At 41.4% G+C, this 140255-nt stretch overlaps 3 protein-coding genes across 3 annotated transcripts; 1 reads left to right on the forward strand and 2 right to left on the reverse strand.

Annotated features, from left to right (window-relative positions):
* Positions 1 to 294: 294 nt before the first annotated feature.
* fam210b (family with sequence similarity 210 member B) lies at positions 295 to 9862 on the reverse strand. Its single transcript, XM_061069356.1, has 3 exons — positions 9240 to 9862; positions 4392 to 4591; positions 295 to 1246 (listed from the first exon to the last, which is right to left on the reverse strand). Exons 1-3 carry the CDS (start codon positions 9702 to 9704, stop codon positions 1030 to 1032), a joined length of 882 nt encoding a protein of 293 aa, XP_060925339.1. The 5' UTR covers positions 9705 to 9862; the 3' UTR covers positions 295 to 1029.
* Positions 9863 to 14942: 5080 nt separating this feature from the next.
* Positions 14943 to 90400, reverse strand: ppp1r16b (protein phosphatase 1, regulatory subunit 16B). The gene is made up of 11 exons (XM_061070055.1): positions 90249 to 90400; positions 63547 to 63965; positions 41759 to 41829; positions 32080 to 32225; positions 30089 to 30192; positions 25641 to 25765; positions 20260 to 20385; positions 20100 to 20175; positions 19636 to 19765; positions 19268 to 19415; positions 14943 to 18643 (listed from the first exon to the last, which is right to left on the reverse strand). Exons 2-11 carry the CDS (start codon positions 63812 to 63814, stop codon positions 18170 to 18172), a joined length of 1668 nt encoding a protein of 555 aa, XP_060926038.1. The 5' UTR covers positions 63815 to 63965; positions 90249 to 90400; the 3' UTR covers positions 14943 to 18169.
* A 19891-nt stretch (positions 90401 to 110291) lies between these two features.
* On the forward strand, positions 110292 to 126224 carry LOC132999506 (rho GTPase-activating protein 40). The gene is made up of 15 exons (XM_061069194.1): positions 110292 to 110395; positions 112748 to 112965; positions 113844 to 114055; positions 114808 to 114886; positions 115130 to 115278; positions 116510 to 116675; positions 117161 to 117252; positions 117773 to 117850; positions 118718 to 118877; positions 119705 to 119787; positions 120480 to 120686; positions 120926 to 121069; positions 121821 to 121984; positions 122277 to 122332; positions 123034 to 126224. Exons 1-15 carry the CDS (start codon positions 110292 to 110294, stop codon positions 123138 to 123140), a joined length of 2019 nt encoding a protein of 672 aa, XP_060925177.1. The 3' UTR covers positions 123141 to 126224.
* Positions 126225 to 140255: the final 14031 nt, after the last annotated feature.

Below are 140255 nucleotides of genomic sequence, written 5' to 3' on the forward strand. Positions count from 1 at the left end.
TTGCACTGCATGATAACACCATGCTTGTCCCGAGCACAGGTATTTATATAAATATATAAATAAAATTTAAAAAAAGTTGTATTTCCTTTTTTAATTTTATTTCTTTTTAAAAAAAAAAAAATTATTTCTTTTTATTAAAAACATTTTTTTAGCATGTCTAGGCCCCGAAAAAGCCCCCCAAAAGGGAAATAATAATAGTAAAAATCCTTACAATTTCAATATGGCCCCCCATCATTCGGTCCTCTGCCCCTAATAATAATAATAAGGTATCTCATGACAAAAGCACAGCAAATATAAAAGACAACTTCATGTTTAATAGTTTAAACTTCCAACATTCTTCATTCAAAGCTTGCAATGAACAATAATCAGCCTCACTCAGAGATTAGTGTGTTTGCAAACTGTTTGGGCAGTGGTACTAGCAAAGTTAGAGAACAACAGGGAGAAAAGGAAGAGGAAAATGGACGAGAGGAAAGAAGAAAGTGGATGCCGGGAGAGATGTGGAGATAAAAATAGAAGGGAGGCAAAACAACAACAGCAGAAAATAGGAGGATAGGTGAGAGGAGAGAGAGTCTGAGCAAAGCAAAGGCGAGAGAAAGGGGAGGAGGGAGGTAGGAGACGGAGACAACCTGAATTATTCTGCTGATTCACATAACACCAGAACATGGCCTAGTCAGCTCTCAGGGAACAGTGGAGGAGAAATCAGCTTTTTCCTTCCTTGTGTCCCTGGTGGCAACCTTCACAGTATCAATAAAAAACTCTGCCCACTCAGATCTTAGCAGTAAAACTCAAAAATCCCTGATCTCACATCTGATTGTTTATAAATATTTGAGCTCTTTTGCACTTTTCTCTCTGGTTTGTGAAACAAGAACTGTCACACTTCTGAAACCGGGTTCTGTTACGAGATCTTACGAGAGAAGGATTTAACCTGAATTCAAAAAAATGCAATGAGAGATGAGATGGGGCATTTGTAGCCAAAAGCAAATAAGTAATTAAATATACAGTTGTTTGAACTATGTCCATCCGGGGGCATCAGGGGGCCGGTGTGGGGGGTTTAAAGAGACCAGTCTTTCTGAAGTAGCGCACGATGAGAGGGACGGACACCAGAGTGATGCTGATGCGGACCGGAGCGAAGAGCTTGTGGATGGCGTAGGCCAGGACGAACGTGCTGGTTCCTGCTGCCATCTTAGAGCGCACGATGGCCTCGCTGAATCCCACTTTGCACAGCACAGCCGCCATATCGATCCCACTAAGGAGACAGAAGACACAGCAGGCGGGTTAGAGGTGCATAGAATTCACAAAGTAGGTTCACTCACATGACTTCTTCCGCTGCTTTTTATCAAGAGTTAAAACATGCGCACTATACATAGTAAACTAACACTGCAGCATCAGACGTGTGAAATAACCATGAATTCTTTCATTAGGTAGTGAGATGGATGGATAGAGATTCCAAGTAATAACACTCACAGCATAAAACAAATATAATACAAATTAATAATGTCAAACATCTACATTCAGAAATCCAAATCATTCAAATCCCAATGCATTACTTTTCAACGATAGTGTCACTTTCTATACGCTATTGTCTGAATTACAACAAACTGCAAACCCGAACAAATATTTACATTAAATGTATCATCCATCTATTGCCTGGACTTCCTACCTGGCAGTTGAATGACTACTTTAAAAAACCATAGCAACACAAGGAGAACATGAAAACTCCAAACAAAAAGATCCCAGCCAAACTACGGTGTGGTTATATACTGGAATAATACTGACATCTACACCTGAAGGTTCTCTAATGCCCCAAAATAAATGAAAACACATCCCAACGTGTCGTGTGTATTTGGTTCTGCGTAAATGGTGCAGCTCACTCTTACTTCCACCAGAGGGAGCTATGTACAATATATAATGTTTCATAAGTTTTTCCTTTTGACCCATTTAAACTGGTGACATTAGCACAAGCAGCATAGCAAGATAAGAAATCAAACAAATCAAAGTGGGTCCAACAAGCTACACGTAACACTGCCCATGTGGGACACTGTTGTAGAGTTGTGGCATTTTTCTGAGCCATTTATGGAAATAAATATGTGAAGAATGTGAAAACAAGAGGTTTAGAGCAGCGTCAGGCTTTTCAGCCTCTCTGTCTCTGTCACATTAACAGCTCTGTGAAATTTGCTCTGCTAAATATAAGGATCCATCTGCACACTGCCGACTGTTGACTCAGTTCTGTATTAGCAGGCCACATGCCGGGGCTCTCTGGACACACAGCGATAATGCTCCGTGGCTGCTGGCTACAGAGTCAGGTTTCAGTTCAAGGGTCATTACGAGCTGCAGAAGGAAATCACCGAGCTGTCACGTAACCTCGGCCAAGTCGCTCGAATATTCAAGGCATTGGCACAGAGAGACAGAGACAGAGACAGAGACAGAGACAGAGACAGAGACAGAGACAGAGACAGAGACAGAGACAGAGACAGAGACAGACAGACAGACAGACAGACAGACAGACAGACAGACAGACAGACAGACAGACAGACAGACAGACAGACAGACAGACAGAGAGAGACAGACAGACAGAGACACAGAGAGAGAGAGAGAGAGAGAGACAGACAGACAGACAGACAGACAGACAGACAGACAGACAGACAGACAGACAGACAGACAGACAGACAGACAGACAGACAGACAGACAGACAGACAGACAGACAGACAGACAGACAGACAGACAGACAGACAGACAGACAGACAGACAGACAGACAGACAGACAGACAGACAGACAGACAGACAGACAGACAGACAGACAGACAGACAGACAGACAGACAGACAGACAGACAGACAGACAGACAGACAGACAGACAGACAGACAGACAGACAGACAGACAGACAGACAGACAGACAGACAGACAGACAGACAGACAGACAGACAGACAGACAGACAGACAGACAGACAGACAGACAGACAGACAGACAGACAGACAGACAGACAGACAGACAGACAGACAGACAGACAGACAGACAGACAGACAGACAGACAGACAGACAGACAGACAGACAGACAGACAGACAGACAGACAGACAGACAGACAGACAGACAGACAGACAGACAGACAGACAGACAGACAGACAGACAGACAGACAGACAGACAGACAGACAGACAGACAGACAGACAGACAGACAGACAGACAGACAGACAGACAGACAGACAGACAGACAGACAGACAGACAGACAGACAGACAGACAGACAGACAGACAGACAGACAGACAGACAGACAGACAGACAGACAGACAGACAGACAGACAGACAGACAGACAGACAGACAGACAGACAGACAGACAGACAGACAGACAGACAGACAGACAGACAGACGAGGGGAAGGAACTTATGCTCTTGTCAGAACTGTGGGTGGGTGTTGTGCTGCTTCGGCGTTTCTCTGTCCATCACCATCAATGTCAGGGATTTGAAATTCTGCACATCTTGTTGAAAAGTTAAAAGTCTGAAAACACAGTAGCCAGATGAGAACACGCCCTCATGTTTTATTCAAGCACTCGCCGCGATTTTAGTGTCTGCGTCTGATGGAGCCAGTCGTGATATTTCAACAACAGCAGAGCCGCTACAATGTGGCTGAGTGAGTGGAACATTTTTCACGAGCCCGCACTCTGCTGTCTCTCACATAACAGGTCCCATTTCCTGCCAATTTACAGCAGAGGTTTCTGCGTTCCTCGGTGTAAAAGCTGCCCACGGGTCGCTCATTTCCTGCGCTCGTCTTTAGGTTTAAAGGAAATGTTACAACCCGACGCTCTGGCACTGCCAGATAATATCAGTGAGTGATGTTTGATGCATTCAATTGTTAAACATGTTGGCCGTGTTGTAGTCCTGCTCAATGTTCCCTCTTTCCCTCAGTCACAGCACCTTTATCTCACTTACTGATTCAGACCATCAATAGGTTCTGTTATGGTCCTTTTTCACCAGACTCCTAACTCCTAAGCACTTTGCACTGTTTTCTGACTATTTAGAGACAAAGTGATTTGTTGAAATGATCAGGAGATTAATTAAAGTAATAGTTATTTGCAATTAAACCGTAATACACATCACACTATTGTAACGCTCTAGGTGTTTTGATTAAATTGCTCATATATATATATATATATATATATATATATATGAGCAATTTAATATATATATATATATATATATATATATGTAATACTAATACTTCCACAGTGTGTATAATATAAAATGCAATCCCTGATATCAATTTAGAAAAGAAAAAGATATAAACGTAAAACTAAACAAAAGTAGGATCAATGCAGCTGCGTTCCCCAGCCAGACATAATGTAAGTGCCCCCCAGACCCTCCACCTGTAGAACAAGCAGTGAGCTCTTCATTTACCTGGATACCAGGAGGTAGAACATTCCCAGAGACATGAGGGAGATCCCGATGTGAAAGCAGACTCCCACTGCTCCATACTCCTTGAAGACTTTCTTGAGCTGCTGGGTCTTGGTTGGTTTCCCTCCTTCTGGCTCCGGCTCCCCCGGGACCTTTTCAGCAGACGAGGACGTAGAAGAGGCCTCCTTCAAATTCTGCTCGTCCTGGATGAAGACAGAAATAAAATATCTGAGAGTGAGCAGAATAAATTTGAAGAGGAGAATAAGGACGGACAGCACATTATGAGAGAAACACAGAGGATAATTAGATTTGGCACATTCTCATATTTAAGAAGCTGGAGCTAGAGAGCAACTGGAGTTTGAGCCAAATGATTTAATTAATTGATGATGAAAATTGTTGTTTATTTTCTTATTAATCTTGTTACAGCTCAACTTATAAGTTTACTGAAACCGTATCAGTTGTTTTTAAGAAGTGAAGCCAGAATGTCATGTTTCTGATGCTCTGCGGGAATAAAAGACCAAATGTTCTTTTTTTCAGTTTGAGGCCACATATAGAAAAATACACGCATCATCATAATGTAAAAGAAAAAAGTGTGTTATGTGCGTCATCTGCTGAAAAGTTGAGGTCATCCAAGTAGGTCGATCGGAGCCTGAACTTTTATGAGCTTCCTCTATTCACTGTGCAGCTGAATGAGCTGGGTTTAAACATGAGGCTGCTGCTGCTCTGTGGTTTGATAATTATGGGTGCCTAGCGGTACGGCACCCCTAGGTAATGCATCACAGGGCACAACACTCAAACTACATATTTTTGCTATAGTTCCCAAACAATGCTGCAGTCAACCTTCATAAACGTCCTCGGATTCATACACAAACTATGATTACACAACGTTACTTTACTTTAGTAAATTAATCTGAATAGTGCCTGGCGGGCTGCACTTCCACATGTGGTTATGTTAACTGCAGTTGAACCTGTGCAACAAGTATTTGATCCATCTGTGTCTACAGCATTTCAAGTGGGTTTCTTAAGTGTCAGGACTTAGACACTTAGGACCATAGATTTACAGCAGAGACCCACAGAGAGCTGTGTAGCAATAACTACTGTATGATTCAGTGTGAAATGAAGTTATTATTTTAATCAGGACATATCTGAATGACATAATGTACCAAGCTTTTCCAGCATTTATAAGCAACATGCAATACCTCAGTTTATGAATCTCAGAGCTACTCATAGAACTTTGAAGGACTCTGTGTCTGGGTGAACAGGGGAGACCTTGCTCACAGGCCTGTCTGCTCTCATTCATCTGATCACCCTGCTGTGGTGATACAATTACAACTAAATGTCTTTTATGGATACCCCTCAGGTTAACTCAGGGTTTTCCATTATGATGAAACATACTTGGTGAAGAATAATCACAGTTTCTGTTTTATCGCCAGCTTTCAACTTTCCTTTCTTTTTCATTAGAAGCTTAGTGTTAAGCGGCAGGAGGGCATCGTGTTCACTAGCTCTTTTGTAGCCTTCCCATTATAACAATATTCCTCTGGCAAGAGGAAACACAATCCTTAAACAAACAGGAAATAGCTCAGGCCTGCATGTGGTTAAGTATTTTTAGACAAACTACTGATATGATGCCTACAAAGCTGAGACAACTTATTAAGTACATGGAATGCTGCCTACACAGAGACCTCTTTAACAGGCGCTTTCTGGACAACATGTAGGCTGATTATAATATAGTAGAAATGAGACAGTTAAATAGTGACAGAGACAGAACATTGGATATCATGTGAATTAAAATTGACTATAAAATGTCACGTTTCTTATCCATAAAACAAACAGGGGCTCTGTATAAACAATGTTTTATATACAGATTTTGGACAAATCCAAATGAGTTTAAGAACTGTAGAGAAATGTATAAAGCTTCAGCATTTATAAAATGTATAACTACATTTGTTGTAAAATTATTATAATAATACAAAATAAATGAATTCTGGTTACATGATGACCTCAGGGCCTCAAACCTCAGACTGCATATAAAGATGGATGCTGACAGCTACCAAAAGTGAAGCCACATTTTCTAGATGATCCCTGGTGGCTTCAGTCTTGTTCATAAACCCTTCCTCCTCAACGGATGAGACCTGCCCCAAATTAAAATGTAATTTTAAATACCGAATACATTTTTCCTCTGTCACTTTAGGTGGTTCTTATTATTAAGTGATGTGAAGGGTGAAACATCCTGATTCACAGCTGAGACCTCAATTCTGTGGCTCCACTCCACGATTACTGCCGAGCAGACTCTGGCTCCAAATTACATCAACAGAGCACGATGACAGCACCGGTATCCAGGATATTTTAGTTCAAGTTTTAGTTGAAAGAAGTGGAGACATCTTTACTTACAGTCTATACCTCAAACTGCTTTTTACACTCGACTCCATGCTCCCTTTTCAGCCTAGTTTTAAACATGAAAGCGTCACATGCTGTAATAATCTAAGATGTTTTTGTGAAATTCATACATTCACTTGACTTTCGTTCATATCCATCTGTGCCTTAGTTGCTATAGTGACATTCTGCTTTCCTCTGACTGTCTTCTCTTGTGGGGTTCAGTCAGACAATTAATCAAGTGTGTAGAGACAATGAAGAAGAGGGGAACAGAAGGAGAACAAAATGATCTTTTCTCTTTGTTGTAATTTGTTTAGCTAAATATAAATCTGAGCCGCCTGCATGAAGCCTAAGTCCTGTTGATGTATTCACTGTCGCGCAAACAATGGACAATAGAAAGTCTGAAGTGGGCGAGGGAGCAGGCCTTTGCTTTTCAGAGGGGAGTCAGGCCGAGCTAAAAGTAAAGGCGGGCTGCAGCGTGGGAGGGTCATGTGAGTGTGCGGCCAAAGAGACTTGTGCAAGGGAGGGTGCATGGGAGGGGAACAGTGGCACTGCTGTGTCTGATAACAGCTTTTCAGAGGCATGAAAACACATGCACGGTCACGATGGCATGCCAACAGGGACAAAGACACACTCACGTGCACAGACAGAACACGAGGGAAACGGTCAAGTAGTGAATGCCTCCTGTCGAAGGTTGAAGCCTAACAGCAGCCCTCTATTTATACAACCTGTTTAAGGCGGGAAGGTCGTGCTTTAGTTCTGTCTCACCAGTTTGTATAAAAACGTACAAAAAAACAAATGGCTAGCATGGTTGTTCCACCTTTAATCCAGCAGCAGAGTTTGTTGAAGAGCTGTGTAAAGGGGAGAACTGTCATGGTGGGAAAAACGCTGCCGTTCTCGTGACACACTTCACGACACAAATTCCAGAAAACTAGCACGTTGTCTAAAATTCACAGACTGGCAGAGTTTCTCCAGCCAAACTGGAGCATGCTGACTGAAATGTGCAGCCAGTGGCAACCAAGCACCCACAGTCTCCATCCAGTGACTTTGTACAAGGGAAGAACCTTTTTTTTAATCTTTTTTAACCAAATTTAAGTTTAAAGCAAGTTAAAATATTTTGTTAGCCCTGTTAGCAACAGATCTGTATTGATGGTGGTGTTGTGTTGGTTAGTCCATCACTTGGGGACAGACTGAAGTATCTCAACCGCTCCTGGATGACTTGCCATAAAACTTCAGGCAACACATGGTGCCAAGGTGATAAAATATGATTGTCAAACTTTTACTGTAGTGACTTCAGGTCATAAATTTCACGAGGATGGTGAACATGGTAAACATTTTGAATAAAAAACATCAGCATGTTGCAAAGGTCGGCATGTTAGCACTCTATGGTTAGCATTTAGCTGAAGCCCATCAAGAAGCCGACAGCCTCACAGAGCTGCTGGCATGAGATGCTTGTGTGAGATAATGATGATGTAATATAGAATAACAGGAAGAAAACACAGAATACTACAGTGTGGTCCCTTTTTCTAACGTTTTGTGCTTTCTAAGAACTGCTCACCACAGAACAGGTTCACCTCCATCTGTATCCACTTCCCACTGCTGCTGACTCACCAGCAGAGCACAGGCCAGTTTCTTACTCACTGCTAATGGGTTTAGACTTACTGACTCAGCTATAATGGGTTTGTTGTGCCCTCAAGGGGAATAAAGCCTGTTCCGGGGTGAGAAGTGAATAGTGGTTAGGTTAAGGTTAGGCATTGACTGGTCATGGCTAAGCTTTGGAATAAGGTTTTGCCAAAATGAATATATGTCAATGCAAAAACAAAAGGATAAGTGTGTGTTTGCATGTCTGTCTTTTGTAATGAGGGCCATTTTTGGTTCAATACCAGCATGGTGAGGACATTGGCTGGTTCTCACAAATCCAAAGGTATGGTTAAGAGCTGAGACTTGGTTTTAGGGTTAGGTCAGGTTTAGAAGCTAGGAAATGCATTGTGCCAATGGTTGTCATCACATCGAGCCTTGCCCATTTTGAGCCTAGAACCTACAGAGTTAGGACATTCTGCCCCACTTTCAAAGGGCATGAGGGTTAAGACTTGATGTTAGGGTTAGGATTAGAGTTGGGGGTTAGGCTAAGGATTAGGTTTAGGTCAGGATTAGGCATAGTTGTGATTGTTAAGGTTAGGGTGAAGGGCTTGCAATGCATTAGGCCTATGAGTGTCCTCTGTAAGAGAGAAGTAACAGGTGTGTGTGTGTGTGTGTGTTCTTGGTTACATAGATCCATAATGCAGTAGACTTGTGTGTATGTGTAACAGACCACACAGCTTAGGCCCTCATGTTCAGCCTGTTCTCGTCATGGCTGTCAGTCAGTGAACACACTCCTGCATATCTCTTTCTTTTGTTTTTACCACTGGCGCCACCGGGACACAGACAGACCGGATCACTGCGGTTACACAAACAATCGAGCTGAGGAGGAACATTCACCCGTGTGTCGGCGCCTGTCTCCCCCCCGGGCTGGCTCCTCCTGGCGGCTGCAGCGGTGGATGATGCCCCGGGTGAAGCCCTGGTGTGCATGGTCCTGCAGGAGACCCTCCAGGTGCCTGGGGACACCACGTGGCCCAGCGGCGGCTTGGTCGCATCTAAACTCCCGCCCTCGCTCCTCACCCTCCTGGAGAGACCCTCGGCCACTCGCTCCCAGTCCGCGACCCCCCGGTCCCAGTTCAGCAGCTGGAAGCGCGGCTCCGGCTGCAGCGTGCCCAGGTGCGCATGCGTGGTGGAGTGCACGGATCCACACACAGACCTGCACTGCACCGTGTGACCTTTGTGTAACGTCCCGGTGACGTGCCTCGGCGTTTGTGCTCGGACTCTCACCAACCAGCAACCCGGGGACCTGAGCGCCTGATCCACCGCCGCTGCAGACAGCCTGCCCCCCCCACGCCACAACAACATGGTCGTGTCCACGTCCCGCTGGAGGATCGGTCGCGTTCTTTAATACGATCGCACGGAGCGAGCGGGTCCTTCACGACACGTCCGGAGCCCGGGAGCAGCTGTAAACATGCTGTTGTCCCGTCCTGCCTCCCTCCCTCCGCTCCGCTGTTGACCGATTATCACCCGCAGCCAATGAGCTCTGACGCGCAACCGCAGAAGAGCGGAGGGAGGGAGGAGCAATTTAAAGGTGTAACCGTGTCGGGCTCCTCAGTGAGCTGGGTCTGAAACCACCCAGGGCCTGGTGATGTCACTGGGACCAGTACACGTGTCATAACAGCTGGGCAGCAATACACTATCAATTATGATTAAGTGCAATTATTCATTATTAAGACTTTATGAGTGTTTTCTCCAGCAGAGTTAGTGGAGAGGGAGCAAGTTGAATCATATTGAGAAAAGGCTAGCAAGCAATTCTTTAAGATATGTTGTGCATTTTATTGACTGAACCGGTGAGGGTATTATTATAACTTCTACAATAAAGATTCAATCCCAAGGCGAAACTGTAAGGAGCAACAAAGACTTGGTTAAAATTAACAGAACAAAAAGATTATATGACAAAATCAAGACACACGCAAGGTTACGTAACCCAGCTTATAGCCCAAATATAACCTAGCAAAGCATAACATAACATTAGTGAGAGCACGGATCAAGAACAGCAGCAAAAACTATTTACATAAAAACAAAATTCAATTCTTAGAATGATCACATGGGGATAGATGGTATAAACTCCTCTATCATGTAACTCACAATATCAATTTAACAGACTACCGGTCACTTGTGTTCCCTGTGAGCAGTGTGACTTGGATCAGTCTGAACACGTTGCCGTTGGTTATCTGTGTTTGGAGATGCAATGTTCTGTAGTGATAAGACAGTTCAACCAACAGAAAGAAACTAGAGACATGAGGAGTAACAGAGAGTTAACTGTAGCAGACCACACCTCTAATGTAAAAGTTAACCACAGGCACTCTTCTTTTCCGTTTGCCCCTTCTCTCGTCTAGCGTTCTTTTCTCTCATGTGAAATTTGCATGTGTTTGAGTTAGAGGTGTAAACTAAAGCCCAAACTGAAAGGAAACTGCTGGGAAAGAACAAGATGATAAAATCTAATTCTGAATACCATAGGCTTTGAAATGAAAGAAGTGTATATGTCACAGGATGCCGAAAGACTTCTGTGGTCAGGGTTGCACCACGTGAAAAACCGGATCTGCTTTAGGTGTGCAAGTCTGTTTTGCTGAGAGGAAAGAAGGAAAGAAAAAAAAAACAGTCAGCACAGCAACAGAGACGGTGACCTTTTCTCAGACGCGCCACAAAATCAACATGTCGGCAGATTTAAAGTGGCTTTCGACTCTAACGTTTGTGGTTTGATGATACATCCTTTTATGAGATGATAGTGAAACATTTATTTGCCTGTAGGGGGAAAGCTCTGGGTCTAAACATCTCAGTAGAACTGGATGTCTGCTGCTGCTCAGAGACAGACGGAAAAAAGAAGAAGTTCACTGTGGCTGTTTAAAAGTTGAAGTTGGTACAGTCCCACTTAGACCATGACACGGAAAAGATGACTGGTGAAAATCCCTGGAGACATTTTATATTTCGGTTCAGAATCCATAACACCACATCGAAGGTGATGTGGATGCAAATAGTCTGACACAGTTCACAGAAAGTTCATGTTGCATATTTGGGGACTGGGATAAAGATATTCCAAATTTTGTAAACTTGGCAATTTTTTGAATGATTATCCTGAAAAGGTTCCAAATGTTCATGTTCTTGTTATTCCGTCCAGCCTCTGATAGACTGTGTGTCAGTCTCACTTTGTGGTTCTTGCTTCATAAAGTGACAAATCAGCTGTTTCTATATTGATGCAACTTCCAGCTCAATGTTCAGTGACGAGTGTAATGTGGTCACTTGGTTTTGCCGCCTGATGGATTTCATAATCACTCAGTCACTGGTGCGTCAGCCACAATAATGCCAAGCAAGGCCCTGTGTGAAGTGAGCAGAGTTACAGCTCATCACTCAGCCTCCGTGCTTCCTCTACTTTACATTGATTTACAGTCTGGGTTTTATCATCTTTCCAATAAATGATTTCACATCCGTGTTTAAACAGCAGATTGCAGAGAGTTGCTTGTGATTGTGTTTTGGAAGTGCAGCGGAGGAAGGAGGACACAGTCAGAACCCTACACTGACAGATGGTTATCTGCAGCATCTAGGACACGCTACAGGTGGACATGACCCGTTGAAGGGAGGAGGTGCTGCAGCTCTGTTGACGCACTGAGGGAACCAGTCGAGCTGGTTTATTTAAACGAAGCTGCCGGTGTGTGTTTCTCATTTAATTGAAGAACTTGAAAAACACATCGTTCTCCTTGACATTATAACATAGTAAATACAGCCATAGCTCTTTGCTGCTAATTTTTGCAAACTGGACCATTTATTCTGACTCATTTCACTGACTCTTGTCTCCTTGTGCTACATGTAAGTGTTAAAAATTAACTTGCTGTTGGGGAAATGTTACTTTGCTGATGAGGGTGTTGATACAGGTATTTGACCTGTTTCGAACGGCCATGACTCCAAACAATGGGTGAATGGAAAAACAGAGCTATAAAGCACTTTGAGTGGTCATCAAGACTAGAACATTTCTATATAAATACAAACCATTTACCATTTAGTCAGTGGTTATTGTTAAAAAAACCTCACTTCCTGCTCAGTCCCAGGAAGCAGGAGTTCTTCTCAACCTATCAGCTCTCACCTGAACTCAGAGGCCTGGATCGGGGCCTTTCTTCTTCTTTGTTTGCTGCAGCGTGAGAACCTTCTACTGATGCTGCCTGAAATGTTGTTTACTTAAAGGTGACTGTCCATCAGATGGGTTATTTGAGTGAGTTCCTGATATTTGTTAAGAGACTATCTATTGTTTTTTGATTATTGCTTCAATTTGTCTTTAAGCCTTTGAAATCATCAACTTTAAGTGGAACACTTTTGGGGGAGTAAACAAACTGTTAAATGTCTCTTCTCAGTCCTGATGCTTCAGCTGGTGAACCTTTGCAGAAGCGCTTTTAAAGATTCCGCCACCAAAAATCTAATTTCTACAGTGATGCTAAATGTTAGACTGCGGTAGTTGTTGGTCTGAAGTGCGTCCTCCTGTCTGAGAGAGACAGACTTCGATTCCTCGTTCGTTTCACTTTTATCCAGCGGCCGTACAGTCACACATCGACTCATCTACTTAGACTATTTTAATTAAGGTCAAACAGGACCCTGAAGTCCCGGTGAAGTCCAGCAGGTCCTGGGAACCGGGCAGACGTCCATCCGTTTGTTCTTTTTGTGCAGCTCTTCTATCCGTCTTCTGGCAAACTGGCAGGATGGTCAATAGCCTCCTCCCAGCACAGGCCCGCTTTCAGGGCCCGCCATCCTCCCTGCATTTGCAAGCCTTCTTTCTTCCATGACTGAAAACCTCCCTTCTTCCATCGACTGGTCAGTGTCTCATCAAGTCCTGGCATTGATTCATTTTCCGACTTTGTCCTCCCTCAGTGCCGTCCTTTACCATCCCTCTGTTTATGCATTCAGCGCAGTGGTCAGTGTGTGACTGCCTGCTCTTTCTGGCACCGATCCACTTCACCCTCCAGTGAAGAGGACTGAAGGACTGGGACTCGAGCCATCTGGCCCAGATTCAGCATAGCTCTGGTACAATGGTAAAGCCAGGCCACCAAGACAGGGTTGATGCAGTCTGGATCATGTGTTTTCAGTACCTTTGTCCTCCTCTCTGTCTATATGTCTTAGACATATACCGACTGTGTCCAGGCGGCTTCAGATGAAAGGCTGGTTTCTCCCAATGTTTGCTCAAGACGCATGGAGGGCTGTGACCTGACGTATATGTTTGACAAATTACTTTCTGTTTGTTCTGCTGATTTGCTTTTCAAATCGCTGAGCAAACATATCAGCGAGCCGAAGCTGTTTTATGAGAGTTTTATGCACTGTGAAAAGGTTTCTACAAAAAAGACAGGCAGCTATATCCATGCCTATAAGTTACTCCCCTATAATTAGGAATTACATCTATAAAGGGATGAATAAACAACCCTGTAAGCCAATGGTTTTCTGTTTAAACAGTCACTCAGAATGCAGAATCTGAGTGTGGACAAAGTACAAAGTGCAGGGGAAATCTTGCAGGCACGGCACATTAGACACACCCAAAATAACCTTAAAATAAACATAGAGAAACATAAAAAACACCATTACTTTTTAGTTCTCTGTCTATCCCAGCTGCTGCTGACCGCCTGAAGACATATTGACCCCTGCTGACCCCAGAACCAGCAGAGGGAGGAAGTCTAGAAAAAAAGAAAGAAAGAAAGAAAGGAAGCAGTTGACGCTGGGCCAAGGCCCTGACAGCTGTGTGACGAAGGACGTTCCAGCCTCCGCCTGTCTCAGATCAGAGAGAAGATGTAGAAGGAGAGGTCAGAGAAAGCAGACGTCTCAGCGTGAGAGAAACTGTTCGTAACCTTCAAACGACATGAAGTGCATTCAGAAGATTCACCTGATGTCAGCAGTAAAGTGTCTGAAAACATTGAAGTGAAGTCGTTAGATGCATAAAAGTGAAATCTTATTATGTTAAATACTCCCACGGGCAGGAAGAAAATTGAAGACTTGGTTCAGCAGTTGCTCTAGATTGCAGTTCTTGACCATTTAGTACCTGTGTTTGTGCATTTAAGCACAACTTTTCTCAGCAGTTTCTCTGAACATGCATTTCATGCATCCACATGCGGGTGTTATTCATGTGTTTGGCCAAGATAAATTATGCATCATGCAGTTCAAGTATGAACTTTAAATTTGTTGCTGCAGCCACTCAAAGCACATACCTCTGCTCAAGAGTCCCCTTAAATTCATTAAGCTGCAGAAAATTACACAATTATTTAGTTTCATAAATCATTCGCTATGAAAATTATGAAAATGTAAAGAACAAATACAATATCTCAAAATGGTAGAAGAGAGTATATTGAAATAAATATGCCTGGATCTGCACCAATATTCAAAAGTTCTTTCTTGGCCTTTGTCCCATTTTTTACCAAGTTTCATGGAATTCCCCTCAGTAGTTTTTGTGTAATCCTGCTGACAGACAGACAGACGGGCTGAAAACATAACCTCGTGACCACATTGGTGGTAAATGTAAGATCCATTTGATTGCACAGCACAAAGAAGCTTTATAATTCAGAGGACACCTTGTTAAATTCTCAAAATATACAATTTATTCAAAATATGTTAATGCAACCATCAATATATTCCAGTAATTACAAAATCAGTAGTTTGTCTCTTCTTTATAATCTTATCCTTTACAGACAGTGATGCTCGCAGTCAAACACAAGCTTTGATCTATTTACCATGAGAACACAGGATATGTTTTAACAGGTGAAAGTCCATTTCTGGCTAAAACTGATCAGGGTGTAGTTCAAAAAGTACACGTCAGTTGGATGGAACTTCACTCTCCAGGAAGCAGATCTGAGATCAGCAGCTGGAGCAGATGTGAGCTTTAGCTGACTCACAACAAAACAATGTCACAGCCGAGGGGAGAATAACTAAATTCTAACAATCTGTTCTTCCTCAATTTGAGTTGTAAAACAAAACCGCTTCCTGTGACATTAAAAACTGACCTTTACAGAATATCTGCACAACAACTTCCACCTACCAGACACTGAATGACAAGGAGGAGACACTTGCTGCTGGATACTGAGGAGGGATCTAGACAGTTTCATAGTTTTCCTCTAGACAACCAAATGTCTGTTAACACTGTTCATCCATGTGGGTAAGTTCTGTTCATGTAAACAGATAAGAGGGACACAAATACAAACTTATTTACAGACGTATTTGTATTCCATACAAATATTTGACACTGTACTGCTCATGTCTTGGGGATGAAGTCGTTGTAGAAATTCTGAGTAATCACATTTGAAGGGGTAGCTCATCTGAAACTATGATAACAGCCTTCCCTCCCTAAAGATTTCAAAATACCATGGAAGACTCTTTGGCACTGACAGGAAGATGAGACAGCATTTTATATGATGAAAGAATGAGTTCAACATTTAGGAAAAACTGCTTATTTGCTTTTTTTTTCGCTGATCAGGAGATCGGAAACATTTCTCATAATTCAGTGTTTAATATGAAGATGGAACCAGCAGTCTGTTAGCTTAGTATAAAGACTGGGATTAGTCATCCTGGCTCTGTGGAATAAATTATACACAATTCATATTGTGTATGCAAGCAGATAAAACACGATAATGTTTGCTTCAGGGTCTTAAAAAGTCAATAATCAGATACTTTAGGCCTAGATAGTCTTAAATATGTTGAAACATTATGTACAAGGTCTATCCGGATGTTTAGGCAGGTGTTAATTGTGTTAAAGTTCATTTATGGCGACTTCTGTCACAGTTTGAAATGTTTTCTTCTGGTTGCCTGCATAGTTGGTAATGTCGCCACATGTTGTAGTTCTATCTCATCAATTCAGATATTAAAACGCTGTGATAAAACTACAAAAAGACAAACGTAGAAATGATCACTGAACATCACGTTGAGTTTTTCTAGATTTGGCAACCTCACCTCATCTTCAATTATAGGGAAGTTATAAGCCCTACATTTAATTAATTATGGTCCTAACAGTCTTAAGTTTAACTTGGTGGCCTCTGCAGAAACTCAGATTCCTCAGAGCTGTTTCTTGGCCTGTCTTCTTGGAGTCTGCTGGCTGCCAAGAAATAGTCTGGCATATAAACACATTGTTTCATGGACAGATTAAGTAAACAAGATACGACTTGCTGATTAATGAGATTTTTAAGTGTTGGTGGGTGGATTTTGTTTTGGTTTAGCAAAGCCAGGCTACATGTTTTCTCCTGATTCCAGTCTTAGTGCAAAGTTAACCAGCTGCTAGCTGCTGCTACATCTCTGGCGTAAAAAGCACATGGGCATGAAATCCAAAGTCAAATAAGTTGTTTTCCCAAAAGGTGAATCTTTTCTCGTCCTGGTTTTTGGGCTGTAAATTGTATATTTTGTGTTTGTGAATCCATGTTAAAGAAGACCTGACATAAGACATCGCTACAAACCAAATCCAAGAGTGGACTCATGTTGAAACAACGTGTATCCTCAGAACAACTCATACTATACTTACAGTAATTCAGTACATAGCATTTACAGTTTCTGTTAATGAGACAAATACAGTGACTGGAAGAAGATAAAGCCACACAATGGCCACCAGGAGAAAAAAAACAACAAAACATAAAAACAAATAACACTGTTATTTGTAGTGACACAATTATGAATCTATCCCGGGCAGGATGGAGTTATTGTGTTTTTAATAACATACATGTAGCAGACAGTTGTCTTCACTTCATCTGTTTGAGTTTCCACGTCAGAAGGTGCTTGGCTGGACGGCTCTCCAGCTCCTCTCACTGTACATCGCATTCACACTCTCCACACACCAGCCACATAATAAATACACTCACTTTTAGAAACCATTATGTCTTTTTTTTTCCACTTTACATTAATATCATAAATAAAGAAAATTCAGTCATTTTCAACCAGGTTTGCTTAAATAATCTGTACGCGTGAGGATGAGCTGTCAGTTCAGAGGACGGTGAGGTGACGCGTAGTTGACAGAAAATAATGAACAGTTTCAAACGAGTGCAGAACGAGACTCTTTCCGGTTTTCTCTCGGCATAGAAGAACACTTCCTGAATAGTTAACACTGTTTATGGCATTCCTTCCCTTTACTTAATGCTGGCGGCATTTCAACATGGGGGACACTTCAGAGGAGGCGACTCATCTCTTTTTGCTACGTTTAGCTCTGTCCACACTCGTAATACGACCAATGGGACACGTGGACAGCTCCGGGTTTCCTGCACATCGCGAAAGTGACAAGAATGAGGCGTAAAAGCAGAACATTGTGGTTTGATGAAGGAAATTTGTTTAAATACAAGATAATCATCCATTTGTAGGCTACAATAAAAGCTCTTCTCCGTCTTCATCTGTGAGGATAGAACATGCAGTACCTAGAGATCGTCTCTACTCTTGTGATTTTAAAATTCATTTCCCTGGTGAAAAGCTTAAAAAAAACCTGTCCACACTTTGATTCACTTTGAGAAACAGCATCCTGCGCTCTTTCTATCCAATGGTTGGTTGGCATGTCCTGTATGAAAAGGAATTTTAATCCAAGTGACGTCTGGAGGAAAAGTCTTTTCCTCTTCTATGCTACAAGTGAAAGGTTTCTCCAGTTGTAGCGGGAGTCACGTGACCGGGAGAAACCCTCTCTCCGACCTTCTTCAGGCGGCTCATGTTCTCTGGAAGAAGTTTCAAAGAAGTAGAGGAACAGGACGTTAAAAGACAGGAACACTTTCACTTTCTTCCCTCCTTCCTTCAGCGCATTCCTAACTTTCATCCTCTTTGTGCAAACACGTCACTTGGCGGCGACGCTACGACACACAGCAGCACGTCCGCGCCTTCGGCTGCTCTTCCTCCATTGGCTGTTTCAGTTTGAGGAGGGGCGGGTCGCCGCTGGCCGGCGTGTAGTAAACAGCGCTGCCATTGGAGGAGACCAGTGGCATGCGGGGGTCCTCGGAACTGTTTTTGGCATCGGAGAAGGAGTCTGTGGAGCCGTTACCTAGGTGACCGTTAAACAAGGGGTGATTCAACAGTTTGGCGGCTGACCTCTGTTTCTTCAGCTCCGACAGAGTCTGAGCGCGCTCCTTCGGCCAGGCGTCCTCCTGGTTGGACTTGGAAGTGACGATCCCGCCGTTGTCAGACGATGGCGTGTTGCCATTGGACGGCGGCTGCGGCGGCACAGACGTTGTTGTGGAGATGAGGCCGTTCTGTCTGTTGCTGCTGTCTTTGAGGATGGTCGGCAGCTTGGGCTTGTCTGGCAGCTCCACAGCGACGACCGGTTTGACCTGCAGGGCATCAATAAGGATTACTTTAATTCCACTGTAAAGCTTCTCCTCTTTTAGAGAATTAAATACATGAAGCCAGAGGAGATCACATATCTCTTCCAAGCTGCCAACCTGTCAGGCTACAAAAAAAGAGATGGAAAGCCAATTAATTTGCTGCATTCCTTCCTTCAAATGGTTATTCAGTGAATCCCAGGAGTCCCACTGTGACATGACATTTACTTTTTTAGAGGATATTTCTGCAGTCTTGCCTCAGAATGTCTCTGACTCTACACGCCTACAATCTGCAGATTAGAGACATAAAGCTATAAATGTAGAAATCTGTCTGTCATTCAAGTTTTCTTGACAACAGCTCAACCTGTCAACTTCAAGCTTGACGAATGTGTTGCTGAGAAACTGAGGGAGAGCAGCGCTGAGTCAGGTTTTTTGGGATGAGTGGATGTCGAGGAAATTGAGGAACAGAGATTTTGACTTTTTTTTTAACCTGCACTATTTTAAATTGATCTTTTGTTTGGGTCTTCCAATATCTAGAAGGTATGTGGGCTCCAGGTGTTTAAAAGTGTAACAAACGTTTAATTGGTTACCTAATTCTAAAAAAACTATCAAAAAGAATATTTAAAAACATACATGAACAACTTGGATATTCTCCTGACTCGACTCCTTCTCCTTCTCGTGGTTCTCCTCCCTCCCTCCCCTCCACACGATGGCCTCAGTCTCGTACTCCTTACGACATAAGTTGTGTCTGTCGGACAGGCTGGCTCGCCGAACCACTTTCCTGAAGACACGGGTAGAAGTCACAGTGAGAGGAGAAGAAACACACCAGCAAATACAGAATGAATAATATTCTCTTAACCCAAATCAAATGTGATTAAACTTTTTTTAGCGTCTCACTAAATCCTTTAATGCAGCTCTTTAATCACAAGGTTAAGAGGAGGCTTGATCCGTTTATCCATCATGTCTCTTTCCAAACCTTACCAGCAGATGTCAGCACTTACCCACGGCTGCCTGCGCTGGACGTGCGCCTGCACAGTGAGGTCTTGTGTTTGAGCTGCGACTTCATGATGATGTCGTGTTTGTGTTTGAGATCCAGCAGGATGGCTCGGAACTCCTCGTCCTCACACAGGTCTTTAAGAGACACGGACAGAACAGCGTTAGAGTTATCAGCGCCTTTGTGTTTGACAGGATAACTGCTGTACTCAATGATGCTACTTATATTATATACTTTCAAAATATAATAGATTTATTCTGCAAAGAATGTAAAAACTGACATTGAAAAAATCGATAAATATGTGTTTTTTTTCTCGTTTTCCCTTTAACAAGATCTAAATCAGCATCTGGTGGTAAATACCCCCTGATATTGATTCAACAACTTTTAAGCAATACCCCGCTAAGATGAGACATTTGTTTTCATAACCCCCCACCGGGCGTGTTGACAGGGAGTGATGAGGTGTAAATATACCGATGGGGGTCTCCTCTAGGAAGGTCTTGGCATTGAGGCTGGCTCCGTGAGACACCAACAGCTCTGCCACATGCATCTGGATGCACAGCAACAGCAGACAATTACATCAATGGAGTGCTTGTGCTGATCAGTTTCCTGTTTCCTGTTGTGTTTACCTTACCTGACCCCAGCACGCTGCAGCATGGAGAGGCTGCCATCCGTCCGAGTCCCTCAGGTCCATGCGAGCGCCCCCCTCCAGCAGCAGCTCTGCAGCCTGGACGTAGCCATTAGCTGCTGTGATGTGGAGCTGCGAGAGCAGAGGAGGAGCAACGATCACATCAGTCAATTTGCTTTGTGCATAAAATACAATGTGAGGTTTCAAACGTTATGTTAACATGTCCCCCTTGTGCCGTTTATATGATAAAATCCATATTTTGGGGGAAATGAGCAGTGGACACCAGGGCTGAGTATTTCCACCTCAGCAGTCCAGTTAACAAATGTCTGTCTGAAAGAAGCAGAGCCTATATTGGTAATTTAGTGTGTAGATGTCATATCTTAAGTCATTGCCACTGTGAACAAACACTGTGTGGCGTCTTCCTGTTGTTTTATTGGTGAGAAGTTCCGAGCTGACAGCCTGCCCTCAATTAGGCAAAGTCAAACTTATTGCCATGGAAATAGAGGAAATAATTAATTGAATGAAACCTAAAATATCGAAAGATGCCACTTCACTGCCTGATTAATATTCGTGTAGTTTCTTTACCCAAGTAAAACCTACTCTCAATTTGGAAATGTCCTAATATTTGACAAGGAAATCAGGAGAAAAATAAAAATGACACCCCAAAATATTAAAAAGGCTCCACTTCACAACCTGATTTACATAATTGTGAAGATGCATGAAAGAATATCCACATAGTTTTAGTCTCTTTAAAAAGATGGACATCGTCCTGATGAACTAACAAAAACTTGGTTTAATGTTTTAATCATAAGACAAATATTGACGTTTTATCTGTTTTAAAACATATTTGTCTTTGACTGTATTGTCTTCTGGGTTCTTTGTGCTTTTTGTTATCCTGTGAATCTGTGACACCTCCACACAGAGCAGGTGATCATCTCATCTGAGCCACTGATGAATCCAGATGATTTCTCACACAGAGACAGTAACTTTGTCAGTAACCTGAGACCTCACTCATCCTCAGGCTGGTGAGGACAGATAACATCATGTTATGGAAACGAGTGGTCGAAATAAGAGTTGAACGATTTCTGTCCCTGAAGAGGACTGAGTCTCTGAATGTGAACATGATGCATTATTCTGTATTATTATCATTTGTGTTACACATGAAACTGTTACTGACGAGAGAGAGAGAGAGAGAGAGAGAGAGAGAGAGAGAGAGAGAGACAGACAGACAGACAGACAGACAGACAGACAGACAGACAGACAGACAGACAGAGAGAGAGAGAGAGAGGGGGGGAGGGAGAGGGAGAGGGAGAGGAGAGAGAGAGAGAGAGAGAGAGAGAGAGAGAGAGAGAGAGAGAGAGAGAGAGAGAGAAGAGCTCAGAAAATGACTCCCAACTTTATTGATCTTGCAGATATTAGGATGTACTGTATCCGATTGAGTAAAATCCCAGTCTTGTGCTCTGCAGGGGTTCAGACACATGCGCTCGATATGAAACTGCATCATTTTGAACAACTCGCCTAAATAAAAGCTTCTACAGAAGCAAGTAGAGAGAAAGAGGCGGAGGGATAATAACAGAGAACAAATTCGTTCATGGCAAAAAAAACGCTAAAGACGCAAGATTTTACCAATTCAGATGTAAGTATTTTCAGTTAAAGCTGTATATTTTACAAATGTTTCCAATGTTTAAAATCCACATTACACATATTTACAGCGAAGCTTGCAGCAGATTAAAGAAGCAGAATGTGAAAAGCTGAATCCACAGCACATCAGTTACTTTACAGGCTTCCTGATCTCTGAGCACCTGTCATGTTCAAGGGGATTAGATTTACTATACATTTATCTGAGCTGCTACAATAATAAAAAATCTTGATGTTGAGTTTAATCAGCTGTGTGAGGTTCTACCCTTTGTTGTCTGGTGCTGAGGAAGACTGCTTCAGGAGAGGGACATAGACTGACTTGTGTTCTTTCTAATGGGAACATGAATATTGAGACATTTCCTGGAAACCAACAACGTCAACATCAGAGTGTCATCAGAGGAGATGTCAACGATCACCAAAGTCATTGTTGAGATATTTCTGTCTGAACCGCTCTCCCATAATCTCAAATAGCAAAAATCACAAGCCCCATAATGTCTGCAGCTTTTCTCTGTGTTGACAGTTGTTTCCTCAGAGCATTTCAGTTTCCTCACACAATATCACTGAGAACCCAGCATGCAACCTGGCTCCTGCCCTCAACATGCTGGGATGGGCTCTGTCTCATTCTTCTCTACTTTTTGCCCACGATGTTAAGACATGCAGGTGAACCGGAATCATTCAGAGGTGCGTGTGTGTTTGTGAGTGCGTGTGCGTGTTAAAGCTCTGTACACCTGCTGAGGTTCTGCCTGAATCTTGTTCAATACAAAGTTCTTCCAAGGTTGTCAACAGTATAAACTGCATGCAGAAGTTCAAGATACTGAACCTCTAAATGGCCCCTCATAGATGTTGAATACACTAACTGTTAGTCGCTTTGGATAAAAGCGTCTGCCAAATGACATGTAATGTAAAAATACATTTTTAGAAAGAACTGCACAAACCACATCTATAAATAATATATAAAAAAAATCTATATGAAAAAACAAGAATTGTGGTTTTATGTTGCATTTCCAGTTTAATTTTAAATGCATCATGTGAAGCTTTTTGATTTTCTTGAACCACATTGTCAAATCAATTCTGCCAACCAAGAAGCATCTTTCCAAGATTGCTTTCTCTACATGAAATAATTTGTTTTTCATTTAACTTTAGAGGGAGGGTTTGGTGCGTGCAGTGTTTTTTTTGTCCGATTTTTCAATAACGTGTGTTTGTCTTCCTCACGAGTGACGTTTTCACTCGTGTCCGCTTGTGTGTTTTTTTGCAGGATTACGTATAAACCACTGGACAAATTTCCATGGGAGGATTTGTTAAGGGTCAGGGAAGAACCCATTAAATCTGGAAGTGGGTCTTGATCAGGGGGTGGATCCGGGATTTATTTCTTTAATATTGCCCTTTTTGACATTTTTACCGTGCTCCTGAGGAGTAATTCATGGATCTTGATTAAAAGAACATGAACTGATATCTATGAGTGTGTGACATTTGGTGCAGCTTTGTTGCGGCTTGGCAGAGTGTGTGCTCTACTGAGTGCCGTTCTAGTTTTGTATTTGCCGTCTCATCAATAGTTTATCAGCTCGACAAACTAAACTTTCCTCCTCAGTGAATATTCTGCCTCTCCCTTCAGGTTTTGAACGACCCGCCCAGATAAAACCGATTGTTCCTGCACGTTAAAATAAGGACACAACATGTCTGCCGCTGGAAAACAAAAGATCAACCTTGCGTAACTTCCTACCAGTCGCTGGTCTCTTCCTCTGGGTCTGTGCCGGCGATTTTAATAAAGCATGCTCCAGTTTGCTTCATCATGCTCGAATGAAGATTAACAGGACGCAGAACGCAGGGGGACAAGCAGCTCGATCAGACAATCTGTGGTAAGACTTTAAAGATTAACAGGGTTATTTTGGGCTACTACTATGTAATGTCCCCTGGCTATTTTCACCCAGCGATCTGTCACTGTGTTGCCGTTAGCGACGGTAAATCCCTGATACACATTATAGACTTCATTAAGTCGTCTGGTATCACACGCTCCACTCCTGTACGTCTGAACAAAACCCATTTAGTGATCACTGTGTTAGATGCACCTCCCCACTAATAGATACCTTGAATTGTTTCCACACAGAGGAAAGTGCCAGTGAGTCACTTTATACCTTCTCCTCTCTCAGGCATTTGACGCAGCCTTTAAAAATGAAATGAACGTGTTAGATTTGCTCATGTTTAATGACCTTACTTCACAGTTAATCACGCACTGGATGGCGAGTTGGCTGGAAAGGCCCAAAGGATGAAGTGATGCATATTTCAAGTCTTACGTTTCCTTGATATTTATCAGGTCGGACCTCGAAATTGATCAAACTTTTGAGATTTATTTGTCTTAGTTGTGGCATAAAAGGTGAGAATCAGGCAAACAAACAGGATATTAATGACTAAAAGTTAAAGTATTTATTCTTCATTATCTTCTCATGATTATTATCCACAAGTCAACACGTCCTCTCCAAAGTTTGCTGGTTGCACGTCTATAATCACATGCTTTTTTCTTTTAAACTGCTGTGTTGTATAATAACTTTTATAGTAAATACTTTTAATAAATGTCGGATATATTTCTCTTGTGTTGTTCTTCCATATAATCCGGTGTAATGAAATGATTCCAAGGGACACATATGAATATTTTATATCTTGTCGAGCATCCTTGGCTGAGAAGTAAAATTTGGGATCCTCTGCTTTAATTAGTATTAATTATTTACACAGTTAAACTAAATGATGTAGAACTGTTGTTTTATTCACCTGTAAACCAACAGTTACTGTTTATTCAATCTAGATTCATCTCACTGCTTTTCTGCTGGGAATGCAAATAGACCAGCTTCACTATATTTTTATACTTATTTGTTAATTCCTAAAATGACCGCGTTTGAAGCCTTTTATATTTCACTTCCAATTGAATCATTTCTTATTAGTAGAATTTGAATTTGTGCTCGTTTGTTCCGCCCCTGAGAGGATTGTGTTTCACTTCAAACAGCAACGATCACCTCATTCACTCCACTGATATGAACACAAAGTCATTTTCTAATCTGCTCTTGCATCAGTTTATTCAAGTTCCGTGGTGAAATTGAGCTTTTATGATTCTCGCACACTCCTCATCTCTGTTTTATTGTAAATATTTATTACCACAGGTTTACTCTGAACGTGTATGCAAATGATGGCTGCTGGTGTTCAGAGTTTATGAGCAGATCAGTTTTATACCTGCGGAGCATTTTGAAGTCAAACAGCTGATTTGCCTTCAAGAAGATTATAATGAGTTTCTAAACGCCTGATTAACTTTAAAGCCTGATGAGTCAGTGTTGCAGAGCACATCACATTTAAAAAGGTGAATCTGTAATAAAGATGCTCCTTTGAAAATGTACAGAGCATTTCTTTTTCTCCTCTCACTGCAGAACTGTGACGATCAGAGAGGAGTGATGTGTCTCTGCTGCACTTTCCCAGAAACCACCACACCTCCTGTAACAGCTCACTTTCTTTCAGAGGCGCAATCTTCTGGTTTGGAGGAAACTCGGACAGAGTCAAGGCCAATTCTCTGAGCTATTTGAGTGTCTGACAAGCAGCTCTGAGGGAGAACACTGTTTGATGTCTGGATTTAAACTGCAGAGTCAAAACCACTTTCATTTCTTCTCAAGTGCCAAAGCAGCCGCAGTGTTGTCCAAAAACCGGGACCTTTTTAACCACTCAACAGAGCTGCCCGAAACTCTGAGTGGGTTTGACAAGGAGGGTCTCACCAGTGTGGCTCCCTGAGAGTCCTGCTGGTTGACCTCCTCTCCCACTCGCACCAGCTCCTGGATGTCTCCCAGCATCTTCCTCTCGGTTGACGCCCGTGTCTCGTTGATCATCTCCTGGGTGATGCCTGTCAGTCGAACACACAGGAATAAGAGTGTTAGTCACTGCTGGAGGGGACAGTTCCTGATCTGAGCTGATCTGAACGTGGAGGGTTGAGCAGGACCTCAGTCATGACAGAGCAGGGACAAAACACAAGACATGATGTACATAATGCTAACTTAGTGAATGTTGTACAAAGACAGTTTCATTTTCTGGATTTTAAGATACACTGGAACCTGACACAGCTTTTTCTTGTGTGGCATCAATCTAGAAAAAAAACAACGTGGGTTAAAGGTTTTTGAAGCATTTGGAATAAAGTAGAAATAAATTAATGTTCGTGGTAAGAAGGTTGTCTGTGATAAACTTGCAACCTGTCCGAGGTGTACCTTGCCTCTCTTCCAATGTCTGCTGGGACAGATCCAGAGGAACAGCAGTATACATAATGGATGGATCCTGGATGGGCTATTTTGTCTTAGTTGCAACAGTATTTTACTAACATTTGGGCCTCTTCCATCTTTCGGCAAACTTTTATGTTGTTAAATCTCAGGTGATTCTGTCTCAACTGCAATAAAAATGTCTCCTGTAATCAATCGCTCTGCTGCCAGGTCGGACTCAGTGCTGTGATTCACACACTACTGTGAAAAGCTCCACCTTCCATGGCTCAGCAGAAACGTACAGAACAGTTCAGCAAATGTAAAGAAACGGCAAATTAACAACAATGAAAAGAGTCTGTCAGTCAGAACTGTTAGAAGGAGGAATTAGATCTATGAGTTTTAGAACTACGCTAAATTAGCTTTAATGTTGTGGTTGTCAATAAAATTCCTTTGTTAAAAAATCGAAAACAAACCATTTTGCTTTATTTCTGCGCTGGAAAAGGTTAACGGCCCTTCAAATTAGAGCAGCCGGAGTAGAACAGTGGAAAGCATCCCTTGTAGTTTCCTGCATCTCGGCTTGTTCGGCCTCATTAACTGTCTAAACACTTACAGCTATTCAATTTAACATAAGCAGATATGTTATGACTGGACAGAATCTAGTCATTGTGCATGTTTAAATTAGTTTTAAACCAATCGGTCACACAAGATCTGTAGACGGATAAATGAGATCATGTTGCCCACGGTGACGTGTGTTAATGAGTTGATTTGTTATTCAAAACTAGATAATGAACCTCATTTCAATACAGATATTAAACTGAGTGACCAGAAAAAGAGTTTTGCAAATAACCTTAAAATGTGATTATTAAAATTGTTGTCGTATAATTTCTAGTAAGTAATTTCAGCTCTGAATCTGAATCAATTTTAATTTGTCTTATCACATTTACCCTCCCCACCATTATTGTTTGAATACAATATCCATCCAACCACTAAACCCTGGACCATTACAGCCCCAAGTTACACAGTGACAAACAACCACCTCACTCCGGTCAGTCTGTGGGAGGAGGCCGGAGCAGCCGGAGAAAACTTCTGCAAACACAGGGAGACGATACAAACTCATAGAAAGGCCCTGTCCAAAATGGGATTCAAACCTTTTTCGCTGTGAGCCAACAGTGCAAACCACTCCTCCACCGTGCCGCCCTGAATATAAGACAGATAATATGCAGCCACTTGTTCTGACTCTTTTACTTTCTCAACTTTCTTTCACCAGTTCTATTCCAGGTGGATATTTTCCCCTCATCACTGCAGCTAATCAAGGATGAATGGGGCTCTACAGGGAAGGATCAAGGAAGAGGCAGATCAGTCGATGCCGCATATCAAGTAATGTGTGTGTGTGTGCGTGTGCGTGTGTGTGCGTGTGAAGGAAAGAGAGAAAGACCATGTGCTCATCCCTGGTGTGTGTCTGTGGAGAGAACTCTTATCCAGCAGTACAGGGCTGGGAACATTACGGGAGCAATTAGCGGCGCCGCTCTCTCTTTGATCAGCTTAATAATCATTCTTCTCACCTACTGTAGCGCTATCTGCATTCTGCGGCTCCACAGATCCTATTGTAAACCCAGAACCTCATTTTCCAGCGTCTGCTCCCTACGTCTCTCTCTCTCACTCTCTGTGTGCAGGTTTCCAATATTGTCTCTCCTCCAGGATGGTTGTTTTTCATGTGTCCCATTTACAATGAAAATTGTATTCATGAACCCTGTACTTCTTTACAACACCCTGCGTTTCACAACAGGGATTTCCTGATCTTTAGGTGTCCACAACTGAGCATTCATCACCAGCACCACCTTGCTTCACTCACACGTTTCCCTGCTGTCTGTCATGAGGCAGCTCCCTCTGTGGGATTTATTGTTAGATTGACGAAGGAAAGTTTCAGTAGTTGCAAGTAGTTGTAGTTGTTAATGTCCAATTGCAAAACCAATACAAGTAAAATATTAGTGATACTGGTCATTATGGTCATTAGTTATATATTAAAACAAATTATTTCCTAGATGTTGTAACTGCGGCTTGAATTTTTACAGTTTAACCACAAACTTACTGCAAAATTAGTATAAATAAAAAGAAAACACAAATACAATGGAATATTTAGAGCTTGATTTAAGAAAATAAACATAAATCTTTATGTCAACATTAATGCACCTTTTTTCTGCATTGTGTGAAAATCAAGTGTTTTCATAAACAGCGATACCGATGTCTGATCTGTGAACGGCTCATGTCGCCATATTTGAATCAACCTACAGATAAATGTTTCTATTCAATATGGTTGTTTTACTGGAGTCTGTGTTAACCCGCTGTATAATAAAGAATAGTCAATTTTTTTACAGTAGCTTTTCATGTACTGTGCTATCAAAATCTTTTCATCCGACTCTGAGCCAGAACGCGAATAAGTGTCATGTTCCAAATTGCTGAACTGTTCCTTTTAAACTCTCCATAATTTAGCAGCCAACCTTGGCATTGGTTCTGTAATGCTTCTCTAAACACAAAACCTCTGCTACTACAGATTTGAATGCCTTGTTGCCAACTGAGTGTTCACACACACACACACATGCACCAACACACATGCACACACGCCTGTAGGTCTGCTGATTGATTGGAAAACAAAAAAACTCCATGTTAAAAGGTCTGAATGTAAATAAATCCGTCTGTCACCATGGCTCTTTATCTCATTGTTTGATTCTATCACAAACATCAGAACCAGTGATATCCGCTCCTCTCTCACTGAACAGACTTGTGTTTATGTGCATGTCAGCCCCGATCTCCTCGAACTGTCTGTCAGTCGTGTCACTCAGACAAACTGTGCCGACTGCGGCTGTTTACAGTGACACAGCAGGAATATACAGCTGAGTAATTTGCATCCCGTCAGGAGAGAGAGAGCACTTTGAATATCTCAGGTGTCAATCCTGTAACTGTGCGAGACACTGAGGTCACCACCCTGCTGACATCTCCCTCAGAAGTCTGCTCCTGGAGAAGCTACAAAGAAGAAACTCTACATTGTATATGACAAATGAGAAAAGTGTTTGTGAGTCAAGGATAATTGTGTGATATTCACCTTCAGCTAGATCCTTCTACTAAACATCAATCATCCCATCATGTCTAATTCTAACAGGGCACAGCAGATCCAGCCAGCTTTGATTTCTTCAAATGTGAAGCAGCTCAGACAAAATTGATCTTCTTACACAATAAAACCGATAACACCAAAATAAAAGGAACTGGATTAAACTGTGTTTATCTGATCACACCAGGAAAAAAAACACTTAAATAATCCTAACAGCTTAAGTCTATAACCACAAATATGGCATTTGTACAACACATATCTTTTCCTCCAATGAGACAATTGTCTGCTTTATAACAGCTCGACAGGAACATAACAGGCCAATCATGTTGCTGCCTTTGTGCACAGTTGAGATACGAAAAATGGTTTTAACAGGTCAGACATAACACGGAGGCTTGAGTCGACTTGCAGTGGTTGCAGGTTCGATTCTGACCCGGCCTTAAAATATCTGAGGTAAGTGTACGTATGGTTTTTCTTGGTTTACTGTAACATGAAGTAGCATGGTTAGCATTTTCCTCAGTGCTGTGTTTGCTGACGATGGACTGGGCTGCTTAAGTAGAGAAAAGAATGTTTTAAAACGTTTTGGGTGCAAAGTCACCAAATGATTTAAAATGTTTTCATCCTATTTTACTGGTGATTGTGTATAATCACTTTTTTTTACACAGTGACTATTGAAAGTGAAGTTATGGCTCACTCCCCATTCATTTAGATAGAAGTCCTGGCATGGCCAATATGGCTGCAGAATGATGACACCTGCCACCTCTGATTGTAGCTTTTTCCATTTATTCTGTCTGATCTGCAGACTAATCAGTTCCCAAAAGATTCTGTCAACTGTGTGTGTAGTTCTGCTTCTATTCAAACAACCTAACTCTACCTCTGTTGGCCATGGACGTCTCGATGATGTCCAGGGTTGGGTCATCTTCACACAGATCGTACGGCATGTTCCCATCAGAGTTGACCGCCAGCAGGTCTGCACCGCTGCGGAAAACAACCAGGCAAATGATTAATAACAATAATTTAATAAATGTACAGTATCCATGAATATAGGAGGGAAAGTTGTTTCATATGGGAAACTGAACACACAATCATCTGAGATCCAGAGACGCTCGAAAAGGAGGACAAGTAACTGACAAGCTTAATCTAATTTTGTGAGGTTTTTCAGCTATTTTCCCAAAGCCTGTTTATATCAGCAGTGTGTTCATCCATCATAGTAAAACAGTGTTTTGTATTCTCATCGGTCCTGACAGCCAAAAACTGCTGAAAACCGCTGATCTATAACTCAAGAGTCCTGGAAACGACAAAATAAATCTGAGCGTGCACTTACTGATGATGCTTATTAAATTCCCAGAGTCCAGAACAAGTTGATCTGCATCATTCAGCTGTTTTTGGAATCTTTCATCACTTCACTGTGGATAATGAGTCCAAGTGATATGATGAGTGGTTTGACAACTTCTGAGTGTCAACAGATGGCAGCAGTGTGTCTGTATGTGTGTGTGGGTGTGTGTGTGTGTGGGTGTGTGTGTGTGTGTGTGTATATTGTTTCATGTTCCTGCACATATCCTCTGATTCAGCTCTGCATTTACACATGCAGCAGACACAATAAGAGGTGTGTTCACATACAGCATATTAATTTGTATGATCTGTTCGTGCCTCTTTGAGTGTGTCACCATCACAACAGATAAACCGTTAACATTGTGTGAGATCACATCTGTACTGATTGCATATGTGCAGCCGGGTCGTATATATAGAGGACCCTGGCTCTGGAAAACCTCAGTCAGTGTTATTAAATCTCGAATACATTTGCATAGCAGGGACAACTAATAACAACCATTTGTAAATCATTACCTCCCCTTTGGCTGAGAGATACCGGTAATTCAATATTATTGTTCATTAACTTTTCCTGGAATCGCATCATGACATAATCATCTCATGTTATTGTTGTACTGAACTCAGTCTAAATTAAGGATCCTGAGCAAACTGTAATTACAATTTGACCACATGAGTGACTGAAGCACATCAAAATGCTGTCGTACGAACGGTATTTAAAAACTGGATGAATATGCCTTCATATAATTATAACTACATCTTCCAGCCTTGAAATAACATTTCACACAGGTGGGAACAAAATGGAGTCTCTTTAAATGACTACTGCTATTAATGTGTGCATTTCTTTACTGCATCACCTGTTGTTTTCGTGTCAGAATAACCTTCTAGCTCCCGCAGCTCAATAATGAAAGATTATTACCTCCACCAAGGAAGTTATGTTTTCACACCTGTACATTTTTGGTTGGTCTGATGGTTTGTGAGCATCACATTTTGGTGATTTCTTGGAAGGGAAGTTTTACGACATTTTCAATCGATTTCTCAGAAAATATTTCATGGATCTTGATGAAATTGGATGTGATATCTATGAGTGTGTGGAATTTAGGGCAGCTTGATTGAATTGAAGGGGACTGTAGGCATTGGCAGAGATAAGTGCTCTACTGAATGCTACTCTAGTTTTAGCTCTGTGTGTGTGAGAATGCTTGTACAGCGTTTTCTCACTCTTAACCTTGGATTGATTGACACAAGTCTCGCTGATCTTTACTCCCAATCATCTCCCAGATGATTGATCGGTGGAAGAATCAATCAATGACCTGCTTAACTGAATCAGATAGATCCTGGTGCATGTCATTGTGTTATTAATTTAGTTATTCATTAAAAACGTGGTCTTTGCTGAAAGACGTAGCACCGCTGCTCTTTCTCCCTGGGGCCTAATTAGCCAGATATTACATTTCATAAAAATGAAAGAAGCTCTCATGATGGAGGGTGGAGTGGTTCTGTATCTCAGGCAGTGTGGTGAAGTAGTGCATCTGCATGACTCACTGTGAAATGAGAATCCTGACCAGTCCTGCGTGGCCACAGGTGGCCGCTGCGTGCAGAGGTGTCCACAGCTCGTTGTCCTGAGCGTTGACGCCCGCTCCTCGGTCCAACAGGATCTTCACCATCTCCTCATAGTTGTCTATACAACACTGTGAAGAGACAGAGGACATGGGAGGAGGGAGGATGGATGAGGGAGGAGGGGAGAGGAGAAATTTGTTTATTTTTTGATAATGTGATAGTTCCCACTCAAGCAGCTTATCACACAACCTAAAACTCTTCTTTGCTCCCGCCGCCTGCAGTTGAGGAGCCCACAAGTAGACAGGATTGTTTTTTCATGTTTGTGACATTTCCAGACAGACATTTGCTTACTGCAGTGTTAGGGTATGATCACAGGAATGTATCAGTGGGGAACCTTCAACTCATCTCAACTCACTTCCGATTCTTCTTCCAATAAAACATTTGCATGGATTCATGTGGAGTAAAACTTTGATGAACTTTGACCAGCAACATTCACCTTCATTTGCTAATGTGTGACCGTGATTTTTTTAATGCTGAAGTACGCAGCCGTGGCGCTGACTGCTTCTTTCACTCAAAATATGTAATTTATCGTTACAAGACACAGGCTGAATGTTTAAAAACGTCATTTTCAGAACCTTAGACACAGACATAAAACAAAAAAAGTGAGGAAATGGATGAATTATATAGAGAAAAAGACAAATGGACACAAAGGGGCCAGGATAAGAAGAAAAAAGAAAAGCCAGATATAACACTGCAGGACCTGTGTACCAGTGTTTATCTGCTGTTTTTAACTTGATCTCTGGTGCAAACAGATCCGCACTTTCCTCTTGTTTGAAGGAAAATGAAATGCTGTGTGAAAAAGAGCTTTTAGTCTGATGTAGCATATCAAATTCACACAGTGAGTAATCCGCTGCTCTGCACTGATGCCACACACCTCAGCACCTTAATCATTGCAAGTAAAGAATGAAAAGAGACTCATTTGTCACCAACAGCACCGACGAACAAGAAGTCCGTAAAGCGTATCGCCCGAAAGTTCTTTCACAGCATATTGCAGGCAACAAAACTGAGAACACATTAGGCCAATTTGGACACAGTCAGTGTGACATCTCAGGCATTGTGTGGGTTGTTCCCTGGATCCAAAACAAAATCACACCCATCCACAGAGACAGACAAACAAAGACACAGAGGGACAGAAAGTATTTTCCTCGCTAAACTGGGTGTGATTACAGGGTGGGTAGGAAGGGGAATTTTCCATAAAAACCATCGTCCAATCAAACTGCTGTCAGCGGCAGCAGCAGTTTTCTCCATCAGAGCTAATTGGTGCGAGTGTGGCAGCACCACACGCCTAAACAAAGACAAACGACAGAATAGACGAGAGAGAGAAACAACATAGAGGGAGGAAGAGAGACTGAAAGATGCGGATGTGGGAATAAAGAATGAGATTATTCAGTCACAGTAGGAGGGTCAGACATAATCAGAAAACTGAAAGTGCGAGAGGGGCGGCTCAGCAAGACAACACGTTAGTATTTGTGCCGGTAAAAGCTGTTGATTTAAATCGGTCTCATGTTGTCAAACCTCTCATCCCAGCGGTTCATGGTATGGAGCCAAAGAGTCATATAGAAATTTGTTTTTAGAAACAGATGTTTTCCCAAAGAAAATATTTAAATCTGAGGAGTCACTTGGTTGTTATTTCTCTTTACTCTCCCTCTCGGATGTCTGTCAAGATGATATGTAAAATCAAAAAGTAGAAAATCAAAACCAAAAAAGATAAATAGTGATGAAAGCAGCCAATATCAATTCAATTTGTGTACTGTTTTATACCATTTATCATGTAAATGCTTCTGGGAAGCAACAGTGTATCCCAGCATGCATTTTGACGAAGGCAAGGACCCTAGACAGGTAACTAACTAGTTGATAACTTGGTGAACATACAAGTCTGTACTCGCTTCCAATTTCCATTGCTTTCCACCCAATCATTAAAGCCTTTTGCAGAATACCTTAGAGACTAAAAATCATTGAATTGTTCTGATGGAAAATGTTTGTGGGAAAAAAACAGTTCTTCTAAAGTTCTTCTTCTTAGCAGCACTGTTGGACTATAGCTCATCACTCTCACTTCAGGTTGCTCACAAGCTGATGCAAACCAGAAATCTGTTCTTTTAAGCACTCTAACATTTAAACTGTTTATTACATAAACTAAACTCAAAACTGGAACTATTGTTGATCATAATAGCCTCTTTAAAAGTCTCATTTTTCGACTAAACTCCAGATTATGTTTGATCTAAATTCTCAAATGTGAGGATTTTCAAAATAAATATCTACGAGGTCTTGGTCGTGAAAAACAAATCATTGATTTAATATCAAGACGTCTCGGATACAGCTTCCACCAAGGAAGTCCAAAAGTAAAAGGTTTATTATGTAAATCACATAAACCTCGAGGAGCTGAGGTGTAATCTCTAGAGGTTTCCTGTATCTGAGTGAAGTTGCAAGAGCAAACGCTCTCACACACACACACACATGCACACACACACACACACACACACACACACACACACACACACACACACACACACACACACACACACACACACACACACACAGAGGAACAAACATGAACAAAAACCAACAGGATAGAAATGATAAGAAGGAGAAAAATAGAGGACAGACGAAAGTCATTTTGAGAAGTGAAAACAATAACAGCAAACTTATCTTAAATGTCCAAGTTATATATTTATAGGACTGGCCTATGCTAATGTGCTAACAGTAACAGATCAAAGTGGGAAAAGTACAAAGTAGTAACTAACTCTTAACTATATTTTAAACACCACATCAAACACAATCAAGGCAAACATAAATATCATATAAAATTGTTAAATGTTATTTTTCCGAGTATAAATATCATCTCTTCTAAGAAACGAGTATCTGTGTCATCCAGTCAACAGGTTCAGTGACTGTGAGAGGATTTGGTGGTTGAGACATCACGTCGACCTAAAAAACAAAACCTCAGCAGCTTCTCTTCTCAGTGACCTGCTCTTGATCTGTGTTTCCACCTTCCTATTTAAAAAAAAAACTGATCTCAATACAATTATGAAAAAACTACGTGACTACTCAGACGTACAGAGAAAATTAGACGCACATTCTCTTGAGTTTTGTAGCCATATCTCTAGGGACGTCTCAGATGAGGCAGCTCTGACATTGTGTACGTGCGTGTAGGTGAGTATATATATTAATATACAGCACAAGGAAGGAAATTAAATTACTGCACAGATGCAGATGGTTGATAGCAGAAAAACAGATCAGAGGTGAAATGAATTGCAGAGCAGATACAAACGCTGACTGACTGGAAACACGACTAACAAACACATCCTGTGAATAACAGTTTAGTTGAAATATTCAAAACCTTCTTACACCCAAGTCTAAAGATTTCACAGCAGAAATATGAATCTAACACAAAAAAGGAAAGATTGAAATATACATAGAAATCTTGGGGGTTCAATGGTTTTACTGCAACAGTGGTTTATATTTATAAAGGCCGCATTTGTCTGATTTTATCTCTATGTTGTTTGTTTGCATTAAATCTAACTGACCACTGGAATCCACTTCATATTGGGTTTTGAGCTGTGGCTGCTGTTTACATGATGTATCCCACAGAAACAGAGACTGACCTGTGGATCAACCGGCACAGAAGGGTTAAATAAGACTTCACTACGGAAAAAAAACTTTATTTCTCTTACAAGTAAAACTGAACTGAATTAATCTGCAACAAAAGCTAAGGGGTGTGTCAAATCTGAGATTAATGAGCAGTAAAATTAAATGTATGAATCATCTGTACTTGTGCTACAGGAGGAATTTCCTCATCTTTCAATCTGCATTTTATTTTCTCGATTAAACAGGAAACACAGTTTCCCTGCAAATGCTGATACAGCTTCAGAATCAGAATTACTTGTTACTACAAAGTACTAACCAAAATGTGTAACCCTAACCCTTTTAATTATAACCCACAAACCTCCCATGGAGTTCAATGTGAAGAAGTCTCTGTATGTGAATATAAAGAGAGTTAGATGCTGGTGAAATCAGTCAAGACCATGAAGAGTAAAGGGAATAAATGAAAGCTCCAATACGTAGATCTGGTTCCCAGTTATAGGGCGCAGGAGGTGGCTCACTTTTCATTTTATCTGAAGAAATCTGCATCCAGCACAGTGTGAGAGAACCATGTGCTGCTCATCACACATTATATGATATATTTATTTATTATAGAATGTATTCAGCTGCTCTGGGATGTAAAACAGAAAGACCACAGAACAACCTGTCGCCAATATGTGACCTAGTAGAGCTGCCAAAAGCAGACGTAGTTCTCTGTTGAAACCAGTCTGCTGAGTCAATGTTATTTCCGGTGTCAATAGTGTTCAAATAGCCGTTAAGAGTGAGAGACAGACAAATGAGTCACTATTATAATTTCCCCATCTGTGCTGGTGTGGACGCCTGTATGACGATTCTGAATTGTTTCATGGAGATAGTCATTCAGAGAAAAAGTGGTAAACTGCAAACTTGAAAAAAAATGAGCAGTGTCATAAAACCAACAGGAAATGAGAAGTACAAGCTTGACAGAGGCGCCAGATACGCTGATGGATGATCTCACATCTGAAGCTGCAGCAACAAGACGTCTGCAGAAAAAACACCAGCTAACAACTCACAGTCCAGTCGACCTGCTACGCTAATGTCTCAGACGTTTCTCTTTAAAATCACAACATATTTGCACCCACAACCTAGCAACCACGCTAAACGTCTAGGCTTCCCCTGCAGATCTGTTGTATACCACCTCCATCCCTCTTGTCCCGGCAACAAGACAATGAAGCAAGCATTGAAATAATGTGCCTTTCATTCACACAACGACAGGGTGTGTGTGTGTGTGTCTGTGGTACCGGACAAAGGCCCAAATTATGTATGTGTAGCTGGAAAACAACAGCGACAGTCTTGCTGGGATCAGTGGGTTGAGAAGATTGTGGCTCGGCCTGAGGAGCAAACTGATGAGGGTAGTCAGGCTGAGACTTCTGACTGAATAGTTAAAATTCAATGAGGCCGTCGTTGACAGCACTGACACTGAACCTGAAATACTGTGAGTTTAAATCTAGTCAGAGCAGCACCAGGTGGCTGAGAGTACAGCTGAGACTGCGGGAGGTTAAAGGTTAACAGAGGCTTTAAATTTCACAAGAGCTCAGGCGACAGATGCAAATCATGAAGAGCGAAGGGGTCTGAGACGCCCGAGGTGCCAAGTTCAGCTGTTGCTGAATTAAATCCAAATAGCTGAATGAATTTAATCTGGGCTGTCAAGCAGCTGGGACTTCAGAGGAGAACAGGTACGAGGCCTCTACTGAGGATTTCTGGGCTCCAGCACAATTCAAATTGCTGTTACACATGATTTCCTCACTTTTTGTACCCTTTCTTTCCCTCCTGTACTCTCCTTCATATATTTGTTCCATTATCACAGTGATTCTGCTCTACAGCCAATAAAACCCATTTTCTGCCATCGTTGCTTGTTGACACTGAACCTAACGACGACAAATCGCTGTACCTGTGTTTGAATTTGTCAGTATACAGCTGCTTGACCCTCGATATAAAGATGAGCAACATTTCTCCACCTACTACCGTTATAAAGCTAAAATATCCCAAATATGGACATTGCCATCTTGACTTTGACATCAGTGGAAGCCAGAGTCTGCGCAGTAGTGACCATAATGTGAGGCTGCGTCACCAAGGTCCCACTGACACACCTGCTTGACCAATTGCCAGTAGTAGCAAGTTGGTTTCACCATAAATTCACCATGCATCAGATAACAAATAAAAACCAAAGTTGCCAGATCATCAGAATCCATTGATAAGAAGAAAAAAAAAAATGATAGAAACCATGGCACTCTTTAACTTTGGGCCGAGGAGGCGGGGTTTATGACCTTTAAGGCATTGAGCCACCAGGGGGAGATCAAGAAGATTTGGCTTTATTTATGGGAGCTGTCCTGTCATCTATCTTAAAAGAGCACCGATTCATCTCTGTGACGACCTCTGCAGTCGTCAAAAAGGTGAAACAACAACAACTTTTACAGACACAACTTTTGGGGCACTAGGTGTAAGATCATGGTAACATGTTGGCAGAGCTGACTGAACTACATTATCAAATCCTGCAGACGATCATAACAGCACAAGTTCGGTCATCTCTCTAAGTGTTCGATTGGTTGAATCATTGAAATAAATGTTTTTTAAATGTGACTCCAGCAGCAGTCTGTTGATATTCTGGGTCACGAAACACCAGAGCTCAGAGCCAGACAACAGCTGTGACCCGACCAAATATGGGACAACGTGACGTAGGTGTGTTTGTGTGTTTGTTGTGAGTCAGAGGATGTTCCGACCAAAAATATCCCAACAGTACGTTTAATTCCTCTCGGTTAGGTAAGCTTTCTGCTGACAGCAGCTTTGTGAATATGAAGCTGCTGAAGTCCTGACGTTTACTGGATGCGCAATTTGAGAGATTTCTGAGTCCGTTCCTCTGGATATTTTCTTAAAACGTTTTCTACCAGCCTCCATAAGACAATGTCAGAGTTAGTCCTAGTGAGAATACGGCAAGAAGCTGTCCTGAAGATTCACAGTGAGGGAGTGGACCTGTTGAAGATGTTTCTAACACAAAACCTACTTTTTATGATGAGGGCCAACGTTAGTACTGATGTGCTTTACACAAAGACTCATCATATCCAAAGCAGAATTCATACATCCTGGTTCGTACAACCTGAATGTTCCAGACATTCTCCTTTTGTTGTGAACGCATCTGACTCGGACAATCTCCTGCTGCGTTCTTCACATGTGAAAGGCGAGAAAATGTCTCTAGAGACATGGGAGTGATCCCATCTATCTCTTGGCATGGAAGCAAATGAGCATATTTCTTCACTCGGAGACTCCATTTATTCTTACACCCTATCAATGTTACCTAACCAACAAATACAGAAAATTATATACGACCCTTCCAGAACTAAAGCGATCGAGGAGCTCTCATGAAGGACTGACTGATTATCACAGGCTGACGTAGTAAATTGTGAAGTGTGTACAGGTGTGTGAATCCATGTGCTGCTGTTTTACTTATGTTATGGGGACCTCAATCTGTTTACACAGTCAAATTACGGGAATTTGTCGTCCTTATGGGGACAAAAAAGAGACTTATTATACTGTAAAGTGTAAGGTGAGGGTTGTTATAATGTTAGGTTTAGGTTAAGGACAAGGGCTAGGGAAAAGCATTACATCAATGACAGTCCCTCTTGTGTGTGTGCGGTGTGTGTATGTGTTTGTGTGTCTGTGTGTGTTTTGGCACATACAGTGCTTCTGCAAGCCATTTATTGATGAATGTCTCATTTCAGCGAGGTGAAACCAACCCTAGATAGGAATGACATCTCATTTAAAGAAACATCACCACAGCTTTCCTTCATTTATCTGAACCTGTCGCTCAAGGTGCAAGTGTGCGTGCGTGTGTGTGTGTGTGAGAGAGAGAGAGAGAGAGAGAGAGAGAAACACTCTTTTCTCAGGATCCATCTTTCCTCCTACCTTCTGGCAACAGTGTCTGTGTGTACATGTGCTATTCCCTGTGTGTTTGTTTATTGTCTCCCTCTCTGCCTGTGTGCATACGGTGGTATTTTGTCAAATTGCAGCAGAAGTGAAAAGGTCTCATCTTGAAGACACTGTACGAGCCGACCCATCCAAACAGCTGATTATCATCCTCTCCCACACACTCACTCACACACACACACACATTCAGAGCCGAAAAGGTCGATCTGATCTCCTGGCAGCCAATGGCCCACATCTTTTAAAGCTCCAGCCACACCGGTGGAGACTGATGGGCAATTTTTCCTTCGCCTGCTCTTTTCTCTGCCTCCCAGCATGAGCCTGGATATTAGGTTCTGAGCAGCCAAGAGCGAAAGAGAGAGATGGGCTGCGTCAGCTGAGGCAGAGGGGAAATATACTGTCTGAGAAAAATAGTACAACTGTGGAGGAAAAATGAGAAAAGCGGGGAGAATGAAAAGTAAATAAGGAGAAGAAGCAGCGGTAATAAATGAGCAAAACAAGAGTTTTGACTTTTACCCTTGACCACCCAAATCTTACCATTTGTGCTAAGTTTGAAAAGATGCTCTAGCAGCGTGAAAAAGATAATACGTTCACACACAGACACACACAGGGACTCTGAGCACCGATTTCCAATCAGTTCATCTGCGTGCACGTTTGTCATTATTGAGATTTCATGTTGACACGGACGTGACAGAAAGCCAACAAACACAGTCAAATTGTGAGTTAAATCTTTGTTCTATAGACAAACAATCAATCTCGCTTGTTTGTGTTTACAGATGATTTTCTTCAGCGTGGCTCCTCTGCAGTAGTTGAACCTGCTCAGTCAGTATCTGCACCATCTTAACACACATCCTGCTTCAAAACCATTCTCCAATATTAAGAAATCTTTGCCAGCTGGTCTCTGTTCTTTGGAAATTAAGGAAAGAAAAAAGGCAAAATGAGACACGATCCATTCTCTACGCAGACAACTGTGATGTGGGGCATTGAATGGACGAGGTGGAGGCTCTGATTAGCTCAGCAGTAATGGATCTAATTAACAAGAGAAAATTGTCCTGATTTCCTCTATTAATTTCCCACATTTGCCCAATACTGAACTCATTACCTCACTTTTAAAAAACAAGGTTTCAGAGTGAGAAAAGCTCAACTTTATTCTGCACAAGGTTTTGCTTCTTGGTAAAGAACCAGCTTAAAAACCAGGAGCTGCGGAATGTTTGTCGACAACAGAACTAACTCAATAATACATTACACAGATGGAAAGGGCAGGTTAGGCACCTTTTGAAAAATAATATTTTATACAGTCGTGACTATTTCATATCCAATATACTGTTGAAATTGAACCGGGTGACAGTGTTGAAGCAGAAGTACATTCAGGCTATGTGGACCCAAATGATACAGAAAATGAGGAAAACAACATTACATTTATCAAAATAATGTGTTTTTCATGTCCAATGCAGAAAGTCTGAGTTTGCTACTCACACAGAAAACACTGAGGTTATTTAAAGCCTTTGAAATGAGGAGATAAGACTGAATGATGCACAGTTTGTTCATTAGTTTTATACATAAACGTCTAAATGTCATGTTTAACTTCCCTAGTAGATTAGAACTTAATTTAAATTGAACTCAATAACTGACTTTAAGGAAAGCTCGGTTTAGGAAGATCCATTATGCACTAGGTTAATAACTGACTGTTTTACTTTTGTTTGTACTTGCCCATAAGTACATGTCTGGTTTTTCACTGCAGGAAGATGCATTATTAATAATTATTAAAGGGTGGGGGGACACAGACAGGTACAGGTCCTCAGCCCATCACAGAAACAAACCATCATCCAAACTCATCCACAGCCAAAATGGAGTTCCCATTCAAACATGAGCCAAACGCCAGGCAGAAAGGCAGCTGTCCAACCAGGATTTGAACCATGAACCCTGCTGCTGTGAGGTGGCTAATCTCTAAACAGGTTTAGCATCAAAAAAGCTTCAGGTCTTGATTGAGCCCTGGCTACAACACTCTGTAAGACTATATAACAGAATCCTGTCAAAGTGGTGTACAGGCCGAGTGGGACAGTCTCACCTGATGCAGGGCGGTGAGGCCGTCTTCATTGCAGAGGTCTGGACTCACGTTGTTCCTCAGCAGGTAACGAACTGATGGAGAGAGACACAGAAACATGAAGACCCACATCACTCTGAGCAACATTTCTATTGAAATAAAGGATGCCTTTCTGTTGCCTTAAATAACTGCATTTTAGAAATCAAACCAGAAGTGGAGGTATGCATGCTTCACTTGTTCTATTGAAAAAACAACATTGGTGGTTGGGAAATGAGATTTGTCAGTCTGTTTGTCAGTCTGTTGTCCACACTTGCGAGTTAAAGGGCGCACATGTTTCCTGATGTTACAGCTGCTCAATTATAATCAGCGTTTCAGAGAGAATGAGATGTTATGGCTGCTGCAAACAAAACAACAGATGCAGGATAAAAGCAGATGAGATTCCATAAAACCCAATTCATGGTAATTGCTCTCACAGTCTGCATGTGCACCGCAACTTAACCTTTTGTTAACCGGTGACCAATCACCCATCGATTTGTGCGATCCATTAATCAGACGACATCATCCTGATGCATCGCTGCCAGGATGTTACCCAACTGACCTTGGAAATATGGATGATGGGTAAGAGGAGGCAGGGAGGGTTAGTGATGGAGGAGGACTTAATCACGCTTAGGATTACATTGTTTGTCTGTGTCATGGTCCAAACAGATAAACCGTCCACCCGGGCCGTAATTCAGCAAATAACAGCTATCACAGTCTGCACACTGGACAGCTGCCCGACTGCTAAAACCGCTAAATCAACCGGCCTGAGCAGGAAGCAGCGGCGGCATGTACGCCTCCTCCCCACGTTATTATTATCCCCGGGTTTTGGCACCTGCCTTTATTTCCCACAGAAAAAAAACCAGAGCAAATGAGCGAACCAGGTTATGATGATCATGATGATGATGAGCGCTGAAAGAGAGATGAGAGAGATCTGGGATGATAATATCACATCTGTCCCTTAGACTGAGAGAAGAATGGTCACATACACATGCACCACCTGAAATGCACCTCATGCTTTGTAATAGAATAAAGGTTTTTCCATATGTTATGTACAGAAACATGTGTTTTCCAAACTGCTTGATCTTTAATTCTTCCCCGTTATGTTTCTCTGAAGTCTTTGTCCCTTAGATAACAGACATCTGCGGCCAAGGCTCGGCAGCTCGCAGGAACCGGCTCCAGCTGCTTTTCAAAACAGTCCATCCTTCACAGCTCAATAATGTGAATAGAGAATCCAATGCAAAGGATGTCTCTGGAAGCCACTGATCTCTGTGGTCCATTTTCAAATGCTTTCGAATTCACAGAGGACAGATCTTTGTATTTTTGTCTTATTGATGCAGATTTACACAATGTGCATGGACACTAAGACACAGTGTCAGTGCAGCAAAGCACAGTATAAAATCAACAATCTACGTTTGATGTGAATAACGTTCTAAAAAGGGATATTGCACTTTGGACATAATGTGTCTGGGGCCAGAGCTTTATCTACAGGGAAGTAGAATGATGAAGACGTGCAGCCATCGGCAGCCCGGACACCATTATATGCTTCCTGAATCTTAATGGGTCCATTACCTGTCTATTAGGCTGCTGATAAGTATCACTGGTAACATATTATTTATTATTTACTTTTGCATTAGAGCCTGAATCAGCATGCAAGTTTCAAAGATGAGTTTTCTTTGAGCTTTGAGTGGTCATCATCAGACTAGAAAAGCGCTATATAAATATAAAACCATTTACCATTTTCCAGTCATTTTTATTTCACCATCACCTCCTGGGAAAACACTTTAGTCCAAAGTTATCTATTTACTGGAATAAATGAAGAACTTTAATGATGAGTGTCACTCTACTTGTAAAGTCCAAATTGAATTTCTGTGATTGAATGATTTTTTTCAATCAAACATTCATCATATTTCACTTGGTATCACGGGAGCGAACCTGTTGAATATGGAGGCCGAAGATCCGCTTTCATAACTAATGAAAGTTTGTAGCTTTTAACAGATTTCTATGAAAATATGAAAACATCAAGTGGAGGACCAAGGACACATCCCCATGATGATGGTTATATGTGATATAGGACTGTCTCAGAAAATTAGAATATTGTGATAAAGTTCTTTATTTTCTGTAATGCAATTAAAAAAACAAAAATGTCATGCATTCTGGATTCATTACAAATCAACTGAAATATTGCAAGCCTTTTATTCTTTTAATATTGCTGATTATGGCTTACAGCTTAAGAAAACTCAAAAATCCTATCTCAAAAAATTAGAATATTTCCTCAGACCAAGTAAAAAAAAGATTTTTAACAGCAAAACAAAATCAAACATTTGAAAATGTCCATTAATGCACTCAGTACTTGGTTGGGAATCCTTTTGCACGGATTACTGCATCAATGCGGCGGGGCATGGAGGCAATCAGCCTGTGGCATTGCTTAGGGTTTATGGATGCCCAGGATGCTTCAACAGCGGCCTTTAGCTCATTTGCATTGTTGGGTCTGGTGTCTTTCAGCTTCTTCTTCATAATACCCCAAAAATTCTCTATGGGGTTCAGGTCAGGGGAATTGGCAGGCCAATCGAGGACAGTAATGCCATGGTCAGTACACCAGTTACTGGTGGTTTTGGCACTGTGGGCAGGTGCCAGATCATGCTGGAAAATGAAATCCTCATCTCCATAGAGCTTTTCAGCAGACGGAAGCATGTAGTGCTCTAAAATCTCTTGGTACACAGCTGCATTTACTCTGGACTTGATGAAACACAGTGGACCAACACCAGCAGCTGACATGGCTCCCCAAACCATCACTGACTGTGGGAACTTCACACTGGATTTCAAGCAACTTGGATTTTGCTCCTCTCCAGCCTTTCTCCAGACTCTGGCGCCTTGACTTCCAAATGAAATACAACACTTGCTTTCGTCTGAAAAGAGGACTTTGGACCACTCTGCAACTGCCCAGTGCTTCTTTTCCATAGCCCAAGTCAGACGCTTCTTCCGTTGTCTTGAGTTCAGAAGTGGCTTGACCATGGGAATACGGCTATTGTAGCCCATTTCCCGGACACGTCTGTGAACAGTGGCTTTTGATACCTGGACTCCAGCTTCAGTCCACTGTCTTTGAAGCTCCCCCAAATTCTGGAAGCGACCCTTCTTCACAATGCGGTTAAGGCTGCGGTCATCTCTCTTGGTTGTGCAGCGTTTCCTGCCACATTTCCCCCTTCCAACAGACTTTTTGTGGATGTGCTTTGAAACTGCACTCTGTGAACAGCTTGCTCTTTGAGAAATTTCTTTTTGTGTCTTACCCTCCTGATGGAGGGTGTCAATGATGGTCCTCTGGACAGCAGTCAGATCAGCAGTCTTTCCCATACTTGTGATTTAGTTTACTGAACCAAGCTGAGTGTTTTTCAAGGCTCAGGAAACCCTTGCAGGTGTTTCGAGTTAATTAGACGATTCAAGTGATTAGTTGAATACCCTACTAGTATACTTTTTCATGATATTCTAATATTTAGAGATAGGATATTTGAGTTTTCTTAAGCTGTAAGCCATAATCAGCAATATTAAAAGAATAAAAGGCTTGCAATATTTCAGTTGATTTGTAATGAATCCAGAATGCATGACATTTTTGTTTTTTTAATTGCATTACAGAAAATAAAGAACTTTATCACAATATTCTAATTTTCTGAGACAGTCCTGTACACACTCTCTCAAGGTCTGATTCTAAATACTAATGCCATCCTTCTGTGCACAGAACATGTGTTTACACAAACAGATGAATGATAGCTTCAGATGTATCCTGCTTCACGTCCACTGTTTTCTCAGGGTATGAAGGTGACTTTACTAAAACTGTCCACTGATCGTATTAACAGATGACTTCTACATCAGCTCTGCACCTGTTGAGCTTATAACAAAAACACTTGTTTCATTTTCAAGCAGACAGGCTTTAAAAGACTGTACGAGTCTGTGACAAACAAATGCAAACCAATCTTTTGTATGATCAGAGGCCACAGTTCAACCTGGCTTCGAGAATGTCAAACAGTCACAACAGCTGCAGGTCTTTTTTAATACATTTATTAAGATGCAACACATGAGTGTTCAACATTTCTAAACCATAAACACAAGCAAAAACATAGAAAACATATATTCAACAGGGTGAGTACCTGCTCCAATGTAAGCAACTTGCAGTAAATCACAAATAGTGAAGAAACGGGCAAAACACACGTTGAAAACACTTTAAGACAAAGTAAACTCGACAAGTTGCCGGAGGAACTCAAACTTCTAACATCTTATCCATCTGATATCTTACTAATGAAAAACTGCAACATTTATCTCTAGTCTGGTCTGGACGATTCCATTTTCCAACAGCTCCGATATTCTACTGTTCAGATAAGAAAAATTCAATTTCTGTCGCAGTCGGCTTTAATGCAACTACATTTTTGCATGACTATAAAACAACCTACGGATCAGCAGTTTCATGAAAATACAGTGGTGTAAAAAACTGTGAATTAAGAGGCTGCATGAACAGCTGCACTGCTCATATCCCCTGCTGAAACACCCTGCTTTTATTCTCTATTTAACAAAGACTGGTATTACACACACAAAGCAGTGCTGCAGTGTGGCTGGGTGTGTGTGCGTCAAGACACATTTACACCTGAAAACGGGTCTGAGATTAGAAATGATTGTGTTCACGCCATTTCACCTTGAATTGTCATGTGGTGTGGCTTCTCCTCTGTGAGTATTCACCACACACACACAGACACAGCAACGGAGAAACCGATTCAGTTCCGTTCTACCAGATGGAGACAGTTTTGTAATGGTGTCCTTCGGGGGGGGGGGGGGGGGGGGGGCACAAGTCAGAAAGTGCTGCCTGCTCTCCCAGCTGGAAATTCTACATATATATTTTGAATATCTGCCTGCAAACCAGTGTGAGATTGAGAAATGCACATGTAGCAGCACGGACTTGCTCACCACCACCAAACAGCCTGGTGTGTGATTGGTTCCTTTAGGCCGGCATGCACCACGATATATGCAGTGGCACTGAATTGCTTTCTCTGTGAGCAGGGGCTGGCCACTGATGCATTACTTAAGATGAAATGGATTTGAGTTATGCTGGTGATGCACCGGCCGACGTGAGGGAAAGACAGAGAGACGTGTAAACAGCTCGAGGAAAAACCGGAGTGATGGCTCGATTTGAAAAACACACTTTAATTTTGTCGTGTTCTTAATATTTATGAATATTTTTTTATTATTCTGATTTGTTTCTTCTCTCTTTTAATACATATTTAATGTTGTCTTGGGGTTTGATTTTTTCTCATTTCTAAGAGGAATATTCGGTCTTTGTTTTTCAATCTTTGTTGTGTCTGAACCAATCTGTGTAAACAGAGCTCAGTAAAGTGCTCATGAAATTCAAATGATCCAACTTTCGTGGATTTACTGTAGTTAAATATGGAGCTGGTATGTGTATGTGAGTATGGGTAATAAGTGTGTATATAACACAGAGTGAAGGTGTTAACAGGTTGTGACATAAGAAAGTAAAACTGTCAGAGGTTCACACAGTCGCATACAAATACATCAATACTCAGGCAACTTAACAATGTACTTTCTTTTACTGTTAAATATAGTTTTTCTCCTTTTAAAAATGGGACAAGTAAAATGTAAAAAGTTACCCAATTTTAAAAAAGGTTGACAGCAGAAAAAAGAAAATTGCCCTTGGGCTGATGTAAGTTTTTGTAAACAACTGTCAAAAAAAATAAAGAATATAAAAAAAAATAAAAAATAAAAAAAAAGTTTACATGACAGTGGAACGATGTGTAATTGGACTGGCTCTTGATCAGGGGGCAAATCCAGGAATCTTTTATCACTTGTTGACACTGAGTTTGTGGTGTTTTTTGATATTATCGCAGATTTGTCCAGGGAAAAGTTCATGGATCTTCTTCATGAAAAAAAAAATCAGGCATATTTGGTGGACAAGTTGGCCTTGGTGGTGATATACGCTCTAATTTCAAAACACAAACAGATCTTTGTGTGATCTGAGTCTATTCATCTGAACAGTTATTAAAAATGCTGTTTTTTCCCTTATAGTTTGGATTTGTCCTGTATGACAGATATGTACCGTTATGCATCACATACTTATGCTGTGTATGGATGTGAGCTTTGTGTTGATTTGGTGCCAGAACTTATCAATCATATCAAAACATTAAAAAACACAAAAAAACACACAAAAAAAAGGTGATTTGTCACCCAGACGTCAGTAAAACAAACACACTCCCACCTTGCTGAAAGATCGATGGTGGAAACAATTTTCAAAATGAAAAAAGAGAGAGAGCATCAATAACAAAAACAAAATCCTTTTAGAGGCATCGACTAATTACCATAATGCAATTAAAAGATAACTGGACACATTAGTTAACACAGGTCAGCGATAAAACATGTATGATCATGGCAACTTGTGATTACGCATTATGAGCACTGAGGAAAATCAATCAACTTTAGTCCGATTAACATATTAGAAAATCAACATTTAACAACACAGAATTAGTCGAGCCAGAGAACCCACGCAGAGACAGACGCAAACTCCACAGAAAGACGGAAACAATTACTCGATCAACAAAATCTGCCACTTCTTTCTCCGAGGTTCCACTGACTGATTGTTGCAATGGCAATTATCGTTTTGCCTCTTTAACGTCTGATTAGCAGCATGGAGCCTGAGACTTAATGAGAAATTATGCCCAATATGTGCAGCTTTATTTGATCTCACCCATGGTGTGTGAGTTTTATGATGAAAGGGAAAATGGGATTTTAAAGGACATATGATGCAAAACTCAAACAGTAAATGTGGGGGTGAAACATTGTGACTCATCACGCAGAGAGATACTAAAAGGAAAAAGAGGGAGGATGGAAAACTGAATGTCAGCTGCTTGAGACACACCATGAAGGTGATTCCTATCTGTGCCATTCCCCCCCCCCCCCCCCCTCCCCTATAGGACCAAGCAAACACACACACACAAATCTTTAAAAACCATCCATTACATCCCAGAGTTGCCATGGGGATTATCTGACACCACACAAGCCAGTAACACAGATCTGCAGAAATCTCGTGCACGTCTTCCTGGGCAGGTCCCATGAATTCCCACTGAGGGAGGAGACGGCGCTGGACGAGATGCTTCCCAAAAGATTACAAGTTACAAACAGCAGCACAGGAAGAGGAGCACTCCCTTCCTTCCTGTTATCTTAGATTGCCTCGACAATACTCCACGTGCAAGTGGAGACAAAATCCCCAAGTCATTCAGGCCACAACTTTCCTGAACACTGACTGATGACAAGTACTTTAGAGATAAGTACCAATGCAGTTTTCAGCACCAGCAAATAGTTCAAGCATTTAATGTATTCAGTGATCAGACATATCAGTGTTTCTTTTATCTTTATTTATTTGTGGTTTTTCCTTTTGCTTAATGTTGTGCAAAATATAGTTCCTACATGAGTGGCTCTATAGGGATGGAGATATTAATCTGTGGTCCACAATACACAGATTAAAATGATTTAAAGTATAATAGATGAACCGACATTAAATGCATGCGTGGATGTCCCCAGGGGATATATTCTAATGACTGTGGTGACCCCCTGACCTTTACTCAGCCACCTCCTTCAGATTGTGTTGTGCATTGTCACCACAACTGTTGAATGGATTGCAATGATATTTTGTGCAGACTTTTGTGTTCCCATCAGGATGAATTTTACAAAAGCTTTAAACCTGAAATATCTGATGTCTATGAGCCTGTTAGACAAAAATGCACATGTTCTTTGGGTTTGAAAAGATGCGATTGACAGACCAAATTAAATAATATTGAAAATAAATAAAGAGTTATTTAAGAGTTATTTAAGAGTAATCGTTTGTGTTTGTGTTGTATCTTATGTTTAAAGTCAGTAAAGGATCAATAAATATACGTCAACAAAGCTTTCTTTAAACCTTCACGCAAAATTGGAAGAAAACTAAGAATTTGAACTTCAAATCGTTAGTTTTGTCTTTTTACAACACAAGCCTGGTTTCTGTTGTCATTCATCACACTGCACACAATCATTTACTATAGATAAATCAAATCATATCACACTCCTGTACAAGCAAGATAACTTTCTGTGTTTGCATTAACACAGATTGGAATCTGTGTAAATGAGTTCATGTCAGGATTCATGTTGATGAGCCTTCTTCCTCCCGTTCAAAACAACCATAGATGAGGACGCTTCATATCACAGCCAATCACACGCAGACACTCTGATCTATGACATCAGCCGAGGATTGTACAATCTCAAGCTGACGTACAGAAAGAAACAAAATGCACAACACTCTGCATGATTATCATGGAAGATGAATATTTTGTTATGCAGCTGAGTGAAGAGGATAACTGCACCATGCATGTCCTTATAGGTCAGGGTTGAGCTTGGGATGCTGACTCATGCTGATTTGCCCATAGGCTCATATAGCCAGTGAAGGGAGGATAAAGTAAAGATGATGATATGAGAGGGGCTAAGTGAGTTCAAATGTAAGAAGTAAGTTAAAGAGGAGGATTTATTTTCCTTAAAGTGAATCTCTCTTCACCTTATCAAAGAAACAGCAATCAGAGAATCACTCTCAATAAAATGTCACTGTGGTTTATAATCATCCTGAAACACTGATGTACTGGTGAGAGCGCAGATTCTAATGCACTGAATTAAGCAATCGGTTATAGTCGTAGGTGCAGCGTAAAACCTTTAATATGATTTAAATGAAATACAGAGACGGGGTCAAACACGAGGCTGCTCACAGCGACTCTGTTACATATACAGCTCATGTCCCCTCACTTCCATCAACCTATAGCATGTTTTAAGAAGGAGATGAAAACATTCTGGACATATTAGAGGCAGCAGAATCTCCACCTGAGCCTCTGAGTCTGCGTTTTCCAAAACATCGGTTTAAAGACACACCAAAGTTAATGTTTCAAGGACAAATGTCCCCAACATGTGTTCACAAGTCAAAACAAATACCAGGGATACGTAAACTAATGCCACAGTGAAGTGGATTTCAACCTTACTCTGGGCACTCATTAGATAACTGTATGTCCATTTGTTCACATGATGCAAAGCAGGTGTTATTAAGAGTTTCACACGTTCATTCATACAACGACAAACCCAGAGAAAAATCTCCAAACCCTGCAAGTCCTCTCAGCTCTGAACAAACGTTAAGATAACAGTTCTTTTGCAGCTTGTGTTTCAGTTTACCTTCATCTCATCTCTCATGGTGTCATTTCCGGCCTCAGCACCAAGCAGTGTTCATTACAAAGCGATGATAGCAATCAAGCTGCAGATTGACACAGTTAGCGGGTCACTGGTGAACATATTGAACCATTTGGCTGGTGGAGAACCAAATACTTCAATAGGAAAGCCATCAACTTGTAAAGTGAAAAAAATGTTAATAGATGTTGTGTGTATTCACTGCTTTTTTCTGCAGCCTGTAAATATAGAAAGAAAATCGATTATCTTAAATTTAAATATCGTGTCTAAGTCTATAAATAATTGGCTATATATATTTGAAATGAACAAAGAAAATATGTAATGAAAATATTCTACTATGTCTTAGTCTCTTTAAATGCTAGTATGATGTTTTAAATTGCTGAAAACTATTTGCCTCAATTGTTTTATACATTTTGAAGATGTGTGTAATGACTTAAAAAACGCTCTGTTCTCTGACAAAGTTCTCATCAACTCACCACACTGGGGTAATTGATAAAAATATTTCTACTATTCACTAATGTCATGATTGGGTTTTGTCATTTTGTTAATTCTTTCGCTAATTTACTGCAAATGGAAAAGTCTGATATTGTGAGTGAGTCAGTTCTCACAAATGAGTATCTGTAATCTCAGAACAATCCAATTGCGTTAAACTGCCAAACAGAGCAGTAGTTTGCAGGAAATAAAATAATTTTGTCCTAAAAAGGCCCATTAGCTTTGTCTTCCTGTCGGGGGGGGGGCAGAAAAGCAGGCCACTCGGCACGTTTATAAGTAGCAGCTGAATGACATTGGTTTTAGTAGGACATTATGAGGGAGGATCATTGATATAATTAGTATTCCACTGTGTGTTATAATTATCCTCCGCACGATGAGCTATTAAGGGACTTTAATTGTATGTTAGGCGAGTTGAACAGATGTAGTTAGATGGCACAGAAGGGACGGCGACGGGAAGACACGACAAAATGTGTGTTGGGAGGCGGCAGGTGTTTTCTTGGTCACTGGGAACAAATTAAAACACTGAGGGACAATAAAAACAACATATTTCAAAGATCTCAGGTTTTGATTAGTAAAAGCTGATTGGTACTCACTCTGGGGCAGATTGGAGGTACTCTTCATAATGTAATTAACAGGCAAATCTTTCAGGTCGCCCATTGACATTATGGACACGCTGACTAATCCCAGGGGGACTGTTGTCTGGCACTGAATCACCACCTCAGCCAACGAGTCAAGCTGCAGGTTAAGTCCACGTCTGTCAAGACTTAATACACAAAATATATGTACTAAAAATTAAGAATCAAGGAATTAATTAGAAGCCATTATTTTTTACATAATTACTTTTTAACTTCTTTTAAAAGAAGATTGTTCACCGAGGACAAATCCCCAAATCCCGCATTGGAATCCACTTCAACATTAAATCTGTCCTTCCTTGGGTCAGGCCATACCCCTCTGCAAAATTTAAGGGAATCAGTTCAGTGGTTTTTCTTGCAATCCAGCTGACAATTAAAGAAGCGCAGATGAAGACATGACCTCCTGGGTTGAGGTAAACAGGGAAACTGTTTTGCTTACACAGACAAAACAGTCTCTTATCAGTTCCTATGAAATTTGTGCCAGTTCCTTTGACACGTCAGCCTCACCACTGACTGGGATTGAAGTGCACCTGTCTGCTTGCTGGCCGGCCCAAACTAACACAAACAAAAGCAGATGAAAACAAAACATGCTTGGCCGAAGGGTAAAACATGTTTTGTGAGGTCACAGGGACCTTAACCTTTGATCACCAAATATCTTATCAGTTCTTATCTGAATCTTTGTGAATGTTGATGCCACATTTGAAGAAAATCTCTTGATATAGTGTGTTGACGAGAATGAGACGGGACCAAAGCATACTGTCTCTGGTCACAGCTGCTGCTTTTTTAGAGGCATAATAAAACATGAAGCTTACTCTAAATTTAGTTCATTTGAATTAACTTCGTCTATATAACTATCACATAGTGTCAGGGTTTCCTTTCAGCTTTGAAAAAAACTTGTTGTTCGGTCAAACTAGTCAGGCCAAAGGTCACACCAGCAGAATTCATGAATATCTGTTTATTAACTTAATGAGCCTGAGCCACATCTTCTTGTGATTTCTTGTGTGTCACTATGAATCTCTTAATCTCTAAATCTCTAGAAAAGCAGACTCATCCAGGTAATTTTACTGTTTCTAATGTGTTACCTTGGAAATTCTGAAACAATAGTTGCATCACACAATATCTAGGAGTTAAAGCTGGGTGTATTTTTGTCCCTCTCTTGATCGACAGCTCCACGGATACAAAGAGCTGCAGGGGTTGGCATTTGTTCATCCCAGCTCAGCTCCACTCCACAGCTTCCGTTATAAGTGATAAAGGGTTTTTCAGTTGAGTCGGCTTAGTATTAGGTATTTTATCAAATTAAAATCTATAATCTAATCTGACCTCTGACTGTGGGTTCTTTTCAATCCCTTATCAAATCCATTAAAGTTTAGTTTTCAAGACGTGTAACTTATAAGAGTAAAGATTATCACTTCTTCAAAGGGCTTGATCATCTATAATTCAAATATACAGTTAACTGACAGTTTAGTTCAAGATCTGAAAGACAAAATGTTGACCCTTAATTCAGAGTAATTTTAACCCAAACATGAAATTACTTATCTTCAAATTAAAACACCTCAAACGTTTCTCACCTTCAGCACTGTACGAGCTTTTTTGTAGCTTCAGCACATCCATAGTTCTAGACTTTATTATCATCTTGGTAATGATGTCAACGTTCATGTTTGGTTTGGTTAGGCCTAATCCTCACTAAATAATCCTGAATCCTATTGCCGGATTTATAGTGTGGGGGCTGGGGGGGTTGATGGGCATTTGGAGAGACACTGGAGGATGGTTTTAAAAAGAGTGGGGGAGCAGTGGCGCCTGAACAGTCATTCAGGGGATTGGCAGCAGTGGATCAAGTCCGACTCACTCTGCCATTTAAACGCCTCCGTCACTCAGACAGGTGTTCGCTTCAATTCCCGTCAGTGGTGAGGATGAGATGAGGCTGCCGTGCTGCCTGAGACCAGATGGATGTGGACGCGTCATAGCAACTGGGATTTCAGAGAAACTGATAACAGGCAGGTTTGACTTGAGAAACAAGATATAATTTTTGAAAACATAACTGACAGCAACTTTCATGCAGGGTGTCTACAGCTACCGGACGTTTAAGACCTTTTTGATATCACTTGAAATTAAATTAACTTTGAAAACCAAAAGTAAACGCGTTTGGTCCTTTAGATTCCATCGCCTTGATCTAATTTTCCCAGGTTTGAAAGATTTTCGACACAAGTGATATTTAACAAAACAAATGTTCCTGTGTTTTACATTACATGTTTATTCATCTATTACTTTTACTGATGTCCACTTTTTAACCGTCGTCTTTGGTGCTGCAACAAAGCAAAATCCCCGGCACTAATAAAGGGTTGTCTTATTTTACACTCATGACAGTTCTGTCCCATTGACATCTTTATTGGCAAGAGATTGGCGTCATTAAATTTCACGTCCACCTTTGACAGTTTAAACGGCAGTTGTCGGCGAGTTAGCCCAGCAGCCGTAACCACATCCTGTGCAGCAGCAGCAGCAATGGCAGCAGCACTGATGATGAACAATTTGTGTCTTTGCAGCTGAGGGCCATGGCTGCCTGGACCTCTCTATGTCTGCCTCAGTTACCATGGAAATAAGAGTTAACTTGAGAGTCTGTGCTCTCCCAGGAGATTTGACTGATGTGGAAACGGGGGAGCAGAGAGAGAGAGAGGGGAGGAGAGCGAGACAGATAGCTCAGCAACCTCATTGGCAGACAATTGCTTAGTGCGGTACGGTTCACTAAAGACTGCAACTGACCCAGCAAAGAATAACAACGATAATAATGTGGATTTCCTGGGAGCACTATGAATGCACACAGAAAAATGAGTGCTGTAGCGTAGGGACAGAAAGAAGCAGAGGTAGTCAGTTCATTGCTCAGGTTTTATAAATGAGCCGTTGTTGTGTTGTGACAGTTACACGGCTGAGAAACATGTTCAATTATGAGGCTAAGAAGCAAAAGCTCTGATAATTCCATGGCTCAGTGAATCCTGTTCTTTCAACTGACAACATTTATTCCCAGCACAACAATTGTTTCAACTTTTGTGTTGGTATTGGAGTGTTTTTCCTCAGTATTCTTTTTCCCAAATGACGTAACGTGACCAGGGTGAGTCAGTCCCCTCTGCCCTGGCGGAGGCACGTGAACCTGCATGGCAGGGAAGAGACAGCAGTGGCAGTGTGTGCCAGGCCGAGCAGCAGCGCCTGGAGGAGCCCGCCCTGAAGAGCCCACAGAAGAATGTTAATTTAGAGTGACAGAGCATGAAGCAAAAGAGTGTGACAGAGTAGAGATGAATAGAGTTCTGTTGACCTCTAGGCTGCCAGAGACTCCATGAACGCTGCCCTAATCACAAGAGCTGACAAAAAGAAGAACTAGGAGAAGAGTATGGCCCAAAACCTCCCAAACTGACAGAAGAAATGGTGAGAAAAAGCAGACTGCTGTCAGGAGAATAAGATCCGTCCTCATAATCAAAGAAGCTTTCGATAGATGACACAAGCATGAGGATCCATTAAAACTGCAGCTCTCAACCCCGTCATTGTTGAAGCCCCACTCAAAGTGGGAAATGTCAAATCCCACTTAAGTAATCAACCGCTCAAAATTATTGCATAAAATCATCGGTGAATGCTCGAGTGGAAAAAGCTAATGCAAAGGGCTGGTGTTGAAGTAGCCTCGATATGATGAGCCTCACTTTTGTCACCAGGAGAGACGCAGGGGTCGTGAAACTGATCATAATCGTCCCATGAATGAATAAATGAAGGAGTCATCCAGAAAATACCATATGGCTTATTAAAATGTTGGCAGATTAGATACAGCAAATGCAAATTCTTTGCTTGATAGGTTTAAATGAGATATAAGAAAGCTCAGCCAACACAGAGACACTTAAATCCCTTTAGTCAGCGGTCAAATCTAAGCATCGGGTCATAGGGGTCACAGGCAGCAACTATTGAGTATTTTACTAATAATTGTCCTGTTAAATAATAAATTATTATTCAGTCAATGAAATATCAGTCAAAAGAAATTGCCGTCACATATCTACAAAGTTCATTTTGTCCGATGAACAACAGCAAACTGTGAATTTTCAGTTCTTCATCATATTCCTGTTTTACACCAAACAAGCAGGTATACATAGTATTGCCAGTAGAGGATTTTGCCTTTCTGTCGTTTTCTCCCCGGTGACACATGTTATACGACGTTAGACGAAAAAAACACTTGCCAGTGTTGCTGTTACAGTAAACAAAGAAAAAGATTGCTGTCACACGATGTTCCCAACATGTCAAAAAACAAAACAAGAAAGAGAAAATAACAAAGACAGTTCATGGCTATTTAAACGCAGATGCCAGAAAGTTCAATGTGCGTCATAGCGTCGCAAAGGGGAAAATTTACATTTGTTAACATTAAAACTGCTAAAATAAAGAAGGAGAAACCAGCTCATTCGCCCAGTGTCATGTTTCTCTCGGTGCCGATCGGAGTTGGAGCTCTGGCTACTGCAGAATCATTTGACCAGAGAGCGAGTGCCGACTGTTTCATTTCTCACTGCAGACAAAAGCCACATGTTGTTATTTGCCCAGGGGAAACAGGGGCTACAGAGAGAACAACATTCATTTCAAAAGGGGCCAATTGTTTATTCCTTAAGAAATAACTTTAATGATTGATCAATATGTTATTGCTGACTCAGTTTCTACCCATGAATGATTCATTCGTTATTGTCTCAGCCTCGGTCTGATCATTACTGAAGAAGAAGACAGGAATTCACAAAAAGTTAAATAAACGGAGCTGCAGTAAACAACATATTTTTAGATGTTAAATTATATCCGGCACTTTTTCACTCCATAAACTCAAAAAAATAGTTCATCATTGTTTTTCTTTGGACGCGATGCAAAACAGAGGCTGACCATCTTACACTACACTTATCAAAGGTCAGAGGTCACATCAGCCTACCTGAAGCTGTGAGTAAACTACCTGCTTCATCAGATCACTGGTTAGTACTGAGAAATATACATTCTTTGTTCAAATTTATTTATAAAGTTATTTAAGATTTTTTGGTCGGAGGTTTGTCACAAAACTAATCAAACCGTAAAATGCTACGTAAATTCATATAATCCACAAAGAAAAAAGGACAAAGAGACTAAGAGAGCCAGTGCATATCAAATGCTACATGTCTGAATCTCTCATTATATCTCTGCTCTTTTTATCACATCCAATGTTTTACAGTGTTTGAAAGTATTTGAAAGAAGTTGTGGATAACAAGCTGCAGGCAACTTTTACTGTTCAAATGTCTGTGAGTATAAATCCTTTGAAATTTACCAATTCTCTTTTGTCTGGATCCGAGATTATTACTGCAACACTGAAAGACCTGCATCATCGCTGAGGATGAAACAAAGGGTTTTTCAGCTCATGGCTCAGTCATTATTACTGACAGCCTCTAATTAGCAGACATTTATTTTCCCCAACGTGACTGACAAGGAGAGTATTCAACCTCAGACAAATTGTGAGTGAGTACTTCCCAATTAATCAAGCTTCTTAATAACTAAAGAGGAAATATTGTGAGTAGTAAATAAGGAGGTGGAAGTGACACAGAAATAAGGTTTTGGTAAATAGACTTCGGTGCTTAGAGGAGCGACCACACAGAAGATTCCAATTAACTGGCTGTTGGGCCAAAAGACATGATTTGAAAAATGCACTGTCGTACGGATGAAGCATTTCCTCCTGAAAATGGATATTTTGGGCCCCAGCAATCGATCCACTGAGTGTTCATTTGTAAACAGGACTCACGGCTGACTTGTGTTGTGGTGGTTGTCGTGGTGCAGACTGTACTGGATCAGACTGACCAATGTCTTGAACACTGTTGCTGGGGATGTTTCACTAAATGTATTCATGCCTGATGACTGACGACTGATTTTCGGAGGCTCCTCCTAAACTAGAAAAGAAGTGATGGATGCAATACTGTTGGATGGCCTATCGCTAGGCAACAGTACTACCACCAATTGAAAGTGAAGTCTTGCAAACAGTACACTTAGCCATTTAACTAGATATTGCCAATTTGCAGACATTTGAGTTGGCTCCGGCTAAAGCGACAACACTGGAAATGACCTCTTTACAAAACGGTATCAGAACTTCTCAGTATGAACCAACTTTGTCAGGAACCTTTTATCTTTTCTAGCCCATTTTATCAAACCATGTGATCTACTTGTCCGTCAAATAAACAATAAAGATTCTTATCCTAAAGTGCAAGAATAACCACAGGGGCACTCCAGCAGTAGAAAAATAAAAACAACCCTGCTGTTAATTAGCTAGAAATACGACTTGGCTCCATGCTTCCCATGCTATTTCAATGCATTTAAATGTTGGACAAACAGTGGGGAGCACCAGCCTCAGTAGCAATTAAACCTAAAACAACGCTGAAGGGAAAATCAATAACACAGTGGTAGTTGTTGTTGTTTTTCCGTATTATCTCCACATGTGATGTAAAATGCGTCAGTAAAATTTCCTTTGCATAAATAGCATATTCTATAATATGGTCCTGTATATTGTGTAGAATATGATAGTGTTATAATTTGAATCCAAAGTTGTGTGTTTGTCAAAGTCCTCCCACCATCTGACAGTCTTTGCTCTAAAGGGTAACTTGCATGTAGTGTCTTAATGTGTTGCTGAGAGATGGAGTGTAAAAGAACTGAAAATAGGCAGAACAGACATCACTGTCAAAGGTCGGCGCTTTCTTGAAAATTGCTTGTATCCCATGAGATTTACTTCTTTGTTATGTTTGTTTATCGTTGTCTTCTTTTCACTGCTCTTGTGTGTCTTTTTAATGCCACTCTGCTGCTGCCATATGCCGGCGAGCAGCTAAGCCTATCATTGGCCTCCGAGGAGACGGCCTTACCACTCTAATAAGGCAGCAGAAGAAAACAATGCTCCTCCAAGGCCTAATTTGCACACAAGAACCTAGATATACAAAAAAAGGAGGCTTTGCTCGCTGCTACAGTATTTTGCTTTTCTTAAATCAGGAGTTATTGCCCCCCCCCCTATATTTTTATGGTGATGATATGGTTGTAAAAAATACATCAGTGGTGAAGCAAGAGCGAAAGCTGCAGGGCTAAAAATGGAACGTGGATTGTAAGTGTGGCTTCTCTAACATCTAGTTACAAGTTATGATTTGCAGTTGGAAATTAGAGGTAATCATTGTGGTGCCTGTGTGCGTGTGTGTGTGTGTGTGTGTGTGTGTGTGTGTGTGTGTGTGTGTGTGTGTGTGTGTGTGTGTGTGTGTGTGTGTGTGTGTGTGTGTGTGTGTGTGTGTGTGTGTGTGTGTGTGTGTGTGTGTGTGTGTGTGTGTGTGTGTGTTTGTGTGTGTGTGTGTGTGTTGAAATGGAGTTCAGTGATGGGAAAGCCTGAGCTGTAAAACACTCAGTAGGTTCATGGAGTGGTAAAACACAACAAGGCATAACACAGCTGATTTTCACATGATCACAATGACTGTAAGAGAATGAAGACCACTTTCTATCCATTTATTATCCTCATTCTATAGATATTCTCATTCTTTGCCTATTCGATTGGATCTTTTTAAAGCTAACAGTGTTTAAGTCGGTCCTTACTCTCTCTATGTGTATATGTTCACAGTCCCTTCGGACCCCAGTGGCTGCTCCTCTGCAGCATAGCAGCTCTCTGGAGAGAGGAAAACCGATCAGTCTCCGTAACCAGGGAGCTGCGCAGAGAGACACTGAGGTGCTTCACAGTAATTTCACAGTCATCAGCCCTCATCACCGTGAGGGGGCAAGAGGGCGATGAAATGGGCCAACAAAATCAGACTCTGGAATGCATCCAATCGTCAGCTTCCTCTTCTTTCTCACCCCCTCACACTCAAACCTTCAGGGTATCTCTGGCTACACACAAACTTTCTAACAACACTTAGAAGTTTGTTTACATTCAGGCAAGATCAAATATTCTTCTTTATCTGTCCTTGTCACGGCCACACAAACACATAGCTTGAGTGCACAATCTCCTCACGGCCTGGTGGGTCTGCTCCCACAGCTTTCACAGTACGGAAGCAAGACTACACACACACACACACACACACACAGACACACACAAGCACAGACACATGCCCACCTGACAATGCAGCAATCATAGTTTCAAACACCCCCTACTGTTCGAGATACAGTTAAGCTAAAAAACCAGCACAACTATACAACCTGCATACAAATAACCACACACACATTTGTCAACGTACGCTTACACACGTGCCCTCCAGGCAACACAACATCGCTCTGACTGCAACTGCAGAGAAAAATGGGCAGCAAAACATTCCCTCATCCACTCATAACCAATCAGGGATTAAAAGAGGAGTCAGTCCAGCCAATCAAAGCCCTCATCTTATTTTGGCCACAATGCCGGTCGAGTCAGCCTCAGGTCAAAGTCAATCTCACGCTCTCTCTCTGTGTTTTCTCTTTTACTTATCCCTCCTGCTCTCTCTTTCCTTCTATTCATAAAAACAAGGTGATAGGTGGCTCCATTTCTTTCTTTTTGTTATTTGTCATTGTGTTTTGGGAATTTCAGAGTCGATGGGTGTTTTCAGAGATGTCGCCACATTTGATTTTCTTTCCTTTTTTCACAAAAACTTCTTTAAAAATGGCTATGCAAGAGAAATCGATGATGGTGTCAAATATTTGTTTTTTTTTGTCAAAGATGCCCGAAGCCAGTGAGCAGTGTGCTGCAGCAGCATAGCGTGAGGAGTCATGATGCCTGATGGAGCATTTGGGGACCGGAGGGAATGAGGGGGGAGATTATCAGGCTCCTGAGCGAGCCAGCTGCCAGTGGAGCTGTGTGGGCAACACTACATCCTGCCTCCCTTCCTTTTTTATCTCCCTGCCTCTCTCATGGTCACCCTCATTAAACAGAGCCGATAGCAAATATTACTATGCCCCTGCAGCTAAAAAGGCTAACAAAGCTTCGGCATATAAATCAAAACAAAACAAAGAAACTTGTTCTTACTGAGTCCAAGCCATAGATTGTTTTTGAAGATGGACGACGTGTCTCCACTTCGTCCTACTAGCCAGAGCTTAAATATCCCAGGCTGCGGTATCAGGCAGATAACTCGAGCTACACTTTTCTACTCATGTGCCTCGCTCACTACAATCCTCTGTACACACCCTCTCAATTTAGCGGTCTATTTAACCGGCACTAATGCCCCATCTCTCCCTTTGCTTGTCAACACCTCCGCTACCTCTGCATCCACCTGTAGGCTCCAACAGTGGGTCGAAGATATTTGCTCATCACTCCACATCATATCAATGTCATCACGTCTGGGGGGAAGTGAAGAAGTCAGAGAAAAGATGCCAAACTAACTATGTTCTGCTGAAAAAAAGTTTTAAACTTGAATATAAACTTGTACTTTGACTATTTGATTTGGTCCAAGACCTGTCCACTAATATGGAGGAGGCAGGATTTATGACCTAAACAGCATTCAGCCATGTGTCATCCATTTTTATACCAAAGTTTATATAGTTCAAATGAACTAGTCCATTTCACCAGATGTTTTTGAGGGATGAAACTATTTTATTCCTGATAATAGCGACTGGTACTTTAAATCATGCTGTCACCAACCTGGTCAGGATCCCTACAATGTTAAGCAATAACCAACCCTGTCCATTTCCCACAAATATATTTATTTCTAACCAAAGCTTAGGAAGAATTATGCCATTCAATTTTGCAAAAAAAAGAAATATTCAACCAAAAAAACTCCATTACTGAGATTCCAGTCTTTTATGGTATTTTTTAAATCTGCTGAGAGATGTTCTGCCATTCATCACTCATTCTTTCATTTTTTACAAATGCTCTTAGCCATCAGGCTTTTGTTGATATAGCTTTGGATTTAAAAAAAGTAATTTCAAAAGTCAGGAGACATACATGGTGAAGTCAGAGTCTTCACCTTCCTCCTCTCTACAAACTCTTGTGTGATTTTTGCCTTGTGCTTGGTACCATTGGCATGTTGGGAAATCCCTCTCCTGCCACGCTTCTTAAGAAGGGAAGTCCCATTTCTATACAGTTCTTCAGAACACAAACTTGTATTTACTGGAACATTTATAAATGTGATCTTCCCTAGAACTAATGCACTCTTGCAGTCCTGTATCAGTTCACTCCCGCCTCCTGGCCAGATCCCCATCTGATCCAAACACATTTATTTTAGCTTAATTTGACACAAGAATGTGCTCTTTCACATATGGTTCAGAAAATGTGATGATTCACCAATGTCTAATGTTTTCTTGACAACGAATAATTAAATCAGAGTTTATTGCTAATAATACTGGAATGTCACTGTGGATACACTTATTTTCATGACACCTCAAATCAAATCACTGATTCATTTAAAATATTCACTTCCTGCATGTGACAGTAAATAGCATGTGACGTTTCACCTCTTCAGCTATACCTCTTGATTTTAACACCAACATAAGGACACACACAGAAGACTTCCTGGTAACTACACACAGCCTACAAAAGCAGAGTTTCCTTTGAAACCAGTGAGGTGATATCCTTTCTACTGTGAGCTATTTTTATCAAATCTGTATTTAGGTTACACATGATGGTAAAATCCAAAAGGACATCCAGGCAACACCAATCCCAAGCCTCCCTCTGACTCTCTCTCCAGCTGGAGCGTCTACATGCCAGTTCTTGTAAATGTGTTCGCACAGTGTAGCACAGCTTCTGCTCCGTAAGAAAGACGATGAAAATAAATAACCCTTGTGCTTGTTTCCATATCTGTAGAGATAGGGTGCGCACTTGCCGTGGGCTGCATCCGTTGTGATAAAACAAGTTCAATCTAATTTCAAGTCAAAGTGAAGTTAAATGAGATGCTATATCTTAAGGATAAGCAGCCTTTTATCTTCCCTGCATCACTGACACATTGTTAGCTCAGCCACAGCGTCGTTGGGGAGGAAAACAATTATTATCTCCAAATAGGGGGACACCGTCCATAGAAACTTTAATTAAAAGACTGACAGAGTTTCATCTCAGTGTGACAACTCCATTATTTCCCGATGATAAAACAGTTTCCTCACAGAATAAATTCAGCTAGAATAGAGAGACTTCCCCTGGCAGTTTAAGTGGGCAGGCCCAGCTAATCGTTTTCCTGACCTTAGCATTCTGATATCCAGCTGAAGAAGTGAGGTTAGGCAGAAATTAAAGTAATTATTCAAATGTGACATCCCTGAGCTCTGTGCCAAGTTTGACTCCGAGCTCATGAATGAAAGCCCAGCGCATATTTCTAACTTAGTTGCCTTGTTACAACTAAAATAAATCTGCAGTGCATATATTATGCTTGCCAATCAGTCATGTGGTTTTACTGCAGCTGTGTAGCCGTTAATCTATACTTCAATTTTATAATTTGCACAAATCCTAAATCATTTTTCCACTGCCCTTACCTTCATCTGGATCATTCCTGGCCGATGCCTCCAGAAGAGCCACGCTGGCGGCGAACGACACGTGCCTCTTGGACTCTCCTTGCTGGAAGTTGTTGGCGTTGCGTCCCTTCTTGTCTGCCTTTCGCTTCTTGTTCTGCATCTCCTTCTCATACACGGCCCATCTCTTCAGCTGCTGCGTGCGCCGCTTCTGGGCTGTCCTCAGCCTCTCCAGGCTGGGCACCTTGTCCAGCTGCTGCAGCTCCTGGATCAGCTCCAAGTGGTTGGCCATGACGGCAGGGGGACGGGACCGCAGTGACGGAGGGGTGATGACGGAGGGGTGAAACTGAGGGAGAATGATGTTTTCCTAGCGAGGGCTGCACCTTCGGCTGCGGCCTCCTTCCACCATCGTCATCCTCATCCTTTCAGCTGTGGTAGACTTTCTGAGAGAGGAGGAAGAAAGAGAAAACCTGGTGTTCATAAATATATCAGCCACAAATGTGAACTACTTGGAGCTTTTTTAATGCAGTTTAATACAGTGTAAATCTTTGGCCACTAGGGAAAGATTGATAATTCAAAGTGAGCATGGTTTGAAAAGTGCACAGAGATGCATGTTGGTGATCTCATTAGAAAGAGCAAAGTTCAAGCTGCCATGGACCCAGTCGCTGACTAACTGTCTCAGCATTTTCTTGAAACTATGTCGTCTACTGTGATGCTAGAAAGAGAAAATACAATTATATATCTGTTCTCACCAACAGCGAGGTTCACAACAAGGTGAAATAATTTCCAATCAACATTTTATTCTCATTCGTGCTCAAGTTTCTTCCATTAACGTGCATAATTTTCCAGCCGTCACGATGATGCCTTTCAAGGTGCGAGTAAGTGGATGAATGTACCCCTAAGAGAACAGTTGCAGTCTCAATTTTCCATTTGCTTCGAGAGCCGTTATAGATCTCATTCTACCAGCCTGCATGAAGGTTAACCGCTTCCTGAACGTGACAAGTAGACGCCAGTATGATGAGAAACTGATTAAGAGGGGAGAAAAGAAGAACCAGGGCATTGAGCTGCAGCGAGGCTTTTTCACTTCATTGTTACCCTGATCTACTTTGACTGTTACCGTGGAAAACATTTGTTTGACTGATTTCAACCTGCACTGTCAGATAGTCTGCGTGTATGTACTGTACGAAACTCAACAAACTTGTCAGTCACGTTCCTTTGGATAACATAATTAAACTCACTATATATACAGAGTAAATTAAAACATACAGTATTCTGTGGTCAGACTAAGTGATCGAGCTTAGTCACACCACTTCCTCTGAACAGCACTCTTAACAATGTGCTGACATTTTATCACTGCAGCCAGAAAACGTTCTCCTAAAAAGTCCAGCCCTTCCTAATAACTTAGCATGTTGACACACACACACACACACACACACACACACACACACACACACACACACACACACACACACACACACACACACACACACACACACACACACACACACACACACACACACACACACACACACACACACACACACACACACACTCACACACACTCACACACACACTCACACACACTCACACACAAATGACATTATGATTTCCGTAGTTTACAAAACGTGCATGTTTTGTGAATGAAACGGGCTCTTACCTACTATTTCATACAGACTGGTAAATGTTTCCTCATTTCTGCAACCTTCACTGATGTAACCCTGCACCCAGCAGCATCACCTGATGAAACGCTCCACAGTGCTGAGCTACATCCACTCTGTCTGCCACCTAACCTGCATTACATTTCCTTTACAGTTAAAAACCACCTATCTACTGCTGAAAACATGGACAGGAAACAAGCAGTACAATCACTTCCTACAGCATCACTCTGTTAACCAGCAAAGCGCCAGTGAACAGATGTCCTATCTAACATTATCAACTCGCAGCCAAGCAAGTAACTCAGAAAAGCATCCAGACAATACCTTTCCGTACTGTTCCAAAAGTTTCCATCACAGTGATGCAAACACACAGCCTCAACTTTCCCCAGTTACACAACCTATTTAGCAGATGACAAGTGGAGATGGAGATTGGGGGGGGGGGGGCTTGTGTGAAACAGCTGAGAGGTGTGTTTAACACAGCAAATTGGTTTACAGCAAATGATTTGTAAAGACCGGGTCGAGATCCAATGGTCGCTCACAAGAGGATTAGCAGCAGGGTCTCAAATTATTCTGGAGGAATTTCAAACTAAAGCTGTCAGCAATTTTTTTTTTTTTTCTCCCCTCTGCAAAATCTTTCAAGGAAGACGGAGGACGGCAGTAGAGAAACACAGAGTGCTGAGCAGTCATGTCACAGTTTCATTCGTAGGTTGTGAATAAAAAAAGTCTGTTAACATTTCAGATTTCGGAGGATATGAGCCAGCAGAAGCTGAAATACTGGCAGTTTGTTATTGGCAGGATGAAAACTTTTAAATACTCATCAAGATTTATACGATCTTTCTTAATTCTGGTCGAATGATGATTTAAGTTCAATCATCATTCAACATACCTTTTCTTGACATTTGACTAGACTTACTAGGCCAATACTAGGTACAACATATATTTCTCTTTAAAGCGTGTTCTTCATCTTTATTTATGCAGTTTTTGTGCATTTGATGTGATTAAGCCATTTAGTTTTTCATTTGTTCTAATTTTATTGAAAGGTGGAGGGGTGGGGCCAGGGCCAAGGAACAGCCCTTTATGTTTTAGAGCAAATCTCGATCAGATGGCAGATCCAGGAATTTTCACTTTGTTTTACCAGATGAGGAAGAACGTTATACTTTGTTTCGATGGATTTTTCAGGATGATTCAGTTTACAAAGAAATCATCTTGGGTTTTTTTTCGCTTAAATGATTACAAGTAAAATCAGGCTCCATCCATCCATTATCTATACTTCTTATCCTTTGAAAGTCACAGGACACCTGGAGCCAATCCTAGCTGACATTGGGCGAGTGGCGGGTAACACCGTGGGCAGGTCGTCTACGTATCACAGGGACAACATACAGAGACAAACAAGCATTCACATTTACAGTCTCCAATTAACCTAACATCAATTCACATGTTTCCGGACTACTGGACCGGAGCTGCTGCAGACACAGGGAGAACCTGCAAACTCCACATAGAAAGACAAACTAAATATGCAGCATTTATATGATTATCATACAGATATCAAAGAGTTTTAACTAATATTACAATAGCCGTCAAAACTGAAACACAAAGTTGAGAACATACAGGAAAAAGGTCAACAAACAAACTGGATCTAAGAGTGAACACAACCGAAAATCACTGACATCTATCAAACGTTTTTCGTGCACTGCTTTATTTTACAACACGATTGATTTTTTGTAAAATGCAAAAAGGTTCAATGTTCCTTTGATGCTCTGTGAATTGCCCAAGACAATATGTGCCCTTCTCTCTTCTCCTCTGAGATGTGAGCACAGAATAGCAATCATCAAAGCAAACATCATCATTCAAATACCTGAGAGTGTACAATAAGACTGTGCACTGCTTAGACGCTGGTTGCCACCCGCCAATAAACAAATAAAGAAGAAGGTCAGAGATTTACCATCGGCAAAAAAGTTCAACTTTGGTGACGTAGGTCATTTAAGCGCAGTTTTTGAAACTTTCTCAGTTACTCAGTTTGTCTGCTCTAACAGACAAAGTATCATTCTAGAGTAAAGGTTCCATGACGTCTGGAGATCTGCTCCATCAATCTGAGGTAAACTAGACAAATCATAAGATTAACTAATAACCATCCGGAGCCTTATAGTGTCCTACAGTATTTGAGGAGAACAAACTTCTGCCCTCTAGGAGGCACTTTACTCTTTAATTACCCAGTCTACAACCAAAGTTAATCAACAAAGTGAAAGGACATGATTAATCACTCCCTGCACATGCACCCCCACCACTCAAGCCGTGAGACAATCAACCTATCCTCCAACACACACATTTACACTATGACATGGACTACAACAACACACACATCACTCAATGTCTGCAGATTGTTGCATATGCTCTTCAATGTTGTAGATGTTCTTTTATGTTTGAAACCAGGCGATGGTAAGTGATTGTCAAAGCACGTGATCCAGGACAAATTGCCGCATGAGCAGACAATACAGGGTTATCTCATCCAATACTAAAGTGAATTAACTTCAAAAAAGACGTGCGACAAACAAGGAACGTCCAGTGTTTTCTCAAGCCGTCTTTGATGATGAGTGGCATTAGCAGAGAATAAGAAAACCAGGAGCTACTGCTGATCAAATCAGGGGAATCAGAGCAGAGGTAATGATATTACTCACATACACACACGCGCACACTCACACATACACACACACACACACACATACATACACACAGTAGAAACAGAAACAAGAAAAGCAACACAAGCATCTGCATTAGTCAGAGACTGAAACCAAAATCAGTCATCTTTTACACCACTTAAGCTGCTTTCAGACATGCACTGAACTCAGTTCCTGAGTTCCTCTGTATTGTTTGCACGTGTGAACGCAAATGTCCGAGTGAGACTTCCGCAGTTTCTGCTGACTTTCTCGGCCTGGTCGCCTGGTATAGTGTCCGTATAAATCCAAGAGAGGTTGATGTGTGAATGCAGCAGGGAATCCCCCACTGGATTCACCTTGAGCGTGTGGGCGGGTTGATGACACTTCTAATGCATGACAGACACAAACGTAAAATAATTTTAAAAAAGATAATAAACTGCAGTTAAAGTCAGGATTCGATTCTCCGGATTTTACCCGCAGGTCAAGTCTGAAAAACGGCTGTACTGTCATAGACTTTTTGTAAAGGTTTGCAACAGCATCGTCAGATGATGGGCAAATCATAATTTCAAAAACTATTTATCGTATTTATTTATTTATACAAATCACTATTTTGCCTCAACAGACTTCACAATGTAAAAAAGTATTTGTAAATAAGAAAAGTGTTTGTCAAAAATGCACAGACATGAATAAGTAGGTATCTGGTCTCAAACAGCAAAAACATTTGTGTGCCCCCTCTGGCAGTAAGTGTAATTACATCAACACTTTGGACTGGTGCATGTCATATTGAATGTCCTAACCGTCGATCACTTTACATTTTAATTCTTCCTCTAAATGCCCTTTTCTATCTGGAACATCAGTATCTTTTCTTAGATACTTCGCCATTTATAGTTGCTGTAGCCTCTTTGCCTCCATCACTACGACTGTTCCCTTCTTCCAATTGTAAACCAATTCATACTGGTTAATGTAATGCAACATCAGCTTTAAAACTCCAGTGTGCTATTAAATACAGAGAGATTTACCAAGCACTTGGAAGATTAATTAACATTTGTGAACAACAGTCAACAGCTTGAGTATAACAGATGTTTAGATGTGAAAGTCTGGGACTTGGATTGTAAGGCAGGGATAGTGCACTTACATCCAATATTTTGTTGGACTACCCTTATTGTTGACTTTACACCCCCTTGCCACTTAATAAACTTACAGTCATTATAATGAGCACTGTCATGGATACACAACAGCAGGAGACCAGGACAATGCTGCTGCTGAACTTCCTTTGCTCTCCAACTACATATGAACAATAATATAATATAAATCCACATGAGTTTAAAAGGACAGACAGCGGTTGGACACCATTGTGCAATGCCCTGAGCGAAACGGCTTCACAGTGGTTTCCCTATTCTTCACATCTTGTCAGGCTAGGTTTGTATCACGCATTGTTCTAGGGGCAATGACACAGGAAGTGTACATTTGACAGACAGATAACAGACGAGACATATTATGAAATTCAAGGGAAGTCTGTGTGCTGATGTGCGGTCTTGAATCTGTGACTTTAACAACAGCTGAACAAATAAATGACATTAACACAGCCTTCGGCATTTTCTGAAAAGTTAAGATAGAGGAGAATAAAATATGGGCCGCCCCAAAGGGAAATTGCTTCGCCCATTAACAGCTTCGGCAGTGCATGAAAAGACACAGATAAAGCAAATATTTAGTGTAGTAGATATGTTGTCCTCACAGGAGGCAGAAGACAATCTGTTTGAAGATATGTAAAACATAGGGGGGAACTTTGAATAAGTGTAAGCCCTCTGGTGATATCACAGCAGCTCCCCGGGACCATGGCAGCAAATCACAGATTGACCTCAATCAGCTCTTGCCGCAGATAAGGACGCTATTTCCCATTTTCATGGAAAAGTCACAGCCAAAATGTTATACTGAATAGGTGAAAAGGAAAGAAAGCAGGTCAGACACCGATCATCAAGTTGTTACATCTATGAGTAAACTGCATTTAAACCCAAAGGAAACCACAGACACAGACACGGTCTTGTTTTGTCTATGTTTTGTTTCAGGTCGTTGTTTTCATAAATTGCTGGCTGCCGTCATTATCAAGAAACTCCCTCTACTTTGTTGTGATTACAAGATCACAAAAATGCAACTCCGCCTCTCACAGGGCTGAATAAGACAGGAGCGGTTTGGATTTTAGAAAATGTTCTTTGCCTCAAGACCCCCTCTCTGTGTTACCTTTTAGTATTAAACCATCATTGACTTGCTTCTTTTTCTGCAAACCTGCCATTAAGAAAATGTATATTATCTCCTGATTCCAGAAATTTCGGTTTTTCTGCCTGTATGGGGATTTGGAGCAATTTGTATTCAATAAAGAGGCAACCAGCACTTAGTAGCAGCGTCGGCTGAGACTCTTCAATATAATGGACGTTGCTCATAATGACAAAAGCGCATTCTCAGCAACGGCAACAACAACTGATTCTCCAGTTCGGTATTCAATTCAGAACTTCACCAAACTTTGAATAGAGAGTTGAACAACTCTTTGTGCAGCAGAGGTGGCGCAGCTCCGGCGTTCTGCATACTGAATCCTGCAGAAGACTTTTCACAGGCCAAGCAAACAGTCCATTCCACACAGGCGGCTTTAGAACAGGCACTGCATATTACAAAAATGCAGAAAGACAGCATTAAAAACACAATATGCTAACAAACGGCTCACATTTTCCAAGGTCATCGCATGAAGCTGGGGAAAAAAAGGCTAGTTTAAAAAATGTGCCTGTCATGGCAGCCTGATGGTTCAGTACAAAGGCTCTGTCACAGGGCACTCAGGTCATTATGATCCATTTTCTCCTTTTCATCACCGACAATTATAACGCGGCTGTGGGTGTTCAAAAGCTTCCAAACTTCTGAGGCCAAAATGTCGTCTCAAGGACAGGAAACAAAACCAAAACATTTAACCAGCCCTGTGTCTGTGTGCTCGGTGCTGACATTAGCTTTATTTCACGAATATCTCCACAACCAGATGGATTGAGGTCATTGTAGATCTTTCATCATCATCATGAATGTGATTTGGAACAGAGGGCAGTTCACTATAAACGTATAGATAACATCAGGACAGTGTGTCCCACCACTGTACAGCAGATAATACACGATAGGCAGGAATTCATCAAAAACCTCTTATTTATATTAACTGTCCTGATTTTCTCAACATTCACTGATCCACTGCTGGTTTTCCACATAGTTTTCATTGCTTGCATATTTGCCAGCAGCCGTCATTTAATCTGACAAAACTATTTCAACTCAGGGTCCACTTGCTACCAACACAATAATACAACACACAGTATGTGGTAAATGCTGTAACAAGTCAACCACGACTGCATCCTTAGAACTATATTTAAGTTTTAAAACACATCACTGTTGTTAGGCCTCTCATCCACAGACACTCCTGGCCACGGCACCAAATACTGATTTAAAATAGAAAGGTTTTAGTGGGGATGTGACCTAATGACCAGTCGGAAACATTTCCATAACAACCAAGCAAAATGATTAGATTGATTGAGTACAGTCCTGAAAAATGTCCCTCACAGAAAGCCTAAAATTACTATGGAATAAAAAACTAACAAAGCTTCTACAAATGTCTCCATGAGAAATGTCCGGCCACTGAATGAAACTCTAAGATAAAGTTTAAAGCAACAGACAAAGTCAGTTAATGGAGTTGGATTGGGTACAAGGCGGAAGACAAACAGTGGAAACAATATCAGAAACTTCCCCTCCAGACCGAAGTTTTATCTCTAATTGTCTGGCCACATATTCACTTGCTTTTTAAAACAGGCACCTCAATCATCTAAATACACTGTGTGCAGTCATAGAGAGTTCTGTGAGGAAAGTTCATGAAAAGTTGAAGAAGTCAGTGGAAAGTTAATCACCCATTCATGAAGGCAATGCAAGGTACACAGTCTTATCTATTCAATTTCAAAGAATTTAAAAATGCATTTTTCCATTTGAATCTTCAAGCAGAAGTCTGTCACTTGTGTCGAACGTCTTTGTGTGGGTTCCAACAGAATCAGTGTCTTAGTGCAGAGAAAGAATACATTAATACTGATGAAGTTGAAGCTCGAAATGAGGCTGCGTGGTTAAAAACAAGAAGGCTATTAAATCTTCTCTCTTATCAGCTATACCTCCTCCTCACCCCGGAAAACAGAATATGACAAATCCAACGCTGACAATAACAGGAAAGAGGTCAAATGGTTTTAAAGTAAAAAGACAAGATTTTTGTATAATGTGAATAAGTATGCACACCTGACAGCTCAAATTAAGGCCATGTCTTTTCGAAGGCTTCCCATTCAGTCAGTTTCATCCTATTATGAATGTCTATAATCTTTATACATTTTCCCATAATGCTTTTCATGAGTACAATGATTATTTTTCTTGAGCAGGTTAATATGTCATCTTGCAGGCGTTTGATTCACCTGTTAAAGTCAGGACTGCAAAGTATGAAAACTCTCCCCACTAAGCTCGTGACTCAGTTAGCAGCTCACCATGACTCGACCACAAAAGAGTCGATGCGTTTGTGCTGCTGGTGACTTTCACAGTCGCTTGTCACCCTCATCACAGTACATCATCTGCTGTTAGAAGGAGTCACCCTAATGCTGCTATCAGTCTCTGCCTGACACGGGCAGATGCAAAGACAAACCTGTACACAGACAAAGACACACGACCGAGCAGGAGGCGGCAAAAACATGTGAGAAAAGAGGACGTCTACAGTGAAGCAGAGTAGAGAGGAAACAAGTTGTCGATTAGTCTTCCCGATCATTTTCAGGCTAAAATTGTAACACATCACTTGTGGGTTTATTGCTTTTTCTTTGTCTTATATGACAGTTAATATTTGTGGGTTTTGCATTAAAAAAAGCACTTTAATTTGAGCTCTACCGTGGTCATTTATCACTTTCTCTGACATGTAATAAACTACACAGGTCGCCATCAATCATGTTTAGTAAGTTTAAATTGCAGCACTAACAAAAAGGTACCGTGTGTTAAGACATATTACAATAACTACAACAGACTGACACAATTAATCCTGAATTAAAATAAAGAAATATGAAATAAAATGAATGGACAGTTGGGCTCCTTAAGGGAAGATCATTCAACTACCTACAGACAATAGTTGCAACTAATGGTTACTGATTACTGAATAGTTGGCCATTACTTTATTGATTAACAATCAATACTCTCTGTCTCTGCAGTGTCAGAAACCAAGAGGCCATATTCAAATGTCTTGTTTCATGTGGTCAAACGTCTAGAACACAATGACACACCGCAAAATACAGAAGTACTTATAAAAGTATGCTGAAACACAGACAAACGCACAAACTTCTTGCATTTTGCATCACCAATAATGTATCAGTGCATGACATTTAGCAGCGAGGAGGCGTGTGCCAAGTCAGGACGCTACACACTGAGACACACTGGCGGCAGTGTCCCACACAATGGTCTAGTGTGTCTGACAGTGTGTCTGTGTGTCAGCGTTTTATCTTCATGTGTGTGTGTTTGTGTGATTTGAACAAACCACTCAATGTCATTAGAAAGTGTGTGTGTGTGTGTGTGTGTACACGTACGCATGCCTGCTCGGGACACAGTGGCCTCAGCAAAAGGAGACAAAAGTGTCCTTCCACTCTGCCCCCTCCAAACACCACCCGTAACCCCCCCACCATGGCCCACTGAGTCCCAGAGAACCCCTGTGTGCGAGATCAGTGCTTATGTCTCCAGGTCCTACTAATTCACTTAATCACCTACTAATACCAGAGGAGGGCCAAGCTGATTAAAAAGCTCACTGAAACCGTTCAGCCAGATAGCAGCAGGAGTTACAGCTGTCCAACCCGTGACATAGACCATCAGTCACCACACAGATACAAGCACTTCCCTCACTGCAGAAACCCTGTATCACACCCTGGTCTTTAATCACTGGACTAACATGGGTCCACGGTTGTGAAGTAAATGTCAGTGTTAATTACAGTTAAAAAAGAAGATGAGGGGGTAAATTCATTACAGGGTTTATTCACGGCCGAGATGTGAAACAGAGTGTTGAGTGTTGTAAAGCGATGTAACGTTTCTCACTCAGTCTACATTCACTTCTTACACCACTTTTGGGAGATAACAAAGGGGATTATTTCAAAAAGACGTTTGCACATGAAGAGCTCGATTCCAATTTCATGTTTAAAATGAGCAGTATGGCCTGTTGAATTGAAATGGCTTCTCGTTTAATGATCTGGCTGAACCTTTAATGGTTTTGCAAAGCAATGGCCTGCTCTGCTTTTATTACTGCGGCTTACGGAAGTGAATGGACATCAGAGAGGAAACCAAATCCATAACTTGAATCTCATGCGGTAATTGTCAACACAGTGTGGGTTACTGGTGTCGGGGAAGGTGATGGCTTCAGCTGGGAAATTGCACTGTAAGAAAAATCAATGAATCGGATCACCCACAATTAGGACTCCAGAAAAAAACGTGTTGCATTTAATCAGGCGCTAATAGGCCCTTAACGGGTTGTAGCACACATAAATATCTAAATGCTCAGTGTAGTTTCCATCTCATTATAAAACAGCAGAAACTATTTTGGGACCAGAGCCAGTGTTAAAGAAACAGTGCACAAAAAGGCTACTGACAGAGCCCAGGGCCACTACAACAGGAAGTGGTTGGTTTTGACTGTTACACTGAGATTCGACTTCTGACCGTTCTGTCAACTGCGGTCATTAGCCGGGACACGACCCCTGTCCATGTCAAACCAAAGTCAGTGGAGTCAAACTGACAGAAGGCAGGTCTGTGTTTGAAAGACAAGGAGAGGTGCAGTGTGTGGTGCACGAGGATTTCACAGAGCTTTAATGTTTTAATATACTGATGGAACATGCGGTGCTATTAAACAGTAAATACCATTTTCCCTAAGTGCATTCTTTATTATTATTTTTGCTTCACTTTAAATAGAAACTGGGCAGTTTTCTTGCATTTCGCTGATTTGAAAAACATGTTTTTTTCTGCTCTTACATTTCAAAAATGCCATTTCTATATTTGTTCTGCTAAATCAGCATTTAGTCCAAATTAAACTTTTTGGACATTTGATGATTTCTTCCTGATGTGTGTTATTTAATATTCTCTATAAGGTTTCTCTGAAATGAACGACTAATCCGACCAAGCTTTGCGTCCAGATGTCTTTTTTACGTTGTGATTGTTTGTATCCTCTACAGCTACAGCAGCAGTTTCCTTTTCAACGAAAAAAAGAGGAGACATACTCAGCGGCAGAGGAGAGCATATGAGTGGAAAGGAAAAAAAAAAGAGTAGCAGCTGCTGCAGCATGTAAACACATCAACAGAAAACCCTTCACTGAGTCACGGAGCTCCTCACACACATACACACACAAACAAACAAACGCGTGCTTTCAGACTCAGATCTTGAACTTTGAAAAGCATCCTAATGGATTTTCCATGTCCAATTAGGAGACAGGCGGCCTCTTCAATATAGTGGAACCTAGTTCAATTTAGAAGAAAGAATTACGCAGTTACACGTCTTATAGAGTATTTTATACAGTATTAGCAGGGCCTGGGTATCATTTACAGCACTTGTGATGATGTAATACCAATACCAAAATTGCTCTGTGAGATAAAACATGACTTTCACAAAACTGCTTCTCATTTTTTTTGACAAGGCTTGATGAGATTATTACGATATTTTACTGCTCTTATCTCTGCACGGTAAATAGGAAGCTACAGCTAGCAGCTGGTTAGCTTGGCTCAACACAAAGACAACCTAGAAACAAAGGGAAGCAGCTTTGCCTGATTCTGCATAAATATAAGAAAATCGACCTACCAGCATATTAAGTATAATATACAATAAATAGGACTGTTTGTTAAGCCACACAATTGCCTAAATGTAGAATCCTATAGCTTTTTAATTGCGACATTTCATTCTTGACTGATTCTGATACCCGATTAATTCTTCCATCACTCCTGGATTCTGGAGCATCTCTCAAATCCCCCCCCCCCGCAACTTAAATCTCATCAGTTATAAGAATCAATCGTTTCTCTTAGGTTGATCTGTGAGTAAAATGGAAAAAAATATCCCCCCATGCTTTCATTTGATATATTTCAAATTTGTCTGTAATAAAATTGAGAAAAAAATATTCTTTCTGAGATTATCAGTGCACACTCTCACAGGCCAGAGTTTTTGTTTAATGGCTAATCGTGATCTATCGTAACACCCATGGACATTTGTGAGAAGTTTTCCACTGCAAATTTGTCCGTTGTATTCAACACCCACTCAACTGTGGCCCAGTAAATGTTTAAATAGCTATTATTCAATACTAGTGGAAAAAACGTGGCTTATCAAAAGTGCTGACATTTCTGAAAACCAAGATTAATTCATTTGAGTCATGGTTCAAATCCTCTTATAACTCTGTTTAAAGTGATGAAAATGATCTGTTATAGTTTGTGGACTCTGGGGGAAATTAACTCCCACCTCAAACATAGAACATCCTCTGTTGCTGTAGGCTAGTTTTTCTCGTCCTCTGCCGCTGTCACCTATATGGCCTTGGGCCAGTTTATCTGAGCCTGTACATACTCCCTCCAAAACATAGGAAGTAAAGTATCTCCGGTTACGTGTACGCCGATGATTCACAGCTGTACCTTCCACCAAAATCTAGTGATTCCCTAAAGCCTCGCAGAGACTGTTTCAAAGACACTAAAAGCAAGACGGCAAATAATTTCCTTCAGCTAAAGTGTAGCAAAACAAAATGAATCATCTTTGATCCCTTGAAGTCCAGAAGCCAACTGATTATTAAGCTGGGCCACATCACGCCATGTGTGAAGTTCCATGAAAAATATCCGGGTGTTCAAATTTGATTCTGAGCTGTCTCTACAAACAAATCCATTCTTCGTATAAGTAATATCAGTTAAGAGTCATGACCAGACTCAAGTCACAGCTATGTCACATCATGGCTGGACTAAACGGTAGAGTCCAACCCTCACTTCTCTTCATGGCTTTCAATTCATCTGAATACAATTATTCACTGGCTCTCTGCTCCTCGGTCTCTTAGATCTAACATCTCCCTTGTTTGTCCCCATGAGGCAGTAGCTGCCTCATGTTTGTGGAACCAGTTGCGGTGAGAAGTTTTAATTCATTATTCATATCTAGTTGTTTATTGTTTTTATTGGTATATTTCTCTTTGCATTTTATTACTTTATATTGTTCTAGTTTTTGTATTGCAATTTACTTCTAATAAAAACTGCAAATACACTGTACAAGAATGTATGCAAAGTCATGCAATTCATGTTGCATCATTGAGTTTTTGACATCATTTTGTCAAAAAGTGACCTAGAGTTAGATTGTTGATTGAATCACAAGTGGTATATTATAAGGTGTGTTATAATACACTACTTTTTATTCATTATTCAATCAACAAAAAGTGGTGTGTTATAATACACCACTTTTTATTGTATCAACAATCTAACTCTTCCCTCTCTTTCTCCCTTCCTTTGCCTATTATTCCCTCCTTCGTTCCTTCCTTTCTTCCTCCCCTTACCCTGTCAAGTGTTCACTCCCCCATCCCTCTCTCCCTCTGCGTCCTCTAAGAGGACGTTTTTTTTCTGTCTGGATTACTTGTCCTAGTTGGCACTAGGCGTGCTGGTGGGGAGAGAATGTATTTCCTCCTGTGGAGCCTTGATTTAAAGCACTCAGGTCAACTTGATTCTGGGTCATTGTCTCCCTTGTCGTAATGAACCAGGGCAGTGCTAGACAGCTCACTGCATATCGACAAACCCAAGGTGTTCAGGTGCTACAGGATGCCACGGTTGGCCAGCTGCAATCAGAGCTGAGCCAGGAAGCAGCAACACTTATTTTGGTGGCTGAAGCTTTAGTGGCCAAAAGTGATTGAATATTCCACTGTGAACATGACGCAATAAGCTCAGCTCGGATCATAAGCGCTCAAATTACATTAGCTTACGTCCACATAAGCCGCCTGCTTGATGCTTGTAAAGAACAAGCCAGCAATCTTGCAGTAAATCCGTGTTTCTCTGCCAGGACTGATCGTGCAGGGCTTACTGACCAACATGCATGTGTTGGCTCCACAGTCATGCTCAGATCAAATTATAATTCCTATTAAACTAATTCATGTTAGTACTTCGCCCTGCCAGACACGGCCCGGTCAACACTGGGCCAACAGACCCGCCTTTGTTCTGTCTTCGATAAAGTATTTAGCCAACCTGGTCAAAGCCAGAACACACTTCTAATAACCCCATGTGGAAAGGTGTAAGACATCGGGGTCAATGCCCTTTTCAAGCCTGTGGGCAAATCCTTGGGGAAAGCAAACATTCAACCAAGATGGTATAGTTCCAATTTGTTTTAATTGCAGTGACAAACATGTTTAAGACTAAACGTTCTATTGCTTTTCGGAATTCTCCCATTTCTCAGGGTAATTTATCAATGAGTCGCAGCAGTTTGTCTTTTGAAAACCTGCATCTTTACATTCTCTTTACTTGAGCAACAATAATAAGTCTTTCATGACACTACAACAAACCCAAGTTGTTTGTCATTGCTGCTATACACCAATATTGTTTTCTCACTCTTTATAGCATGTTCTTGTTCAAACAAAGTAGTTCTATAGAAGTATGATGGATTTTTCTTGTTACCCTACCTTTCCATCTTGTTTTTATCTCTTGTTTTGAGTGAGGGTAGGCAGCGCCACAGGCAAAACATTCTAAATATACTTCATCACAACAGCCAAATAAGCCAGAATAAGCCCAGAGATTTTGGAATTCCACTTTGATTCAGTCTTGTAATGTCTCTGAAGATATGTCAAACCCGTCTAAGGACACGTGCATGTTACCAAACATTGCTTGGATAAGCTTCCAACACTGCACCCTTAAGTACACAAGAAATTATCTTACACTTAAAGGGGACTCAAAGCAGCTGAATCGTGGTGGAACAAAGCACCTTTTTACTGGGATTAATTCGAAAAAGGGGTTTGATGGTAATCAAACAAAAGTTAAGATTTAAAAAATGCTCAACAACACTTTCAAGAACAGAGAAACTACAAAAGCAGCCTGCCCCCTTCCAAAGAATGAGCCGTGCTGAGATGTGCTGTCAATCTGCTACATTGTTCTTGTGTGGTGAGAATAAAAATGAAGCTGCATAATGGTGAAGAAGAAAACAACGGTTGATAAATACTAGATCTAATTCTCACCTGGAACCCGATCCATGTTGTTTCACAATCAAACATCTGCCAAGGGTGGTAATAATGTCAGGAAGGACTTCCCAAATATTTTGACGTGTTTTGATATACGACGATGAGTACTGCAGAAGTCTAATCCCTATGCAGCACCTTTTTTTTAAACACCAACCAATAATTTGTCCTGAGACCACCACCAAACCAGGAATAAAAAATAGCTTTGTTTTCTCTTTGTTTAGAAACAATATAAATAATAATTTGCTAAGTAGAGACAGAGACACAAGCCTATATCAACAAATACATGTAGAAACATTTTCCATCCTTGAGCAAGGCCACCACTGCCTCAGCAGCAGGTCAAAAAAAAAAAGGCAGAGGCCTCAGATTGCCAAGCAGACCGTATGCAAACTGAAGGAATTAGGGCAATCTTACTGGACATCTCCTAAGATTCTTTGTTTATCTTTGCTTGTGTAGACTGGGGTTTCTCATAAGGAAATAATGATCTGCGGGGGAAGCCTTTTTAAGTTAATTCAACACATATTGTGTTATGTCAGCAGTGCTATTATTTTATCATGAAATCTACCAAAGGGAGATATACAGCACTTCAAGAATCGATCCTGCCATAAAAACAAGATGGCCAATCAGATCAGCGTCCCTATTACCATCTTTAGAGGCAATTCCATCAAGTGTTGTGACTTGTATGTGATTCTTGTTGAGGTTTTACTTCCATGTTTGCCTCAAGTGGAACATGAGCTGCATTGTTTCCAGTTAGATGCTGAAGCAGATTGGAAATTGAAGGTGAGAGTTGTCTTTTTTTTTTCTTCTTTTTTTTTTTATTTTTAGAACCTACAAAATACATTTATATTCAACTATTGCTTTGGCAAACAATTATCTGTGGCCATATAGTTTTTTCTATGAACTTAATAAGGACATAATTAGTTAGTGTAGATAGATATTCAATCTACAATTAAGTTAGACAAGAGAGAACTGAAAATCCTGGCATATGAGAAGAAGCTGGAAACAGATAATATTTGGCATATTTACCCGACGAATGACTGAAACAAATCTCAAATCTCTAAATGGCTAACTTTTCTGCCAATTCACTTATCTATAGAATGCGGTAATAGTCATTACAGCTCTAATTGCATTTTCTTCCTAAAAAAACATTCACAGAGGCAATTTGTTTGTTACTTGACAACACAACAACGACATGGTCACTGCAGTATAGTGGAGTGGGGAGGGGTGGCATCTAGCCCTAAGTATTGCATCATTTATTCAACACAGACATTTGCTCAAAGATGTGTCACAGATTTAGTTCCTTTCACACCTGCCTATGACCTTCTGGACTGTAAACGTCTGATTTTCCTACATAATTTAACAAGAATGTTGCAGGTTCCCTTGAGTGAGACATGTCTAACTCGGTTATACAGTCTGTTAGGAAAACTTAGAAAGGAACATCACTCGCCTGTTGTCAACAGCAGGCCGTAGATTCATGCCCTGCCATGTCCAGAGAAGAGTTTAATTATTCATCCTACTCTGCCTCTGTTTGCCATCTGTTGTCTCAGTTTGCTTCTCATCTTAGTTTTGGCTTTTTTTACTCCTTGACAAACATGCAGCTTTTATTTTACCATGTTTTCCTGTTAGATCAGCAGAACAGCGTGCAGGCCGGAGGTGGCAGTGTGACACAGCCGGGTTTACAGCTTACAAAAACAAACCTAGAGCCTCCAACCCTTTCCTACACACCATCCCACAAATCAAGACGGATAAATGTCCTGACCGGTTGTTTTCTGCAGTTTTTCCTGCGTGGGAGGATTTCACAAAAGGCTTCAACCCCAGTGGAGGGTAAAAACCTGGCCTGCAGCCGCTCTGCACCACAGCAGCAGCCCATGTCTAGAGCCTGGTGTACTGTCCCGGGTCTGGGTGGGGCTATTCGTCCTTCTGCTCCACACTGACATGAGCGAGTTGTGTTTATTTTGGACCAATCTGTCTGTTTATTTATAAAAAAGGGTTTGACCACAGAACGCCCTGTCCTCCAGGTTCTAACTACACCCCCCGCTGCACTCGTCCGGTTCACTATCACCAGGCAATTTTGAGAATATCCTCTCTTCTTTTGTTGCATCGCTCTTTTCTAAACTGTTCCTCCTACTGCTTTTCCCCGCCAGTCATCCCTCTCTCTCTCTCTCTCTCTCCCTGTCTGGAGCTCTGTCCCTCTGTTGAGTCATTTCACTGCCTAATGATGGTTTGAGTTCCCGGCTAAGTCCCAGCCCGAGTAAACAAGGCTCAGACTCAGCCAGCCTGCAGTAAGTGTCACTTCTTATCCACTACTAAACCAAGATGGGTGAACATTGAGCCAGCATGGGTAAAGTAAGAGCTGTGCATGCGGATTTCTCTAATTTTACTACAAACAAAGCAAAGCTCTGTGTGTGTGCTTGTTGGATTCAGAAAAGTAGAGGCAGACAAAAAGGATGAGAGTACAGTTGATCTCCGCAATCTGCTCCACAAGCTGTTCTTCCTGCTGGACAGTTTGGTGATTCTCAGCGTGCGTAAGCTGAGTGAGCTTAGTTGTCACTTGGGGATTGTTTACAGCAGTTGAAGGTCAAGTCAAAAAGTGGGAGTCAGGCCACAAATCAACTGATAACGTTTACTTAAAACTTCAAGTCCATACGTTTCTGCACACAATGATTGTAGTCTGAATCTGAGACAGTTTGTCAAAAAAAAAAGGGAATTCTGATTTCATCGGCGAGATTAGTTCCGGTTAAGGTGTGGTGTGGTTTACGTACAATCAGAGCCTATCCGCAGCAAATTAGGTTTATATTCAACCTCATCACCAACATATTACCACACCTTGAATTCAACGACCCACCAGACAGTGGTTGTGAACGCAGCTCACAGTTGCAGACTCTGTATGTCCACCACCATAACCACCTCCTAATTACTCCACTGTCATCAATAAATGTAGTGATTCATTTATTAAAAGATAAAAAAACAATACCTCTGAACATAATCCAGGCAGTGATTACTCTTCCCACGCAGTGTAATTGGGGAAACAGTTCAGTAATGTCTGAACATAATATGAAAGAGACAATGAAATCACCGTTTTCAAGAAAATGATTCACTGAGTGAAGAGTGACATCCACGCACACTTCATCCCATAATATATTCCACATTCAATCATGCCCACATTACTTCCCTAACCTGTGCACTTCTGTCAATTTACAGGGATGTGCTTAAACACGCAGGAGCAATCATTCCTGGAAATGGTGGTAAAAAAAAAAATCTGCATTTCGATAAGGGAGCAATAATGCAAACGTATGAAAGTGTGGAACAACAATCCGTCAGTGTAAAGGGAGACTGGCAGAGCTACAAACAGTCAATCACACCTCTGGTTTTCGATTTAAAGAAACAAAGAGTTAAGACATCAACTACAATTTAATATTTCCAAATAATGTCTAGTTTTTGTTAGGAATTGATAAAAGTAACAACATAAAAGTAAAATACAAATATTGGTTCTCACTCAATATTCCGATCCGGATCTTTCTGGTTATCTATTCTGCTATAGATTATCAGAGCACATTTGTCCATATTTATCTTTTCAATGTTAGAAATTGCTCACATCAATTTGGATTTTCACAGTCACAGATAACAATTTGAAAAATGTGCCTGTTATTTTCCTTGAAAGATATTGCAGTAGTTTACGACGTGTTAAAAAGCCTTTTTAGAAGAAATACGGGAGCCGCAACAAAAACCTTTAAACTAAATATCTTTGAAAGCTGTTGACATCATGTTAACCCACCCTGCTGACAGAACAACCAGGACAGAAGAACAGAACCTAATCAGTGGAGGTAAAAAGATATCTGAAACCCTGCAGGGACTTTGAGACTCGACGGTAGATAGCTGAACATGTCACTGCATCAGAGCTGGAGCAGTACAAAGATCAGAACTGTGCCACATGTAAACTTCCTGTTCCTGCTGTAAATTACTGCTGCAACCGGTTCAGACACATGCTGCGGATCACCGAACATCTTGTCTAGACACTTTACACAGTTGGTCTCTTTTGAGGATTCCTAAAATGAGGCTTTCAGACACACTTGTGCTCATTAATCAATATTTTATCAACTTTTTAAAAGGAATTCCTGCTCTGAAGAAATCACAACTGAAGAACCTCGGTTATCAAGACTGTAAAACATGTGTGGTTAAAGTGTATGTGTTAAAAACACTCTGCCACCCTAGAAAAGGATGAAAATTATAACATGTAAGATAACACTTGCAGATACTGGACATCTTACATTTGCACATAGAACCACAAAATGTTCACACACACACACACACACACACACACACACACACACACACACACACACACACACACACACACACACACACACACACACACACACACACACACACACACACACACACACACACACACACACACACACACACACACACACACACACACACACACACACACACACACACACACACGCACGCCTTGGTACAAGCAGGCACCAGAGTGTGTGGTCAATGTTAGACCAATGGGTGCAGAGCACTGACAGAGACGTAAGACAGAGCAAAGCAGACATTAAAGGACCCATCTCAAACAGCACAGGCAGGATTCATGAAAGCACACACACACACAGACACACACACACACACACACACACAGGCACACACACAGAGAGGGACTGTTTCAACAACACTCTCAATGTTGACTGAATCTTTGCTTTGATGTTCCACAGCTGCGTTCATCTAATCTGAAAAATGCATTTTGCTCATCAGGAGATGTGGATGGTGAGTATTTTTTGAGACCTTATATTCAGGATGTATAAAGGCTGCATGAAGACGGGTCGAAAAATAAATGTTTTAGATGCCTAGAGATCTATTATGAAGATTCAAAAACTATATGACACAAGGAAATCCACAGATCTAAAGTGCTGCTGATCATGTGCTAATGTCAAACTACAGCGGAGGGGCTGAGGCTTTCTGTGCTTTCCTCAACAATGTGAGGAAAAAAACATTACAATGCCCCCCTCAGCCAAACGCCTTCCTGAACACAGTGCAAGCCACAAACTCCATGAGCTCACTTCCTGTCCCCAATGCCTCACCGAGTCTGATTGGTTGCTCTACTTCCAAAGGAACAATCTACGAGATATGGGTTTTAACACAGTAGCATGCTGTGATCTACACATACAACTGAGTCATATGTGCATGAGCCTTTAAAGACGATGTTTATCTTGTGCTTTCGTGGAACCAACACACAGTGCTGGATGGACGCCAGCATGAAGAACCAAGAGGGAAAATCAATGTGTCATATTTGAATCCTTCATAAGCCGTTTTCAGACATGAACGCCGGAAAATGTCTGGACAATTGGATGAACACACAGCAAGAGATGGTCTAGGTCAGACATGTTTACATTAATAGTTCTTTAATCTCATTGTCTTTCAAAATGGACATCTTCATTTGCCTTGTCTACGTGTATGGCAACTCTTTTCCATCCTATTTGTATTCTTTGTGGGGTTTTGCACTCGTTAAAAATGTTATCAACGCGCCTATTCTGCATTCTCACATGGGCTCACTCAGACATTCTCCGGAGTTTTTACTAGGGGAAGGAAAAACTCCTGAGAATGACGGGAGCAACTGACTCAGACATTTGTGTTTTCACAGCCCCTACGGATATTCCAGGAGATCATCATGTTCAGTGCATGTCTGAAAGCAGCTCAAGAAAATCACCAATGTCACACGTTTGTTGACTTCGTACTTTTAAGATAATGTAATCAGTATCTAAAGGATTTTATGATATAAAATAATTCACAATACAGGACAACCATAACTGCAACACATCAATCTGGCCTTAATAGCAAAGTGGCAAGACGGACACCTCTCTCGGTGAAAGATAAACATAAGAATGAAGTTTGTAAAACAGCACCTTAAAGGACAATCAGTGTGCGAGAAACATGGTTTTCTGGTTGGTCAGATATCAGCAATAAGTCGTGAATAAAGATAAGATCGGCTCATCACCTGCACAATACCGTTCCTACAGTGCAGCGTGGTGGTGGCTGCATCATGCTGTGAGGGTGTTTTTCAGAGGTCAGGGTTATCGATGCTGAACCAGACCAAAGTACATAGATATCCTCAATGAAAACCTGGTTCAGAGCAGCCAGGACGTCTGACCAAGGTTCATCTTCCAACTGGACAATCATACTAATGATACAGCCACAGGAGAACCTTGGAGACGCCTCTGTGTGTTTCCTCGAGTGGCACGGGCAGGGTCCTGATTTGAGCCCAGTCAAACGTCTCTAGAGAAACCTGATAAAAGCTGACCACTGGTGATCCCCTCTCAACCTGACAGAGCTTGAGAGGATGTGCAGAGACGAAATGGAGGAGAATCCTCAACTCCAGGTTTGCAAAACTGTCATCACCGCCAGAGGTGTTTCTGTTTTCTAACTATTGAGTTTAGACTGATGAGGAAACATATGAATTATTTAGCATGAGGCTGCAACATAACAAAATCTGAAAAAATAAAGCGACTGCCCTTTCTGAATACACTTTCATCACATCACCAACCACTAACTGAATGTGGCCACGGTTTTTGGTCAAAGAGAAATATCCCCCAAAAATAAATAAAGAGGAAAAGTTCACCTAGCATTGATTTCCTATTCGGTAGTTCTGTAAAGATGGTGTGCAATCGGTCAGCAGCTTCATTAAGATGAATTGCCTCTATGGGGATCCCTCCGTAACAGCAACTGAGACATAAGAAGAGGGAAGACTTGAGCCTTAAAAATGTACCTGAATCCTTAAAATTCCTATTTGAAGATAGATTGATTTATCTGGACAAAGATCATCAGCAAATTAAAATCCTTACAAACACACTTACAGGACGGATCGACTGAGATGGCACGGCACCAAAGCTCTTCTCTACAATCAATGATGTTTGTGGTTTATGCTCTGGGTGAGGGGTCACATGAGGATCTCCCAGCATCCATCAGCAGGGGATACAGCATCACGTCTACTGATCACTTAAGTATCCCTTCAGGCCAAAACCCCCTACTCCAGGGACATAGAGACTACTATAATTTAGAGACCCACTTGTTTTAATTAGGTGTCTTTTTATTTTGCAGTAAACTGCGTCATACCATCACTGGGATTATTCAAAAACATTTCATTATAAGCAAAATGTTGTGGTTCCACCTTCTCATTTTTGACAACTTGCCTGTTTTCTTGGTGCCACTAATTTTAAACGATTTCTCTTTGCCTCACATATTTTAGGGAAACAAAATAATTAACAATTTCAACTCAGCCACTAAACAAAAATATAACTTCTCAAGATCTACAAAACCAACACTTCTAAATCAACTATTAGAGTTTATCACAAATGCCCAAGTGGACCAAATGTGACAGTGAACTCAAAGGGCCTCTAAGTAGCCTTGATAGCTGCCCTGAGATTTGCCTGTCGCCGTATTAAGACCACAGATTAGCAGGCAGTGCCCGGTTGCTCGCTGTAATCAGAACGCTGATCTAGTATAATCGCTTTTCAATAGCATGCAAGCACAGTGCTATCAGGCTCGGATCAGAGAGGACACCTTAGGCAGCAGGGGGTCAACAAACAGATTCCCAACTCAAATCATAACAAATAGACTTCCCGTGAGGACTAGTAAAGGGGAAAAAAATTCAATTCAATTCAATTACAAATTTTAAACAGTACTTGGTGGTGGGGACTGTGTTGACTTTGATGTCAGTTACAGACGGTGCACTGCTCCAATCCTGGTTGTATTTAAGGCTAAAGTAAAGCTGTTTTTTTTTTTTTTCGTGTGCCTCCGAGGCTGTTCCGGTTTCAGCATTTTTATGAGCAACAGCCAAATCACCGTGTCGAATAATTAAACATCAGTTTCTGCACAAAACTACACAGAATATATTACAGAGGCAGCTTATCAGTGAAGAGGGAGAAGTGAAGGAAACCGGTAAGGCTGCTCAGACACTCAGGGGAATATTATTTTGTCATAACACTGAAAACAGCCAACTGTCTGATCAGAGGAGAAACCAGAGGAACTGTTGGTTGTAATGGGGAGCAGTGCATTGCTTATGTAAAGTATGTGTGTGTTTAAAAAATAATAAATAAAAATAAATGTATTGGGGAATGCACTGTGCATAATTCCCCTAAATATCCATCTTAACTGCATGTGCAATAAACAAATCCCTAATGCAACAATGAGTTTTCAATAAAGAGTTTTCAATCTAGCACAAATTTCCTGAAGCACAACTCCATGTCACAAGATTGCAAATCCTAAATATATTGAGTTTACTGTCACGCAAGAAATATGAAAGCAGCAAATCCCCTACAATTGAGAAACTGGAAAGAGTCTTTGAGTCTTTTCTTGCTTGAAAAATGACCTAGAAGATGTATCATTACTTAACATAATTGCTGCATTTGTCAACAGACTTATTTGTTGTATAACTGATTTGACAGACATATTAGACATTTGCTGACGGCTTAGAATACCATCTTAATGTATCATATTGACATTTTGAAAATAAAAGACTCAGCAGAGCTTAACAGTACTTAAGCTTTCAGATCAAGTCAGGGGAGTCAGTCCATTTTAAGTCAAAACTATTTGTTTTCGATCAATAATTTTGTCACTAAAACGCCAGAAAATGGATAAAAAAACGTATAATTTCTCATAGACCAAAGTGACACATTCAGATGCCCTGTTTTGTCTCAACGGCAGTCACCAATACAACAATAATAAATGTATTATGTATGATGAAGGAAAGCATTAGCTAGCAGCGCATATTTGATATTTTTGTTTGAAACAACAACCGATTAATCTCTTTTCTGCCAGTTGACTATTAATCAGCTAATTGTTGAAGCTCTTCCTGCAGTTTATCATTTTGAAGCAGCGCTGCTCTCTACAAATGATCAGTGGCACAAACCCTTTGCACCTGAAGCCCTGTTTTCCTTGGGAGAGAGAACAAAGATGCTGAACCTCAAAGCAGTTTTAAGTTTGACTTTGTTTTGTTGGCACAACCAGTGACAAGAAACCGCCTGCGACCTGAGAGCAACATGTAACAAATGAAGAAAATGTTTCATCCACTCAAACACTTCTTGAACATGGAAATTCATTTTTTAACTCTGCCTCCTTGCCAAAACAGTCTTTGCTAAGCTTGTTGTTGTTTTTTTTAATTCCCCAGGCCTTACTTGCAATGTATGACACGTTGGTGTCAAACCGTTGCTGCGCTTTGCCGCTGAACCCCGTCTTAGAATGAGCACAGATCAGAACCACTCATCATATATAAAGAGCCAGAGGCTGAAGTGACTTATGGGTTTAGTTTATCATGAGTCAAAACTAAAACCAAACTATATAATGTTTGGTTCAGCCCTGAACTTTGTCTATAGGAGATAAGGTGCACAGCACAAAGTGTCGTAAAGCTGTCACACAAATACAATCTAGGTGTATGCACAGATACACTCCCTCTTTGTAAGGTCTATGAATGTGTAAATACAGCGTTGTGTGTGTGTGTGTGTGTGGCAGATTGTCCCTCTCTCTAACAGCCCATTTCTAACGTGAGCTGACAGGCGGTGCCGATTCGGAGAGAACCAGCAGGAGGAAAGCGCTCAGGATGTCTCCACACATAAAACATTTAAAGGCCAACACCGTCAGACACCTACCTTAACCAAGTCTGCATCTGGCACCAAGTGAGAACAATACAGCTACTGATGGTGGTGGCTGTTGGTGAACATGAGACAGGGAATGGGGGCAGCAAAAGAAGAGACTGGAACCCTCATGGTACAGATCTGTCGTCATTGTGATTCTAGCAATCTCATAGATTCTTGATGTGGCCTAGTCTCATTATAGGACTGATGCAATTGTTCATTTGAGTCATTTACTGCTTCAGGCTTTTAAAATCTGAGCATTTCCTGCTCATCTCTATTTTTTTGTAGATGAAATCCTCTTTTTGAACTGGACAAAACCTTGGACCCTGGGAGAGATTAAAGTGGAATCAACACTCACTGTTAAGCTGAAGCGTTTGGTTAATTGATTAAATAATCAACTGGAAGTTCAATCAAAAAGATGATCAGTTTTGATAATCAACTAATATCAAGCCAAATACTTTTTCAATATTGTTACAGTGGACCATGAAAGAAACGCTGGTCCTTTTCCCAGTTTTCAGGCATTTTTGGCAACAGCGATGAATCATACCCTTCAAGTGATGGATCATGGAATTGTAGTGATAATGAAATCCATCATTATCAAGTCAGAGCCCTATGATGATATTGCTGACTCCTGCGAATTCAATTTTTACTTTGCCTCATTGTTAACTGAATATCTTTGGTGCAAGGACTGCAACAACTGTTTAAATCATGAAATTATGATATATGGTCAGTATCTATATAGCAAAAATATCAAATATGTTCTGCTTCTATCGTCCCATGTGTCGCTTTTCTATCTTTTCTATCATTTTATCATTTTAAATTAAATGTTTTGACAGTTTGTTGTGCAAAACAAGAAAGATTTGAACTTCTGCTCAGGGAAATTACAGCTAAAATAGGCATGTTTCACCATTTTCTGATGCTGAATTAAGGATTCATAGACGGTTTGACAAATAACTTCAGGATAAAATAAACATGAGCAGCTCAAACTGCCATATTGGGGAAAAAAATTTTTAAAGGCTTTAAAAACTCACATTTCCAGCAGCGGAGCCATGAAATCAAACATGTTGCACGTAGAGCAAACGAGGGGAAATGAAGGTGTTTGCAAATTTTCCATTGAAAACTTTACAAATCAGAGAACTGTCATCGTGGAGGCGGCTGGCTCGTTACTACACAAACTACAGGAAACCGTCCACCCGATTCAAACTGGGTCCCAGTGTCCCAGCAGTGGGAGGACGAGCCAGCAGGACAGCGGGGGGACGTGGAAACATCCCGGGGAGGATGTGGAAGCTAATCTCCACCCGAGCGGCTGGATCTGTGTTTTCAAGCAGCGGCGGAAACGATTCGAACCCGGTAAAAGTCGACTAGCTCCACCGCTCCGGCTCCAACACGAACCGGACAAGACTCTCTCCTCCTCCCCGCTGCCGCCGGTTCTCTCCCTCCGCTGAGAGAAGAAGAGAAAACCTCCTTCTTCCCCCTTCGAGGAGTCTCGACCCCTCACTCACTCACTCACTGACCCTCCGGAGAACACACTGTCACACTGTGGCTGGATGTGGGCACTCACCTCGGGGAGAGAAGCGAGGAGCCGCCTGGAGAGCCCGGAGCTTCCAACTTGTCCCGTTAGGACAGACACGGCCGAGCTGAGGAGGAACGATTTGTGTGTGTCTGTGTGAGTGTGTGTGTAACTCTGTGTGTATAACTGTGTGTGTGAGAGAGTGTGTGTAACTCTGTGTGTGCGTGTCTGCAGAGTCTCTCTCCTCTCTCACTCCTCGGGGGGCGGGGCTGACCAGGAGGAGGAGACACAGGGGCGGGTACAGCCACAGTGAGGAGACAGGGGTGCACCGAGAGGGGCCCGGCACGGGGGTTCCCGTAGATAGATAACAAATTAATCTATCTACTAATGCAGCGTCCCATTACACCTTGGATAATCCCAGTTGATGGCGAGCCACTGTTAGCAAAAACAGGTCATAATGAAGAATGACGCTGTGTTTCAGGCATACTTACACCGCAGTAGAACATGCTAATAAACAGCAAAAACAATAGCTTTCACCACCGTTGATATACGTAGGGGCCATCTTTGATTACGAAGTCAGGGGTGTTGAGGTTCCTCTTATCTTCTGAGTCGAAATTCTGACTTGAAGGGATGTTCTAGGTTCAAGTTCTGACTCCGGGGTGGGAAATTCCAAACTTCCAAGTTCAATTGAACACGGCGTGATTCCAGAAATCTCTTTATGTCTGTATGTGGAATATCTCAAGAACTGTTTATCTTATCAGTTACACCCTTGACCTGAATATTTTCCAATTTGATGCGAATTGGACACAATAAATTCAATATCTGTGCTCTTTAACAATCAGTGGAGTTGGGGGCAGCGTGCTAACAGTCATTCTGTGGACCAACTTGTTCATGTCTTCTTCTATGTCCTCGGATAAACTATATCAGCTGCTTCTTCTTCAGAAATTTGTCTGCAAAATAAAAGCAAAACTTTGATGATTTACCTGCTCCCCAAAAGTGAAGCCAAAGCATGTTGACCGCCACCTGCTGACCAGCTGTGAGTATCTGGTTTCATATTTCAGTGGTTAGAGCCCTGGTCTTGATTTCCCTGCAAAAACTTCCTATATGACGGAGGATATTACCTTGAAGGTGGCTGTACCTCAGGAGGAATTAAAGGTTTTCCACTAACCAGAAGTTTAATGACTTGATCCCTTAATGTTGATGTCGAAATGTCCTTAAGCCAATATACTGAATCCTAAATCACCCCAACAGCATTGGGAGATAGATACAGTAGTATTGTATGAATGTGTCATACAATATGAAGGATTTTCTGAAGGCGGGTGCTGCATATTTTGCTGCCACAGATTAAATAAATTCACAACAACTGAAACAAGTTCATAGCATCATCCAGCGATGTTGTCCACCCAGTTCCCAAGCAAATCTCACAACCCTATATTGAAGGTCATTTATGAATGTAAAATAAATCACACCATCATGTATGAAGCTCAAAGGTAGAAAGGTATTGCATGGGCACAGACTCCAGACTACACAGACCATATTGGACCTCTGCACAGATGGCTGGCCATAAATTTCATGCAGCAAGCAGACGGTCAATGCAGGCCTTTGCGAACTGAGCAGATGACAAAGTTTACATCACACAGAGGCTCGCAGAGATGTGGCCTCAGAAGGTATGAGTTAAGTCTCTGTAGTCCTTATGTTTGAAGGAGCAGATCCTGTCAGTGTGCTGTGTCTGAGCTTGCCCGGGTTTAGTAAAGTCATGTAAAGCCTCCTGTTTGAGCTGGAACTGGGCTTCTGCAAATATATATACAGTATATCTAAAACCATCTGGATTGTTTTAAATATATCAGCCACCTGAATACAGTCTGAACTATATGGTACTCAGTAGAGTGAACACCTCCACCAAGGCACTAGTCCCCTAATATTCAATCTAACTCCCCCAGATTTCACACACTCATAGAAATCAGTCCTCATTAGTGGTCGAAGAACCATGAATTATACTGTGTGAAATCAAAACAATTCCTTATCTCACAATATTAAAGAAAGTGGTAAAGAAGAGTTCCTGGATCTACCCCCCTGATCTAGACCTAAAATATAATGGTTTCATCTCAGACCAACGCTACATCTTTCCACAAGTTTTTGCCTTTCTTCCAAATAAACAGGCTCTCATGCAGGCCAGAGAATTACGTTTTTGCCTTAAAGCCTATTCAGTGATAGTCATAACCCCCCCTAGACGGTCTAAGTCAATTTGCTTTATGTTTCAAGTTGTGTCAGGCTCTTATACGCCTGTTAGCTGGTACACCAAAAAGGCTTCCACTAACTCTGACCTGCTGGGGAAAACCTAACCAAACCATGAAATGCATGAATGGATTTTCAGATGGAGCCAAGTCTGAAAGTGACATGCAGTGACACAGATTCCAAATATGGACCTGAAGAGAATCAGACCCAAAGCCAAAGTGCAGTCGACCTGAAAAGAGCCAAATAGATAGCAACACTGGCAGAGGAATGATTCTGCCAAATAATGAGCTTCTGACTGTGATGAAGTTCAGATCTCTGCTACTGAGTACATCCATCTTGCTCAATACTTGTAAAGCTTATTAACCTGTTACCTGCCTATATATTGGAGCTGCATCTTTGAGTTTAGTCATTTAGGATAGGATCGTCATCTTTGTTTGACTGTAAATGCATGTTCCCTTATTTTTCTCTGTGCTATTAACATGCACTGACAACTTGTGTATGTCAGCATGCTTGGTTGGCAAACTTGAGTTTACTGTGCTGTTGCACGTTATAAAAGATTTAGGACACGTGGAGCCTGGTGTAAATAACAATATGGATGTGTCTGCATCATGGCCGTTAAAATAGTGTTGGATAAGCTTGTAGTCAATGATTGAATAACCTCTTGTTTTGCAGCAATACATTTATTGTCTTCCAATCACCTATCCAGAAACATTATTTCGCAATTTGTTGGATTTTACTCGTCGTATGAAACGTCAAAATACAGCAAAGTGGAAAGTATCTCGTGTGAGACAGCTGACCTTGAGGGATAAAAAATTAACACAGGGTTAGGGTTTCTCTCGCTTATTTGTCTTTTGTCTCACCCTACTTGAGTCTCTCAACAATATTTTCTCTCATCACTAGGACACTTTCTCACTCATATGGTAGAGATTTGTAGTCGTGTTGTTTTTCTAGACATTTCATAAAATGCTGAATTTCATTTAAAATGTCAGCCTCCTGACCGATTTTTTTCTAAATGAAGACATCATGCTGCAACTGAAACATTGATGATAGAATTAACACCAAAGACTAAGATTCAAATGTTTTATTCTTATTCTCATACAGCTCACTATGATAAAAAGCAAGGGGGCACAGTTGTGAGGCTGAGTCAAAAGCCTAGTGCGCAATAATTGATGAACATTTGACTGGAAATAAGAATCAGGGACAGAAATATAAGCAGAGAATAGTGGGCTCCACATTACATATTCATTGTAATGACATTTCTAAATTGATACAATTTGAAATGTTTTTAAACAAATCTGATATAACATAATGATCATGACGCCAAATAAAGTACACAGTGGTTCACCATCCTGATGCCCTGAGCTCTAGATATGATGGTGAACTCTGGTTCTGAGTGGACCAGATCCCAGACCAGTTCATGATGTCATGGTGCCTTTAACAGCGTCTGCCTAGGAGACCTTTTCATGATCCCCAGAGGGACCCTGAATTTATTAAGCTTGTCTATAAGTAAATGAGCTGCCCCACCATCCATTTCGCTTTTGAATTATTTATCATCCAATGATTCAATTATTATTGTTGTCCAGAGAAGAAAAACACTATCAGGTCTGTGCTTCTGAGGATTCCTCAGAGCTGGAGGACGCTTGAGGTCAGACAAACCGCCACAGCAACACTCCTAAAAAATGGGCAACAAAATAATCATAATATTTTATTAAAAAATACAACTACCTTAAAATATGAATAGAAAATACAAAAAGCAATAAAAAATGTAACATCATAAATATTTGAGAATTTAAATATTGCACAATAGCAGATCAAACTCAAGTCTCAAACTCTAATTAAAAGCTAGTGAGAAGAATTTCAAGGGGTCTTAGAAGTTCTGATATGAAAAGGTAAATTGTTCAAAAGATTAGACGCAGCCGCTGCAAAGGCCCAGTCACATCCACACAATAAAATTATATCCAAACACAGGCTGTAGGATTAAAATGGGGAAATACATTTTTAAACATTAAAAAACACAGAATCTGGGAATCTGGGTCAAAAGCCTAATTGTTGATGGAATGAAGTATTTGTTCCTAACCTCCGCTCGCTCTCCTCTTAACCCCGATCTCCCAGGTCCCACGGCAGCTGTAAATGGCTTAAGACTTTACTCTTTACATATTTCATGGATTTGCACTTGCCCCAATTCTCCCAAAGAGCAGAAAGGAGTGGTGGTGTTGTTTATGGGAGCAGCACTGCTAAAACAAAGGCCACGAGTAACAGTTCAAAACTAGAATGGCAGTCAGCAGAGCTCATTCCTCTGCCAACGCCATACAGTCCCTTAAATCCAATCGAGCTGCACCAAGTTTCACTCAGTTATAGATATAAATCCTCTGCCTCAAGATCCATGAATTATTCCCTGGAAAATTGCTGAATATGTTGAAATAATTCTGCCTCCTGTTTCAGATCCTCACCAATATGGAATAAGTTCATCCCTGACCCATAATACATCCTTCCACCAAGTTCTGTTGAAATCCGTTCAGTTGTATTTATGCAGTCTTGCTAACATACCAAAAAGACAGGGGTGAAAACATAACCTCCACTGCGGAGATCATGAAAGTCAGGTCTCTGTCTGACTCCTCTGAAGTTGGTGCCTGAGTTCATTCTGGAGCAGCTTTGTCCTGGAGAAGCTGATGTTTACCGACCATGAAGTGTTTGAAAATTATGAATCAGATCATTAAACATCGTGTTTCAAAGTGAGTTTTGAAGTCAGACACTTTCCCCTTCACCAGCTTCAGGCAGACAAAGAGACATAACTTTGGTGACTAATGCTGCCTTTTTTCTTTTTTGAGTAATGCTTTTTAACATCATATTATAAATCTGCTCCACAGTGGCCTGCATTGATCCACCTCCTCTTTTTGCATCCATCTCTCCTGACTTTGGGGAAGAGTGGATCAGTGCCAAGCAGCTGCTGCCAGCTAAGAGTCCACATTGTCAAATCCCGCAATTAAGATATTAGCACATCAACGAGAAGGGGTTCGCTCAGATTATCGACCGCTTTCAACTTTTTTGCCGGCACTTATATTAATCCATATGTCATTTATCACAATGTAACGTAGTATTCATGCATTGCCCCTTTTTCCTTGAGGGGCTCTGTGATTTTTAAATGATCGACCTGCATCCTGTAGTTAACAGTGATCACAAAGAGCTGTCACTACCGTAATGGACTTTACACTGAGTCTTGGAATGGATTTAACTTTTTATCCATGTTAAGAGGAAACAATGGGTCGTCTGTTTGAAGTTGAGTCTGTATGACTACTAATTCTTATCTACAGTACATGTATACATATGTACTTGATTACTCTACTTGATCAAAGATAGTAAATTTGAGTATTACAAAGTTATTGTTCCTTCTTCTTTCGGGAACTTTAAACATTGTACGACATGTATTTAAGAGCTATAGTTACTTTGCAGACTCAGGTTTCTCATACAAAACATATCAGTTTATAGAAAATGATGCAATTTATCATACATGATCAAATAACACAGTGAAGGGCCATTCTGATGACCAGTAGTTTTACTTTAGACAATTCATTTAGATATTTCTGAGAAAGATGTATTAAGAAATGCTGTAATTGAGTATTTTCACATTTTAAGCAATATCAATTTTACTTTTACGACTCACTTTTATCTTGTGTGAGAACATGTACAATTCTGAATATTCTTAACCTTATTTAACACCACAAAACAAAACACCCTTTCATTTCATCTGCTGTCTCGCTGTCCCAATGTATTATACTGTTCATTTCAAGACGAGAACATTTTATGCCTTTTTGACACGTAGAGTAATTCAGACTTGCTCCATTATTCTGACGAAGTAATTTTCAATCTCACTGAAGAAAATAAAGGTGCCGGGCATGTATGGATGTAAACAAACTCTGCTTGGAATAATAATTCTTGTCTGAAATGTCATTACCGAAAACAGGTCTTATAAACCCATTAGAAACTTCTAAAGAGCTAAAACTTTAAAATTGAATTTCTCTTTAATATGTAATATTTGTGACTAAATAAATGATTAGCAGTTATGATACGTTTTAGTGCCCTTAAAATTATATTGTAAAACCACAAACTCATGACTTGTTTAATTTCAAAAGTTAAAATTATGGGCACAAGATGAATCCTACTTCCCTGTATGTGACTACATGAGCTGGAGCTTTCATGTTTTCTAGTCACATAGTATATTGTATATTAAGCCACTGTTGGCCCCCGAGACCGAAAATCGTATTTTAAACTCAAATTCATTGTGAGACTCAGACCAATATTCCTATCTCTGCAAATACTGCCTAACAGCATCAAACTACGCACATGCCGAGATGATGATGTCACAAAGCGGTGGTCAGACATCTAAGTGGGGTGACTAAGCAAAACACATTTTTGCGGAATTTAAAGTGTGCAAAGACCCTCAGCAACCAAAGGATTGGAGAGATAATGCTTCTCTGATATGCAAATGAAACAGTTGCAAAAGACACATTCAGCCTCTCAGTTCATTCAGCTAGTAAATAAGAACCGTTGGCATGGAAAATAAATACTGTCTCAGCGGTTGAATTGTCATCAACAGAGTCCAAAGGGGAATGGATCTCTTGCACAGAGAGGCAGATTAAATTATATCTGATCTCTGGCTTCATGTTACTTTTGCAGACTTTATCTGCAACACTCTGTGAGAGACTGAGTATCATTACCTTTCAAAGTGGGTTTGTAGAAAGTAGAGATGTTTCTCCATGTTTAGATGTGACACTATATCTCCATGTTCACTTTATATACACTGCTGCTCGAAATCTTTTTCTGTCCTGGCATTGAAATGGAAAGAGGTTTCCCTGCACATAGTTTCTACTACTGCACTCGGAAAGAAAGATGATGTCAGCATTCGACCTAAAAACCTGAAAACCCAATGACATTTTTTTGCAGTCTCAACAATCCCTAACTGGTACATTTATTTTCTTGAAAAGTGATCCTGCTGGGAACCGAAAGGATGGTGTCGACATTACGGTCTGAGGAAAGAGAATCCACAAATAAAGGTTTCCTGGCAGCATTTTTACTCCGGCGGGATTTGCATAATGCTGATGTCTCAGTTGAAGACAAGAATCGTGAATTTAGAAGCTGGAACAAAGCCATGTACAGTCAGCGCAAAAAAAGAGTGATGCCGAGTTTACTCTTGGACAGTTGGATTATTTTTGTATATTCGTAATACTTTAATCTGATTTGTTGTCCTACACAGATTTACTCCACAATGGCTCTGTAATATCAGAGTATGTTTATGGGTTTTCCTGACAACATAAAAATCTGCTCTAAAACGACTTTTTCTTCCTTTTTTAGATGTACTACAATGAAAACACACTCTTACAAGTGGGAGACTTACATTCTAAAAACCTTGTCTAGATAAAGATATTCACCTTATCAGTAAAATGTTATGTCAGAATGTGAAATTACTTTGATAAGAGCCTGTTGTGTCTACTTTTCATATACTTGTGTTTTGAAACCGATGTTTTGAGGCATATTGATGGGAGCAATCATAAATCTGAGAGGTTTTGAGATGAGTAATGGTGCGAGATACAAGCTTCAACATTCAATTTAATTCTCGGACTTCTCTCTAATCTTTGCTTTCCTAAGAAAATTACTTATATGAAACCATCTAAGAAGGTTTCTGGGGTTGTCCAAGGTTGAACTGGCGATATTTTATAGATATTATATAAAATTATATATTTTATCTGCCGCTGCTGCAGGAGGCGGGCTCTAATGTTACCTGCCAACTCTGATTGAATTAATGAGCCAATTCCCCTTTATTGATTACTTTTAAAATGACATAAAAACAATGAAAACAATTCATTGTAGGAATTAGGAGACACAAAAGGATATTTGCTGATATTTGTCATGGAGTGAAAGTGAAAAGTACTTTCAAATAAATGTTGTATGTCAAATACTGATACAAGTAAAATGTACTGAAGTACAGCGGCAGAGTAAGTTAACATCCCACCTCTGGATGGACGCCACTCGGCCTGTTAGGAAACAGAGAGCAAGAGGGAAAAACATGAGGGACAGGAAATACAAGCAGTGCTCCTGACATGCATATAACACACATGTAGGCCCTCTGCAGAACTATACTCACATATATTTACACTGTTGGAGTCAGTGTGGTAGTTGTTGTTCACCAGCGGCTGCAGGCAGGTCTCTCAGTTCCTGTCAGTTTCTGCCTCTCAAACATCAGCTCCTCTCTACAGCTCCGCAGCCGCCAATGATTATCACACATGTCGTGCTGAGAGGAACAATATTGCAGCTCTGAGGACCTGAAGGTCTGAGTGTTCCGTAGGAGGATTTTGACAGTAAACCGGATTATTCTCTGAGTCCTTTTTGCCAGCAACACGCTAACATTACCTTTCATCTGCATTGGCAATAAAATTAATGTTTTGTCCGCTGGTCTCTCCATCTCTTCTTGGCATTGTGTGGCTGTCCCTATCATATTGTGCCAGTGACTGTGGAGGCTTCAAATGCACATCTATACATAGATCACATTCGACTGCCAGAACAATTCGCTGGCAGCTACTGTATAGAAGCAACCGCTTCTATTTCAGTGTGTGCGTGTGTGTGTGTTTGCAAAAATGACACAGCAGCTTCCCAGAGTCTTTAGAACACCCACCCACAATAACGGCAGTGGTGTAATTCACTTTCTGCTGGAGGCCTGCAGAGATCTGACTCTGCAGCAAAGCTACTGTGGGAGATCCTCAGAGCTTTTGAGGAATGACGATACTGACGGTGTTGTTTCAGCCAAAGCTTTGAAAACTCTGTTGAATCTGACAAAAATGAAATGTGTTTGCAGTTGAGTGTGTAATATGTTTATTTGACCTTTCACATTTAAATCTCTGCTTTAACCACTTTATTGCAAATGGTTTCATTCCGAGCAAGTAATGAGTAATATATTTTAAAAAAGCATAACGATTTAATCTCTCAGTAATAAGTCAGGAGAAACCATTTTATTCCAGTTTAGTATATGGAAAGCAATTACTTTTATTTATATTGAACAGTGAACATTTATGAAGAAACACAGATTTTTGGGAAATGCTCATTCCTATTAGTAAATTCAGACAACAAAACAATGTCATTCTCTCTGTTTCCACCTCTAACAGCCCCTCTGCAGATGTCCATATAGAGAGCAAATAGGGCTCTCTAGTGGTTAAATTGTGCTATTACAAATTAAGCAATATTTAAAATTTTAAAAATCACACTGCTGGGTTCTTGTACACAACCACAAACATTTATTTTCCCAAATTCGTGTTAGTCCATGTCATTATGTAACGTCACTGTTTGAATGTGATGAAAGACTGTTTGGATTTACAAAGTGTTCACGTGCTGACACCTCAGTAGTGCACAGGCTATGACACAAGGGGGCGCTAGTGGGGTATTACCTTCACACATGAACAGCAGAGGGGCACTCAGGTCACTAATGCCCCCTCACACAGACTCGACCTGCCTCAGCGACAACACAGCAAGAGCAATCTTAGGCTGCTGGGTGAGAGGAAGGTGACACTGCAGCACTGCATCACGGACACACAGACACACAGACACACACACACACACACACACACACAAACAAACACACACACACACACACACACACACACACCCTACTCCACCTGCTTCTTCATAAGAATTCAGAACAGAGAAACATACTTTGACCTCAGCTTTTTGCAGAAATTTTTACAAGAATTTTCCCAGTGTGGGATCAATCAAGTTTTAATTTATCATATCACATAACATGAATCAACTAACTCTCTTCTCCCTCTTATTATTATAATCACTATTTACTCTTGCACACGTAATTTAATTCCCCAGTCAAACGTCATCACAACTCGTGCTGCTGAGCTCACATCCAACCACTGATACTCTTGTTGCCCAGCTCCAATCAGGGTTAATCCCAAAGCAGGATATTGCTTTGAATGAGGGAGATGTGGTTAAATATAGAAATCAGTTTGAGCCCTGTATGAATGCTGTCCATTGTCTGAGAGTTTATGCAATCGGTCCGCTCATGTTAAACCTCTTCATTGGAAAACAACCGCAGAAACAAAATAGGAAAGTAAAAGCTGCTCTCGGCTGTCACAAAATTCATCTTGACGTATTAAATTACACATGTGCACATGAACATCACAGTGACACCAACCGGTACTGATGAATAGTATAAATCAACAATTTAGTTTTTATTAATTTAAAACATTAGATTTATAGTATTATGGTCAGGCCTGAGAAAAACAATTCAAGTTTGTTTTATATTTGGTTTTCAAGAATGAGGCAGAAATTTTCAAATCAAATGAAATTAAATATTTATTTGTACAGTCAGTATTCACAAATCCCAATTAACCTAATAGGGCTTAACAATCTGTACAAGGTTCAAAAAGTGTGACAAAGCACATGAACCAAATCAAATTATTTAACTTTCACGAGAAAATAATAAATGGAGAGGTGAATCAATGATTAGAATAGTTATTTAAAAAGACAATATCTGAGGGAGGAAAAGTTGTGATTAAAGTTAATATTCTAGTTTGTGAATAACATCAACATGTCGAGAATGAAGTCTCCTCCCCTAGATCATCAAATCCTGTTGGAGGACTGATCAAGGGCATTACCTTCGAGTATTCTGTGTAACCAACACTATCCTTGCATGTGTCCATAACCAGCTATTTCAGTTTCACAAATGAGGCTCTGTGTTTATGCGCTAAATGGGAGGATCCCCTTGCAACTAAAACCTTTCTGAAGCACAATTTCACCAATTCGTCAGAAAAAAGGTATTTTGTAAAGTGCTCTGATGTTGTAGTTTGATCTATTCTAAGAAGGTCGACTTAAATCTTGAGATTGAATGTTTACTCCCATCATTTTGACTTATTTACCACCAGAAACATTCAAGTAATTCAGAAAAGACACAATTTCCCTCTTGAAATTTAATTGTTTGAAGTATTTATGTGAGACAAGCACACCAACCTCTTCACCTTTCTCTTGTGACTTCTCACAGAGTTCAGATTTCAGGTTGAGCTGCTCTGTTTTCTCTGTGAGGGCCCTTCAGCAGGGGATGCAATCATCAGCAGGCATGTTCTCCGTCTCCATGGAAACGCAGGGCGGGAGAAGGCTGGGGTTGAGAAGGGGCTGGTGTCCAGGAGGCGTAGCCTGATGTGGGTCCCTGAGATGAAACAATGGCAGGAAGAACGTGGGCTGTCTTACTTGTCCTCTGTGCTCTCTCTGTCCCTCTTTGTTTTTTTCTACCTCTTTCTGTCTATCTGTGCATCTCTCCCATACACACACACACACACACACACACACACAGCATGAACTGAGAGGACAATGAAAACAAAAACAGGATGCCAGAGAGAATTTATCTGTCCGGGAGGAATGATCTCTCCACCTACGAGCTGCAGCAAGACAGAACGCAGGGGCGGAGAGACAGTGGAGTCAGGCTGGTTTACAGTGGGTTAGAAAGGCGATATCCACAAATAAATAACTATGTCTACAGTGAGGGTGATTTATTTTTTTCAGATGGATATGAGAGCTGTGAGAAGACATTGGTGAACAGGATAGGTGGATTATGGGTATAATGGATACACAAAGATCATAGGTGCACATCATATTAACATAGTGATTACATTTCAATCAGTCATTTGAAGAAATGTTCTGAACCATACAAAGCTAAATGTGAAAACCAAACAATTTCATCCACACACATAAACTATAAACATAGTTTAAACTTTAAACCTGTCAGTGACACCAAAGTAAAAGTCAGGGAATCATTCATATCTATATATATATATATATATATATATATATATATATATATATATATATATATATATATATATTATCCAGTGGGTGTTGAGATATGACTTTAGTCTGGACTGAAGCATCGGGCCTGGAGTCATGCTGCATGTTAGGCTAAATAAACAAACAATACAGTGGAACTGTGGAAGCAGCAGAAAAAACAGAAAACAATAGTGTCTTTATACTTTTTGAAATAATCAACCTTTTCCTGCAAATTCCTCTTATTCAAATAAATGGGGAAAGAATTCAACTCTTCCAAAACCTTCAGCTCTTTGAAGTGAATCGATTCTATTATGAGTGTCAACATGACACTGTCCAATCTATCCATCCATCCATCCATCCATCCATCCATCCATCCATCCATCCATCCATCCATCCATCCATCCATCCATCCATCCATCCATCCATCCATCCATCCATCCATCCATCCATCCATCCATCCATATACTCATCACGTGCCACTGTTGTTGTGGACCCCTGCGTGATGACGTCAGCCGCAAGGTGAGAAGGGTAACGTGGAGGGAGCAGAGCAGCCTCCTCTTCCTCCGCCTCTTCCTCCTCTTCTTCTTCTTCTTCTTCTTCTTCTTCTTCTACACCTGTGTGCTGGTGTCATCCTTCACACTGAGACTCGTCTCTGTTGTTCTTCTTCATGGAGAAACCATCACCTCTCGCCCAGTCGGCGGCGTCCACGCTGTTTTCTCAGGTAAAAAAAAAAACTTCTTTCTCCGTCAGTCTGTTTAAACTGGTGAATTGTTCCTCCACGTGTTCTGTGCATTAGCAACGGGTGCTTACATTTGTTATTTATAAACTTTGTGTTTTTACTCCATTCGAGGGGAAGCGTTTCTGGTTGCTAGGGTGTCCCGGTCATGTTGCTATGGGCGTTTTGTTTTCCTTGCCGGTGTTCCAGTTTGAATGGGGATCAGGGCAACCGGTGATTCGTTGTCTTTATTCCAGATGTTGTCTGTCGGTTTCAGACTCGGTCGCAGATTCGTCATGTTCCCAAAGCGCCCGTGTGTGAAGTGCGGCGATACACTGAAGGTCACAGGGAGTGATGAAGAATACACACGCGTGGCCAGCTCCACGCAAAGTGCTTACATTTGATGCTGATCATTACACTGCACACACACACTAAACACGTGTCACATGAAAACACCCCTCACATCGATGAGCTGGAAGCTTGTGCAGCGCTTGTGTGAGTAAAGTTGGTAAAAGTGCTTTTTTTTGGATGTTTTAAAGGGTCGGTGTGTAGGATTTTGTGACATCTAGTGGTGAAGTTGCATGTTGCAGCTGAGTACCCCTAACTTCAACCTCCCCTTCAAAACATGATAAAGAACTGGAAGCTTTAAGTTGTCATAAAAACTTCTCTTCTGTCAGATGACTACGTCGGTCGAAGGAGTAATTAAATACCCTGTGCAAATATGACAACCAGGATTGTGGTCATGTTGCATAGTTTGCTGCATGTGTCCCCATGTGAGGTGTTTACTCAACGATGATTCATCTCCAGCAGGTTACTCACAGGACAAGTGTCCTTATGATGACAATACAATGTTCAGTGAAGAAGAGGAAATGCTCTTCCACACTTTAACCCTTTGATACACAAGCTATGCAAACCCCTTCTAATGCAAAGCATGGGTCAAAAATGATCTGTATTCATTTTTCTGTGTTATTCCATGCATGGCTGGGTGTTTCTTTGCTTTTTAATAGCTTATTCTTCTTTCTTCATTTAGGAGAAGGCTCCTATGATGACATAGAAGAAACATCTTTTATGTTATCAAAGGAGCATTCTTCATTTAGGAGAGCTGGGTTACAAGACACACTCGCAACTCTAGCTTGATCCTGTGGACCAAAGTCTAGCTTCTCAGCATCAGAGATTTCACAATCAGATTTAAGAGCAAGAATTGCCTCCTCATTTTCCTCATCCTGTATTTTTATGACCATAAGGCAACCGTAAGCAACTGACCAACCCAACCGTAAGTCTGAAAGGATTGCGAGCAGCCATGCACTCTGGATAAAGAAAATCAAAAGCATATATTCAAATGCCTATCAATCAGTCTATTAACTAGAATCTGTTATATGTCGAGTTTTATTTTGTTGATCTAGCTTTAGTTTAAAAATGTAGCAAAGAAACACTCAGCCAAAAAAGGAACAAAGAAAAAAATTAAATAAGGATTTCTGGTGATCCAAAACAAGTTAATTGTGGAATGCATGAAATACTGAATGACGAAATTCCTTTACTGCAAAGAAATAGAAGATAAAAACTGAGCCCGGTCACTTTTGACCCATGTTGTGTATCAAAGGGTTAAAATCACATCTACTGCGACAGGAGGACACATGAAGCTTTACACATCCAATAAAAGCACGTTCACCAACTTTACTCACTAAAGCACAGAACAAGCTTCCACCTTGTTGTTGTGAGGGAGGTTTTCCCGTGACATGTGTTTGGTGTATTGATCACCAGCATCAGACAAAAGCACTGGCCACGTGTGTGCATTCTACATAACTCCCTGTGTCTCCTATGAATGATGACCTGTCAAGGTAAGGCAGGTAAACAAGGAAACTACACGCTACCCTGTTTTACTACTATTATAATCCCCTAGGAGCGTGGCTAAAGGGTGAGCGCGTCCAAGTTTAAGAGTCATAGTCGTGCTGGTCTTGTAATCCACTTTTGCTCCATATGGCAAAGGAAGAGCAGGTATTCCAGCTTTCATTGCTTAAGCCCTGAGCAGCTCAGGTAGCCAGCTGCTGCCACCTTACACAAGGACACATCGTTTGTTTTGGTTGACAATTACAGGGGCGTACAGCCACGGCGAAGGGAGGAGATGCACGCAACCAAGCCGATTAACAAATGATTAATTGTGGACGCACGAGAGAGAAAGAATATGGGTGCAAAATGCATGGTGCAGAAACACAAACCAAACGCCAGCCAAAACCAGACAGGTGCCTCGGTAAGGAGATGGATGTTATATGATATTTGTAATTATATCAAATATACGATAAATGAACTGAAGTCAAAGTGAAACCATGATCTCCTTCTTACTGATGCAGCTGCTGCCAGGAGCGTCTGTAAGAACAGATTGAACAGAGAACACAGAACAGAGGGAATTCGCTCAGTGGAAGAAATATGGAAGTTAGTTGATTTTTCTTCTGGAGAGATGTGGTTACAGATCACGTTTCAGTGATTTAAAGATCAAGTCAGACGTTGTAGCTCCTCTGTGGAGCTCATGCAAACCACCTGACTTATTTCCAGCGTTTTATTATGAGGTACTCATAATTTCAAGTAAGATTGCAGGTGTGCAGCTGAACTGCATGACACTAATGTACAGTATGGCTGCAGGGCGATCGAGACAGAGCCAGGAATCCAAAGCCAAGTGTCATAATTTATGAGAGAGTATGATCATAGGTGGTATTTATCTTCCTAAACTCACCAGGCCGGTTTATCTTTTACTTCAACAATAGTCTCTTTAAGAAATGATAACACGTCTGTGCGTATGTGGCAGCTGACAGTCGGTGTTACTGTTGTTTGCTGAGCAGTGAACAGTTAAATGAGAACAGCTAAAAGAATGATTTAAAAACGTTGCTTTGCTTCTCATTTACATACTTTCATGTTATGCATCAATATGTCTATGTAACCAGATAATTAAAGCTTTCGCCGACTCATGCCAAACAATGCTCGTCACGATGCAGGATTTTGATCGCTGCAGCTCAGCTCTGCCTTTGTGTATATGCTTTATATTATATATTAAACATGCATGAGTCATTTACTGCAGATTTGCAACTCTGTTTCCACTGGATTGTGTTGAACCGTGTTGTGGTCGTTTTTCTAAAATGAATATTATTTGATGGCATCATACGTTCAGCTCATTTGTGATTTTGTGTGTGTGCACCAGGGGATATACACACTGTGTTGGCATATGGTTTTTTAACTGAACCTGTGGAGTTGTTGGTATGAGTGATGTGTCGTCATGTGTCTGTCCCCATGTTCTGGCAAGTCAAACCATCTGGATGTGTGGATGAGTCTCAGCCTGGGCCCCATTTTACTCATCTTTCCTTGTTCCATCTTTTCTTTCCTCTCCTGTGCTCCTCTCTCGCATCCTCATATTCCTCCCTTCCCTGGCTCCGTGCCCTGGTTGCCAAGAAGTGGATGAGTGGGGCAATAGGCTGCGCTGTCTGTCCCATGACATCTGTGGGGTCACACGGAGACGTGCCATCGCGCTTTTTACGATTTGCCTCCTGGCATGTATGTTAGCCAAGGAGGATTGTCAGGGAAGGAGAGAAAGGGCACGACTTGCCAAGAACAACAGAGGTGATTCAGGGGAAAGTAAAGAGACATTTCAAACACCTTAAGGGAGGATGGGGCAAGAAAGGTTTTAGTTCCCTCCAGGAGATAAGAGCAGGGTATGACTTGAGGTCACAGGGCTGGAGTTAAGGTGGTTTTACTGGATTTCGGGAGGAGGGAAATAAAAATAAGTTGATTTCTCAGAGGATAAGTCATGGATCTTGATAGATAAAAATGGAAAAGTGCATTGTCTCGTACTTTTGCGTTCCACTTTATCGGCTGTATATACATAGACTTACTTTCTGTATTTCCCAAAACGGTGAATGGCTCCTTTAGGTCCTGTTCGTCCTTTAATCTCATACCATTAGTGATGAGTATATAAATGGACTTTTTATAGCGATTTATATTACAGCCACATTCACCCATTCACATAGCGCTACTATATGCTTCACTTTTTTTGTTCCCATACCATTCACACACCACAAGCACAGCCGTCAGGGCAATTTGGGGTTCAGCGTCTTGCTCAAGGACACTTGGGGAGACAGGGATTGAAAAACTGATAGTTGACAAGCCGCTCCTGAGCCGCAGCCGCCCGAAATAAGTCAAAGCAGCTGGCCGCACTCATCCACGACCCTGTGGTATTACGTTTTTGTCGACTTAAACACGCCCACTTCAGGAATTCCTTTTAGATTATAAATCTGCACTACGGCTCTGTGGGATGACTAAACCTTGGGCTTCTCGCACAAGCAGAGACACTTACATTAAAACGGTGTGTTTCATCTGTGGGCAGTGTTCAAGTGAACCAAAGTTTCTCAATGTCCTTGGGTTTTAAAAGGTTTTCCTGTGAACAAGGTCTAAAATGTCACGTTATCAGATCCACACCACAGAGGACCTCACATCCTGTGTGCCCCTGGAAACACTTTGCGAATATTGATTGATTGATATTCAATCCAGACAGAAAACAAAATACTGTGCCATGGCCCCAGCTACTGGTGAAAGCCAAAGAAATTAAAGAACAGGGTTAGAGACCAGTCTATAAATGGATGAACATGATGCCACCAGTACAATGGATGTTTTCCATATTTCTTTGTCCCAGTGGTGGAAATGAGTGTAACATTATCCAAACACTGAGTCAAGCCGCTCAGCCAGCCGGGCCCTCAGTCAGGCCTGCAGCTGTCCTCGTGCATTCAGCTCCCAGCTCCGGCCCAGGACCACCTCCACCAACCCTTCAGATGGTCTCTCCCCTCTGTCTGTGTCTGTGCCTCTGCTCTGGTCAGATATTCAACCACTCAGCTCCTCTCCCAATCTGCACCCCCTCCATGCAGACCTCCTTTCCTGCCCCAGGATGCGATGTAGTGACGTTCCCCCGCCGGCGCACTGAGATTGTCCTTGTCCTAAATGTGTTTGTGCACTGAAGAGGTTACAGGGAAATACAGCTTGCCAGGGGCAGGCAGCTGCTGTTTCCTACGGCTCGCGGCGGCTTGGGGGAAAACAGCAGGATGCCGTGGGGGAGAAGCGGCTCGGCGGCGGCGGCGCTGCTGCTGCTGTCGGGCAGAGCCATCGGGCGCCACAAGGCCAGGTAGGATCAGGCCTTTGCTGCTGATATGGACTCAGGAGCATGAGGTCCATGTATGGATTAGGCTAAAACTATTAGACTAAACAGGGTTTAGGTGCTGGGAAGGATTATTAAACACTGTTCATCTATGATTCCTAGTAGGACTGACGCCTTTAGTAGTTGGAGGAACTATTTTAGGACGCAATTGTTGAATTTCTATTATATTCCTGTTTTGCCGTGTGGCTCCTCTGTCTTTTTGAGACCACTTCTTTTGTCATTCCCTGTATTTAGGATTTTCAGACTGCAGGTCTTAATACGCACTGTATCAGATCTTGAGTAGAAACACTTTTCACAAGGCTGTATTTGTTGCATTCTCTGTGAGCTAAGAGGCTTGCAGTGGAATTCAGCCACGAGGATTAAACACTGTGTTGTTTTCAGCACAAGCTGCTTTTTCAAGTGGATTACTGTATTCCTTGACCCACGTTGTTGTGGCCGGGGTTACGTTAAATCATTTCCCACCATGCTCAAGAGAACAGTTTGACATTTTTGTCAATTCTCCTCTCACAGGGGACGTTTTCCTGTTGATTCTCAGTGTTAATGGAAAGTCCATTCAAAAAGAAACAATGCACAGCACCATGACATTTTACTAATCCTTGTTTTTTTAATTGTGCTTTCACAAACGTAGCACGGAGCTTGTGTTTGTTTCATATTGGAGCATAATGAATCGCTGGCATGGTTTCAGGGTTTTATTAGCAGGTTTAAAAATAATCACAATTCTGATTTACTTCTTGGTCCTTCATATCAAAGTTTCTGAGAAGTTTTTATCAGCACAAAGTCATTTTTTAAGTTGTGATATCAGTTAGATGAGTCTAGCTGAAGAGGTTGGAAACTCTGTGTATAATCTGATAGAAAGCAAGCAGTCGTATGACAGAGGTAACTATGCTCCTAAACTTAAGATACATTTTCCTGGAAATGCATTCCTAAAATAGTTTTATGAACCTTCAAGTAAACAAATAACAGTCAAGTTTAGTTGATGTACAAAATAACGTGTGCATCAGGAGACAATTCAGAAAAAGAAAAACACGTGGGTTTAAGTGGAATGTCATTTTGTCACCCAAACGCCTGGAATGTGTTTCTTGCTGATGTCACGAGGAAGTCAAGAGAAAATTAAGAAGAGATGAGGAGCCAGTGATTGACTGGGGGCCTTGGTGGTGGTGGTGGGGGGGGGGTCACAGCGATGCTCACAAGCTATGTCGACAGACCTGTTACACTTCACAAACTTTCCACACTCACACTCTCTCCTTCGGTCTCATAGACCTGTATAAGCTACCTGATGTCTGTGAACAGCAACTGTTTAGTCATGCTCAATTTGAACCAAGAAGTTGATTATGAGTTTATGAATGGTGCAATAGGTAGCCGGCATCTGCATATAAGGCATGACATGCTTCAGCAGGCCACATCATCAGCTGTAATGCCACAAGTATGTGATAGTTGATATGAAGTCAACCTGTTGCAATGTGAGCTTGGCTGCATAGTTTGAATCCGAAAGGGGAGAAAAATCCTCCTCCTGTTTGATCTGTTTGATTAAGTTACTCCTGGACCACAGAGGTGATTACGTGTCTCATCTTTTCAACAAAGAATCCTTGATTAATTAGCGCAGGTAGAGTAGCTTTGAGTTGGTCAGGGAAGTGACAGATGTACACCTGAGTGGACAAAGAAGCGAGTCAGCTCTCGTTCCTGAGGCCGGAGGCTTCATCGTCCGTTAGTCTTGAACCAATTTGGAAGAAGGAATGTCTCAGTGAAACTTTTTCAGTGTTTTGAAGTGAAAAGATAATAGATTCCTGTTTGAACTAGAGAGGAAGTTGTCAGCCATCAGGCGTGCAGGGCGTGTCCCCACAGAGGTAGGAGGGAGGGGACAGGTGTGAATTATGTGTTGATGTTCAGGGAGTCGTCACTCCCTCCTGCATTCCAGCTCCGGCTCAGAAGCACAGCACACAGCCCTGAGCCCCAGCAGACGCTCCACATCCCTCCCTGCCACCGCACACAGAGACCGGAGCCGAGGACACATTTTGCATCACACTCGCATGGTGTCGAGAAAAGACTGGATGAAGCTCTAGGTTTGCCGGACCGTAATTTCTGGATTTCCTTTATGGATATGGGAGGCAGAGAGGAGGTAGTGGTGACCAGACTCAGGTCCAGCATGCCGTTTCCACACACCAGGCTCAACCGTTTCAGACTCCGTCCTGCCCAGAGCCCGCTGGGGAGCAAGCGCGTGAAGCCATCGTCCTCCAAGAAGAAAGCCAGGTATGTGTGATGGAACAGGAGCGTTTGAGTCGGAGCGGCAGGAGCCAATCGATGAAAGTTTTGGTGAAGGTTGTCTGCGCTTGGAGTGAAGGGTTGTACAGTAAAGATAAAAGCTCTGACTGGGAACTGCAACCTCATGTCATTGTAGACTGGGTTGTTATGGTTTGTGGAGTTTATGCCCCAGAGTCTGTGTAAGAACTTTTAGAAGATGGTGACATTTATAAATATCTTGTTATTGCGGCTGCTGCTGAGTCAGCTGTCTGCAGACCTCTGATCTTCGCAGGCTTGATGCGTATTTATGCATATGTCGGGCAGATTGTGGGCACATGTTGTGGCTTTGGACAGCTGTGTGTGAGGGATACAGCAGCGAGCCACATGATGCATGAAACTAACACTTCTGTATTAGGAATGCTTCAGTCGCAGTTTCTATCCCCACAGGGAATCTTAGATTATCTGATGGCTTTGATGCTATAGATTAAAATTCAAATCTGCTCATCAATCTTCTCTCCACAGGGTTTGATCCAACATAACTTCAGAACACTAAATGGAGATTATCATATAATAATAATATTTTTTTGTGCAGATTTTGCTTGCCCTATTTGCTTCTTTCAGCTTCTATGTTTCAATTATGTGCAGATTTTCTCTGATTTAGATAAGTCATAGTAAGTATAATATCTTGAGGGATGTTATCTGCTGGTTGATCTAAACTGTTCAGATGGCAAGAGCTCACATTTCACTCTGGAGTGTTTCTCTATCAATTTATTGACTAAAAACCCGCTCAGAAAGAATAATCGATCGATAGCGCCCGACAGCTGACATCTGACCCCCTCACTTACTTCACTATCACTGCTGATTCCAGACAAATACACCGGATCTGTGCATATCTCCTCCTCTTCCTCACCGTGCATTCAGCGTCTTGCTCCGTCATTTCACGGTTGCGATATGTCGCGGGAAGAAGGCCTCTTTGAGGGGAAAGTCATCTGCTGAAATGGTTGAGATTTTTTCCAGTGAAATATATGATTGGTTTGAATGGTGCTCACATTACATACGTGCTGTATGTTGGAATGTGACCACACTGGTTCTGAGAACAGTAAAAACATAGCATGACCCATTTCACTCAATAACATTTGACAGGCATCACTGCAGAAGAAGTCCATGAATCATATTTTATGTGACAGGGGCATTTTGCTTCAGTGTTCTGTGTTTGGAGGAGTATCACACTCAATGAGACATAAGTATAGTCACCAAACTGGTATTTTTTATTTTGCCCTTGGTAGAAAAAGAGGTTTTCTCTGAATTAAACCAGTATCTATTGAAACTCTCACATCAAAGCCCCCTCCCCAACGTGAGACGCCTTGAAACTGGTTTAACACACCACAGCACTGACCTGGGTTCAGGCAGCCGGCAGTAGCTGCTGCAAGGATCATCTTTGATAACATTGCTTCAACGCCGAAAGCACGATCACTATATTTAGCTCTGATACATAAGGCAACAATTGTGATCATTGTCTCTGTTCCAAACTGTGCCTTCACTCGGGCATTCCTCGGATACGCACCAGTGACGTCGGCACGGAGATGTGCTGACTGCAGGAATGTGACTGAACCGCACGGCGATCCAGTGAGTCAGCTGACCACTTCCTGTGTCTGAGAGCAGCAGGTCACCGTTTTAGTGCTGCAGGGTGTGAGGGCCAGCTAAGTGTGTGTGTGGGTGTTTGTGTGCGTGTCTGTGTGTGTGCATGTCTGTGTGTGTGTGTGGGTGTGTGTGTGGGTGTTTGTGTGCGTGTCTGTGTGTGTGCGTGTCTGTGTGTGTGTGTGGGTGTGTGTGTGGGGTCCATTGTTGTCAGAGAACAGCATCCTCTGCTGTTGAGTGAGTGCAGGAAAAGCAGAGTGTGTTTTCCCTGCTCATTTTCAGAAAGGGAACACAGCAGATGTAGATGAATCGTGTTTTTTTTATATTTATTTGAATTTTTCACTAGATGTTTTGTCTGCTATTGTCAGTGGGTGGAGCCCATGTGTGTGTTTCAGCTGGAAGAGGGGTGTGGCCCTTATGAACACAGATTTCATAACACTACACTGACATCTAGTGGATGTACAGGGTACCTTTTCTCCCGGCCACATTTCCCAAGAACAATAGAGACCCCCCTCTGCCGCTCGCCATCTCTCTCCTCACGCCGGCCCTTCCTCCATCCCTCTCCTTTTGTCTCTCCATCCCTCTGGGCTCTCCCCCCCCGGCCGACACATCCTCTCCACCGCTCCTCCTGTGTTTGTATGTGTCTTTGTGTCTTTGTGTCTCTGCACGTTCTGTTTGCATGCATGCGTGCGATTTCTTTACGTGTGTGTCTGTCTGCACCAGAGACCCCAGCCCCACCGAGATGAGTGTGGAGCCCTGGGCCAGCCCGCAGGACCAGGCAGCCGCTGAGCATCCACACAGCACGCTACCCGCCCAGGACCAGGAGCAGCACCCCGACAAACTCTGCCTGGACTCCTTCTGGAGCGAGGTGGAGACCATCCGACAGGGGAGTGGCTACACGGACCTGGACTGCAGCAGGAGAGACTCCCGACAGTCAGAAGGTAAATACGGCGCCGAGCACCACTGATGGATGCAGATAACATACAATACGTCCTCATGGGTTTATGCAGAAGAATTACACGCCTTTAATTTAACACAGCTGCTCCCGACATCCTGCATGAGGGGATGCATTTGCCATGGCAACATATCGGGTTTCTCTCATGCAGCAAAGAAGCCCTCATCACCATGACAACGCTATCAAGCACTCATGGGCAGGGATGTTTTGTTCCCACAAACCAAACAGCCACTCACGTGTGCTGACCTGAAGGGAAACTCATTTTATTGTGCCCATTGAAGCTTTCTGATTGTGTTAATTCCACCTCTGATGGGTGCGTTTGATTTTATGTTAAACAAAGGTGCTTTGTTTTTGTTGTTTTTTTCACTAATGAGTAAAACCTTTAAAGTCTGGATTTTACTGTGTTGGTCTGTTGTGCCTCGTTTTTATTTTAAGAGGGTAAACCCATTTGTTTTGCTCTTCTTTAAATGTAAACCCTGTGCTAAATTCTGTATTTAGTCTCCAAGAGCCAGATGCACCAGCTCTTCATAACTCAGTCTTTTTTCTTAACTATGGTCAGACCCCACCCCTCAACCAAATTTCATGGAAATTAGTTGAGTAGTTTTCACTTACCCGAACGACTGACCGACCAACTAACTTACCACCAAGCGGAGGTACATTTTTGGACATAAAAAGGAAGATGTATATGAGATATGGTTGGGGTATCTTATTCTGACAAACTAAAGGAATTGCTGTTGCAACAGAATCTAGACAGCTAGTCAAAGTTTATACAAACTGAAAGTACTTCCACATCTTGTTTTCTGTCAGTGTGTATTCATGTGTGTCTTGTGTGTATCTCATTTGTGTCGCCTGTGTGTGTCTTAGAAGGTGAGCAGGAGGAGCAGTGGTTGGCTGACGCTGGTTTGTCCAACCTCATCGGCGAGGACAGCGGAGATGTGGACAATGAGGTGTTGCTGTCCACTCTGACCCGCACGCAGGCCGAGGCCGTCCAGCGCCGACTGGACTCCTACACGCTCTCCCTCCGCAAGAGGAACAAATCAACGCCCCGCGACGTTCGCGACATCTTCAACTCTCAGGTCAGGACTGTGAGATACTTCATACTTTACTCAATCTCCGAGTGAGGTTCTGGTGGAGGAGGAAAACAAAGGACCACTAGTTTTCAAATGATCTACAAATAGATGAGAAATTAGAAGGAAATGATTGAGTAATTGACGGGTATAATATATATATGTCGTTCATAATGCTGGGTAACATCTGTACATACAGTTCAGGTATCACAACTTTACTGTGACATATACATTTATTATTACTGTTGTTCTGAAATACAGAGCCTGTCTGGCCTGAAGTACTAGAGGGACGCTTTGTAAGCGCATACCTCCTCCAAGGCTAACACCCTATCTCGTCCCTTAAAGACAGTGAAACATTAATCCTGGATCTGCCCGTTTATCCGGATCTGGGTTCTTCCCTGGGTCATACGCCACACCTCCATAAAAAAAATGAAGAAAAATGTAAAGCACCTGTTTCCCATGTGACAGTCAGGACCCAGTGTGCGTGTCTGGCTGTGCGCAGAGGGGCTGCCCTGTGACAATACAGTCAAATCGTATGTAAAGGCCAAGCTTTGTCCTCCCTGTCTGTCTGAGACGTCCTGAGAGACGGTGTTCTCCTGATCGCTATCAACCTTTGGTCAAAAGAAACAGTCTTTATGTCTGTGTTCCTCTGCCCAGAGGACAAAGTAAAAGACTGCTCCTGCTCCAAGGGACGGTGGAAATGTAATTCACTCAGTTTGTTGTGTTTGTGTTTGTGACGTGTTGATGTTCTTTCTCACCAGACTCTTCTGCCTGACTCTCAGCACGGTGAAGACCCGGCCCAAGACAGCATGGCTTCTGTTGCCAAGACACCACTCTCAGGTAAGAGCTACACAATGGATGAGAGTAAATCAGAAATAAAACTAGACAGTGATTGGGGGAATAACAAGAAAGATTCTATCGCTAATCAAGAAAATTAAAGAAGGGAAGTTATCAGGTCACAAAATCAGGTTTATGTATAATATGTCACGTGCCTTCAAATTTTCCGTTCCACCTCAGCGGTGGACTTGCCTAAATAATAATAACGAATTGATTGTCGTGTGTATGTGTTTGTTTTCTGCTCAGCTCTGACACCAGAGCACCGGCGAGGTGTCCCTAAAGAGGAATTCTTCATCACCGACGTGGCTTACTGCGAACAGGCCGTCATCTTCCTCAAACAGGCCAAACTGCCGCATAACAACAGCCAACGCAGGAAGGAGGACGGGACCCTGCCTGTAAGAACCCAAACACTCACCTTCTCCTACTCATGGTCCTGAGTGACTGTAATTGTAAAATGTTGAGCATAAAAGGGAAACTGAAGCCGGTTTGAAAGTTTATAGAAAAGAGGATCTGATAAGAATGACATAGTTTTGTGGAAAGGCAGAGGACATGCATGATAAAAAGCAAAACCTACTCACAGTTTGGTTTGTGCATCAGGGTGGAATTTTATCTTCAGTCATCTGCCTTTTCAGCCAGTGTCAGTAAAAGTCATAACAAAGTTCAGGTACAAGGTTAGAACTGAGTTATAAAATATTTGAAATGCAATACTTAAACATGTTCAGTTGTCACTACTGTTGTACACACTGTGTCCAAAGCTTCTTTCTTTTTGTTGTAAGTTATTAGTCTCAACTCAAGTTTCATCCAATCTCTTTTTAACTCTCTTCGTTTTTTAAACTAGTCAAAAATCATTTAAAACAGTTTTCTACATTCTTATATTGTTTTGCTCAAAGTATTTAATACAGTTGCAGGAACAAATTTTGAATCCACTCCAAAGTCATATTGGAACCATTGATTTAATTTTTGCTTAATTTGTGGTTAGGATTTGGTTGTATTAAGTGACAAATAAACATAATTGCAACTCCAAAAATCAATTGTAGTAGTTCAACATTTTCACTTAATATTTCACAGAAGTTATTTAACATTTCAGTCTATTTTGTATATTTGGGTCAGTCTGAGTTTGAATATTTGTGTTCGCCTGAAAATAATAATAATAATATTAGACATACACATTCACACATATGAACGTTATTGCTACTCAGCTCGACTGTGGGTTACGTAACAAGATTAATTGGAATAAAGGAATTAGCTCAAAACAAAACAGAGTTGTTGTGTCCAGTAGATTTATTTTCCTATTTCAGGCCTAAATACATTTAATCAGTAACATGGAGGAATTAGTGTTTTTTTAAATGAGGTTGTGGATTTATCCTGTTGCTGCATTTACAGGACGAGGCCTCATGAAGTATCAAACAATTGAAAAACATAAACTTGCTGTTTGCACATGATTTATAAAAGTCTCCATTTTCTTATTTTTGTTCCTCCCCTGCTCACCTCTGCTCTGGATTTTCTCTCCTCTTCTTTAAACATTGGTTAAACATTTCTTCATGTTTTTATCTCCTCTTTCCACCCCCCAACTCCAATCCCTCTCTCCTCACTTCTCTCCTCCCCTCCTCACTGTCACCACCTCAGCGGGTGATCTGCCCCAAGTGCCGCCTCGGAGTGACTCGGATCCAAGATCTCTCCCACACCGACATGAAGAAGGTGCGTCAGCTGGCTCACATCGACATGACGGCGCTGAGCGACCTCCTGGAGCTCGAGGTCAAAAGGCACAAGTCGGGCAAGAGGAAAATCCCAGGTACGCAGGCTCTCGGGGGCCATGCACACACAAGGGAGCAAAATACACACTGAAATAGTCCCGTAGATTACATCTGTTTGGAATGTGCAGTGTTTTTTTCTGTTTGAGCCAAAGAAAAACAACGACATGAACTGACATTTAAAACTTGTTCTACCGAAACTGTTTCTGTGCAGTTTGTATTTTCAGCATGTTTAAAATCTAAATATGCTTTAGTCTCGTAATATTTTTTACAATGCACTCGAACTAAAATAAAATAAATAATAAATACTCTGCTTACATATTCTTTATTAAAACATTAATGATTCATAAGTAATCTGTGCAGTTTTTTGTGAGCAGCCACATTTGGACACACTGCAGTGAGAGCAAGTAGGTGCGCTGACCCACACACGATAACAGCAGTGATTGCACTGCAGTATGGATGTAGGCACACGTGCACAACGCTGTACAAGGACTGAGCGACTGAAGGACACTTTGATGTTTTACAGAGAGCTCTCTCTTCGGGGTGCAGTTGGCCACGCTGCTGGACAGCGATCAGAAAGTGAAGCCCAACACCTCCACGCCTCTCTTCCTGCAGGCGGTGAGAACCCAAATTGCCATATTGTGTTACATGACCTCCACAAACCTCTCAGGAGCCGGCGGTCATGTCAAGGAAATGACATGCTGCTTCTTGTGTGTTTCAAATATGCGTTGATACTCAATGTCAAAGTGTAGGACGAGTTGTCTGGTCATGTAGACGATGCTGTGCTCAAGAAAAGATGCATAACACTGGTAAAATGTTTGAAGGGAAAATTACTACATCTACTTGTCAACCCTGATGACTCAAACGATAAAGTTTAGTTCATAAACCACATCTTAAGATGGAGCAGATAAAATGATCTGTGTCCTCTAAATGTGAAAGGCTTTGACCACACCCTGTATGTAGCAGCAGTTACTGAGAATGACCAGCAGAGGTGAGCAAGAGATTCTTATCTGCAAACGCCTGCTCTCCACTAATGTCTCTTTCCCTCTCTCTTTCCCTCTCTCTCTCTCTCTCTCTCTCTCTCTCTCTCTCTCTCTCTCTCTCTCTCTCTCTCTCTCTCTCTCTTCTCTCTTTGCAGATGTTGTCGTTTCTGGAGAAGAAAGGAGTCGACTCAGAGGGGATCCTGCGGGTACCAGGGTCTCAGTCCAGAATCAAGGTACAAAATCTGGATCCGCAGCGATTCCTGTCATACAACATCCAACTCTGTAGCAGATTGACTTTTCAAGTCACCCCTCTCTTTCTGTGTTATGTTTAAAGCAAAGAAATTAATTAATGTTCTATGACCTAAAGATCAGACCAAATATCGATACTGTAAAATGTCAGAAGGGGTAAAATTGAGAAAAATCAACACACTGAGTTTAACTACCTTTGGCATTTAGAAGAAAACAAGGTCCAATGAAACAAAATCAATATGTTTAAAGTTGCAGCCAGGATGCCCTTCACGATTCTGTGTTTAATTCACCACATGCACTAATTGTGTAGACATGATATCTAAACTGCCAGTAGAGGGCATCAACGTGCACTGCAAACAGAAGTATAGATCATGGAATTGACTGCTATGAGCAATGATTCTGCCAAAATGTTATGCCGACAAAAATTTTCATATTAGTGGATATAGATAATTAAAATGATAAATGTCACATAATTTTTCGATGACATTAAAAAAGTGATTGTTTCTCCCGAGTGAAGGTTTTAAAATCTTCTTTTTGATCAGAATATTACAAACTGTTAATAAACAGCAAAACATTTGACAAATCTGACGTACATCAGTTATGTGTAATTGCTCCTTACTGCACAATGTTTATTAATTGTAGGAAATGAGCTGGGTTTTTATGGTTTGTTGTTATTTAGATTTAATCAACTAATTTTAATATATAATCAAGTTTTTAAATAGCTTCTCCAGAAACACAACTTGATAAGATGCATCTAAAATCGAATAACTTAGAGGCAGAAGTTTACACGGACAGTGTATTTGCCGTAACTCTGCTCTGATACAAACGTCTGGTTGTTATTCTCTCTGCAGCTGCTGCAGCAGAACTTGGAGGCAAACTTCTACTCGGGTCAGGTGAGCTGGGACGAAGTGAGTCCAAACGACGCCGCCGCACTGCTGAAGAAGTTCATCCGGGAGCTGCCCGCTCCTCTGCTCACCGCCGAGTACCTCAACACCTTCAGCGGCGTCAGAGGTCAGAGGACCCCAACTTCTTAGATTCATACTGTGCATACACTGAACAATAAGCTTCAGCAATGTTGCAACACAATTATACACACATTCTATTTTGGTCATTTCACATTGTTGTCCACAGAGACAGGACAAATGTCTGTTCAGATTAGATTCCACTTTCAGGACAGTGTTAAATCACACTTACAAAACATCCTGCTCTCAGATAGTTACCTAATTCTCTGTGATAAATCATCCAGCGTGTCAGTATGTAGATGGGTGTGTTGCTGAAGTGACTGACTTTGTGATTTATGTGTTTGCATATCTGGCAAGTTGCATATTTACTTTATGAAGCAGGCATTCACAAAATTCCTCTGCCCCTCTGCTGCAAATATTTGTGCTGCCCTGTTCTCCAGATAGCTCAGCACATGATAATTACCTGAGTGTCTTTACATGACCAAAACTTCGTGTGACGCTTATCTTTCCTTCTTCATCGGACAAATCAACCTCTGGATGAACAAGTTCAGAGCCTTTAAAGAAGCATCACACACACACACAGAGGAGAGTGAGGGATCTCATCTTAGTTTCACCTTAATGAAACAATGGGTTGATATTAATATAAACTGATTGATGACTCACTGATGTGTCGTTTGTGAGGAGACTCATGATATATGACATGAAACCACAGAGACGTAAACTAACAGATGTAATGACCAGCTGTCATGAAGCCGTTCATCTTTAGACATCCCATTATTCACAGTCAAACACAGGAAATGAAGAGGGTGTGTGTGTGTGAGTGTGTGTGTGTGTGTGTTCAACCTGTCTTACCTTCGCTCCTCCCTCCTTCTTTAGACATCACAGAGCTGAAGCAGAAACTCCACATGTTGAACTTGCTCATCCTGCTGCTGCCTGAGCCCAACAGGAACACACTGAAGGTACACACACACACACACACACACACACATACACACAATCTACATGTACAAATTTGATTTAAGCACATTTGCAATAGTCTGAATATGTTTACCGAGCATGCACTTGATCTGACGGTGAAAATATATAAAAAAATTGTTTTGGCGGAAATTAATGTAATCTTGACACATGACAACATGACAAGAATCATACAGAATTTATAAATGATCCTAAAAATTGTTAAATTTGACAACCACATTTTTTTGATTCACCAAACTCTACAAGTTCATAAAGTTCATAAAACATGCCTGACACTGTTTCACGATGTCACATTAAGCTGCTTCTAATCCACACTTTAAACACTCTGCTGCGTTGTATAATGACTTACATTAAGCACGATGACTCACTCTCACTGACACAAGAGTGCAGTCAGCTCCACTTATAGCATCCAGAGGCATGAAACCCACCTGATGTAATTACTCTGACTCCAGTGGAGGCAGCTGAAACCTTCTGTGCATCAACACACGTCTCAGCCGAGGTGTTTCAGGCATCCTGACTGCTCACTGTACTCCAGTTTGAGCTTCAGTTTCTCTTTTCAAAGACATTTACACATCATTCAGCTGAATGTTTAAAACTCTGTACAGGTGGTGCTGGATCAAAACTCTTCTCAGTCTCCAGCTTCATGTATCCGTGTCTCTGTTAATGTCTCCTCCAGGCTCTCCTTGAGTTCCTCAGTAAGGTGGTTTCCAGGGAGAAGAGGAACAGGATGAACCTTTGGGCCGTGGCAACCATCATGGCTCCAAACCTCTTCCTCCATAAGGCCATCCCCAGCCGACTGACGGAGGGGGCAGAGAAGGGACATGCGGAGAAAGCAGCTGATGTCATGAGGCTGCTCATCCGCTACCAGGACCTGCTCTGGACGGTGGGTGATAGAGAGCAGACATGTACCTTTCATCATGTGCTTTGACATTTCAATCTCCAAGTCGGGAATGAAATAGCAGCTTAAGCTTAAATTTAACTGGAAGGGTAATTCTAGTTCAAGTAAATGGACCTCATGAACAGTTACAAGAGTTTTTGGCTGTGCTCAGATTCTAGAGATATTTCTTTGCAAGAAAATCTAAGTATAACTAAAACGCTACTCCATTTTTCTTTTTTCCTCAGATCCCCAACTTCCTCATGAGCCAGGTGCGTAAGCTGAACGAGAACAGTAACCGACGTTACCAGTTTTACGACCGACGCATCAAGAACCTGCTGAGGAAGATCCACACAGACAGCCGGGAAAAACCGGAGAAAAACACCTCAGAGGTGAGTGGGTTCAACAACACTGCTCCTGCTAGTACTCTCATATTACTGTACTGAATCTTCTCCTTCTATCTTGGACCTTTGCGACTTTATAACATCCCAAAGCTCTCTTGTGCGATGGCTGAAACTGCCTTTGGTGAGGCATCTGCTGTCAGATGGTAGTGATGATGTTGCTCCCATATCAGTTAACGGCAAGTAAGCAGCATTGAGTCTCCCTCACAAATTCTCCTACTGAACAAGGCTCCAGCTTCTACGCCACTTGCTCACTTACCACAAACATCCTGTGGAACATCCTCTCTGTCAACTTTATCCAAGAGTATTTGTCCATCCACTACATCCTGTTTAGCTGCTCGAGCAGTAATGATGATTGAGATTGAACTTTTTCATCAAAGTGAGCGCGTCCGAGCAAACTCCGTACAATGACTTGTCTTTTATTACAGAAAAAAATGATCTTTTCTATTAGAAATAGTGCGTTTCTCATCTACTCTTCTTGACAGTCGACATATTGCTTATTTTCAATCACATGTAGATCTGTGAGAAGCAGATACTGGGCTGTGATAATCTCACATGAGTGTTTAAAACTTGCTAAATGCTTGAGAACCCACAGATGATTAAAATCTGTTAAAACAGTAGCTTCTGCTGAAGGTGTCACAGTTCAAGCAGAACTCTTTGTGTGTACGTCAAAGTTTTACTGCTGTTGCTTCATATATTTATTATGGTGCTGAATGTTCTCTTCCTCTCTTTCTTTCTATAGCAGAGCCGTACGGTGAAGATCCAGGTCGGGGATCTGGTGAGCGGCACCCTGGAGTTTCAGCTCAACATCAACTCACGAACCTCAGACCTGCTCGCCCAGTTTCAGCGCCAGTTTCACCGTCAGTTCCTCCGCAGCCCCGAAAATGGAAAAGGCAAAATGAGAAGGTACAATACTAAGCAGAGTTTAAAGGACGACAGACGCTGGCCTCAGCTTTCTATTCATTTTAATGCTGTGTGCACTATTTGCATTTATTCAGGCAATTGAATTCATTGCATTATGCTTCTACAAGTTTTCATTGACAAAATAAAGAAAGCACAATGTGGCTACCGAAGCTTTCGCCATACATGCATCTGTTTGAACTCTCCAGCAGAAGTCAGATGTCATCTATAAACTTTAATTATCAGTTTTGTCACCTGATGACAGATCCTGATTCGTGCACATTATGTCTCTCAACAGAAACGGCTCGGTGGCGTATCCGGACTGCGCCGTGTACGAAGTGGGCGGGAACATCGGTGAGTGAATGTGGCTGCGCTGGTTTTACCGTGATCAGAGCAGCGCTGACATTTGCATGTCTTTCTGCTCATTGAGCTGATGGGGGTTGCGTGCATCTGCAGTTTTCAGAGCAGACGAAAGCTTATTACACATGTCTGTGCTCTCACAGGAGAGATGACAAGGTCAACAGCAACACAAGTTCAGTCTCCACTTTGTGATGGAAATATTTTAAACCTTGATGACTGACTTGTACAAATGATATTGATGTAAACACAAGTTTTGAAATTTATACTACAGTCAAAACTTTAATTTAATTCAATTGTATTTGTATTGCACCTAATCACAACAGCAAACAGTTAAATAATTTAGTTGTGCATTGGTAAATCATTTAATTCATCTTCTATGCAAAAACGTCAATACAAATTCCAGTGAAAGCCTCTCAATTGTGAAAATGTGCAGCTTTTGGAGCAGTTTTATGTCATTTTAAACTTGAATACTTGTGTTTTGGACTGTTTGTATGAAACCACACAGCAGAAGACATAAATTCCTACATTGTAACAGTTAACAGCACGGTTCAAAGAATTTCAAAGAAACATTAAACAAATAACAGTTTGTTGCAGCTCTAACTGAAAAAAACTAAAACTTTTTATCCAGCTCATTAGTGAACAATTCCAATAACTCGAGATTCAAGTTAAGACCTTTTCCGTGTGTGTTTCTGCAGGCGAGCACTGTCTGGATGCCGACACACACCTTCAGGATCTGTACAACCATAACCCAGGAGGCGAGTGGGTCATCAAGCTGAGACCCAACGCCGGCCGAGGGCTGTGACACGGAGGCCGTGGACAGACTGAAGGATTCTGGGAACAGGTCTCTGAAGATGACAATAGCAAAGCGTGAGAAAAGATCAAATCCACGCCGCCTCCTGTTCAACCTCTGAGCAACACAGGAGAGAGAGAGACAGACAGATGGAGGGAGGGAGAGGAAATAGAAAAAGGGAGACTCTGCCGGGAGCAGAGCCTAAAAGCAGTCTATGATCAGATGGACACACACACACACACTGCGCATTTTCGTCTTTCCCTCCATCTTCCTCTGCCCCCTCTCCATCATTTCTCTCCGGGGCTGCGGTGCCGAGAGCGAAAGAGCTGCTGACGTGACTCATTACTTCCGACAGAGAACCTGCTGCATAGAAGAGCGGCCGGGCAGTTTGGTTCACCATCTTTCCTCCCGAACCGTCGTGTTCAACCATTAGAGAGCAGATGGGGCTGCAGAGCACCTCTGGCTACAGAGAGCCGAGTCCCTCCCCTTCTCTCAGGCCAGTCACACTGCCTGTTTTTCATTCCGGAGCCTTTAAACAAAAAAGGAAACATGATTCCTTTGTTTTCTGTCCATTTTCTACGCTAAATAAAATTGCTGCACTTTTTGTTGTTTTTCTAGAAGAGAAAACCCCATTATTTAAAGTGTGACGTCTGTATTGACTTTAAAGCAGAAGCTGACAACACAAGATCAGAACACACACCCAGAGAGAGAGCTGAGATCTTTATTCAGATGTCGAAAGAAAAGGCCTTTGTGTCATTTTCACTTTAGATATATGACAATAACAAGTCTTTAATGGTATCAGCTGTTATCTAAGCATTTTCTCCTGCACATGTACTTATTATACAGAGTTGGATAGAAACTCGCTCACACAAACACATGACGTTCCCTAAAATCCACCAAACCAGGCTCCTCGATTCAGAAGCCACAAAAGTTGAAACCCCGGACCGCTATTTTTTAAAGTCTATCATTAACAATTATAGAGGAATAAAATAATAAAAAGGATGCACATTGAGCTATAGTGAGGTAAAGGTCAACAAGAAATCTTCCTCATACTTTATTCCCTAAATTCTGGACAAAAATCATATTAATGCATCTTGGTGTCACATTATTATTTCCCCCTGGCCATACACACCCCCTCAGTTTGAGAACCACTGCCCTGTGTTGATTACAAAAATCAGTTTACCTGTTTATATGTCTTAAACACACTGCCGATGAACAGATGCTCATTTAGCTCAGAATATGGACAGAAAACCCTTTTTTCCTATTTAAGAAACATTTATAGTAATAATAAAAATGGCCACCAGATAAGATTCATTGAAAAGCGCGAGGAACAGAAGCCAAACTGGAAATGATGCTGGGACGTCAGCTCTTTGTAAACACACAGTTACAGATCAATCGACTAATAAACCGCTTGATCTGTATCACTCTCTCTCTCCCTCTCTCTCCCTCTCTCCTGCCGTCACTTTGACCACAAATGAAACAAAGAGCGAGGATCCTCTGCGTCGGCTCCTTTTCTTCCCTCTCTGCCATTCAAAGCGGGAGAGAGACCCCGGTGAACTGATACCCCCCCCCTTTTATCTGTGAAACCCCTGAAATCTCCTGGGCCTTATAAAAATCCACGGACTTCCAAGGACCCTTGACATGAACAGATCTGAGCTCAAAGAGACGATCTCTCTTTTTTTCCCTTCTTTGATACCGGGGGGATTTGGTGTCACAACCTCAAGGACAACGATTGCACGTCTTTAAAAAAAAAAAAAAGGGAGTTGTTAAGGACTCACCGTGAAGCTGGTCTTCAGTTAAACTCATGAATGGAGCCGAAAGTGCTGAAGTGACTCCTGGGGTGGACTGGGATTATTGTTATTGTTATTTATATGAATGTAAAACCGTTGTTGCTTCCGTATCTGATGAGTATTCGGTAGACTAGACAGATTTTCGGATAACGCTGCTCTCAGTGTTGTGTTAAGTCGCCCATACCCAGTGTGGGAATTTGCAGTGTTGTTGTACATATTTTTTTTTAACGGACCTCTTTAAATCTGTTTCTCCTGAACAGAACAGTGAGATGAATTTCTTTGTGTAAATATTTCTCAGTCCTGCTGGAATCTGTGCAGCAGGACGGTTTGATGTGATCGCGTAGCTTCTCGAAGCCATTAAGTTATTCCACATACACACACACACACACAAAGCAGCAAATGAATGTGTTTAACATTTTGTACCCGACCTCACACGCCTATCGTTCGCTCCTCGCAACCGGAGCCATGTTGTCGCCGCGCGGCCATTTTGTGGAAGCGTCTCGAACACTGCACTCGATAGACAGAGTAATGACAGCCGGCCCCGGCACCGACATCCATCAACACCCCTCCGCTCCATCTCTGTCACCGCCCTAATAATGGCCCATAATGGCAGCACAGCGCCTGCATCAGAAAGGCGGCGGAGGAATCACATTTCCTTGATAAAGGAGGGGGTTAATAAATGGCTGTTATAAATTCTGATGGCCTGGACCTGGCGACAGCAGCAGGAGCGTGTGCGTATGTGTTGTGTGTGTGTGTGTTTATGTGCATACATGTGTGTGACGAGCTTCATTACACAAGTCCAATTGGCCCATCCCAGGGTCCCGGGCACAGTTCAGTGCCTCGGCACAAAGCGAGCTGATGAAACTGCCTTCTGCTGACAATCAGGAGAACTAGGTCACCTCTGAAGCAGCTTCCCAGAGGGCGAGCGGAGTGTGAGTCCACACACCCCCGAGCAGCGGAGCACATGGACGCATATTGTCCAAACACACATGACACACACACACACGGACAAAATAAGGGGGCAAAAGTTCACACACACACAACACCCGTTTCCTGTTGACTCTGTCTGTGTTTGTAAATATGTGAATGTTTGTGTGTGTGTGTGAGAGAGAAGGAGAAGTTTAGCTGTAGATCTCTGGAACTGTTTAAGATCACTCAACACTAAATGATGGACAGTGATGTGGACACTAATCATCAAAATGTGGCTGTGCTGTCACTGTGGTTGAAGATTTTAGTCTTCAGACATCAGAATGTATATTTATGCCCTTTACACCTGTCATTGTTTTTTAATACGTATGTGAAAACACTTTGCTGTAGAAAGAAAACAACTTTTGAAAAATGTTCCTTTTCTATGTGAATAAATGTGAATCTAATGTTGTGCTGAACATGATTTATTTTCTCAATATGGGGTTTATAATGGGTGTGGTGGAGAGATAGTATCTGCACGAGCATCATTCATCAAAACTGCAGATGCATCAGCTCCTGCTGCCACATCCATGCATCCAAAGAGAGAAGCAAACACACGCAGCTCAGAGGAAACTGGGGAAAAATCTGAAGTGAAGTATTGGTTTATTCTGCAGAATTGATCAATAAAGAGATTAACCTTGTAATGTGTGTGGGTGGAGAGGCCACTGCTGCTCAGTTCCCTGATTAATCATCAGCGTAGCTCCTCCAAAAAAACCATTCGCAACTAACTGCCTCATCAGCTCTGATTATTCAAGGTTTCACTGTGTCCACACGGGCGCTCGGAGACAAAGGGAGGAAAACTCATGCATCACATTTCACTCACGGCCTTTCTTTCCCTAAAAGGCCGTGAGAAATGTATTTTGAATCTTTGGGCGTGCACCAGGAGGGGAATTATTTTATGTTAAATCCTAAAGAAGATGTTTTTTTTAACCCAGAAATACAAAATCAAGATGTTTTATTTTTTGACAGGATTGGTTGTTTGTTTTCATCAAATCTTCATTTGTCTGTCAGTCAGTTAGCAGCATTACAAAGTAACTGCTGAATGGATTACCATGGAACTTGGTGGAGGGGTGTGGTACGGGTCAGATCTGGATCAGGGGGCAGATCCAAGGACATTTTTCACAGATTTTCAAGGGAAATATTTTAAGAATTTTGATGAAACAAATCAGGCAGAATTAATGGGAATAAAATCTATGCGTGTGTGAAATTTTGTTCAGCTTGATTGAAGGAGGTATGAGCTCTACTGAGTGTCATTCTAATTTGGCAGATGTAATCATTTGCCATTATACCATTTTTAATGATATATTTCATCATTGTTTCCCAAATTAAAATGAAAAACTTTTACAGAACATCCTTCAAATATTGTATTTTATCTCCATGAAAGCAGATATTTGTTTCTGTTCTCATTTCCGTCCTCATCATACTTTCAGAGCAGAGAGCGTGAAACACACACTTCCTCCGTCCGGCTGTGATGTGTTTTTCTGTTTGGTTCTTTTCACAGCCTCATTCTCTCAATTCTGAACATCTCTAAGCAAAGTGCAGCAGCAGCAGCAGCCAGGCTGCCAGACGCAGGCCCCTCCGGCCTGCTGCAGGTCTAAATTACTGTAATCAGAGGATGAATAGCAATCAGCAGCCTTGTACGAGCTCCTGGCAGAACGCCTGACCCCCGGCCCCCTCCACCAATCAGACCACCGCATCCCATTCACAACTAATCATGACGTGCACTTAAGAGCTCCGCCACTTCCCTCACATTCGCTGGAGGAAGCACTCCTCTCCTCCTTTTGTCTTTTTTGCAGTTGACGGTGAGAGATGAAGCTACATGGCTCCACTGAAAGAAGATTCAGACGTCAGTTTCTCATGCTGCTGACGACGATGTTGTTGTTCAAGTGAGGCAGGAAATGGAAAATAAAAGTGTTGTAGATTTCACAGGACTGAAGTGATCCCTCACAGGTTTGATTACCAGTTTAAAGATTTACCCATGTACCCAAGTAGAACTGTGTGTTCGGCTCATATTGGTTTCTTGGCCTTAATGAGATGAGGAGCTATTTACATTTTCCACACAAATTACTCATTGCTCAATATGAAAGTTTTGTGATCAAATCCTTATTTTGTATTTGAACAAGCAAAATCAAACAAAAATAAAATAAAGAAAGAAAAGACATGACAGAGTCAGAGTAACTGTGATTCTATATTATTGTTTGGTATTTTGTCTATTGAATTGTTATACTGATATGAACCTGTGAGTCTGAAATTAAATAATAATCAGATTGCACATTGCATTATCCAAGAAAACAAGAGCATTCACATTCCCACTGTTTTTGAAGCTGTTTATTCCTGCATCAATCATATTTTTAGCTTCACTTTTTAGCTTCACTTCACTTACTGTTGGATGTTTGAGCATCACTGTGCAGAATGATGAATCTGCAGAGTCTGACACTACAAACCTCTTCTCACACATTTAGGAAGAAAGTTTCTCTGAGCTCATCACCTTGAATTTATTAAATTAAAGTTTATCAGATCTCTTCCACGTCACAAGCGGTTTGAAAAGCAATCTAGATACAACTTGTACAGGGGGGGAAACATAACATAACACCAAAAAAAATCTAAGTATGGTTTGTTCAGTCAATGAGGAAATATCCTCTGTCCAGCAGTTAAATTTGTGAAAATAAAGAATCTGCAGAACCATAGATTCAGGTTTTTATTTATTATTTATTTGTCTCAAAACTCATCAGAGCCTCTGGGCAACTTTTATGAAGAACGCATGAGACGACATGAAGGAAAAAGACGTGATGAAGGGAGAGAATGAAAAGATTATCTGCCATTAAGGAGAAGCCGCTGTCATATATGACTCACCCCCTCCCCTCCTATCTCCCTCTTCTTACCCTCTGCCTCCCCCCCCACTCTTTCCCACCCTCTGCTCGCCGCCAGGAGTGGATCACAGCGTTTATCTCCACCATCCAGCCCCCGGTGTCTCCTAGCAACGGAGCACGGATCATTTAACTGCCCCAGCATCCTCTGTTTTATTCTTCCAGTTGTTACACACAGTCTGCCAACTGCCTTTATTCACATGTGCACCACTCAGGCCCCAGAAATCTACCCACTGTCTGGTTGTTCCAGGTTTTCTTTGTCGTCAGTACTTGTATCTGTGGCTCGGAGGCACTCGAACCATATCAGTGCCACACTTGAGTCAGACAGACAGGCAGGAGAGGCTGCTCTGTCACGACGTGTCACTCCAGGATCCAGCAGGTGCACAAGACACACACGTCAACACACACACACACACACACACAATCAATGGGGGAAGACAGGACTTGGCCCTCAGTCTGAAAGCCCCTCGCAGAATCAATTAGCATTTAAATTAATGAAGCGCGTAATGAAGAGAGCGCTATCTCCCCTGCAGAAGGCCGACAGACAGGCACAGGGCTGATTGTGAATCTGCATCAGGACGACACTGAAAAGGATCAAACATATTCAAACAGCCACTTCGTCAAATCCCCCCCCCCATTCTTCTCTTTCTTTTTTTGAAGGAACAAGACCAAATTAAAAGCAGAGGGGCTTTAAATAAACCTACAGTTTGTCTGTGGTGTTAATATAATCACATTTCCATATAAAAAGTGACATTAATATAACACATAATTAAAGATAAAATGATTGCAGGGAAAAGCCCGTCTTTATCTTTCAATATCCATCAGTGCAAATATGCTTAAAGGAGGCAGCTTCCGCTGCAGATAACCCTGAATCATTAACTCACACAGATTTGAGACCGTCGCAGCTATTCACAATAAACATCTTTATTCAAATAGAGTATACTGTATATATATATATATATATAAACTGCTAAATTAATATTGTGATGTGGGGCAGACTGGTACGAAGAAGAATCAGAAGAATAAACTGTAAAAGATTGTGAAAGAAGAGGAGAAACAGAACACTTGAATTAATAACAGTCGGACATTTAATTAGATGTAAAAATATTAGATGTTTAATATCTTTCATTTCCCCCCAAAACAGTTTGAAGCTCTAAGGAGGAAGCTGAGGAGACAAAGTGTAAAATGTTTCATTTCACATTTCACAATTCTTTCATTTCATTTTTATTTCTGCTTATAGACAAGTGGAAAATTAATAGAAAGTGGGAAATGTGTGAGAAAAATACACAAATTAAATAAGATATTTATTGATGAGATAGAAAATAAGTGTTAATATCTATTTTATTAGCAGCAAAACTTGATCAACCGAGTGAAATGCACACTGTTTATATATTTCTTCACCATGTCAAATACTTAACTGTATAATTTTTTATTACCATTATTACTACTATTGTTATTATTAGCAGTAGTAGCAGTATTTATTGCTGTATTAAGTTTTTTTTTGCAGCCTGATCTTTTTTCCCTTTTGAAGCAGGACTCTGATGATGTATGTCTCACACACACACACACACAAACACACACGCGCACAACCACACACACACACACACACACACAAACACACACGCGCACAACCACACACACACACACACAGACACACACACACAAACACGACAGACACAGTGACACAGCCGATGGACAGCTTGTCTTACACATCTGCAAATCTGTCTGTGTTTGCATAAACCAATGCTTTCACGTGTGTGTGTGTATGTGTGTGTGTGTGTGTGTATGTGTGGGTGTGTGTGTGTCTGCATGCCTTTGCTCACACGCTGACAGCAGCTACTGAGTGGCACACAAACCTTATCACCTCGACACAGTGACAACAGAGAGCTTTTAGCCGAGAGCCTCATGTTAGACTGCTGCTTCCTTCATTTAGAACACCCCACTGAGAGGAGGAGGAGGAGGAGGAGGAGGAGGAGGAGGACTGTGCTTCTTCTCCTCAACATCACTTATGAATCAAGACCCCTCCCTTTCCCATGAATCAGTGCCATTCAGACCCCCACCATGTCACACACAAACACAAATCAAACGCACCCTGCTTACTCCAAATACTGTCCAACATTGAATTAACTTACATAGGTAAGTTGGACAGTATTTTTCAGGAGGAAGAGGAGAAGAGAGCAAAACCAAGATAGAAGGAGAGAAGAGAAGAGAAGAAAGAGAAGAGGTAAAAGGTGAAGAAAAGGGAATGAAACAAGATCAGAGGAAGATAGGAAAGAAGAGGAAAGAGAGAGTTAAGGGGGAAAATAATTGATTATAAAAGAGAGAAGATTAGGAAGGAAAGGACAAAATAGTTGCTGGAAGGAGAGGAGAAAGAAGAGAGACAGAAGGAAAGAACAGCGGAGAAGGAAGACATATGAGGAAAGGAAATAAGAGGAAAAGGAAAGAAACGATAAGAGACGATGGCAGGAAAGTAGAGGCAGGAGTGAATGAAAGGGGGAGAGAGGAGAAGGGAAGCTGAACATGCAGTCCTGTCCTTCAGGTGTTCCCTCCGATGTCTTAACAGCTCCTTTGCACCACAGTCGTGACCGTGCAGAGGCCAACCCATCATTCAATGAAGAGCCACAAAACTCAGAACACACACACACACACACACACACACACACACACAACGTCATCATAGCACTGTGATGCCTGGTGGCTGCTGCACTTTCCAGCAGTGTAGTGTAGAGAAACACCCACGATGCACCACTCCCTCCAGGGGGCTTTTCCCTGACCACAGCACGAGGGGGGAGAGAGAGAGAGAGAGAGAGAGAGAGAGAGAGAGAGAGAGAGAGAGAGAGAGAGAGAGAGAGAGAGAGAGAGAGAGAGAGAGAGAGAGAGAGAGAGAGAGAAGTGGGTGGACAGTAGTGATGATGACAGTGGGACGCCGGAGGATAGAAAGCCAGTCACAAGTCTGTCTGTGTGTGTGTGTGTGTCTGTCTGTGTGTGTGTGTGTGTGTGTGTGTGTGTGTGTGTGTGTGTGTGTGTGTGTGTGTGTCTGTCTGTGAGGGGGGGGGACACCCCAGTGATCTCAGTGTGTCAGAGGATGATGATGCTGCTGTGTTGTGACAGAGAGACGGGACAGAGCTTCATTGAGCTGCAGACAGACTGAGACAGGGCCGAGAGCAGACATGCAGAGAGAGAGAGTAACAACACATGGATACAGCAGCTAACACACTGAGCAGAGAAAACACAGTCATCTACAGTATATATATAGTATATACTATATATTAATATAGTGTCTAAAGCGGTATTTAAATTTACAATCATATTGCTATTCAGCTACTTGTGTATATTGCTATTTAAGTTTATATTGAAGTCTATATAGGATAACATACATATATATATAGACCCGTGTATAATTTAGTGTTTAAAACACGACAAGAACATCTATATGGATACAACTGGAAGGATAAGTCTGGTTATAAACTTCCTTAATTTACATAATTTTCTTTCACAACATCAATTAAAATACAAGCTAGAGCTGGTACAGGAGATGCGAATATATAAATGTGCAAAGTACAGGGAGTGAAAAATTCAAACCAAGTACTAATATGCCAACGTGTCCATGACTTTCACCACGTTGCCACTAGTTTCTAACAAAGACGACCTAAAGGTTTTTCTTTCCATAATGAAGGATTGAACTTCAGTGTGATGGAGAACAGAAGTTGACGTTTATTCTCATGATCACCGCTGTCGATATTCTCACCAAACTTTCACCAAGAGAGAAAATAAGTTTATTTTCCAAAATCTCAAATTGTGTTTATTTTCAGGGAGGACTACTACAAACAATTGCTGATTAATAACAAGCCAATAAATTGATAATACTTAAATAAATACTGAATTTGTGAAACTTTGAATGTTTTTTTTGTTGTTAGGGGCATAATTATAGATTCAACATTGCATATACTTCATGTTCCTCTTGAGCTGTTCTGCATCACAGTGCAGCGACGTGTCCATGTTATTCTGTCCATCCTCTGCTCAGAGTGTGACCAGGGATGTAGTACCACTTCTTACTGCTGGTCTGCAGTGTTGCCTCAAGCCTCCTTTTCTCAAAGTCAATCATTCTCTCACTCCTTTGTCTGTAGACACACACACACACACACACACACACACACACACACACACACACACACACACACACACAAACACACACACAGACTACACATCTCTAGCTGGCTCTGCCTCCCAATTATTGTGACCATGGCAACTATCTTGGTGTATGGCCCGTGGATACATTCACTATTACCAGGTCACTGCCTTGCAGCCTATCTGTCCCCCCATTCTCTCTCTCTCTCTCTCACACACACACAGACACACACTCACACACACAAACACACAAACACACACACACACACACACACAGTCTCCCCACACCCCAGACTCTTTCTAGCTGCTGTCGGCTTTAATCATCGGCCGCCAAGGAGGCACAAAGCTTAAAAAAGAGAGGAGAGCAAAATAACCATGGCAACAAATTTGAGGCAATTTCAGTAATAATATGAATTAGACGCCAAAGCTGAATTGTGTTGGGCAGGGAGGAAAAAGCTCTGCTCTGCTTCTCAAGTGACAGGAAGAAGAAACACTGCATCGCCTGGGTCACGTTCAGTTTTATCCGTAAAAAGATGCTTTATTTAGTTCTACAGTAGGTTCTGATGTTCTGATGTGACACTGTTTCTATTTTAACATGGACCCCACAATATGCTGGCCAAAATAGGACACACACAAACACACACACACACACACAGCCACACACAGCCACTCATACAAAATGAATGTCTGAGCATAAATGGCAGCTGGCAAAACAGACTTAGCCAAGCATGAAAATCAACATGAATTCCCACTCGGCTGGAGCTCGATGCCCTGGTGCGGCGCTGCCTGCGACCCGTGTCCACGTCCCCAGACAGCCCTTCACACAGCGGAGTGAAGAGCCATGCCACTCCATGAGGCGGAAATAATGTCAAAACGTTTGAGAACAGAGCAGATCTCAGATGATCTAAAGTGTGACACAGCGGCGTGCTGGAGACAACCGAGATCATCTCTGATAACGTGTCAATATGAGGTGTGGTGTAGGAATCCCTTCTCAGTCTGAAAGGTCTTTTTAAGCTTGTTTTGGGAACGTAATCAGTGAATATTTTTGGAATGATCACGTTTTTTTTTTTCTAAGACTAAACTTCTTTGTCAGAAAAGGTCTTAAAATAGCTCATAGTTCAGTTAAGTTTATTGTTTGGTCAACAAAGGCCAAATCTTTCAAAAAATTAAAGCTCAACAACAAACCCTGACCAGAACACACTCGCCAAACAAAGTGCACTAAGATTATCTGCATTGAAAAAAAAGAGAAATTTTACTTTGGGATACATTTCTGAAGAGCTTGTCCACTTTTTCCAAAATGTAATGCTTCAGGTGTTGTATTTTAGATCTTCAACTGATTGATTTGAAACAAAACCAATGCAATGACATCTATTAAGTTTATTACATTGTCATTTTAGCATTACCAAATGTTTGCAGTTGTCACTTTTTTCATTCATAACTGTAAATTACACCAGACTTTGCCTCTTAAAAGGGGTTTTGTTCAAGTTTCTGACCAAATCAAATGTATCAATATATGTATCAAAATTGGAAAATAGGGGCATTCAGATAGGACATAAGATATGATGCAATGTACAGTACACAGCTGCACACACTGCAAACAGATCTCATTCACAGTCCTTCCTGCTCTTGTGTTCAATGTGTCTTAGGTTATAAACTAAAAAAAGGTGCAGGAATTCCATCAGCACAACATTTGTGTAATTAGCTCACATCATTGAGTCAAGTGCTGTTTATCACATCTGGCTACGGACATGAAGAAGTTCACTGACTGAAAACAGATGGCATGTTGGGATACTTTGAGAGTAAAGGTGCTGCGGTATCTGCTGTTCTGAGACATGATTTATAACATTTTGAAATCGTGGTAAAGCGGCTGTTTGTACATACAAACTTTCATTTTCATTCATATATAAACTCACTCATCACATGTATAGCTGTATTACCTGTCTGATTGAAATGAGACACGATGGACACCTCAATCCTGGTTACCAAAAGGTTACTGGCCCCAGGTTTTCTGCATGTCAGCTATAAAAGATAGAATAAGTTATGTTGAGTCCTGTCCTTTTTGTAATTGCAAGAGCAAATGGTTATTCTTTTAATAGCACCTTACTTCCTTTGCTGTCCCTGTAAGTGGCTTTAATCAGGCACTATGTAGAAGTAATTGACTGTAAACACATTTTTGGGATAATTCTAATATTGTTCATGAGAAGGCTTAAAGAATCGGAATAGATTATATTATATTTGTATCTTTTGTGCTAGGAGTCGCCATCTTGTTCCAGGCTTTGGGATTAGATGAGTCTTGAGGCAGTTTCCATTCTTAAGTAATAAAAACAAAGCTCGACATGACTATTGTTATCTGCTCCTTCTCATGTTATACTGAGATGTTTCTTTATCTTACAGCTTTTTGGTTTAACTATTCACGTGTAAAACAAGAGTCGTGCAGTAATAAATTCATTTGATCGTCTGTGGACGACTGAGGCTCTTTGATAACATCATGTCAGTCACCACAATGAACAGCAATTAGAAATTCATCCATCATTCATCAAACATCTGTGCAGAGCATTCATTTCCATCGCTTGTTTTACAGGTTTATGTTCAATTGTGAGCAATGACCAGCACTAGTGGAACTTTTAAGTGAATTTCAAGACCTAATAATTTGTTTCCTATAAAAGAGGACATTTATTATCTTCAACTTCATTTACAATATAATGTTCTCCAGTATAGCTGGTGTTAAATGGGGTATTGAAACTGAGATGGGTCTTTTCTCACTCTTCTGAAAACACCAGCTGTAGGAGGCATTGAAAGTGGAGGAAAGGGGGAAAAAGAAGAGGAGGAGAGAGAAAGGAGGGGGGGCTATCAATCTCTCCATTCACCACTCTACAACAAACTGCAGCTGTGGCTGCAGATAAAAATTTTGCTTTTTCCCCCTCCTCTTTCTTCCCCGGGTGATTATCAGCAGTTAGGTGCCCGATGGAGGTATGATCACTACAGAGCAGAGGGAGAGGCGACACAGCGAGGGGGGGGGGTGGAAGAGGAGAGAAGAGGAGAGAATGATGGAAGGAGGAGAAAGAAGGAGGTTAACATAATAAGAGATAAGGATAGAATAGGGAGAAGAAAGAATAGAGGAAGACAAAAAGGAGATAAAGAGACAATGAGAACATGTGGAAAAGGAGGATGATGGGCAATTTTTTATTCAACGGTGAGGCTGCTAAACGAAAGGCAGTAACTCAGCATTATTAGCTGAACTAATTGTTGATCAATATGCAGATTGCTTCTTTAATTCATTGATTGGTAATTTTTTCTCAATAAAAAAAATCTGAAAAAAAAATAAAAAGCCAATCACAATTACTCCAATGGTCCAGAGGCCAAAGATTTTCAATTTACTAGAATGTAAACAGTTGATGTATTGTATACATTGTTTTTTTTACTTATTTACCAATTTGTTGTTGAATGTGGAAAAGACTGATGATTCATCCTGCTGCACAAGTGGAAAGATAATCCAGTAAATGCCCGTTTGTCCAGATCTACTCCAAAATGTAATGGATTCTAACTTTCCCACTTCTATACCCTTCCACCAAATTTCATGGAATAGGTTCAATAGTTTGTTGTTTGTTGATCATAAACCACAACTGAGAATGAACGGAGAACTCGACAAACTAACCTTTTGATGTTGGCCGTGGAAGAAAAAGTCTGGGGATCAGCAAAGTCATTAAAATTCGTCCTCTGGGGGAAACAAATGTCTGAACAAGATTTCATGGGAAAGTGTTGAAACCAACCAACTAATCACTTGCCATCCCAAGACCACACTGTTAGCATGACTACAAACAAGGAGCTAGAAACTGGAGAGGCCAGAAACACACGTTGACTGAGCCGCGGTACAAACCACACCAACACCACCGGGAGACACAGGTTCACACTACAGGAGAGAGGACAGAGCTGCGAGATGGAAATGCAATAAAGCAGCAGTGAGAATCTGACTGTGTGAGGAAGGAGGGGTAGAAGGTGCAGATACAGAGGTGTTTAATATTGTTTGCTGTTTATCTCAACTAAACAGAGGCGCACAATAGAGACGTTATCTCCCCCACCGAGGCGTGAGAAACATTTCAGATCATGGTGGAGGACGTGATAAGCTACGTTCAAGATTGAATTAGTGAGAGGTGTGATCTGATAGCTCGACTTCTGTTACTGCAGATACGACCAGGGGAATATTCACTTGTTTTCATGGGGATACTAAAGATATGACGAAAGTGATGAAAATATTCAGATCAGCAAAATAAAAATGTGCAGAAATTCTGAGGATTCAACCATTAAAGTAAATTCCTCCAACACGGACACGACCTTAAAGACCTGTCTCTGTTTTTCGTGACCATGTAATAGCCTCAGGGGAAACATGAAAGCTCAACAATGCACCTGCATCTTTAAAGTATGGATACCTCTCATTCGGCATGTTGGAAAAATTATGTTATTTAAATAAGTGTGTGTCTTCACTGGTTGTTTGAAATTGTCTTGAACTCACCCCTGATATTGAAAAGCTGAATTCTGACACAACTGTTGTGAATGACCATATCTTCAATATACTTTGTGTGGAAGTGAAGTAAGATTCTCAAGGTTTTGGGGTAAATGTACGCAATCGTTTAAAAGGAAGATAAGAAATAGGTTAAAGAAGTTTAGTTTGCTCTGGGTAATGTAAAGTATTTATCTGATTTGTGTGGTCAATGTGATGAAACCATCTGGAATGATGCTTTAGGTTTTATTTATTTGTTTGTTTCTCTGAATGGTAATCACACCTAAGGGAGGTGAGGGTACATCAGTCTGTGGTCAGAGAGCAGGGGGGGGGGCTGCTGATCAGACCTGGTTTGTGTTTCTGTGAACACACACAGAAAGGAGACATCTTGCTTTGCATATCACAGGGTGTAGATATCCTGAGCCCTTAATGATATTATTATTATTATTATATTATCCCCCAACTCAGCCTTTTGTTATACACCTCAAATTTTGTCAAATTAATTTCTTCTGAAAGTGGCGACAATAGATGAACCTGGAACATTTTGCAGTACTAATCCAATAAACACAATGCTGTGGTAATGAGTAAAGCTGGTAAGTGAAGAATTATAATACAAAATGTGGTAAATCGCTTTATCGGTATTAAATCTAACTTGCCTTCTGAGACTGTTTCCTCTAAATATATGTACCAATGCACCAAACTGACCGAGGGTGCGTGACTCCTGTTTATTTAGTGGGTATCATTTACAAAAAGGCTCACTTGACATTTACAGAAGGTGCAGAGAAGCCTCCGAGTATCAGAGGACGTGTGTGTTCTCTCACCAGCCCGGCTTGCCCTCCGTGCACATGCTCCTCTGTGTTCTGCTTTAATGGTACAAGAGCTGCGGTCAGAAAGCAATACGCCGTCAACTGTAGACAACACGGGCACAGAGAGCCTGAGGGCCGGTGTCGGAAGAAGTGAGAGAAGTTGAGTGTATTGACAGGTTTGTATGAGATGTGTCGCTGCTGCTGCCCCGAGGGACGCAGCTCACTACGGCTCGCAAGTCAGGGCAGAAACAAACATTAACCTCTAGTCCCTCAATGAAGAGAAACACAAGTGTGGAGAGTATTGATCAAATGCTTTTGAAAGGCTGGATTCACAACCAGAAAAAAAGTAGCTACCACCAAGGGACAACTAAGGGGATATGACTTACCCTGTATCGTTTGGGTCTACATTATTTGATTAATTGCAAATGTGTGTTACTTGTTTAAAATTATAGATGATGAAGATATATATGCAAATAATGGAGCTATAGAGGCAAACTAAAGCTCATCATAGCTGATCATAAAATAAAATGTTACCAATCATTTAATGGGCTATCATATGAGTGATGTCACTTATCATATGAGTGATGTCAGCGAAACAATGCATCAACTTTTGCAGCAAATAAGCTTCGAGCCGGAATCTAGTTTAAATTGACCAATCATCTGTGAGTACAGCAGGTGGATGAACCATACAACAACACACAGGGTAGCGTCCCCCCCCCCCCCCCCCCCGCAATGCTGTTCATTACAATTGTGACCATGATTGCAAATGACTTCTTACCTTAACAACGTATTTCTTTTAACCTGAACTCTTGCTCTGTCTCATTTTGTGTATTTCCACACTCACACAGGATATAAGTGCACGGATGGTACATTCAAACTGGTTGAAAGGTTGACTGAAAAGCAATGGACTCTTCTCGACATCAACAGTCTCTGTCTCTCATGTTTTATTTGGGTTTGAATGTATTAACTCTTGCATAAGTCATTGTGTGTTAGTAAAAACTGAAATGTATTCACAACACAATAACAGTTTTCATTGAAATGTGAATTTCATGATTAGAATTGCAGGAGGGGCTTCACCTCAGCGCCCTGAATGGATGACATGCTCCTGAGGTTCATTACAATAGTTTAGGTACAAAGCACTTATACAGACTATACTCAGGCAGGCTTGAGAACTTGTTGCATATAGTTTTCCTAATATAATTCCGTTGCATAATGTTTTTTTTATATGTTTTAAGGGAATTGGGGTCAATATAAGAAGCAGCTCTGATCAAACTTAAGATTGCAAAGCAGCCTCTGAGTCTTTTTCATGGCTGTATTGACCTGCTGCCTAAATATAGAATCAGTCATTCCCCTGGTGTTGCAGAACAATTATAGTTGTTGAAAGACAAAAAACACCTTTTGTGCCCAAGCTTCTGTATTTATGCAATGCCTCACACATCGGCGCAGAAATCAATAGTAACATCCACTCTCCTGCTGTGTGGCTTGTGCGTTTTTTGTGTGTTCCCGCTTGTGGCTGAGCTCATGATAAGTGTTGGAGCATTTTTTTTTCTTTCTCCCTGCTCTTGATTGCACCGCTGACAATAGCAGTTAATGACAGTCCAAAGTGGCTGCCCGGTTCCACTGTGGGGGATGGGAGGATGTGAAGGGGGGAAAAAAACCATTTTCAAAAGCAACCGGGGTTTTTATTCATAAAGCTGCATGTAACATGGCCGGCGGTTGCCTTTATTACGCTGCGAGCACTCTCCACGAGCGCTGCTTCAATTAAAGCAAAGCTGTTTGAAGGCCTGCCGACATCACAGGGACGGAACAAAAAGCTTTCAGCAGGTTGTGAATGTAGTCAATTGCAAACAAGATGTGCATTTCAATGAATCATTGAGACTGGATAGGCAGAGGAAATGGATGGGTTGTATTAATAAATACACAGGGACGCGTTAGAATAAACAGCAGCATCAATGCTAATTTCAAAAAAGGGATTCCCTGTACTGCCACGGCTAGATTTGTTAGATCTCATCTTTTCATTCAGAATCTAAAGACACACATTTATGCCAGTAGAAGAAAAACTTAAGCAAATG

Source organism: Limanda limanda, chromosome 4, assembly GCF_963576545.1.
Source record: "Limanda limanda chromosome 4, fLimLim1.1, whole genome shotgun sequence".
NCBI lineage: Eukaryota > Metazoa > Chordata > Actinopteri > Pleuronectiformes > Pleuronectidae > Limanda > Limanda limanda.

What these genes read in the sequence shown, in the direction of transcription:
- fam210b (XM_061069356.1), bottom strand. Translation starts at nt 9,704, where the DNA reads ATGTTGTTGTGGCGTGGGGGGGGCAGGCTGTCTGCAGCGGCGGTGGAT. An exon ending in AGACAGGCGCCGACACACGG is followed by an intron (nt 4,592 to 9,239) that starts GTGAATGTTCCT and finishes GTCTTCATCCAG; the next exon opens with GACGAGCAGAATTTGAAGGA. An exon ending in TTCTACCTCCTGGTATCCAG is followed by an intron (nt 1,247 to 4,391) that starts GTAAATGAAGAG and finishes CTGTCTCCTTAG; the next exon opens with TGGGATCGATATGGCGGCTG.
- ppp1r16b (XM_061070055.1), bottom strand. Translation starts at nt 63,814, where the DNA reads ATGGCCAACCACTTGGAGCTGATCCAGGAGCTGCAGCAGCTGGACAAG. An exon ending in GACGTCCATGGCCAACAGAG is followed by an intron (nt 25,766 to 30,088) that starts GTAGAGTTAGGT and finishes TTCGACTGACAG; the next exon opens with GCATCACCCAGGAGATGATC. An exon ending in ACTCTCAGGGAGCCACACTG is followed by an intron (nt 20,386 to 25,640) that starts GTGAGACCCTCC and finishes CTGCTCTCGCAG; the next exon opens with CTCCACATCACAGCAGCTAA.
- LOC132999506 (XM_061069194.1), top strand. Translation starts at nt 110,292, where the DNA reads ATGCCGTTTCCACACACCAGGCTCAACCGTTTCAGACTCCGTCCTGCC. An exon ending in AGGAGGACGGGACCCTGCCT is followed by an intron (nt 115,279 to 116,509) that starts GTAAGAACCCAA and finishes TCACCACCTCAG; the next exon opens with CGGGTGATCTGCCCCAAGTG. An exon ending in CACCTTCAGCGGCGTCAGAG is followed by an intron (nt 118,878 to 119,704) that starts GTCAGAGGACCC and finishes CTCCTTCTTTAG; the next exon opens with ACATCACAGAGCTGAAGCAG.